The 144179-nt window shown below is 35.9% G+C and overlaps 1 protein-coding gene and 2 pseudogenes across 1 annotated transcript; 1 reads left to right on the plus strand and 2 right to left on the minus strand.

The window, feature by feature from the left end:
• Nucleotides 1–67470: 67470 nt before the first annotated feature.
• On the plus strand, nt 67471–91203 carry Sox102F (transcription factor Sox102F). Its single transcript, XM_073975454.1, has 2 exons — nt 67471–67488; nt 89147–91203. The coding sequence occupies exons 1-2, from the start codon at nt 67471–67473 to the stop codon at nt 91019–91021; spliced, it is 1893 nt and encodes a 630-aa protein (XP_073831555.1). The 3' UTR covers nt 91022–91203.
• Nucleotides 91204–119139: 27936 nt separating this feature from the next.
• LOC141398218 (U4/U6 small nuclear ribonucleoprotein Prp31 pseudogene) lies at nt 119140–119768 on the minus strand (annotated as a pseudogene).
• Nucleotides 119541–120710, minus strand: LOC141398562 (U4/U6 small nuclear ribonucleoprotein Prp31-like; annotated as a pseudogene).
• Between the last annotated feature and the right edge of the window lie 23469 nt (nt 120711–144179).

Raw genomic sequence — 144179 nt, forward strand, 5'->3', positions numbered from 1 at the left:
TAGTGAATAAAAACAAACAATAAACATCATGTGGTTGTTATTTTCTTCACTCATACATACACTCATACTAAAACATTGATGGAAATTCTTGGACTGATCTAAAGTAAGGCGCGCAAGGGAATGGGCATGGTTCAATGAAATTGTTTTTGTAAAATAACAACAGTCGCTTTTTAGCGCTATTTCGGGCACCTTTAAGAAACGTCTAAATGTTTGGAGGGATCACTTCCATAACAAAATTCTCAATCTGTCAACAAAAACATAACATACCTCTCAATACCAGAGTATAACAACAAAAATTACAAGCACAAATTACCGACCTGTTACAAGAAGAAGATATGCATCTATTTATGTCCCGGTCCACACTAGCGTGAATTTCATTAAAAAATTTCATGAAATTAGGTGTTCTTAAATCGAACTCCCCACTACAGCAATTTTATGATTTTACTCTACTATGGACTTCGATCTAGAGACGCATCATTTCATATCAAAATTTCAGTGAAAATACTGTAGTGTGGCCCGGGACTATGGAGATGAAAGAAAACTGTAAGAGAGTTATACTAACACTTATAAAACGGCACAAATAAAAAAAGCTCAACACGGAGATTAAGATGGACAACCATAATGGATGGTTTTTAAACAAAACTAACACAGATATTCTAAATGACATTGATTGGTTATTAGCACTAGGCCCCAAATATGCAACTTCAACTTCAACAACAACAAAAACATTTCCATTATTTGACGTAATAACAGAAAGAGAATATTACATCGGCATTCGGCAGGCCTTTACACGCGAGCAAGCAAAGAGAGCTTCTCTCTATTAACGCAATGAAAAACCATGCAATCACACAATGTTTGCTCAATTTTTTGTTGTTGTGTGCCCATTGCTGAATTACATACAAACAATGATGAACAAAACAGTACTCTAGCGTCAATTTCATTTCGTTTTTTTTTTGACTCTCTTGCGCTCAGCGAATGAACACAACCAACACGTACGAACTGTTTTCGTTATGTTTTACTTAAATAATGTTTGTACATTAGAATTAACACTTGTAATTTATTGTTTGTTATTTAAAATTACTTCTTTAATCTGACCATATCAACCAAATAAAGAAAATCTATAAAAAATAAAATTTTTAAATTTTGTGCTCAATCGGAGAGTACAGTCAGAAATATTGTTTTGTGCATCCCTGCATACAAACCATCGACGACATAGAAAAACAAGAGATCGCGAGAACTAAACCAGTATCACTCATAGACGAACACATGAAGACGAAAACGACAACAGTACTTCACGCTAGAGACAAACAAATACTCAGCAAACTGGCCCGGTGCCGATCATTTAAAAAAAATATGATATTATTGTTAATGGGGCTATGTACAAAATAGAATACCAAATGAAAATGGTAACAATTGTAGGACATATGTGTACATACAGACGCTTAAAAAGAGATCCAACAAATATCCTACAAAACAAGAACAACGTGCTAGTGCAAAAACTATTCAAATTGGACATTATAAATGAGGCAGAGAAATACAAATTATCGAACAAAACCAAAAATCCAGACGAAGTTCTCATTTCATTTGACTTGGTATCGCTTTTTCCAGGGGTTCGGAGTTGGAGTCTACGAGTCGGAGTCGAAAAAAAACTGGACTCCGACTCCGGGCGAAATTTTTTCCACGTTATAGAAATATGACATTCAATTTAGAACAAGAACATTTTTTTTAATAATTATTTATTACAAAAGAAATGTATAGGGAAACATATATGCAAACGGTATATTATACTATGTTAAATGACACTTCACAGGATATTTACTATCCTCTGAAGTGTAGTCTATTCATCCCTATTTTGTTGATCCAATTGATTCTTTACATTTTTGCAAACAAAAGTAAAGTCCTATGACAATCGAATTAAGATTGGACCTTTAACCTCTTTCGCCAGAAGTCGTACTGGTCTTCTCACAAAGGTCTATTGGTATTATCATCTTGTTTTTTATGAGAAGTCGTCCTTGTCTTCTAGATAGATATTGTGGTCTCTATGGAAAATCTTACTGAATACCCTGTGACACAAAATGGAAGTTAATATCTGGGGAAGGAAAAATTCCTTTTCGGAATGAAAGCCCAAAGATCCCATAGCTGATATTTCTGAGTTATGACATAATTAATTTTTTGATTGACCCCCTCAATTATTGAGAAAGGAGCTTTATATCTCTGTTTGGAGATATTGTTTCATCATTTTTAGATGACATATTTTCAGTTAAATAGAATGAGGGACGTTTCTGTCGAATATGCTGTCCTAGCTCAGTTCCTTCCATGTCCTTTTTGTTCTTGAACTCAAAAAGTAAAACAAAATGAAATTTTCTACAAAAATGTTCCCCCGAAAATTATTTGTAGGTTTCCCGTATCCAAGAAATCGATATTGTCACGTTTTCATTGTCCTTTACAGAGTTCGAAAATAAACAGTACACTAACATAGTGTACCGCTCCGAGAACAGTATCACTAAAATATTTTTAGCGTTAGTGTTCCGGAACACAAACACTAAAAAATATTTTAGTGATACTGTTCCGGAGCACAACGATAAACGTAGTGTACCACATTTTGGTTCACTAAAAACGTTGGGTACTGCTGTCGGAACACTAAAAATCGTAGTGCTCCGCAGTCGGAACACTAAAAATCGTAGTGCTCCGCAGTCGGAGCACCAAAAAATCGTTGTGTACCACATGTCGGAACACTAAGAAATAACGTAATGATAATGTACCACACACGAGTTTATTATGATTTGCGAGGAAAATAAAATATTTGTAATTTTTGAGATAAGTACAAATTAAGACATAAAAACTCAGATACACCTCTTAAATCCATGTATGTATACATATTAATTAATAACGTTGGGAACTTAAGTAGAAAATATGAAAAACATTGATTCGGTTGTTGTACAATGGTTTGTGAGGAAAATTAAATATTTTATATTTTTTTTAATAAATACAAATTAAAAAATAAAATTTAATAGAACACGTGAAAAACGACTTATTTGATTTTTGGACAATGGATCAATAAAAATCGTAGTGTTCAGACTGCCGGATCACTAAAAATTTCAGTGTTCCGACTGCCGGATCTCTGAAAATCGACTGCCGGATCACTAAACATTTTAGTGTTCCGACTGCCGGATCTCTAAAAATCGAAACGCTGTTAATTATAATTTCTGAAGAAAATTGAATATTTTATAGGTTGTGGGACGAGTAAAAATTAAAAATTAATAAATAAAATGCACGTGTTTTAAATTAGTTACAAACGTTGAGAGCTTTAGTAGAAAGTTAGAAAAAAAACATCATTATTAATTGATGAATATTGTTTCTTGTACAAATGGCAACAGGTACAATTTCCCCAAAATAGTAAGTGTGTGGTTGTATTTATCCCGAAATCATAAAGTTAACTTTAAATGTACAAGTCTACTTGGGAAAATCCTCATACTTTATTCAACTGCATTCACTGAGGAATTTTGTTTTTGATACAAAAAGTTACAGGTGTTGTTATCAATATTTTCCGTTCCTTATTTCTTTTGTTCACATTAAAAAATTAAGTAATTCATGAAGATCAAGAAGACAATTTTTCTACGAATATGTACTAAGTATTGTTATTCTGATACGTATATTCTGAGCGTCTAAATGTGCAACCACAGTAACGTGTAATATTTTAGATTATACATATGTAACAAAAAATTTAATTTATAGTCATATTTTCTACTAACGTTCTAAAATTTTGTAACTAATTTTAAGTATTTATTAATTTTTACTTGACCCAAAAGCCATCAAATATTTAATTTTCCTCATAAATCATAATAAACAGATGATTACCTAAACGTCCAACAGTAAAATTTTTACTGCTCCATTGTCCAAAAACCAGTCAGATGTTTTTCACATTTCCTACTAATTTTTATTTCTTAATTTGCATTTATTAAAAAAAACATAAAATATTAAATTATCCTCACGAATCATAATAAACTCATGTGTGGTACATTACCTTATTGTATTGCACGTGATACACTACGATTTTTAGTTATCCGGCAGTCGGCACACTACGATTTTTAGTGATCCGGCAGTAGGAACACTACGATTTTTAGTGCTTCACAAAAGAACACCACGATTTTTATTGTTCCATTGTTTCGATTTTTAGATATCCGGCACTCTGAACACTACGATTTTTAGTGCTCCACAGTCGAACACTACGATTTTTGGTGCTCCATTGTCTAAAATCAGATGTTTTACACATTTTCTTCTAACTTTTATTTATTAAATAATAATTTAATAAATAATTTATTAAATAATAAATAAATACATATTTATTTATTTATTCTAAAAACATAAAATATTTAATAAACACATAATAAACAGACGATTATCTTAACCTTATTATTAGCGTTTCGGCTCGTGGTACCCTACGATTTTTAGTGTTCCATTGTCCAAAAACCAAATCAGATGTTTTTCACATTTTCTCTTAATTTTTATTTATTAAAAAATATATATATATAATATTTAATTTCCAGAAATCATAATAAATTAATGTATGGTTCATTACCTTATAGTTTCAAAACGTGGTACAAAACGATTTTTAATGCTCCGGCACGACGATCTTTGTGCTTCATTCCCCAAAAACTAAATACTGTTTTTTCATAATTTTGACCAAATTTCGCAATGTGTTTAACTAATTTAAACATACATGGATGTAACAGTTTATCTTAATTTTTTATTTGATCAAATTTAACCAAATATTTAATTTTCTTATGAAAATATAATACCTTTATTATTTTTTAGTGTTCCAACACGTGGTGTACTATGATTTTTAGTGATCCGGCAGTCGGAACACTAAAATTTTTAGTCCTCCGCAGTCGGAGCACTAAAAGTTTTAGTGCTCCGCAGTCGGCGCATTACGATTTTTAGTGCTCCGGCAGTCGGAACACTAAAATTTTTAGTGCTCCGCAGTCGGAACACTACGATTTTTAGTCCTCCGCAGTCGGAGCACTACGATTTTTAGTGCTCCGGCATGCGGTACACTACGATTATCGTTGTGTTCCGGTACAGTATCACTAAAATATTTTTAGTGTTTGTGTTCCGGAGCGATACACTATCGTAGTGTACCTATCCACCTTGGTACGGTACAGAACGGTACGGTACGATACCATAGTGTTTATTTTCGAACACTGGTTAAATTTTCGACAGCATTTCCAATTCCTTTCCGGATTTAATCGGGATATTTAAATTTAGGTGTTGTTCAATGTGATGTTGTACCATAGGTATGTTGGTTTTTGATGTACTTAATGTTTTATGTTTATGTTTATGAACATTTCTTGTACTAAAGTTAAGAATAATAGGACTGTGATCTGAGTCTAAGTCATAACATGCGTTTATACTTAGCATTGACTGGCATATTCCTGTGTAGATGAAAAAATCTATTAGATCTGGAATTTTATTTGGATCTGCAGGCCAATATGTAGGACTACCATTTGACAAAACTTCGCAATGATTTAATGCGATGCATTTATACAGTTCTCTTCCTTTGGGGTTTGATAGCCGAGATCCCCACCAAGTATGTTTGGCATTGAAATCGCCACCGACGATGAATTTGTTTCCAATATTTTTGAAGAAATTTTCATATTGTATACATTTTAAATTAAATCGAGGAGGAAGATAAACGGAGTAAATAGATACTTTTGAATTGTCGCATATTATATTAACACCAGCTGCCTGCATAAAAGATTCTAAGATTGGCTCCGCTTCTTCGTATATAATTTTATATTTAATAATTATAGCTGCACCTCCATGGGCTCGGTTATCTGGATGATTCGCTGTTATAATGTCATAATCTTTTATTCTGAAGTATGATTTGCTTGTAAAATGAGTTTCAGAAATAAGTAGAATATCTATGAAATTTTTATGAAGAAATAATTCTATTTCATTTCTATGATTTGAAATGCCATTGGCATTCCACTCAGCAATGATCAAATCTACTTGCATAATTTTGACATTAGCAATGTCATCATATTCATTAAAGAATTTGTCATTTCTATTTGTTTTGTTAGCAAAGATTCTATCTTGCTTAACAAATTTATTTCTCCCGTGCTTTGACCTTTTACGGCTTGGGCATATGGGCATGTTGTTATCATCACAAGCAGTTTCGTTACGTTTAGAATACACGGGAGCAGACTTCGTTTGAACCAGTTTTTGGTAAATCGGGCATCCTTTGTAACTAGCCGTATGGGTGTTCAAGCAGTCAAACATTTAGGTGCGGTATTTTCTGGTTTATTACATTCTAATGTGGGATGACCTAAACCACATTTAACGCACCTAAAATGTTTACAGCAGTATGATTTTGTGTGTCCAAATTGTTGACATCTAAAACATTGCACTAAGTCGTCAAATTTTCTTGGTGGTTCAGTAGTAACAATGTTTTTGAATATACCAGTAATATTATAAATCTCTTTATTGTCCAAATCAACGAAGAACATGGGTAAAGGCTCCTTGGTTTTTCTGCTAATTATGTTACGTACGCTCCTTACATCGTGACCCTTGCTCATTAAAAAGGCTTTTATATCCGATACATCAGTGGTGTAGTGTAAATTTTTAATTACTACCCTGTATGCTCTTTCCGTTTTCAGTCGATAAGTATGATAGCATATTTTATTACTATCAAAGTGCTTAATTACTTTTCTGTACGAATCAACGTTTTTTATCATTACACGAACTTCACCTTTTAGAAGAGATTTAAAATTAAATTCTTCAACTGATAATTTTATTTATGCTATCCAAAATTTTAGTAACATTCTTGACGTCCGGAATAAAAATTGGTGGCGGTTTTGGTACAGCTTGATTTGGTTCTGGTTGATTCGGTTCAGCTTGATCTGCTTCATCGATGTTGTTTTCATTTTCCATAGTTGATAATACACTAAATCTGTTGGATGTGGACGGCTGGTTGTCATCAACCACTTTCTTCTTTTTTGGCGAATTACCTAAATACCTTTTAGTTGACACTTCCTGCCACGTTTCTTCTTGATCATCGATGTAATCAGTTGCATTACTTTTAGTTGTAAGACTCATTGCGGCCATTTTTTTAATTATTGTTGTGGTTAATTCAGGTTTTGCAAGCAATACAATTAATGCACGCATGCAAAAAATTGGAACACTGCAAGACAGTGCACTGTCTTTTTGTTTGTTAAAATTATAGAACAAAAAAAATAAATAAACCGTTGCAATTTTTTATGAAATTGTCGTTAACGAAATATTGTCGTTTTAATCAGTAACAAGTCTAGTAGCAAAGTTAAACAACGACTGACATTATATTGTGAAGTATAAATATGTGGGATCTAAAACTAGTATTCCAGAGTGTATATAAGTTTTGTCATAAATGTGATGGTATATTAAGAAAATGCAATTATAATTCTATTGTCATGGAACATTACTAAATATAATAATTCCTTTGCTTACAAGTTTACTCATAGATTTCCTATAAAATGAATAAACGATTTATCAATAAAATTTTATTAAGTTCATCTCTCTATCATAAAAAATAAAAACTGTTTTGATAAATGTAGAAAAAAAACATTTTGCCCGGAGTCGGAGTCGAGCTTTTTTTCACGACTCCAGACTCCGACTCCAGCAAAACTTGTTAGACTCCGATGCCAGACTCCAAATCCCTGGTTTCTAGCATATTTTTCAACGACAATTTGAGAAATATATCAACAATGCATTGAACGTTGATAGAAATATGTGTTGTAGAAAGTATGATATGAAATACCGCCTAAACAACATGAAAACTTCTTTAGAACTACAATATTTCTAAAGCCCGGATCAATGGACAACAGGGTAGTTTAGCCCGGTATATATGAGGCCATAAAATACGAACCCGTTCTAAAGACAAGAAACCCAACTAGGGGTTTTGTAGTCTCAATCAGTGATGCCAGATAAGTTTGGTCGAAAATCGGCAATTTTCGGGTGGCAAAATCGTCAAATCGCCAAAATAATATTGAAAATCGGCAAATTCAATAACGTTTATCTCATTTCAAATTATTGCTATATTTAATAAGCATAATTTAAAAATAACATTTTAAGTACAAAAAAAAAAAAAAAAAAAAAAACAATTAACAATTCATAAAACAAGTCAGCAATTCAAAATATGTAGCCAAGCTAAACAAAACTTATGCAAATATTGTCTAGGGCCATGTTTATATTATAACCTTTTGCAGGGATAACCTTCCGTATGAGGATTTATTTGAAATATAAGCAATGGAATTTGTTAAATCTGGTTATATATAAACGTACTATTAAGAGGTAAATTAATAAGGTGATTGTTTTTGTATTAGAATTTTGAAATGTTGGTCTACAATTAAATTCAATTTTTTTAATAAATATTTGAATTATAGTTTTGTAACAAATCATTTTCAATGACCACATCATGACAGTCAAAATTATTTAATTTTAAGTGGTCTTTAGTAAAGTTTAATAAATTTGGACAAAATAGGAAATAATGGTTCAGAATTTGCACGTCTTAATTCACACACTGTTTTCCAAAATTCCAGCAACTCTATTTTTTATCTTTAAACAAATTTTGGAAATTTAAACGTAAAAGTTCGCGTAATTCTGAGTCCAGGTCTTGTTTTTTGTTTACGTTTATAAAACATTGTATACTTTTATAATGTCGAAAAATTAATCTTCTGTGTCATTTATTATAAAACTTGGATTTATTGAAACTAGGCACTTAAATTTGTTTTCGAAATCAAACTGCTTCAAAATCTAATCACAAAGTTCAATGTAAAATTTAAAAGCTGAGCTACAGAATGGCTCTTCCCTGAGATGACTGAGGCCCCATCGGTTGCAAATCCAATTAAATTCGTTTTATACTCAATTCTATTGACTTGAAAATGATTAACAATAAGCTATGTATAATCCAAAAAACAAATCTTGAAGCAATCCACATTTCAATAATTACACTTTAATGCCCTCTACATTTCAATAGTAACAATTTTCATAGTTTTGTACCTGTGACATTGTGAGTTTGTAAATATTCCAATTTCCCATTGTGATTGATTCATTGTATTTTAAAGTTAACTGACAGAATGCAACTATGTAAATAATTTATTCTACTACTCTTGTAAAACAACCCATTAATTACTACTTTCGATATACCATTTTATGCAACTGTAAATTATTACTAATATGTTTACGCCCTACTATTTTCTTTTAACGATTAGTACTTAAGCTAGAACAAAATTCAATAAAATCGCTCAGTTTGTGATTTACATTCTAACGCGTTACATAACCATCAGATAAGATCACAAGGGGTGATCCCCATTCTAACACGTTATGGTAACTATCAGATAAGATCACAATGAGACAATTTGTCCGTCCGACAGTTTACATCAATCCTCGCTTGTGTTTCATATACAATCGACACCAGATTGTTAGAATGGCGCCCAACTCGTGGCCATGTATCGCGACCACACCAACCGTAATCTGTGAGTAATAGCCGAGGACAACAACAACAACAAAATCAATAGCACAGCGTAATTTTTGGAACGATCAGTTGCCGCATTCGTACCCGTAGATGACCCACAAGAACAAAATGCCTGTTGGAAAAGAAGCTTGATGAATCAACAACTATGTACGTGTACGTGTACTTTATGCAATTACTACAGTCTTATTAGCACAATAGTAGTTTCAATAACCGATTGTTCCTCATGCAGTCCATCCTAAGCAGATGCAACAATCCTGATGCAGGTTACAATAGAAGTTCAACAATCCGTAATTTTCAGAGGAGGAGACTGAAGCAATCCATATTTCAATAATTACACTTTAATGCCCTCTACATTTCAATAGTAACAATTTTCATAGTTTTGTACCTTTGACATTGTGAGTTTGTAAATTTTAAATTTGTTTTGATGTACAAAGTTTATTTTAATAAACCAAGAGTAATATTTACGATGTCTAAACGATAAAATAATTCGTTAATTTATTTTAGATGGTCAAACTGCGATAAAATAATTCTTTATTTGCTCTTTAGTTAGCTATAGTAGCATAATGAGCTAACATTTTCAGTATTAAACAATAAATTTGTAATTTGACGTATGTTTTTTGAGACGAATTCAATTTACAAAAAATTCTTTTGACGTTTCAAATTCGATCAGCCCATCTACCTTGGTAATTGTGCTATGAACAAAAATCAGCTGACTGCAATTTAAATCCTCCAATATGTATATATATAAATGCAATGAGATTTGTACTGGATTTATTAAATCCAGTCAAGTTTTTATGGCTAGTCTAAATGAGCTATTACACTTAGCTTTTCGAGGATATAAACTTTCAGCTGATGTTTGTTTACGTATACATACAAAATAACTAATAAAGTCGTGTGTTACACTTTTACAATTTCTCGTATGAGATATCGTCCCCTCTTTGCTCATATTGGTATATTTTACACACAGGGATACATTTTTGTTAAAAATGAGGAATGCCCAACTCCAAAATACAAAATTATAAAATCCTATAAAAGTCATCCGAATTATGAACAAAATACAAATTTACATGCGTTGCACAGTGTTATTTGCTTCGTTTTTTAGTCTGGTACTTTTTGCCATTTTGTTGTGTAGAAGCCAGAACAAAAAGATGATGTTTGTTTGCCATTTATTTTGTTCTTGAAAGAGAAGCAAATACAAACACAAATCAGCGGTTTAACTCAATATACTGTCTAAGAAAATTAGTTGTTTATCTTGCTAAATTTAATATTGAAGACAAGTTGGGAAATTCTGTATTGGTAACCTACAATGGTTCCAACGTTGTTTCTGATAGTTAGTTATGGGTGATGTTGTTGAAAAACATCCTCTTCCCCAACAAGATATATTGCTTGGTTTACATTAACGAAATCCACTCGATTTCAACTGTCAATTCCTTTGCGTATAGGTCAAATGAAAACTCATCTGAAATACATTGGATTTCGTAAATGTAAACTTACTATAAGATCATGTTGGAATTCAACATATATTATGCTTGAGAGCATATACCAAGTCCAGAATGAGATTAAGAGTATTTTGTTAGAAAAGAATGAGTTGGATTGTAAATCTGACTTAAAGTTTTCATTGCTAGAAACTCTATTGGGCTTTTTCAAAATATGCAAAGAGTGTTCCGAAAAAATACCCTACTACAGTCGTCATTTGACTGCGAAACTAAACGAACGTGTCTGCTCTACTCAGTGTTTATTTCTGAAGTGTATCTACTATGAATTCAACACTTAATTCAGCTATGTTCGAAGTCGATAAAAATAAAATTTTCAAAAATATCACCATTGGTCCAAAGTTCTTGCTTATGACAAGAATTAATAGCGATGAAACACTAAAAAACGTTTCTCCGTTTTTAATTAAAAAAGTAATTGATAATGTATGTGGTGAAGTTGACACATGCAAAAAACTCCGGAGTGGAGAAATATTAATAAAAACAAAAAATGCAACACAAGCTACAAAACTCATTCAATTAATATCTCTCTCTAATGAGATAAAAGTTGAAATAAAAGAGCACAGCCGCCTAAATTGCACCAAGGGAGTCATTTACAACAATGATCTCCGTGGAATTCCCGAAAAAGAAATTTTAAATGAACTAAAATCTCAGAACGTCGTTGAAGTGCAAAAAATTCTAAAAAAAGTAGACGAAGAACTTGTTGAGACTGGTCTCATCATCTTAACTTTCTCATCAATCAACATTCCTGAGAAAATAAACATAGGTTACGAAAAGGCAAATATACGTCCCTACATACCTATGCCTATGAGATGTCGTCAATGTTTTCAATACGGGCACATAACAAATCTGTGCAAAAACAAAAAACTGTGTGTGAACTGTGGAGAAGAAGAACATTTGAACGATGATGAACTTTGTGTAAAAACAACTAAGTGCGTTAACTGCAGTGAAGAGAATAGGAGTGATACCAACCACTCTGTTCTCAACAAAAAATGCCCAGTATTTCTTAAATACAAAGAGATACAAGCAATAAAGACTGTTGAAAAAGTAGATAATAAAACTGCCGTTGAAAAATACAAACAACGTCATCCAAATGACACCTCTTTCTCAAAAGAAACACGCAAAGTGGTACAATATGGTGATCTCGCATCCAATAAAACAATAAACAAAACACAAGAAGAAAAGAAAACAGCAGTAATTCCAACAACAACAATGAAGAAAACATCAACAGTAACTATTCTCCCTAAAAATATTTCTAAACGTACAAGAAACGAAATTAAAAACAAAACTGCAGCAGCCGCAGCAGCAAAAAGCAACAAAAAAGTATGCCTAAACAATACTGAGAGCGAAGAAATGGACAGTGATGTCTAAACAACAACACTTTTAACTAAGAATTTATTTATTTTTCTCTTAAACTTTTTATTTTCTCTTGCACACACTTTTCTCTTTCCCCTCTTTAAATTTCTCTATGGTTATAAAGATACTTCAATGGAATATTAAAGGTTACACTAACAATTATAACGAACTTCAGAACCTAATTAAAATTCACAAACCAAACGTCATATCTTTGCAAGAAACTCACTTTAAAACAACAACAAGCTTTCCTACACCCATTAATTTTTGCATTTACCAGTCAAAAAATTCAGCAATTTTAATTCATAAATCTATACAACACGAATTTATTGGTTGTGTTGACAATATGGATTCAGTGGTAGTCAAAATCATATCAAAATTCACATTCTTTTTGTATTCTACATATTTAAATCCATCAAAATCCTTCAATATTCAAGACCTTGAAAACCTTTATTTATCATCGCCAAATCCAATTGTTATCACCGGAGATATGAACGGATGGCATCCCCTTTGGGGATCAAGAACTAACAACTCTAGGGGAAATGTATTAGCTAAATTCATTACCCAATCGAACTTAATGATTTTAAATAATGGTTCAGCAACACATTTTTCAACACATAAAACTTTTACGCACATTGACCTCACTGTAGTCTCATCAGTGTTGTCAATGCATGCAAACTGGAAAATAGAAAGTGACCTTTACGGGAGCGATCACTTCCCTATAATAACAACTTTATTTCCTAATAACAATACCACTAATGAACATCATTCCAAACCACTCTTCAATACAAATAAAGCTGATTGGGAGCACTACAAACATCTATCTGAAGTAATAACTTCAGATATTCCTTACAGTAGCAATATTAATAAGGAAACCGCAAATATACAAAAAATTATCTTGCAGTCTGCAAACAAATCAATACCCCAATACAAAACTCCGGATAACAAAAACGCTGTCCCTTGGTGGAATCAAAAACTTGAAGATCTGAAGCGGGAAAGAAATCGTCTTTTAAACATATTTAAAAGAAATATCACAAATGATAATCTCATTAACTATCGCAAAACGAATGCTCTCTACAGAAGAGAATTAAAACTTTCAAAGAAATTATCAATCGAAAAATTTACCTCTTGTATAAATAACTCAAGTCCCACAGGCAAAATTTGGAATAATATCCGCCGATTCTGCGGAATTAATACTAAAACTCCCATACATTGCATATCCGATTCTAGCGGCGATAAAATTTCAAATCCCACAGATATGGCAAACCGATTCTGTAAATTTTGGTCTAATCTGTCGGAAGACAAAAACTTTCCGGCCGAATTCCAATCACACAAGGAAAACTACTCACAAAGACCAACATTTCTTGTCCCAAACAAACACTCCAGTGATCTTGAAAAAGATATTAGTATTTTTGAATTTAAATTAGCTCTAAACCAACTTAAAGGTAAAACTCCTGGAATTGACAGAATCAATTATCAAATGATCCAGAATCTCGGAGATAAAAGCAAAAACCGTTTACTCTCGCTTTACAATAATATTTTAAGAACTTTCATTCCACAAATTTATAAAAACAGTCTTGTCATTCCAATCCCAAAACCTAATTGTGATAAAACGTTAGTCTCATCATACCGACCTATATCACTGAACTCATGTTGTTCAAAACTTCTTGATAAAATTATTGCTAAGAGATTGTGGTGGTTTATCACATCAAATAAACTTATAAGTTCATTCCAATTTGGATTCAAAAAGGGCAAGTCAATAGCTGACCCCCTCATCTTTTTGGATTACCTCATAAACAGCTCTCTAAAAACAAATAAACACATATCCATTATATCACTAGATTTCTCAAGAGCTTTTGACAAGGTTGGAGTTCACGCCATTCTCAGTCAACTGGAAGAATGGGGTATAGGACCTAAAATACACAACTATGTTAGAAACTATATGACTAACAGAAAGATAAAAGTTAGAGTCAACTCCTCGATTTCACAATCTGAAAATCTCTACAATGGCATTCCTCAGGGGTCTCCACTTTCGGTGGTTCTTTTCTTAATTTCGTACAATAAGCTCAGTAAAATACTAGAATCGCACAAAGAAATAAAATTCATATCCTACGCTGATGACTTCGTAATAATCAAAAACTTGTCTAACAAAAAGCACAATACTGTCACTTTAGGTAACCTTTTTCCTGAAGTCGCAGATTGGTGTAAATTTTCTGGTGCACAACTTTCGTTAGAAAAATGTAAACATCTACATATTTGTCGAAAACACAGTTGCTCTCCTGAGCTAAACTGCAATAACATCTCTATCCCTTTAGTGCAAACATTAAAAATTCTTGGGATTACATTCAACAACAAATACCGTTGGAACTCTCATATCGATAACTTGGCCATTTCTCTCCACAGCAAACTTAATATAATTAAGTGTCTATCTTTCAACAAATTCCAATGCAATTCATTTACTCTAATTTCTATAATAAATTCTCTCATTGTATCAAAAATTAATTATGGAATTTTCCTTTACGGATACACCTCAAATTCAATCTTGAATAAGATCAAAACCATATTAAACTCGGCTGTGCGAATTGCACTAGGCGCACATCGAACGACAAGAATAACTAACATGTTGTTTGAAGCAAATCTAATGACCATTGAAAATTATAGAGACCTCTCTACTGCAAAACTGGCCAAATCCATACTGTTTAATGACAATTCTCCGGTTATTGATTTATTTAACAAATCCATCAAAACCAAAAAGTTCTTTAAAGTTGATTCTGCGTTAAGACGTATCAAGGATACTTCCGATGCTTACAATATTCCATATAACCGCAAAACCGCGGTAAAAACAAACCCCTTCTGGAATTTTAACACCTACCCAATAGATACCTCTCTTCGGAAATATCGCAAGGAAAATACAATATCAGCAATCTATTTTGAGGAGTTTCGTAACATCCAAGAAAAATACAAGGATTATCAATTTATCTATACTGATGGATCCAAATGTAATAACTCTATCAGTTACAGCGTTGTTAAAAATGATGAAATTATAAAGACATCTCTGCTACCTGAGTATTCAACTATCTTTACTGCTGAAATAATAGCAATTTATGAAGCAATAAAGTATACTAAACACTCTAGAGGTAAATTTGCGATTGTTTCGGATTCCTTATCAGCTTTAGACTGTATTTCAAATCCCAATAATAATAACATATATGCGTCATTGATAAGGGATTTAATACACTATCAAAATCACGTATTATTATGGGTTCCAGGACATTGTAACATTAAAGGAAATGAGTTTGCCGATATGGTTGCAAAGGAAGCTTTCAATTTTCCACTTATTACCACTGATAATTTATCTTTTACAGACATAAAAAAATTTATCAATAACGATTTTTACAGTAATAGACTTTCCATTTGGAATAGTTGCTCAGACTGGTATAAATACACAAACTACAAACATAACAATATTAAAACCTATTTGCATAATGACAAAATATTGTCCAGAAACGACCAAATAAAAATCATTCGCCTACGATTGGGGCATACTCGTGTAACGCACGATTATCTTTTGGACAAAGATATAAAAAAAGAATGTAAATTTTGTAAATCTACCACTTTTGATATGAATCATTTATTGTACAACTGCCAGCATATCAAACAGTACACCAATTCACTTTTTTCCAACAATCAACTACAACATATCTTACAAAATCCCCAAAATGAATCAGATAAAATAAAAGTTATAACGTTCTTAAAAACAAGTAACCTCTACAATTCCATATGAAACATCTATTTGAAAATATAAACTGTAACAATTTTATAACATCTTTAACTTGAACACAAACTTGTAACATATGTAAATATGTATATACATTATATGTAAATTATGTAATCTCTAAAATTCCCATCCATATAATATCAATATGTAATTTTAGTTACATTTCATTAATTTTGAATTTTGTAATATACATTAAATCGCTAAGCTTAAGGCCTTAGTAGCCAGAGCTTTGTCATTATATTTGTAATTTAATTTATAAATATAATTGTTAATAAAAAAAAAAAAAAAAAAAAAAAAAAAAAAAAAAAAATACCCTACTATACGCCCTTTGATCTGAAAAACTTTTGAAAGTTTGCTCAATTGATACCATTGACTCTCATGAAAAAATTGAAAGCTTAAATGAAAGATTTGAAAGCAATGATTGTTTACATTGCTTAAACGCTTTGTACCAGCAATGGCACATCTTATAGGGTTTTATTTCCGCCATTTAAGGAGCTTTTTAATAGCTAATGTAAAAGCAATATTACTTGATATCCAAAGTGAGAACATAGATTGTTCTACGTATGAGCAGGAAATTACAATGCCACATTTACACGAATTTTCACACTTATTGAAATAAAAGACAGTCACTTCTCTTAACAACTATTTTAAACTATTTATTTGATACTAATTTAGTAAAAAGGAATACAATTTCAATTAGGTCGATTTGCCACAACTGTGGTGTTGAAGATTTCGCGAGCAACTAACTTCTGTTTTCTTTTTTCTTGCCTCTTGTCAGAGTTACCATCACTCATCTTATTTGTTAACTGCGGGGACGGTGATGCCACAACCACTCCCCCTCCAGTGACACAGTCACGATCATTCTGGAAAGAAATCTTCCTCGTTGATGGAGTAGGTGCGGTTGAATCTTCAGAAGGAGATTGCGTTGTATGTTGAGTTTTAGAAGAAATTGAATTTTCAAGTTGAGTTGGCGTTGCAGTCTGTTTATGACTTATAATGATGTTGGAATTAGAATCGTTGAAGTCGAAAACTGGTTTGAGACGATCGAATGTAACGTTAATATTTTTGTCCTTGATTCGAATTGTGAATAATCGATCTGTTATTCTGTTAATAACTTCATAAGGTCCAGTGTAAGGAGGTTGTAATGGTTCTCGTACAGCGTCTGTTCGTAGAAATACGTGTGAACAGGTATCGATGTCTTTGAGTTTGAACATTTTACTCTTCGTGTGATGTGCAGTTGGAGTTGGACGTAGCATTCGGAAATATTCTCGAAGTTTTTGAAGAAATTCTGTAGAATCAGCATGTTGATTGTTGTCTTCATAAAATTCGTTTGGAAGTCTCAACTGACCACCGTAGAGAAAATCTGATGGTGAAGCTCGTAGGTCTTCTTTAAATGCAGTTCGGAGTCCAAGTAGTACTGTTGGTAATATGTCAACCCAGGATACTGCTGGATGACACATTAACGCTGCTTTAAAAGTTCGATGCCACCTCTCAACCATGCCGTTGGATTGAGGGTGGTACGCTGTTGTACGTGCTCGTTTAGCTCCTGTGAAAGCTGCTAATGATTTGAAAAGCGCTGATTCAAATTGAGTGCCTTGATCTGTTGTAATTGTTTTTTGGCAACCAAATCTTGAAATCCAAGTTGACCAAAATGCAGTTGCAACTGTTTGAGCGGACATGTTTTTGAGCGGCCATCTGGAAAAACGATCTATCATTGTTAGACAGTATCTGTATTCTTGTACATTGTTAGACAGTATCTGTATTCTTGTACTGGTGGCATTACAACAATGTCTAAGTGTACGTGATCAAAACGATTGTCTGGAACGTCGATTTTGTTCGGAGTTATACGGTTATGTCTGGTAATCTTTGCTTTTTGGCAATGTAAACAATTACGACAAAGATTGATGATGTCTTTTTTAATTCCGGGCCAGATGTATTTTGTTCGTACTTGCTGTAGTGTTGAGCGACCGCTGGGGTGCGGAAGTCCGTGCACGGTATTGAAAAAATTTGTTTGCGCAGTGCGTCCGGAATGTATGGACGGACGTATCCCGTTGAGATGTCGCAATAAATTGATGTGTTACCATAATGAAATATTTGCAATTTCAGAGAATTGTTGCCATTGATGATAGTTTTCAACTCATCGTCAGATTATTGTGCTTTTTGAATGTCTTCGGTTGAAACGGTTGACGGCATTGAGATTTCGTTGAGTCGTGAAAATGCATCAGCGACGGTGTTTTCGGGTCCAGAAAGATAAATTATATCAGTTGTAAATTGTGATATGAAATCTAAATTTCTGAGTTGTCGGGGAGATGCTTTTTCAGGCCGTTGGAAAAATGCGTATATGAGCGGCTTATGATCGCTTTTGATGACGAAGTGTCGTGCTTCCAGCATGTGTCGAAAATATTTCACAGCTTTGTAAATAGCGAGCAATTCTCGATCATATGTGCTGTATGACTTTTCAGATTTTGTTCCAAGACGGCACCGATGGCACTTTCTGATGCATCCGTTACTAATGCTAGATCTAGGTCTGGAGCTGGATGTGCTAACATAGTAGCTTCACCAAGGCTTCGTTTGCAAATCTCAAAAGCGTTTTCTGATTCAGTTGTCCATGGAACTTTGCGTTTATCATTTTTCTTTGAATTCCCAACGAGTTCGTTAAGGGGTGCTTGTTGATGTGCTGCATGTGGTATGCAGCGCCTGTAGTAGTTTATAACACCAATAAAGCGACGAAGCTCACAGATAGTTTCTGGCTTCTTGTATTTTTTATGGCATCAATACGATCTGTGGGTGGGGAACAACCATTTGCGTTGATTATGTAGCCAAGAAATCTTACCTCAGGTACACCAAAATGGCATTGGTTGGGGTTGATGGTGAGTCCGAAGCGTCGTAAAATTTCGAAGACTACACGAAGATGTTCTCGATGTTGTTGTGGAGATTCGGACATAATGATAATGTCGTCGAAGTAACAAAATACGAAGTCAAGTCCTCGGAACACGTTGTCCATGAAACGTTGGAATGTTTGTGTTGCGTTCCTCAAACCGAAAGGCATGTACAAAAATTCTAGTAATCCGAACGGAGTACATACTGCTGTTTTGCGATGTCTTCTTCAGCCATGGGTATTTGATAATAGGCTCTTGTAGGGTCAAGAGTTGTAAAAATTTACTTACCGTGAAGATTTTCTGCAAAGTCGTGTATATGGGCAATAGGGTAGCGGTCTGGAATTGTTTGTGAGTTGAGTTTACGATAGTCACCGCAGACACGCCAGCCACCTGTTTTCTTAGCGACCATATGAATAGGACTAGCCCAAGCACTCTTTGATGGACGACAAATACCTTGTTCGATGAGATAATCCATTTCGGCTTTAGCTGCTTTTAATTTATCACCCGAAAGACGTCGTGGTCGATCAGCAACTGGAGATCCTGTTGTTTCGATGTGATGTACGACAATTAATTCATCTGTTGGTTTTCTAAGCGTTGATGTTTCGGTAATGTCTTCAAATTCCTTTAGTAGATCTGCGAAAGGAGATGCAGAATTCAGTGTTGAAATTCCAAATTGTTTTGTTTGCAAAATTACACCACGGTTGGATAATTTGGTTTTGTTGTCGATAAGACGTTTTTGTTTGAGATCAATGAGTAAATCAAAGTTGACTAGAAAATCGGCACCTATTATTGGAGTATGCACGTCAGCAATCACAAATAACCACTTGAATTCTAGTCGAATCCAAGGTCGTGTTTCAATACACAATCACCAAATGTTTTGATTTCACTTTGATTTGCAGCCAAAAGTGTAAGTTTGGACGGCTTGAGTTTTCCTTTGATTATAGATGGGGGTACGACTGATACCGCTGATCCAGAATCAATGAGATAACGTGAATTTGTTGACTTGTCGTAAAGATGTAGACGTTTTTCACAAGCGTTGTTGTTATTGCTGCTGTCGCCAACGGATTTGACTGACAACATCCCAGTTAGATTTTCCGGTTCAAATCGTGAACAATCAGGCTTACATTTTCTTGCTTTGTCACCAAATTTGAGATGAAAATAGCACAAATTTCGCTGGTTTGAATTTTTACCATTTGGTGAACGATTTCTTGATTTGGAACGATGTCGTGTATGCTTACCAATTTGTTGTTGGATTTTGTCGATCTTATCTGAAAGTTCCCTTATTCTTTGGCACATATCGGCGAAAGACATTCTTTGGTTAATTGCATCAACAGCTGGTTGTTGTGAGGTTGAGAGAGAATTAACACAATTGTTGTTGTTTGCTTCAAACATTTTGTCAGCAATTTTTGCCAATTTTTCCAGGTCTTCTTCTTCCCAGGCGGTTAGAAAAGGTCTCATGTTTTCTGGCATTTGCCCAAGAAACAGTGTTCTGATGATTGCCTCGTTGCCTTTACCAGGAGCAAGTCGTTTCATGTGTGCCAAAATTGACGTTGGTTTCACCACCTTGTATCAAACGTCGTAGTTTTGACTCGGGAGACTCAGCAAATTTGGAAATAATTCTTTCTTTTATTGCAAAATATTTGCTTGAGTCCGGTGGATTTGTGATAAGGTCTTCAACTGACGACAATACTTCGTCTTCAAGACGGACACTCACCAGATCGAACTTGTCGTTATCCGCTGTTATGTTACACAGGGCAAATGAACGTTCCACTTGCGCAAACCATAAATGCGGGTTTCTTTCGTTATATTTAGGAATGTGTACCTTTGTAGCCAGTTGTTGCTGGAGCGATTGGATTTGCCGTTGCAAGTCTTCTGCCATATTGTTCACCGTTACGATGTTGCTGCTTTCGAAGAATTCGGCTTCGTCTTCAGTACTATTGGAGTCGACCTCTTTATAGTTTATTGCATTGCGTCGTCTCAGTTGCCGTGTTGAATCAACCATAAGTTTTCAAAGTGTTTTTGTTAAAAAAATTCTGAGAAGCAAAATGACCGTTGAAACTGTTGTGTACTTGAATGTATGTACGTGTTTATGTGTGCGTATGCCGGTGTTATGAATTTCCACGAACCCTCCAAACATTTGGAAGTTAAATATATCTTCTCTCAGTAAATTCGTCTCCGTAAAGTGCCTGCATTCAGTTAAAAATGCGAATGTTGTCTATTTACAAGAATAAATATGTTGTTATCGCTTTTTTATCCGTATGTAATCACAACTGCGCGACTTACAGTATTATAAAAAGCGACACTTTATGTTGTACAAAAACAAATGCTTAAAGTCTGGAGTATTGATACTACTCTCTATTATAGAGAGTAATGTTTTCAAAACAATAGTGGTAGCATTACAAAAACAATTTATCTTGCAAACAGTTAAGCGAATTGTAATTAGAGTTTGGGAATTCCCGACTTTTTTTCATTCCCGGGAAATCGGGAATGAAAATTTCTCATTCCCGGGAATTCCCGGGACTATGGTAATTCGAATTCGTGGGGCATAGACGTGACAGAGATTATTCCTGACTAATTAGCGGAGGTTATATAAAATATCTTTTTCCAACTACCATCCTAGCAAAGCTTCCTTGATATCAAAGAGTGCTGTCCGATTATATTTTTAAAGTCAACTATATTGTATGTTCTTCTTATGATTCGAAATGCGTGTTGATCATATAACAAATCCGTTTATAACGAATTTTTAAACGGTTGACCTTTTGGGTACACGGCTTCACAATGGCAACACGTTGGCACCAATGATATAGAGTCGTACTTACATGAACATACATACCATTGTTATTACTGGGTTCCAATCCTAATATGCTATATTTGTCACTTACACATTGTTTTATATTGCAAACAATAATTCGAATGGATCACAGCTTTTATATCTTAGCCAATTAATATCCTTCAAGAATGCCACCAATAAAAATTTAGACTAGAACAACCATGATAAACTAAAAATTAAGAATTATGTGAGGCTATACAGACTTCCAATTCTAAAAAAACACCAATTATCGAGAAGACCAATGCAATTACGAATAATCGGGGCACGAATTATCGCCATTCTACTATATTTCCAATATTAAATAACTATAAGGCAAATAATATATGACTTATACATGAAAATACAAATACCCGTATTCCCGGGAATTTCAAAAAATTTTCCCGGGAAATCCCGTTCAAAAAATTTCGGGAATTCCCGGGAAATCCCGGGCCGGGAATTCCCGACCAGAAACTCTAATTGTAATGAAAGCAAATAAGAAGAATAAAGCATGAGTTGACTGATGTGATTTCTTCAGTTCTTGTGACGTTTTGTTAGCAATCGGTACAAACTTGATACAAAAATTTAAATGAAAATAAAGCTGTTTAGATGCTTTATTGTATATTAACAACTTTTATAAAAAAGTAGATCAAACGTATTATTCATTTGATTTGAGGTGCATTGTATTATAAAAATTTTTTCTTTTTTGATCAATTTTATAATGAAATGCATCTTTTATAACCGCAGTAACATTAAATTCAAATGAATAATAATAATAATATGTTTGAATAAACAATTAAAAAACTAAATAGCCTTTTACAAATACTGTCGGTTCCGTCACTACTGAATGTTTCGTAAACGGTACCTGCATGAGTACCTAATGCACACTCAAAGTGCCCCGCTTCCGACACTTCAACTGAATCGCATAAGAAACATACAACAGTGACGGAAGCGAAAATAGAGTCTGGACCGCATAAGTGGAACAGTTTCTTTAGTCATTTTTGTCTTTTCGGAAACAAATGCGACTGTCGCAGTAGACACAACAATCAGTTTTCAGTGACTTTTGCGTCAAGCAAGCAATAGAAAATGTTTGGAGGGAACTGTCGCGATCTGCTTGTTGCAAATTTTTATTTTGTTTTGTTTGTTCGTAGACGGGGTCACTACTATGGTTTATCTAGTGTTATTGAAATAAAAGACAGTCACTTCTCTTAACAACTATTTTAAACTATTTATTTGATATTAATTTAGTAAAAAGGAATACAATTTCAATTAGGTCGATTTGCCACAACTGTGGTGTTGAAGAATTCGCGAGCAACTAACTTCTGTTTTCTTTTTTGTTGCCTCTTGTCAGAGTTACCATCACTCATCTTATTTGTTAACTGCGGGGACGGAGATGCCACAAGACCTTCCGCGATCGAATCCATCCACGAAAACCGATACGATATAGATACCTTGGAAATACGAAAATTGGCAAAAATGTATTATGATAAATCGGCGTATTAAACCGCGAGTTTCTTTAACATTTTTTACATAAATGGAATCCTTTATACGCGATTATAATATGTGCGAAAACGCGTGTCATAAATTTCAGAGATTTGCGAGTAATGTGGGTTTTTTACCAAAAATAGAATGTGGAGGCACATCCGCGGTTCTGAAAGAATCCATTTGAAATATGTGTATATAGACGTATTTTTGATGGGTGCTACTGAAACCGGGTGGGCATCAACATCGTATGCACATTGCGCGATTTTTACCCACTTTAAGGTTTTTTGCATTGTGTGATGCAACTGGAGGCACACTTTGACCGCTGAGTGAAACATCGAAATATGCATAAATATTGAAAGAGATTGATTCGCTGTATCCAAAAACGGATGCGCATCAACTGATTTTAACTAATGCTAAGTTAGGTTAAACGTCAAATGAAATTCAGATGAGATTTCATTTGACGTTTGTGCTATGGAAATGACAGTTGAAATCGAGTGGATTTCGTAAATGTAAACCAAGCATAATTCGCGAATAATAGACTTTTTAATTTCCACATTTTTTGAATGATTGTAATTTTAATATTACTCTTTATTTCCTATCCTTATAAGTTATCACAGTAAGGAAATAAGCTTTCACGATGGTAAACCATATTTATTGATAAAGTTTTAGCAGTACACATTAATTACTGAATGGGATTTTAGCGAAATAGTTGGAGAACTCACAAATATTATTTTTTTAATTCTTCGAATCAAACCAAAATATATATTTGCAACAATATTCTCCAACAATATGTATTTCTCTTTTGTTGTTGCTATAATATGCAATTTATGTACCCAATCTCTATAAATTTGGTATCATATTTTTCTACGCATTGTCTAGATTCCGTATATACATATTTTTTAATTTATTTTTTGAGGGTTTGTACGGACTCAGGGACAGGATAATTTGGATTTTCTTCAAAATTTTGTTATTATTTGTTGATTTTCCGCGAAAATAATAAATTTAATAACTATTTAAACATCTACGAATAGATATGGAATGCTGTTAACGATTTATGCATACATTTTCTCATAACAACAAATAAGATATTTTTAAATATTTTTTCTTTTTATGAGAATAAAAACCGTTATTACTTTTGCGCGCATCGTCCAATTTTGTGAACGCGAACAGATTTGAAACCAGCATTTTTTCTTAACTTCTATGCCAAAAATTGTAAATGTGCTCGCACCAAAAATATTAATTTTTTTAAAATGGAATTGCAAAGGATTTTTGGTTTTTGCCATATATTAATATTTTTTGAACAAATAATTGTACAACTATTTGAATATCTACTTTTTGTAATTTCGTGCGTGAGTGTTCATGAAAAACGTCGTGTTCGTGAATGTGCATAAAAATTTTGTTCCGTGTTCGTGCATGTTCGTGCCTAATTTGTTAGGCACGCTGCCCAATGATGCCTCTTTCTCACGGTATATAACATGGCGATATTGCATTATCCGTTCATGCACGGCTTAATTTTTTTCTGGCACTACGGCCGATTCTGGGCAATCCTCACGACCATCGTTTTTTTCTGAGTGTCGAACACGATTGAATTCATTATACCAGTTTTTCATAGTGATATAGGATGGCCCTTTATCGACATACAAAGATTTATTTTGATCGATGCACTCTTGCCGTTATTATCCATGTCGAAAATTGTGAAAATTATAGGACGAAAATGTTCACAAGTAAATCCATTTTTTTTTTTTTTGCAAATCGCTGTAAACTACATAACACATGGTCGTATGTTAAACTAAAAACTGTCAACCTTTCCAAAAAAATGTCAAATGACGCTTGGCGATATCAGTGTTTTTTGAGCACAAAACGATGGGAGACACGCCATGGTAATGGCGATTTGCGCCGTGCGACCAAATTCCCAGCAAACACAATGTGGGTGGTCCGACGCGTCTGCTCAAATTCGGAAGTTTTTTCAGTTTTTGGTCCGAACTTTGACGAGATTTTTTAGGTGTTTCGGTTGAATTCGCATTTAAAAGAATTCATCAGTCACACTTATTTTTGAGCTCGAGTCGTCATAAAATTGGGGAAGGGTTCTTTGTTTCTGTCACTCTAACTAGGATATAGTGTTAGTCCATTCAAGCACATAAACTTGAATTGGCACTTAGGATCCACATTTTAATTGTTCCTTACAAGCACATAAACTTGAAGGAAATCGTCGACTAATAATTAAGAACAAATAGTTCGTTGTAGTACTAAAAGACGACGACTGGTTTTCTTTATTGATTTCATTCTTTTATAACAATATTTTCTTAACATAAATGATGACATGCTAAATTATAACTAGGTCAAATATTATGCATACAAGAAGTAAAGAAATGAAATTGATAAACAGTGAACTTAACTAAAATATATGTGACATTAACAATACAATTATTGACTGTTACTTTGGTTAATGACTTACATAGAAATGCTGTATTAGCAATTTGGACGATTAAAATACAAATTGTAAATATGTGACAACTAAAATACAAATAGTACCCAGCCAACAATTTTTGCCGATGGCTCTGATATCAGATTTTTTTCCGAGATTTCGTAACCTTTCTTTCCGATTATTTTCCGAGTGCTCTGCACAATCTCGGAAGGGAAATTTTGATTTGTTTTCTTTCCGATTAGTTTCCGAGTACTCTGCACATAATCTGAAAGAATTTTTGATCTGAGTATTTTTCTCGCGAGCAAAAATCCCGAACTCTGGTTGAGAGTTAATTGTATACAAACAACGCCAGCGGCAAGGGAAATTTCTTTGCTTTGTTTGCATGCTGTACTTTGTTTTTTAGTTATTTCGCAGCAGTTAAGTGAGTAAGACTTAGCGGAACAAATTATTGTGTGTTTTAAAACAAATTAAAATTGGAAGTTTGCATACACATTTTGTAAAAAGCTGTTTATAATAACAAATATTGTTAATTCTATTTTAGATACGCCGAATAAAGAACAACATCGTGATGACACATGGAAACTTTATTAGGAAAAGTTATGTTTTATAATTTTGCAAACAAACAATATCAGCGGGCAGCAGCAATGAATACTATTAAATCCAACTTGTGAAGATGATGAAATAAAGAATAAAAAAATTCGCATGAAACATTCGAACATTTTCCGAAATATAAATCACCGGAATTTTTTCCGATTTTCGGATAAAACCTTACGTTAATCTTCCGATTTTTTTTGCATATATCGGATAAAATATCCGATAATCTTCCGATTTTTTTCCGAACATCGGATCAAACATCCGATAATCTTCCGATTTTTTTCCGAATATCGGATCAAACATCCGATGATCTTCCGAATTTGTCCCGATTTACGAATGTTCCTTCCGAGTTTTTTCCGAAATTGTGCAGATAATCGAAAATTCCCTTAAAATTTCCCTTTTTTTCATTCGAGTTTTTTTGCGAATTCGTTCAGAATTCGGAAAGAAACTCTAATATTCCCTCCGATTTTTTTTCCGATAAAACTTTCCGAATTCGTGGGCACCTTCACACAATTTTGTTCCGATTTCTGAACGAATTCGACATCAGAATCGCATACTTGTGCAGAGTTTCGTTCCGAATTCGGAAAAAAATCGGAAAAAATTGTTAGCTGCGTAAATATGTGTATAGCTATGTGCGTATGTATGTTTTAACATTCTCCGCCGCGTTGACAGTGTTCAAGTAGTAAGTGTAGCTGAAGCGGTTGTATGAGTGGATGAATCAGCTGGGACATTTATCGTTGATTGTTGAGTTCTTACGGCTGGAGTAGGTGTAAATTAAGCCGTTTTGTTTAACCTGGAAGGGATTCTCCAACTCAGCTTTGCCAGTTGCGGAATTCGAATTAATAGATGAATTGGAGTCTTGTGAAACAACACAACACGAAGTATAAAGAAGCATATAGGACAATAAACAAATCAAAAGGTTATCGTCATTAGGTGTGTACGATAACTTCGAAAGTGAAAAGTACTTGCAAGCACTCAGCAAGTTCTCAGTAACCTCTCTCCACCAATTTTACTCTCTCGAAGCAAAAAATTTGCAGATTGTTATCGTACAGCAATTTGCAAAAACTTGCAAAAAGTCAGCTGATTTGACAAACAAGAAGTTGGCGGAAAAGATTAAATTTAACAATTGAAGGTGTCTACCATTTCTTTTTTATTTTCCATTTTTTATACCCTCAGCCTTTAGGCTAAAGAGGGTATTTACACTTAGATACGACCAAAAATGTGCCTCATCGAAATAATGGTTTTAGACCCCAAGTATGTTTATACGATATCCGTTTCAGACAATTTTGAGTCGATCTAGCAATGTCCGTCCGTCTGTCTGTCTGGCTGCAGCGCACGATAACTCTCGAACGGATCAATCGATTCGGTTCAAATTTTGGGTATCGAAATATTTTGTCCAGATTTGATTTAAGTTCGAAGATGGGCCATTTCGGTCCACTCCTTCAGGTACCTCCCCCACAAAAGTTCAAAAATGTTCGGAAAGATTGTCCGCACGATAACTCTTGAAGGGAGTAACCGAATTAGTCCATACTTTGCACATCGTGACATTTCTACCAGACATAGATGAGGTTCCAATATGGACTCTTTGGGGTACCTCCTACACAAAATTTTGCATAAGTGCAGTTAAAGGCCTGCTCTCGCTTTGATTTTTGTTGCAGCCACTTTTATTCACTACCCCCATTACGACGATATAATTTTTTTCAGGAGCAAGTCCATACTTCCTCAGAAATCAGCACAAAAACTGCAAACAACCCATATAATACCATGTGTCGTAGTTGGAGCGCACGATAACTCTCGAACGGATCAACATATTTGGTCAATATTTTGTCCAAACTTAGTTTAAGTTCGAAGATAGACCATATCGGTCCACTCCTTCCGGTACCTCCCCCACAAAGGTTCAAAATGTTTCGCCAAGATTGTGGGCATGATAATTCTAGGAGGGAGTAACCGAATTGAGTCAAACTTTGCTATTGGTAATATTACTTTCAGGCATAGATCGGGTTCTAATATGGACTATATCGGTCCACTCATTTGGGCACCTCCCACCCAAAATTTGGAAAAAGTATAGTTTAACAACTCCTCTCTGATCTTATTAATTTGTGATGCAGCAGGTTGCAATTGCGGCCCCTGTTACGACGTTGTAATTTTTTTGTGGGCAAGTCCATAATTCCTGAGATAATGACCCAAAAAGGTTCAGAAAATCCTACCGGCACCACCTAAACTGGCTAATGTGTAAAATAACCATTTAAGAGAGAAATCGATTTAGCTCAAACTTTGTATATTGAAAAGTAAAATTGTAATATATTTAAATTCAGAAAATTAAGTACAACATTTTTAATTATATAGTCTGTAAGGAAAATATCCATAGACTAATAGAGAACAAAAATATTTCCTACAGATTTGTATTATGTCCGAATATATACTGCATCGGATCACTCCTACGGAATCATTCTGATTTTTGTTGCAACATGTAGTTTTTTGCGGCCCTTTCCATCCTGGAAAATTTTCCCAACAGCTAAAAAACCTACAGAAGTATTGTGTTAACTTTTTTCTTCGGGTACGAGGGTATATCTCTATCGGCTCAGCTGACTGATACTTTCTTATTTGTTTATTTTTCATTTCATTCAGGTACCTTCCCCACAAAAGTTCAGAAATGTTGGAAAAAATTGTGCGTACCATAACTCTTGATTTGGTCCTAATATATTTACCAGATATAGATCAGGTTCAAATATGAACCACATTTGTCCACTCCTTCGGGTACCTCCCACACAAAATTTCGGATAAGTTCACTTTAAGACCTGCTCTCGAATCACTTTGATATTTTTTGAAGCAACTTTCATTCGCTGCCGCAATTACGATGGTAAAATTTTTTTCAGGGGCAAGTCCATACTTCTTGAGATAACAGCCCGAAAGTTGTAAAAACCTCTATGGCACCATACGTAGTGGCTGGAGTGCTCAATATATGGGATCCTTGGGAAATGTATTCCGATGCTGTTCGTTGTGGTCCTGGCTTCGGTACATAAGGCTGAAATCATTTCTGCCTCTTATGTGACGAGGCCCTTATAATTCCCTTTCCAATGCACAAATATAAAACATACTGGAACGCAGTGCATTCATTGTGTTTCTCCTACTCCATGGATGCATGCATGGATTTGATACCTTTAAAATAAAAAAAATAGCCACCACAAACTACAAAATAAGTTATTTTACTTACATTATCGTTTTTCATAATTTATTTAATATTTTTTCCCCTTTTTTATATCAATTTATTTTAATAGCCAAACGTTTGTTTATGTTTTTGCCAAGAAGTTCGCTACAAAACATTCGAATTTAAGTCAGCTGATCAAACTTGCAAATTCTTCCAAGAAAAATTTTCCTTGCAAAAACTTGTAAACAAAAGTCTCCAAAACTCTCCAATATTCTCTCACAATTGTCTCCAAATTCTCTCTCTTTTACTTTGCAAGTTTGTTATCGAACAGCATTTTGTAAAAGTTTGTGCAAATTTGCACAAACTTTTGGGTTATCGTACAGACCTATTAACATCGTTTTACTTGTGGGCGATAAGACAATGTTCGAGTTAGCACGCTTCCTAAAACCACAACTGCGATTACGAGTTAAATCCACTTGGTTGCTGTACACTTGTTGGATTTGCCTTTTTAGATAAAACTTCATTAGCATTACCACTATCGAACTTTGTATTTGTAATGGGCGATCGTTTGTAAGCTATATTGCCATGCTATACGCAATCTTCATCTTTTTGTCGGAATGGTATCTCTATCATCTCCATCTTCTAAGGATTGTTCCGTTGTCTGTCTGTTGACACTTCATCTTGACTTTCTGGAAATAGGGGAGCCAGTCTGTGAATGGCCCGCTTGAATATTCCAGACGGCGTTTTTACTTCGGCAACTGTTACAGATCCGTCCTCACCGGTAAACACTTTAAGGATTCTTCCTAATGGCCACTTCATAGGAGGTAGATTGTCTTCTTTGATAATGACCATATCTCCTTCGTTAAGATTGTTCATCTTTTTTCTCCATTTATTTCGCTGTTGAAACTCTTGTAAGTACTCTTCTGACCACCTTTTCCAGAATTGCTGCTTGATATGAGAGATTAATTTCCATTGTGATGTACTGGACGTCTTCAACGTATCTGCTCTGCTGTCTACTTGTGAGGTTAGAACTTCTCCTATTACAAAATGTCCCGGTGTTAATGCTTCGAGATTATCTGGGTCGTTTGATAGTGACGTGAGAGGACGAGAATTTAAAATAGCTTCGATTTCTATGATAATTGTCTCTAATTCTTCAAATGTTAGTGTTTCTGTTGAAACACTGCGTACCAAGAGACGTTTTGCAGACTTTACTGCAGCTTTCCACAAACCAACGAAATGAGGAGCTCTTGGTATGCCCTTAGCACTGGAAGCTGATATTATTTCTTCTTTCGCTTTGGTAGCATATATGCTTTCAGACAATTCCGCTAAACCATTTTTGGCTCCGACAAAGTTTGTAGCATTGTCACAATATATATTCTGGCAGTGCCCGCGACGAGCAATAAACCGGTTTGGAGCACCAATGAATGCTTCAGTGGATAAGTCGGATACTAGTTCTAAATGAACTGCTTTTGTTGCAAAGCAGCACAACACAGCTACATAGGCCTTGGTTGGTCGTTTGCTCCTCACCTTGTAATGTACCCAAAAAGGTCCACAAAAGTCTACTCCAGAGTTTATGAACGGTCGAGCAGGATCTATCCTTGTTGCTGGCAGATTACCCATTATTTGCTGATATAGTTGTGGCCGCGCTCTAGTACATCGTACGCATTTTTGAACAGTTGATCTTGCTGTTATTTTGCCTATGATTGGCCAAAATCGCTGCCTTATGGTATTTAACAGTGCTTGAGGCCCACAGTGTTTGTTCTCTTCATAGGTCATCGTGAATAGCAATTTCACCAAAGGATCGTTATATGACAATATCATCGGATGTTTTGCCTCTGGTTGTAGCATGGAATGTTCCAATCTTCCTCCGACGCGAAGGATACCTTCATCATGCAAAAACGGTGATAGACTGCATAAAGAACTATGTTTGCTTGGCTGCTTTTCAGCTTTCAATTCTTTTATTTCTGCTGCGAATTCGGAAGATTGTATAACGTGAGTAATTAAGCGGAGAGATTGATCTAACTCGTTGGAATTAAGTGCTATGTTTTCAGACCGGTCCGTTCTTTGTATTTCTTCTTGCAAATCTAAGCACTTGTAAATCTAAGCACGTATGCAACAATTCTTTGCAATTTCCTGAAGGAATTTTTGTGTTCGATTCCATATATGAAATGGATGTCAGCAGTTACTATCGCTGTAGTAGCTGCTCCTTTTAACTCCATGTTATTGGATATATCATTTTGAGAAGAGAGTTTAGCTGGCCAGAGTTCCTCTTTTCCATGAAGAAAAACTGGTCAATGGAACCATAATCGACATTTAGACAAGTCTGCTGGTTGAAGTCCTCGCGATAGAATGTCGGCAGGATTCTCTTTTGATGGTACGTGTTTCCATTGTTCTGGCAACGTTAATGTTTGGATAATTGATACCCTATTAGCCCCAAAAGTTTTATATAAAGTTGACTGCGACTTTATCCAGGCCAGTACAATTTCAAAATCGGTCCATAGAAACATAGGATGTTCTTGAAGCCTTAAATCAATCTTCACCCTCTTAGCTAGCTGAGCTGCCACTACTGCGGCACATAGTTCCAGTCGAGGCAATGTTTGTTTTTACAAAGGAGCCACCCTGGATTTAGCACAGATTAGACTCACAGCTACGCGCCTATCCTTTGTAAGAAATCGGATGTATACAGCTGCGCCAAATGCTCTTTCAGATGCATCGGCAAACACATGCAATTGTGTTTTTGATGAAATATCCCCACAAAATACATGTCGTGGTATTTTGAAGTTGTTGAGACCTTCCAATTCACTTCGAAATGTTTTCCAAGTAGCACAAAGATTTTCGGGCAATAGCTCATCCCAATCTAATGTAAGCTGCCACAGGTGCTGAATAAATATCTTTGCTTTCACAACAACCGGAGCCAGTAGATTAAGAGTTTCGCGAGTTCAGACGTAACTGAGCGTTTTGAGATTACTTGATGATGATCGATATTTGTCTTCACGCAAACCTGATCTGCTTGAGGCATCCAATATAATCCCAATGTTTTTATCGTTTTGCTTACATTTTCATCCAAATCCAAGTTGACTTCTCCATCACTATGTGGTATGTCTTTCAGCAATCTTGGAGAATTTGAAGACCATTTTCTCAAGTTGAAACCGTGTTGTTTCAAAATAGCTATCAACTCCTTTTGAGTTTCAGGGGCTGTACTTAAGCTTTCGGCACCACTGAGCCCGTCATCCATATAAAAATTTTCCTTGAGCATCCTTGCTCCAAGTGGATAACGATCCATGTTGTCGTCTACATTTTTCTGCAAACATTTTGTAGCAAGATACGGTGCTGTACGAGTGCCATATGTGACAGTATTGAGCTTGTAATAGCTAACTGGATGCGATGTATCTTCTCTCCAAATAATCAGCTGATATTTTTGATCGTCAGGATGTAGTAGTATTTGCCTATACATCTTAAAGGCAAATTTGGCAAAAACGCAGCAAGATAGAAAAAAGTTCACTTTGCACAGTTGGCCCAGTGTACATCAAATCATTTATAGAGATGGTATTTACCGGTTATTTACCCGGTAAATACCCACACGGTGGGTAAATACCCATTTGTGGGTATTTATTTGGGTATTTACTATATTAAATGGCAAATACAAAATTTTACACCCTATTCCTGGGTTTAGGTTGTAAATTCGTTTCAAAATGGATAGTTTTACAATACTTTAAATTAGTGGGTAAATACTTGGGTAAATACCCGAGTATTTACCTAAGTGTTGGGTAAAACCTCATTAACTGCCGAACCACTTGACGTAGGCTGACAAAATTTTGCTTACATCTTTCTTATGTCAACAGAACTTCTGGTACTGAACATGGGGTCTCTGGGTCCATGTTTTGATATAGCCCCCATATAGCCGTACCTCCCGATTTAAGGTATTTTTCATATATTAGCCACATTTTGCAACCAAATTGGCTGTAATTTGGCACAGTGAGTTCTCAATGTGTAAAAAATATCCTTGCAAAAATTTGTAAATATAGGTCAACGTTTTCTAATAGCCCCCATATAAGGGTACCCCGATTTCGAGTATTTACCCAAGTGTTGGGTAAAACCTCATTAACTGCCGAACCACGTAACATAGGCTGACAAAACTTGGCATAAATCTTTCTTATGTCAAAAGAATTTCTGGTACTGAACATGGGGTCTCTGGGTCCATGTTTTGATATAGCCCCTATATAGCCGTAACTCCCGATTTAAGGTATTTTTCATCTATTAGCCAAATTTTACAACCAAATTGGCTGTAATTTGGCACAGTGAGTCCTTAAGGAGTATAATATATCCTTGCACATATTTGTCAACGTAGCTCCACGTTTTCCTGTAGCCCCCATATAAGGGTACCCCGATTTCGAGTATTTACCCAAAAGTGGGTAAAAACTCATTAACTGTCGAACCACTTGACGTTGACTGACAAAATTTGGCTCAAAACTTTCTTATATCAATAGTAATAAAGGTATTGAAAATTGAGTCCCTGGGTCCATGTTTTGATATAGCCCCGATATAGCCGTACCTCCCGATTTAGGGTATTTTTACCTATTAGCCACATTTTACAATCATACTGACTGTGATTTTGTACAGTGAGTTCCCAATATGTATAAAATATCCTTGCAAAAAATTGTCGACGTAGGTCCACGTTTTCTTGTAGCCCCAATATGGGTTTCTGAAATCGGGAAGTACGGCTATATCAAAAAGTAGACCCAGGGACTCCATTTTCAATACCTTTAATACTATTAATATAATAAAGTTTTGAGCCAAATTTTGTCAGCCAACGTCAAGTGGTTCGACAGTTAATGAGTTTTTACCCACTTTTGGGTAAATACTCGCAATCGGGGTACCCTTATATGGGGGCTACAGGAAAACGTGTACCTACGTTGACAAATATGTGCAAGGATATATTATACTCCTTGAGGACTCACTGTGTCAAATTACAGCCAATTTGGTTGTAAAATGTGGCAAGTGGTTCGGCAGATAAGGAGTTTTTACCCAATATTTGAGTAAATACTCGAAATCGGGGTACCCATATATGGGGGCTATAAGAAAGCGTGGACCTACGTTGACAAATGTTTGCAAGGATATTTTATACTCATTGTGGACTCACTGTGCCAAATTACAGCCAATTTGGTTGTAAAATGTGGCTAATAGATGAAAAATACCTTTAATCGGGAGGTACGGCTATATGGGGGCTATATCAAAACATGAACCCAGAGACCCCATGTTCAGTACCAGCAGTTCTTTTGACATAAGAAAGATTTGTGCCAAGTTTTGTCAGCCTACGTCAAATGGTTCGGCAGTTAAAGAGTTTTTACCCAAAATTTGGGTAAATACTCGAAATCGGGGTACCCTTATATGGGGGCTCTTAGAAAACGTGGACCTATGCTGACAAGTTTTTGCAAGGGTATTTTCTACATATTGAGAACTCACTATGCCAAATTTCAGCCAATATGATTGTACAATGAGGCTAATAGTTAAAAAATACCTTAAATCGGGAGGTACGGCTATATGGGGGCTATATCAAAACATGGACCCAGAGACCCCATTTTCAATGCTAGATATTCTCTTGACATAAGTAAGATTTGAGCCAAATTTGGTCAGCCTACGTCAAGTGGTTCGGCAGTTAATGAGTTTTTACCCAACACTTGGCTAAATACTCGGGTAAATACCCAAGTATTTACCCACTTGTTTAAAGTATTGTAAAACTATCCATTTTGAATCGATTTCATAAGCTAAACCCAGAAATAGGGTCTAAGATGTTGTATTAGCGATTCAATATAGTAAATACCCAAATAAATACCCACAAATGGGTATTTACCCGGTATTTACCCAATTTACCGGGTATTTACCCATTGGGTATTTACCCACTGTCCATCTCTAATCATTTAACGAATAACCTGATGAAGTTTTTGCGGATGCATCAAATACGACCCTTAGTTTTGTTGTGGTACTATCCGGTTTAAGAACGCAGTGATGCGGAATAAAATATTTTGGGTTTGATACTGTACCCACGTCAATCTTTTACATGTGTCCCAATTGTTCGTATTCTTGCATAAATTTGATGTATTGAATGCGGATGTCTTCCTTCTGCAAAAGTCGGCGTTCCAGGCTCAGAAATCGGTTATACGCCATTGCGTGAGATTTCCCCAATGCTGCAGGAGATTCTCGAAAAGGAAGCCTAACAATGAAACGGCCGCACTTATCTGTCTGAACATGTTGATTGTAGTGAGATTCACACAGGTTCTCTAGTGGAGATATTACTTTTTCACTTGACTCTACTTCCTCGAGCTTCTATAGTTTCTCAATTGCTTGTTCTAGTGATGTTTCACTATCAACAATTGCACATGTCAACGCTGCTGGCGTGACGTCTGTTGAGGTTTGTTCGATTAAGCCGCCAACAATCCAGCCAAGCGCAGTATTCTGTAGTATGGGTTGATTGCCATTGAGCTTTATTGTGCCTGGTTGCATTAGGCTAAAGTAGAACTCTGCTCCAAGTAGAATATCAATTTTGCCTTGCGTGTTAAAATTGGGATCTGCTAATTCAGTATTCTTTGGAATTTGCCAGTTAGAGATATCCAAATCGTGATTTGGTTGTGCTGATATAATTGTCGGCAAAACAAACGCCTCCAAATCAGTTGAAAATTCAGAATTATTAGATAACAATTGCACATTTACGCGATGACAAGCTCTCCTTTGAATCTTTCCAACTTCGTCAATGGACAAAGAGGCATCCCTGGTTTTAAGTGATAACTTTTTTATCAGCCTTTCAGTCACAATGTTCACTTTTGAACCAGAGTCGAGCACAGCTCTAAATTCGCCTGACATACCGTTTGCAGCCTTGACGATAACTATAGCAGTAGCTAGAATTACGTTTTTCTGGTCTTCTACCGATGCTGACGAGATTGCAGCTGTGTTGACTGGTGTGTCATCATTCTTTGTGGCTGGCGTTTGATTCGAAGCTATTGAAGATGTCTTAGATTTGTTTGGCAAATGTAGTAACGTATTGTGCTTATTACTTTATATTTTGCAGTTGCTAGAAGTACATGCTTTCGCTACGTGATCGCATTTGAAGCAGTTTGTACCCATTTTACGTTGTTGTATCCATTTGAGTCTCTCAGATTCCCTCATTGCCAAAAATTGTTTGCAACGATAAATGGGATGTTGCCGGTTTTGCATAAGATGCAATTGCTGTTATCCTCCACTGATGCTATGGACGAAACAGTTTTGTTTGAACCTGTTTGAGTAGTTGCCACTTTTCCGATCGATTCCATCCATTCAAATTGCAATTCCAAAAATGCAAATAGTTCTTTCATGGTAGGAACCTCCTTCGGCTTCGTTAACGATTGCATGAATCGTATGTACAGCTTATGATCCAATTTCTTCGTGATCAATTCGATCAACAGAGCGTCCCACGACGAAGTGTCGATGTCCAAGTTGTTCAGGGCTACCATGCATTCTCTTGTAGTGTCATGCAGAGCCTTTGTTGAAGCGGTAGATGAGGTAGATGAGATGAGGATGAGGAGGAGGATGAGGCGGTAGGTGAGGCCAGTTTTTGGTAAATCGGGCATCCTTTGTAACTAGCCGTATGGGTGTTCAAGCAGTCAAACATTTAGGTGCGGTATTTTCTGGTTTATTACATTCTAATGTGGGATGACCTAAACCACATTTAACGCACCTAAAATGTTTACAGCAGTATGATTTTGTGTGTCCAAATTCTTGACATCTAAAACATTGCACTAAGTCGTCAAATTTTCTTGGTGGTTCAGTAGTAACAATGTTTTTGAATATACCAGTAATATTATAAATCTCTTTATTGTCCAAATCAACGAAGAACATGGGTAAAGGCTCCTTGGTTTTTCTGCTAATTATGTTACGTACGCTCCTTACATCGTGACCCTTGCTCATTAAAAAGGCTTTTATATCCGATACATCAGTGGTGTAGTGTAAATTTTTAATTACTACCCTGTATGCTCTTTCCGTTTTCAGTCGATAAGTATGATAGCATATTTTATTACTATCAAAGTGCTTAATTACTTTTCTGTACGAATCAACGTTTTTTATCATTACACGAACTTCACCTTTTAGAAGAGATTTAAAATTAAATTCTTCAACTGATAATTTTATTTATGCTATCCAAAATTTTAGTAACATTCTTGACGTCCGGAATAAAAATTGGTGGCGGTTTTGGTACAGCTTGATTTGGTTCTGGTTGATTCGGTTCAGCTTGATCTGCTTCATCGATGTTGTTTTCATTTTCCATAGTTGATAATACACTAAATCTGTTGGATGTGGACGGCTGGTTGTCATCAACCACTTTCTTCTTTTTTGGCGAATTACCTAAATACCTTTTAGTTGACACTTCCTGCCACGTTTCTTCTTGATCATCGATGTAATCAGTTGCATTACTTTTTGTTGTAAGACTCATTGCGGCCATTTTTTTAATTATTGTTGTGGTTAATTCAGGTTTTGCAAGCAATACAATTAATGCACGCATGCAAAAAATTGGAACACTGCAAGACAGTGCACTGTCTTTTTGTTTGTTAAAATTATAGAACAAAAAAAATAAATAAACCGTTGCAATTTTTTATGAAATTGTCGTTAACGAAATATTGTCGTTTTAATCAGTAACAAGTCTAGTAGCAAAGTTAAACAACGACTGACATTATATTGTGAAGTATAAATATGTGGGATCTAAAACTAGTATTCCAGAGTGTATATAAGTTTTGTCATAAATGTGATGGTATATTAAGAAAATGCAATTATAATTCTATTGTCATGGAACATTACTAAATATAATAATTCCTTTGCTTACAAGTTTACTCATAGATTTCCTATAAAATGAATAAACGATTTATCAATAAAATTTTATTAAGTTCATCTCTCTATCATAAAAAATAAAAACTGTTTTGATAAATGTAGAAAAAAAACATTTTGCCCGGAGTCGGAGTCGAGCTTTTTTTCACGACTCCAGACTCCGACTCCAGCAAAACTTGTTAGACTCCGATGCCAGACTCCAAATCCCTGGTTTCTAGCATATTTTTCAACGACAATTTGAGAAATATATCAACAATGCATTGAACGTTGATAGAAATATGTGTTGTAGAAAGTATGATATGAAATACCGCCTAAACAACATGAAAACTTCTTTAGAACTACAATATTTCTAAAGCCCGGATCAATGGACAACAGGGTAGTTTAGCCCGGTATATATGAGGCCATAAAATACGAACCCGTTCTAAAGACAAGAAACCCAACTAGGGGTTTTGTAGTCTCAATCAGTGATGCCAGATAAGTTTGGTCGAAAATCGGCAATTTTCGGGTGGCAAAATCGTCAAATCGCCAAAATAATATTGAAAATCGGCAAAAAATCGGCAAATTCAATAACGTTTATCTCATTTCAAATTATTGCTATATTTAATAAGCATAATTTAAAAATAACATTTTAAGTACAAAAAAAAAAAAAAAAAAAAAAAAAAAACAATTAACAATTCATAAAACAAGTCAGCAATTCAAAATATGTAGCCAAGCTAAACAAAACTTATGCAAATATTGTCTAGGGCCATGTTTATATTATAACCTTTTGCAGGGATAACCTTCCGTATGAGGATTTATTTGAAATATAAGCAATGGAATTTGTTAAATCTGGTTATATATAAACGTACTATTAAGAGGTAAATTAATAAGGTGATTGTTTTTGTATTAGAATTTTGAAATGTTGGTCTACAATTAAATTCAATTTTTTTAATAAATATTTGAATTATAGTTTTGTAACAAATCATTTTCAATGACCACATCATGACAGTCAAAATTATTTAATTTTAAGTGGTCTTTAGTAAAGTTTAATAAATTTGGACAAAATAGGAAATAATGGTTCAGAATTTGCACGTCTTAATTCACACACTGTTTTCCAAAATTCCAGCAACTCTATTTTTTATCTTTAAACAAATTTTGGAAATTTAAACGTAAAAGTTCGCGTAATTCTGAGTCCAGGTCTTGTTTTTTGTTTACGTTTATAAAACATTGTATACTTTTATAATGTCGAAAAATTAATCTTCTGTGTCATTTATTATAAAACTTGGATTTATTGAAACTAGGCACTTAAATTTGTTTTCGAAATCAAACTGCTTCAAAATCTAATCACAAAGTTCAATGTAAAATTTAAAAGCTGAGCTACAGAATGGCTCTTCCCTGAGATGACTGAGGCCCCATCGGTTGCAAATCCAATTAAATTCGTTTTATACTCAATTCTATTGACTTGAAAATGATTAACAATAAGCTATGTATAATCCAAAAAACAAATCTTGAAGCAATCCACATTTCAATAATTACACTTTAATGCCCTCTACATTTCAATAGTAACAATTTTCATAGTTTTGTACCTGTGACATTGTGAGTTTGTAAATATTCCAATTTCCCATTGTGATTGATTCATTGTATTTTAAAGTTAACTGACAGAATGCAACTATGTAAATAATTTATTCTACTACTCTTGTAAAACAACCCATTAATTACTACTTTCGATATACCATTTTATGCAACTGTAAATTATTACTAATATGTTTACGCCCTACTATTTTCTTTTAACGATTAGTACTTAAGCTAGAACAAAATTCAATAAAATCGCTCAGTTTGTGATTTACATTCTAACGCGTTACATAACCATCAGATAAGATCACAAGGGGTGATCCCCATTCTAACACGTTATGGTAACTATCAGATAAGATCACAATGAGACAATTTGTCCGTCCGACAGTTTACATCAATCCTCGCTTGTGTTTCATATACAATCGACACCAGATTGTTAGAATGGCGCCCAACTCGTGGCCATGTATCGCGACCACACCAACCGTAATCTGTGAGTAATAGCCGAGGACAACAACAACAACAAAATCAATAGCACAGCGTAATTTTTGGAACGATCAGTTGCCGCATTCGTACCCGTAGATGACCCACAAGAACAAAATGCCTGTTGGAAAAGAAGCTTGATGAATCAACAACTATGTACGTGTACGTGTACTTTATGCAATTACTACAGTCTTATTAGCACAATAGTAGTTTCAATAACCGATTGTTCCTCATGCAGTCCATCCTAAGCAGATGCAACAATCCTGATGCAGGTTACAATAGAAGTTCAACAATCCGTAATTTTCAGAGGAGGAGACTGAAGCAATCCATATTTCAATAATTACACTTTAATGCCCTCTACATTTCAATAGTAACAATTTTCATAGTTTTGTACCTTTGACATTGTGAGTTTGTAAATTTTAAATTTGTTTTGATGTACAAAGTTTATTTTAATAAACCAAGAGTAATATTTACGATGTCTAAACGATAAAATAATTCGTTAATTTATTTTAGATGGTCAAACTGCGATAAAATAATTCTTTATTTGCTCTTTAGTTAGCTATAGTAGCATAATGAGCTAACATTTTCAGTATTAAACAATAAATTTGTAATTTGACGTATGTTTTTTGAGACGAATTCAATTTACAAAAAATTCTTTTGACGTTTCAAATTCGATCAGCCCATCTACCTTGGTAATTGTGCTATGAACAAAAATCAGCTGACTGCAATTTAAATCCTCCAATATGTATATATATAAATGCAATGAGATTTGTACTGGATTTATTAAATCCAGTCAAGTTTTTATGGCTAGTCTAAATGAGCTATTACACTTAGCTTTTCAAGGATATAAACTTTCAGCTGATGTTTGTTTACGTATACATACAAAATAACTAATAAAGTCGTGTGTTACACTTTTACAATTTCTCGTATGAGATATCGTCCCCTCTTTGCTCATATTGGTATATTTTACACACAGGGATACATTTTTGTTAAAAATGAGGAATGCCCAACTCCAAAATACAAAATTATAAAATCCTATAAAAGTCATCCGAATTATGAACAAAATACAAATTTACATGCGTTGCACAGTGTTATTTGCTTCGTTTTTTAGTCTGGTACTTTTTGCCATTTTGTTGTGTAGAGGCCAGAACAAAAAGATGATGTTTGTTTGCCATTTATTTTGTTCTTGAAAGAGAAGCAAATACAAACACAAATCAGCGGTATAACTCAATATACTGTCTAAGAAAATTAGTTGTTTATCTTGCTAAATTTAATATTGAAGACAAGTTGGGAAATTCTGTATTGGTAACCTACAATGGTTCCAACGTTGTTTCTGATAGTTAGTTATGGGTGATGTTGTTGAAAAACATCCTCTTCCCCAACAAGATATATTGCTTGGTTTACATTAACGAAATCCACTCGATTTCAACTGTCAATTCCTTTGCGTATAGGTCAAATGAAAACTCATCTGAAATACATTGGATTTCGTAAATGTAAACTTACTATAAGATCATGTTGGAATTCAACATATATTATGCTTGAGAGCATATACCAAGTCCAGAATGAGATTAAGAGTATTTTGTTAGAAAAGAATGAGTTGGATTGTAAATCTGACTTAAAGTTTTCATTGCTAGAAACTCTATTGGGCTTTTTCAAAATATGCAAAGAGTGTTCCGAAAAAATACCCTACTATACGCCCTTTGATCTGAAAAACTTTTGAAAGTTTGCTCAATTGATACCATTGACTCTCATGAAAAAATTGAAAGCTTAAATGAAAGATTTGAAAGCAATGATTGTTTACATTGCTTAAACGCTTTGTACCAGCAATGGCACATCTTATAGGGTTTTATTTCCGCCATTTAAGGAGCTTTTTAATAGCTAATGTAAAAGCAATATTACTTGATATCCAAAGTGAGAACATAGATTGTTCTACGTATGAGCAGGAAATTACAATGCCACATTTACACGAATTTTCACACTTATTGAAATAAAAGACAATCACTTCTCTTAACAACTATTTTAAACTATTTATTTGATACTAATTTAGTAAAAAGGAATACAATTTCAATTAGGTCGATTTGCCACAACTGTGGTGTTGAAGATTTCGCGAGCAACTAACTTCTGTTTTCTTTTTTCTTGCCTCTTGTCAGAGTTACCATCACTCATCTTATTTGTTAACTGCGGGGACGGTGATGCCACAACCACTCCCCCTCCAGTGACACAGTCACGATCATTCTGGAAAGAAATCTTCCTCGTTGATGGAGTAGGTGCGGTTGAATCTTCAGAAGGAGATTGCGTTGTATGCTGAGTTTTAGAAGAAATTGAATTTTCAAGTTGAGTTGGCGTTGCAGTCTGTTTATGACTTATAATGATGTTGGAATTAGAATCGTTGAAGTCGAAAACTGGTTTGAGACGATCGAATGTAACGTTAATATTTTTGTCCTTGATTCGAATTGTGAATAATCGATCTGTTATTCTGTTAATAACTTCATAAGGTCCAGTGTAAGGAGGTTGTAATGGTTCTCGTACAGCGTCTGTTCGTAGAAATACGTGTGAACAGGTATCGATGTCTTTGAGTTTGAACATTTTACTCTTCGTGTGATGTGCAGTTGGAGTTGGACGTAGCATTCGGAAATATTCTCGAAGTTTTTGAAGAAATTCTGTAGAATCAGCATGTTGATTGTTGTCTTCATAAAATTCGTTTGGAAGTCTCAACTGACCACCGTAGAGAAAATCTGATGGTGAAGCTCGTAGGTCTTCTTTAAATGCAGTTCGGAGTCCAAGTAGTACTGTTGGTAATATGTCAACCCAGGATACTGCTGGATGACACATTAACGCTGCTTTAAAAGTTCGATGCCACCTCTCAACCATGCCGTTGGATTGAGGGTGGTACGCTGTTGTACGTGCTCGTTTAGCTCCTGTGAAAGCTGCTAATGATTTGAAAAGCGCTGATTCAAATTGAGTGCCTTGATCTGTTGTAATTGTTTTTTGGCAACCAAATCTTGAAATCCAAGTTGACCAAAATGCAGTTGCAACTGTTTGAGCGGACATGTTTTTGAGCGGCCATCTGGAAAAACGATCTATCATTGTTAGACAGTATCTGTATTCTTGTACATTGTTAGACAGTATCTGTATTCTTGTACTGGTGGCATTACAACAATGTCTAAGTGTACGTGATCAAAACGATTGTCTGGAACGTCGATTTTGTTCGGAGTTATACGGTTATGTCTGGTAATCTTTGCTTTTTGGCAATGTAAACAATTACGACAAAGATTGATGATGTCTTTTTTAATTCCGGGCCAGATGTATTTTGTTCGTACTTGCTGTAGTGTTGAGCGACCGCTGGGGTGCGGAAGTCCGTGCACGGTATTGAAAAAATTTGTTTGCGCAGTGCGTCCGGAATGTATGGACGGACGTATCCCGTTGAGATGTCGCAATAAATTGATGTGTTACCATAATGAAATATTTGCAATTTCAGAGAATTGTTGCCATTGATGATAGTTTTCAACTCATCGTCAGATTATTGTGCTTTTTGAATGTCTTCGGTTGAAACGGTTGACGGCATTGAGATTTCGTTGAGTCGTGAAAATGCATCAGCGACGGTGTTTTCGGGTCCAGAAAGATAAATTATATCAGTTGTAAATTGTGATATGAAATCTAAATTTCTGAGTTGTCGGGGAGATGCTTTTTCAGGCCGTTGGAAAAATGCGTATATGAGCGGCTTATGATCGCTTTTGATGACGAAGTGTCGTGCTTCCAGCATGTGTCGAAAATATTTCACAGCTTTGTAAATAGCGAGCAATTCTCGATCATATGTGCTGTATGACTTTTCAGATTTTGTTCCAAGACGGCACCGATGGCACTTTCTGATGCATCCGTTACTAATGCTAGATCTAGGTCTGGAGCTGGATGTGCTAACATAGTAGCTTCACCAAGGCTTCGTTTGCAAATCTCAAAAGCGTTTTCTGATTCAGTTGTCCATGGAACTTTGCGTTTATCATTTTTCTTTGAATTCCCAACGAGTTCGTTAAGGGGTGCTTGTTGATGTGCTGCATGTGGTATGCAGCGCCTGTAGTAGTTTATAACACCAATAAAGCGACGAAGCTCACAGATAGTTTCTGGCTTCTTGTATTTTTTATGGCATCAATACGATCTGTGGGTGGGGAACAACCATTTGCGTTGATTATGTAGCCAAGAAATCTTACCTCAGGTACACCAAAATGGCATTGGTTGGGGTTGATGGTGAGTCCGAAGCGTCGTAAAATTTCGAAGACTACACGAAGATGTTCTCGATGTTGTTGTGGAGATTCGGACATAATGATAATGTCGTCGAAGTAACAAAATACGAAGTCAAGTCCTCGGAACACGTTGTCCATGAAACGTTGGAATGTTTGTGTTGCGTTCCTCAAACCGAAAGGCATGTACAAAAATTCTAGTAATCCGAACGGAGTACATACTGCTGTTTTGCGATGTCTTCTTCAGCCATGGGTATTTGATAATAGGCTCTTGTAGGGTCAAGAGTTGTAAAAATTTACTTACCGTGAAGATTTTCTGCAAAGTCGTGTATATGGGCAATAGGGTAGCGGTCTGGAATTGTTTGTGAGTTGAGTTTACGATAGTCACCGCAGACACGCCAGCCACCTGTTTTCTTAGCGACCATATGAATAGGACTAGCCCAAGCACTCTTTGATGGACGACAAATACCTTGTTCGATGAGATAATCCATTTCGGCTTTAGCTGCTTTTAATTTATCACCCGAAAGACGTCGTGGTCGATCAGCAACTGGAGATCCTGTTGTTTCGATGTGATGTACGACAATTAATTCATCTGTTGGTTTTCTAAGCGTTGATGTTTCGGTAATGTCTTCAAATTCCTTTAGTAGATCTGCGAAAGGAGATGCAGAATTCAGTGTTGAAATTCCAAATTGTTTTGTTTGCAAAATTACACCACGGTTGGATAATTTGGTTTTGTTGTCGATAAGACGTTTTTGTTTGAGATCAATGAGTAAATCAAAGTTGACTAGAAAATCGGCACCTATTATTGGAGTATGCACGTCAGCAATCACAAATAACCACTTGAATTCTAGTCGAATCCAAGGTCGTGTTTCAATACACAATCACCAAATGTTTTGATTTCACTTTGATTTGCAGCCAAAAGTGTAAGTTTGGACGGCTTGAGTTTTCCTTTGATTATAGATGGGGGTACGACTGATACCGCTGATCCAGAATCAATGAGATAACGTGAATTTGTTGACTTGTCGTAAAGATGTAGACGTTTTTCACAAGCGTTGTTGTTATTGCTGCTGTCGCCAACGGATTTGACTGACAACATCCCAGTTAGATTTTCCGGTTCAAATCGTGAACAATCAGGCTTACATTTTCTTGCTTTGTCACCAAATTTGAGATGAAAATAGCACAAATTTCGCTGGTTTGAATTTTTACCATTTGGTGAACGATTTCTTGATTTGGAACGATGTCGTGTATGCTTACCAATTTGTTGTTGGATTTTGTCGATCTTATCTGAAAGTTCCCTTATTCTTTGGCACATATCGGCGAAAGACATTCTTTGGTTAATTGCATCAACAGCTGGTTGTTGTGAGGTTGAGAGAGAATTAACACAATTGTTGTTGTTTGCTTCAAACATTTTGTCAGCAATTTTTGCCAATTTTTCCAGGTCTTCTTCTTCCCAGGCGGTTAGAAAAGGTCTCATGTTTTCTGGCATTTGCCCAAGAAACAGTGTTCTGATGATTGCCTCGTTGCCTTTACCAGGAGCAAGTCGTTTCATGTGTGCCAAAATTGACGTTGGTTTCACCACCTTGTATCAAACGTCGTAGTTTTGACTCGGGAGACTCAGCAAATTTGGAAATAATTCTTTCTTTTATTGCAAAATATTTGCTTGAGTCCGGTGGATTTGTGATAAGGTCTTCAACTGACGACAATACTTCGTCTTCAAGACGGACACTCACCAGATCGAACTTGTCGTTATCCGCTGTTATGTTACACAGGGCAAATGAACGTTCCACTTGCGCAAACCATAAATGCGGGTTTCTTTCGTTATATTTAGGAATGTGTACCTTTGTAGCCAGTTGTTGCTGGAGCGATTGGATTTGCCGTTGCAAGTCTTCTGCCATATTGTTCACCGTTACGATGTTGCTGCTTTCGAAGAATTCGGCTTCGTCTTCAGTACTATTGGAGTCGACCTCTTTATAGTTTATTGCATTGCGTCGTCTCAGTTGCCGTGTTGAATCAACCATAAGTTTTCAAAGTGTTTTTGTTAAAAAAATTCTGAGAAGCAAAATGACCGTTGAAACTGTTGTGTACTTGAATGTATGTACGTGTTTATGTGTGCGTATGCCGGTGTTATGAATTTCCACGAACCCTCCAAACATTTGGAAGTTAAATATATCTTCTCTCAGTAAATTCGTCTCCGTAAAGTGCCTGCATTCAGTTAAAAATGCGAATGTTGTCTATTTACAAGAATAAATATGTTGTTATCGCTTTTTTATCCGTATGTAATCACAACTGCGCGACTTACAGTATTATAAAAAGCGACACTTTATGTTGTACAAAAACAAATGCTTAAAGTCTGGAGTATTGATACTACTCTCTATTATAGAGAGTAATGTTTTCAAAACAATAGTGGTAGCATTACAAAAACAATTTATCTTGCAAACAGTTAAGCGAATTGTAATTAGAGTTTGGGAATTCCCGACTTTTTTTCATTCCCGGGAAATCGGGAATGAAAATTTCTCATTCCCGGGAATTCCCGGGACTATGGTAATTCGAATTCGTGGGGCATAGACGTGACAGAGATTATTCCTGACTAATTAGCGGAGGTTATATAAAATATCTTTTTCCAACTACCATCCTAGCAAAGCTTCCTTGATATCAAAGAGTGCTGTCCGATTATATTTTTAAAGTCAACTATATTGTATGTTCTTCTTATGATTCGAAATGCGTGTTGATCATATAACAAATCCGTTTATAACGAATTTTTAAACGGTTGACCTTTTGGGTACACGGCTTCACAATGGCAACACGTTGGCACCAATGATATAGAGTCGTACTTACATGAACATACATACCATTGTTATTACTGGGTTCCAATCCTAATATGCTATATTTGTCACTTACACATTGTTTTATATTGCAAACAATAATTCGAATGGATCACAGCTTTTATATCTTAGCCAATTAATATCCTTCAAGAATGCCACCAATAAAAATTTAGACTAGAACAACCATGATAAACTAAAAATTAAGAATTATGTGAGGCTATACAGACTTCCAATTCTAAAAAAACACCAATTATCGAGAAGACCAATGCAATTACGAATAATCGGGGCACGAATTATCGCCATTCTACTATATTTCCAATATTAAATAACTATAAGGCAAATAATATATGACTTATACATGAAAATACAAATACCCGTATTCCCGGGAATTTCAAAAAATTTTCCCGGGAAATCCCGTTCAAAAAATTTCGGGAATTCCCGGGAAATCCCGGGCCGGGAATTCCCGACCAGAAACTCTAATTGTAATGAAAGCAAATAAGAAGAATAAAGCATGAGTTGACTGATGTGATTTCTTCAGTTCTTGTGACGTTTTGTTAGCAATCGGTACAAACTTGATACAAAAATTTAAATGAAAATAAAGCTGTTTAGATGCTTTATTGTATATTAACAACTTTTATAAAAAAGTAGATCAAACGTATTATTCATTTGATTTGAGGTGCATTGTATTATAAAAATTTTTTCTTTTTTGATCAATTTTATAATGAAATGCATCTTTTATAACCGCAGTAACATTAAATTCAAATGAATAATAATAATAATATGTTTGAATAAACAATTAAAAAACTAAATAGCCTTTTACAAATACTGTCGGTTCCGTCACTACTGAATGTTTCGTAAACGGTACCTGCATGAGTACCTAATGCACACTCAAAGTGCCCCGCTTCCGACACTTCAACTGAATCGCATAAGAAACATACAACAGTGACGGAAGCGAAAATAGAGTCTGGACCGCATAAGTGGAACAGTTTCTTTAGTCATTTTTGTCTTTTCGGAAACAAATGCGACTGTCGCAGTAGACACAACAATCAGTTTTCAGTGACTTTTGCGTCAAGCAAGCAATAGAAAATGTTTGGAGGGAACTGTCGCGATCTGCTTGTTGCAAATTTTTATTTTGTTTTGTTTGTTCGTAGACGGGGTCACTACTATGGTTTATCTAGTGTTATTGAAATAAAAGACAGTCACTTCTCTTAACAACTATTTTAAACTATTTATTTGATATTAATTTAGTAAAAAGGAATACAATTTCAATTAGGTCGATTTGCCACAACTGTGGTGTTGAAGAATTCGCGAGCAACTAACTTCTGTTTTCTTTTTTGTTGCCTCTTGTCAGAGTTACCATCACTCATCTTATTTGTTAACTGCGGGGACGGAGATGCCACAAGACCTTCCGCGATCGAATCCATCCACGAAAACCGATACGATATAGATACCTTGGAAATACGAAAATTGGCAAAAATGTATTATGATAAATCGGCGTATTAAACCGCGAGTTTCTTTAACATTTTTTACATAAATGGAATCCTTTATACGCGATTATAATATGTGCGAAAACGCGTGTCATAAATTTCAGAGATTTGCGAGTAATGTGGGTTTTTTACCAAAAATAGAATGTGGAGGCACATCCGCGGTTCTGAAAGAATCCATTTGAAATATGTGTATATAGACGTATTTTTGATGGGTGCTACTGAAACCGGGTGGGCATCAACATCGTATGCACATTGCGCGATTTTTACCCACTTTAAGGTTTTTTGCATTGTGTGATGCAACTGGAGGCACACTTTGACCGCTGAGTGAAACATCGAAATATGCATAAATATTGAAAGAGATTGATTCGCTGTATCCAAAAACGGATGCGCATCAACTGATTTTAACTAATGCTAAGTTAGGTTAAACGTCAAATGAAATTCAGATGAGATTTCATTTGACGTTTGTGCTATGGAAATGACAGTTGAAATCGAGTGGATTTCGTAAATGTAAACCAAGCATAATTCGCGAATAATAGACTTTTTAATTTCCACATATTTTGAATGATTGTAATTTTAATATTACTCTTTATTTCCTATCCTTATAAGTTATCACAGTAAGGAAATAAGCTTTCACGATGGTAAACCATATTTATTGATAAAGTTTTAGCAGTACACATTAATTACTGAATGGGATTTTAGCGAAATAGTTGGAGAACTCACAAATATTATTTTTTTAATTCTTCGAATCAAACCAAAATATATATTTGCAACAATATTCTCCAACAATATGTATTTCTCTTTTGTTGTTGCTATAATATGCAATTTATGTACCCAATCTCTATAAATTTGGTATCATATTTTTCTACGCATTGTCTAGATTCCGTATATACATATTTTTTAATTTATTTTTTGAGGGTTTGTACGGACTCAGGGACAGGATAATTTGGATTTTCTTCAAAATTTTGTTATTATTTGTTGATTTTCCGCGAAAATAATAAATTTAATAACTATTTAAACATCTACGAATAGATATGGAATGCTGTTAACGATTTATGCATACATTTTCTCATAACAACAAATAAGATATTTTTAAATATTTTTTCTTTTTATGAGAATAAAAACCGTTATTACTTTTGCGCGCATCGTCCAATTTTGTGAACGCGAACAGATTTGAAACCAGCATTTTTTCTTAACTTCTATGCCAAAAATTGTAAATGTGCTCGCACCAAAAATATTAATTTTTTTAAAATGGAATTGCAAAGGATTTTTGGTTTTTGCCATATATTAATATTTTTTGAACAAATAATTGTACAACTATTTGAATATCTACTTTTTGTAATTTCGTGCGTGAGTGTTCATGAAAAACGTCGTGTTCGTGAATGTGCATAAAAATTTTGTTCCGTGTTCGTGCATGTTCGTGCCTAATTTGTTAGGCACGCTTCCCAATGATGCCTCTTTCTCACGGTATATAACATGGCGATATTGCATTATCCGTTCATGCACGGCTTAATTTTTTTCTGGCACTACGGCCGATTCTGGGCAATCCTCACGACCATCGTTTTTTTCTGAGTGTCGAACACGATTGAATTCATTATACCAGTTTTTCATAGTGATATAGGATGGCCCTTTATCGACATACAAAGATTTATTTTGATCGATGCACTCTTGCCGTTATTATCCATGTCGAAAATTGTGAAAATTATAGGACGAAAATGTTCACAAGTAAATCCATTTTTTTTTTTTTTTTGCAAATCGCTGTAAACTACATAACACATGGTCGTATGTTAAACTAAAAACTGTCAACCTTTCCAAAAAAATGTCAAATGACGCTTGGCGATATCAGTGTTTTTTGAGCACAAAACGATGGGAGACACGCCATGGTAATGGCGATTTGCGCCGTGCGACCAAATTCCCAGCAAACACAATGTGGGTGGTCCGACGCGTCTGCTCAAATTCGGAAGTTTTTTCAGTTTTTGGTCCGAACTTTGACGAGATTTTTTAGGTGTTTCGGTTGAATTCGCATTTAAAAGAATTCATCAGTCACACTTATTTTTGAGCTCGAGTCGTCATAAAATTGGGGAAGGGTTCTTTGTTTCTGTCACTCTAACTAGGATATAGTGTTAGTCCATTCAAGCACATAAACTTGAATTGGCACTTAGGATCCACATTTTAATTGTTCCTTACAAGCACATAAACTTGAAGGAAATCGTCGACTAATAATTAAGAACAAATAGTTGGTTGTAGTACTAAAAGACGACGACTGGTTTTCTTTATTGATTTCATTCTTTTATAACAATATTTTCTTAACATAAATGATGACATGCTAAATTATAACTAGGTCAAATATTATGCATACAAGAAGTAAAGAAATGAAATTGATAAACAGTGAACTTAACTAAAATATATGTGACATTAACAATACAATTATTGACTGTTACTTTGGTTAATGACTTACATAAAAATGCTGTATTAGCAATTTGGACGATTAAAATACAAATTGTAAATATGTGACAACTAAAATACAAATAGTACCCAGCCAACAATTTTTGCCGATGGCTCTGATATCAGATTTTTTTCCGAGATTTCGTAACCTTTCTTTCCGATTATTTTCCGAGTGCTCTGCACAATCTCGGAAGGGAAATTTTGATTTGTTTTCTTTCCGATTAGTTTCCGAGTACTCTGCACATAATCTGAAAGAATTTTTGATCTGAGTATTTTTCTCGCGAGCAAAAATCCCGAACTCTGGTTGAGAGTTAATTGTATACAAACAACGCCAGCGGCAAGGGAAATTTCTTTGCTTTGTTTGCATGCTGTACCTTGTTTTTTAGTTATTTCGCAGCAGTTAAGTGAGTAAGACTTAGCGGAACAAATTATTGTGTGTTTTAAAACAAATTAAAATTGGAAGTTTGCATACACATTTTGTAAAAAGCTGTTTATAATAACAAATATTGTTAATTCTATTTTAGATACGCCGAATAAAGAACAACATCGTGATGACACATGGAAACTTTATTAGGAAAAGTTATGTTTTATAATTTTGCAAACAAACAATATCAGCGGGCAGCAGCAATGAATACTATTAAATCCAACTTGTGAAGATGATGAAATAAAGAATAAAAAAATTCGCATGAAACATTCGAACATTTTCCGAAATATAAATCACCGGAATTTTTTCCGATTTTCGGATAAAACCTTACGTTAATCTTCCGATTTTTTTTGCATATATCGGATAAAATATCCGATAATCTTCCGATTTTTTTCCGAACATCGGATCAAACATCCGATAATCTTCCGATTTTTTTCCGAATATCGGATCAAACATCCGATAATCTTCCGATTTTTTACCGAATATCGGATCAAACATCCCATAATTTTCCGATTTTTTTCCGAATATCGGATCAAACATCCGATGATCTTCCGAATTTGTCCCGATTTACGAATGTTCCTTCCGAGTTTTTTCCGAAATTGTGCAGATAATCGAAAATTCCCTTAAAATTTCCCTTTTTTTCATTCGAGTTTTTTTGCGAATTCGTTCAGAATTCGGAAAGAAACTCTAATATTCCCTCCGATTTTTTTTCCGATAAAACTTTCCGAATTCGTGGGCACCTTCACACAATTTTGTTCCGATTTCTGAACGAATTCGACATCAGAATCGCATACTTGTGCAGAGTTTCGTTCCGAATTCGGAAAAAAATCGGAAAAAATTGTTAGCTGCGTAAATATGTGTATAGCTATGTGCGTATGTATGTTTTAACATTCTCCGCCGCGTTGACAGTGTTCAAGTAGTAAGTGTAGCTGAAGCGGTTGTATGAGTGGATGAATCAGCTGGGACATTTATCGTTGATTGTTGAGTTCTTACGGCTGGAGTAGGTGTAAATTAAGCCGTTTTGTTTAACCTGGAAGGGATTCTCCAACTCAGCTTTGCCAGTTGCGGAATTCGAATTAATAGATGAATTGGAGTCTTGTGAAACAACACAACACGAAGTATAAAGAAGCATATAGGACAATAAACAAATCAAAAGGTTATCGTCATTAGGTGTGTACGATAACTTCGAAAGTGAAAAGTACTTGCAAGCACTCAGCAAGTTCTCAGTAACCTCTCTCCACCAATTTTACTCTCTCGAAGCAAAAAATTTGCAGATTGTTATCGTACAGCAATTTGCAAAAACTTGCAAAAAGTCAGCTGATTTGACAAACAAGAAGTTGGCGGAAAAGATTAAATTTAACAATTGAAGGTGTCTACCATTTCTTTTTTATTTTCCATTTTTTATACCCTCAGCCTTTAGGCTAAAGAGGGTATTTACACTTAGATACGACCAAAAATGTGCCTCATCGAAATAATGGTTTTAGACCCCAAGTATGTTTATACGATATCCGTTTCAGACAATTTTGAGTCGATCTAGCAATGTCCGTCCGTCTGTCTGTCTGGCTGCAGCGCACGATAACTCTCGAACGGATCAATCGATTCGGTTCAAATTTTGGGTATCGAAATATTTTGTCCAGATTTGATTTAAGTTCGAAGATGGGCCATTTCGGTCCACTCCTTCAGGTACCTCCCCCACAAAAGTTCAAAAATGTTCGGAAAGATTGTCCGCACGATAACTCTTGAAGGGAGTAACCGAATTAGTCCATACTTTGCACATCGTGACATTTCTACCAGACATAGATGAGGTTCCAATATGGACTCTTTGGGGTACCTCCTACACAAAATTTTGCATAAGTGCAGTTAAAGGCCTGCTCTCGCTTTGATTTTTGTTGCAGCCACTTTTATTCACTACCCCCATTACGACGATATAATTTTTTTCAGGAGCAAGTCCATACTTCCTCAGAAATCAGCACAAAAACTGCAAACAACCCATATAATACCATGTGTCGTAGTTGGAGCGCACGATAACTCTCGAACGGATCAACATATTTGGTCAATATTTTGTCCAAACTTAGTTTAAGTTCGAAGATAGACCATATCGGTCCACTCCTTCCGGTACCTCCCCCACAAAGGTTCAAAATGTTTCGCCAAGATTGTGGGCATGATAATTCTAGGAGGGAGTAACCGAATTGAGTCAAACTTTGCTATTGGTAATATTACTTTCAGGCATAGATCGGGTTCTAATATGGACTATATCGGTCCACTCATTTGGGCACCTCCCACCCAAAATTTGGAAAAAGTATAGTTTAACAACTCCTCTCTGATCTTATTAATTTGTGATGCAGCAGGTTGCAATTGCGGCCCCTGTTACGACGTTGTAATTTTTTTGTGGGCAAGTCCATAATTCCTGAGATAATGACCCAAAAAGGTTCAGAAAATCCTACCGGCACCACCTAAACTGGCTAATGTGTAAAATAACCATTTAAGAGAGAAATCGATTTAGCTCAAACTTTGTATATTGAAAAGTAAAATTGTAATATATTTAAATTCAGAAAATTAAGTACAACATTTTTAATTATATAGTCTGTAAGGAAAATATCCATAGACTAATAGAGAACAAAAATATTTCCTACAGATTTGTATTATGTCCGAATATATACTGCATCGGATCACTCCTACGGAATCATTCTGATTTTTGTTGCAACATGTAGTTTTTTGCGGCCCTTTCCATCCTGGAAAATTTTCCCAACAGCTAAAAAACCTACAGAAGTATTGTGTTAACTTTTTTCTTCGGGTACGAGGGTATATCTCTATCGGCTCAGCTGACTGATACTTTCTTATTTGTTTATTTTTCATTTCATTCAGGTACCTTCCCCACAAAAGTTCAGAAATGTTGGAAAAAATTGTGCGTACCATAACTCTTGATTTGGTCCTAATATATTTACCAGATATAGATCAGGTTCAAATATGAACCACATTTGTCCACTCCTTCGGGTACCTCCCACACAAAATTTCGGATAAGTTCACTTTAAGACCTGCTCTCGAATCACTTTGATATTTTTTGAAGCAACTTTCATTCGCTGCCGCAATTACGATGGTAAAATTTTTTTCAGGGGCAAGTCCATACTTCTTGAGATAACAGCCCGAAAGTTGTAAAAACCTCTATGGCACCATACGTAGTGGCTGGAGTGCTCAATATATGGGATCCTTGGGAAATGTATTCCGATGCTGTTCGTTGTGGTCCTGGCTTCGGTACATAAGGCTGAAATCATTTCTGCCTCTTATGTGACGAGGCCCTTATAATTCCCTTTCCAATGCACAAATATAAAACATACTGGAACGCAGTGCATTCATTGTGTTTCTCCTACTCCATGGATGCATGCATGGATTTGATACCTTTAAAATAAAAAAAATAGCCACCACAAACTACAAAATAAGTTATTTTACTTACATTATCGTTTTTCATAATTTATTTAATATTTTTTCCCCTTTTTTATATCAATTTATTTTAATAGCCAAACGTTTGTTTATGTTTTTGCCAAGAAGTTCGCTACAAAACATTCGAATTTAAGTCAGCTGATCAAACTTGCAAATTCTTCCAAGAAAAATTTTCCTTGCAAAAACTTGTAAACAAAAGTCTCCAAAACTCTCCAATATTCTCTCACAATTGTCTCCAAATTCTCTCTCTTTTACTTTGCAAGTTTGTTATCGAACAGCATTTTGTAAAAGTTTGTGCAAATTTGCACAAACTTTTGGGTTATCGTACAGACCTATTAACATCGTTTTACTTGTGGGCGATAAGACAATGTTCGAGTTAGCACGCTTCCTAAAACCACAACTGCGATTACGAGTTAAATCCACTTGGTTGCTGTACACTTGTTGGATTTGCCTTTTTAGATAAAACTTCATTAGCATTACCACTATCGAACTTTGTATTTGTAATGGGCGATCGTTTGTAAGCTATATTGCCATGCTATACGCAATCTTCATCTTTTTGTCGGAATGGTATCTCTATCATCTCCATCTTCTAAGGATTGTTCCGTTGTCTGTCTGTTGACACTTCATCTTGACTTTCTGGAAATAGGGGAGCCAGTCTGTGAATGGCCCGCTTGAATATTCCAGACGGCGTTTTTACTTCGGCAACTGTTACAGATCCGTCCTCACCGGTAAACACTTTAAGGATTCTTCCTAATGGCCACTTCATAGGAGGTAGATTGTCTTCTTTGATAATGACCATATCTCCTTCGTTAAGATTGTTCATCTTTTTTCTCCATTTATTTCGCTGTTGAAACTCTTGTAAGTACTCTTCTGACCACCTTTTCCAGAATTGCTGCTTGATATGAGAGATTAATTTCCATTGTGATGTACTGGACGTCTTCAACGTATCTGCTCTGCTGTCTACTTGTGAGGTTAGAACTTCTCCTATTACAAAATGTCCCGGTGTTAATGCTTCGAGATTATCTGGGTCGTTTGATAGTGACGTGAGAGGACGAGAATTTAAAATAGCTTCGATTTCTATGATAATTGTCTCTAATTCTTCAAATGTTAGTGTTTCTGTTGAAACACTGCGTACCAAGAGACGTTTTGCAGACTTTACTGCAGCTTTCCACAAACCAACGAAATGAGGAGCTCTTGGTATGCCCTTAGCACTGGAAGCTGATATTATTTCTTCTTTCGCTTTGGTAGCATATATGCTTTCAGACAATTCCGCTAAACCATTTTTGGCTCCGACAAAGTTTGTAGCATTGTCACAATATATATTCTGGCAGTGCCCGCGACGAGCAATAAACCGGTTTGGAGCACCAATGAATGCTTCAGTGGATAAGTCGGATACTAGTTCTAAATGAACTGCTTTTGTTGCAAAGCAGCACAACACAGCTACATAGGCCTTGGTTGGTCGTTTGCTCCTCACCTTGTAATGTACCCAAAAAGGTCCACAAAAGTCTACTCCAGAGTTTATGAACGGTCGAGCAGGATCTATCCTTGTTGCTGGCAGATTACCCATTATTTGCTGATATAGTTGTGGCCGCGCTCTAGTACATCGTACGCATTTTTGAACAGTTGATCTTGCTGTTATTTTGCCTATGATTGGCCAAAATCGCTGCCTTATGGTATTTAACAGTGCTTGAGGCCCACAGTGTTTGTTCTCTTCATAGGTCATCGTGAATAGCAATTTCACCAAAGGATCGTTATATGACAATATCATCGGATGTTTTGCCTCTGGTTGTAGCATGGAATGTTCCAATCTTCCTCCGACGCGAAGGATACCTTCATCATGCAAAAACGGTGATAGACTGCATAAAGAACTATGTTTGCTTGGCTGCTTTTCAGCTTTCAATTCTTTTATTTCTGCTGCGAATTCGGAAGATTGTATAACGTGAGTAATTAAGCGGAGAGATTGATCTAACTCGTTGGAATTAAGTGCTATGTTTTCAGACCGGTCCGTTCTTTGTATTTCTTCTTGCAAATCTAAGCACTTGTAAATCTAAGCACGTATGCAACAATTCTTTGCAATTTCCTGAAGGAATTTTTGTGTTCGATTCCATATATGAAATGGATGTCAGCAGTTACTATCGCTGTAGTAGCTGCTCCTTTTAACTCCATGTTATTGGATATATCATTTTGAGAAGAGAGTTTAGCTGGCCAGAGTTCCTCTTTTCCATGAAGAAAAACTGGTCAATGGAACCATAATCGACATTTAGACAAGTCTGCTGGTTGAAGTCCTCGCGATAGAATGTCGGCAGGATTCTCTTTTGATGGTACGTGTTTCCATTGTTCTGGCAACGTTAATGTTTGGATAATTGATACCCTATTAGCCCCAAAAGTTTTATATAAAGTTGACTGCGACTTTATCCAGGCCAGTACAATTTCAAAATCGGTACATAGAAACATAGGATGTTCTTGAAGCCTTAAATCAATCTTCACCCTCTTAGCTAGCTGAGCTGCCACTACTGCGGCACATAGTTCCAGTCGAGGCAATGTTTGTTTTTACAAAGGAGCCACCCTGGATTTAGCACAGATTAGACTCACAGCTACGCGCCTATCCTTTGTAAGAAATCGGATGTATACAGCTGCGCCAATGCAATTGTGTTTTTGATGAAATATCCCCACAAAATACATGTCGTGGTATTTTGAAGTTGTTGAGACCTTCCAATTCACTTCGAAATGTTTTCCAAGTAGCACAAAGATTTTCGGGCAATAGCTCATCCCAATCTAATGTAAGCTGCCACAGGTGCTGAATAAATATCTTTGCTTTCACAACAACCGGAGCCAGTAGATTAAGAGTTTCGCGAGTTCAGACGTAACTGAGCGTTTTGAGATTACTTGATGATGATCGATATTTGTCTTCACGCAAACCTGATCTGCTTGAGGCATCCAATATAATCCCAATGTTTTTATCGTTTTGCTTACATTTTCATCCAAATCCAAGTTGACTTCTCCATCACTATGTGGTATGTCTTTCAGCAATCTTGGAGAATTTGAAGACCATTTTCTCAAGTTGAAACCGTGTTGTTTCAAAATAGCTATCAACTCCTTTTGAGTTTCAGGGGCTGTACTTAAGCTTTCGGCACCACTGAGCCCGTCATCCATATAAAAATTTTCCTTGAGCATCCTTGCTCCAAGTGGATAACGATCCATGTTGTCGTCTACATTTTTCTGCAAATATTTTGTAGCAAGATACGGTGCTGTACGAGTGCCATATGTGACAGTATTGAGCTTGTAATAGCTAACTGGATGCGATGTATCTTCTCTCCAAATAATCAGCTGATATTTTTGATCGTCAGGATGTAGTAGTATTTGCCTATACATCTTAAAGGCAAATTTGGCAAAAACGCAGCAAGATAGAAAAAAGTTCACTTTGCACAGTTGGCCCAGTGTACATCAAATCATTTATAGAGATGGTATTTACCGGTTATTTACCCGGTAAATACCCACACGGTGGGTAAATACCCATTTGTGGGTATTTATTTGGGTATTTACTATATTAAATGGCAAATACAAAATTTTACACCCTATTCCTGGGTTTAGGTTGTAAATTCGTTTCAAAATGGATAGTTTTACAATACTTTAAATTAGTGGGTAAATACTTGGGTAAATACCCGAGTATTTACCTAAGTGTTGGGTAAAACCTCATTAACTGCCGAACCACTTGACGTAGGCTGACAAAATTTTGCTTACATCTTTCTTATGTCAACAGAACTTCTGGTACTGAACATGGGGTCTCTGGGTCCATGTTTTGATATAGCCCCCATATAGCCGTACCTCCCGATTTAAGGTATTTTTCATATATTAGCCACATTTTGCAACCAAATTGGCTGTAATTTGGCACAGTGAGTTCTCAATGTGTAAAAAATATCCTTGCAAAAATTTGTAAATATAGGTCAACGTTTTCTAATAGCCCCCATATAAGGGTACCCCGATTTCGAGTATTTACCCAAGTGTTGGGTAAAACCTCATTAACTGCCGAACCACGTAACATAGGCTGACAAAACTTGGCATAAATCTTTCTTATGTCAAAAGAATTTCTGGTACTGAACATGGGGTCTCTGGGTCCATGTTTTGATATAGCCCCTATATAGCCGTAACTCCCGATTTAAGGTATTTTTCATCTATTAGCCAAATTTTACAACCAAATTGGCTGTAATTTGGCACAGTGAGTCCTTAAGGAGTATAATATATCCTTGCACATATTTGTCAACGTAGCTCCACGTTTTCCTGTAGCCCCCATATAAGGGTACCCCGATTTCGAGTATTTACCCAAAAGTGGGTAAAAACTCATTAACTGTCGAACCACTTGACGTTGACTAACAAAATTTGGCTCAAAACTTTCTTATATCAATAGTAATAAAGGTATTGAAAATTGAGTCCCTGGGTCCATGTTTTGATATAGCCCCGATATAGCCGTACCTCCCGATTTAGGGTATTTTTACCTATTAGCCACATTTTACAATCATACTGACTGTGATTTTGTACAGTGAGTTCCCAATATGTATAAAATATCCTTGCAAAAAATTGTCGACGTAGGTCCACGTTTTCTTGTAGCCCCAATATGGGTTTCTGAAATCGGGAAGTACGGCTATATCAAAAAGTAGACCCAGGGACTCCATTTTCAATACCTTTAATACTATTAATATAATAAAGTTTTGAGCCAAATTTTGTCAGCCAACGTCAAGTGGTTCGACAGTTAATGAGTTTTTACCCACTTTTGGGTAAATACTCGCAATCGGGGTACCCTTATATGGGGGCTACAGGAAAACGTGTACCTACGTTGACAAATATGTGCAAGGATATATTATACTCCTTGAGGACTCACTGTGTCAAATTACAGCCAATTTGGTTGTAAAATGTGGCAAGTGGTTCGGCAGATAAGGAGTTTTTACCCAATATTTGAGTAAATACTCGAAATCGGGGTACCCATATATGGGGGCTATAAGAAAGCGTGGACCTACGTTGACAAATGTTTGCAAGGATATTTTATACTCATTGTGGACTCACTGTGCCAAATTACAGCCAATTTGGTTGTAAAATGTGGCTAATAGATGAAAAATACCTTTAATCGGGAGGTACGGCTATATGGGGGCTATATCAAAACATGAACCCAGAGACCCCATGTTCAGTACCAGCAGTTCTTTTGACATAAGAAAGATTTGTGCCAAGTTTTGTCAGCCTACGTCAAATGGTTCGGCAGTTAAAGAGTTTTTACCCAAAATTTGGGTAAATACTCGAAATCGGGGTACCCTTATATGGGGGCTCTTAGAAAACGTGGACCTATGCTGACAAGTTTTTGCAAGGGTATTTTCTACATATTGAGAACTCACTATGCCAAATTTCAGCCAATATGATTGTACAATGAGGCTAATAGTTAAAAAATACCTTAAATCGGGAGGTACGGCTATATGGGGGCTATATCAAAACATTTTGTCAGCCAACGTCAAGTGGTTCGACAGTTAATGAGTTTTTACCCACTTTTGGGTAAATACTCGCAATCGGGGTACCCTTATATGGGGGCTACAGGAAAACGTGTACCTACGTTGACAAATATGTGCAAGGATATATTATACTCCTTGAGGACTCACTGTGTCAAATTACAGCCAATTTGGTTGTAAAATGTGGCAAGTGGTTCGGCAGATAAGGAGTTTTTACCCAATATTTGAGTAAATACTCGAAATCGGGGTACCCATATATGGGGGCTATAAGAAAGCGTGGACCTACGTTGACAAATGTTTGCAAGGATATTTTATACTCATTGTGGACTCACTGTGCCAAATTACAGCCAATTTGGTTGTAAAATGTGGCTAATAGATGAAAAATACCTTTAATCGGGAGGTACGGCTATATGGGGGCTATATCAAAACATGAACCCAGAGACCCCATGTTCAGTACCAGCAGTTCTTTTGACATAAGAAAGATTTGTGCCAAGTTTTGTCAGCCTACGTCAAATGGTTCGGCAGTTAAAGAGTTTTTACCCAAAATTTGGGTAAATACTCGAAATCGGGGTACCCTTATATGGGGGCTCTTAGAAAACGTGGACCTATGCTGACAAGTTTTTGCAAGGGTATTTTCTACATATTGAGAACTCACTATGCCAAATTTCAGCCAATATGATTGTACAATGAGGCTAATAGTTAAAAAATACCTTAAATCGGGAGGTACGGCTATATGGGGGCTATATCAAAACATGGACCCAGAGACCCCATTTTCAATGCTAGATATTCTCTTGACATAAGTAAGATTTGAGCCAAATTTGGTCAGCCTACGTCAAGTGGTTCGGCAGTTAATGAGTTTTTACCCAACACTTGGGTAAATACTCGGGTAAATACCCAAGTATTTACCCACTTGTTTAAAGTATTGTAAAACTATCCATTTTGAATCGATTTCATAAGCTAAACCCAGAAATAGGGTCTAAGATGTTGTATTAGCGATTCAATATAGTAAATACCCAAATAAATACCCACAAATGGGTATTTACCCGGTATTTACCCAATTTACCGGGTATTTACCCATTGGGTATTTACCCACTGTCCATCTCTAATCATTTAACGAATAACCTGATGAAGTTTTTGCGGATGCATCAAATACGACCCTTAGTTTTGTTGTGGTACTATCCGGTTTAAGAACGCAGTGATGCGGAATAAAATATTTTGGGTTTGATACTGTACCCACGTCAATCTTTTACATGTGTCCCAATTGTTCGTATTCTTGCATAAATTTGATGTATTGAATGCGGATGTCTTCCTTCTGCAAAAGTCGGCGTTCCAGGCTCAGAAATCGGTTATACGCCATTGCGTGAGATTTCCCCAATGCTGCAGGAGATTCTCGAAAAGGAAGCCTAACAATGAAACGGCCGCACTTATCTGTCTGAACATGTTGATTGTAGTGAGATTCACACAGGTTCTCTAGTGGAGATATTACTTTTTCACTTGACTCTACTTCCTCGAGCTTCTATAGTTTCTCAATTGCTTGTTCTAGTGATGTTTCACTATCAACAATTGCACATGTCAACGCTGCTGGCGTGACGTCTGTTGAGGTTTGTTCGATTAAGCCGCCAACAATCCAGCCAAGCGCAGTATTCTGTAGTATGGGTTGATTGCCATTGAGCTTTATTGTGCCTGGTTGCATTAGGCTAAAGTAGAACTCTGCTCCAAGTAGAATATCAATTTTGCCTTGCGTGTTAAAATTGGGATCTGCTAATTCAGTATTCTTTGGAATTTGCCAGTTAGAGATATCCAAATCGTGATTTGGTTGTGCTGATATAATTGTCGGCAAAACAAACGCCTCCAAATCAGTTGAAAATTCAGAATTATTAGATAACAATTGCACATTTACGCGATGACAAGCTCTCCTTTGAATCTTTCCAACTTCGTCAATGGACAAAGAGGCATCCCTGGTTTTAAGTGATAACTTTTTTATCAGCCTTTCAGTCACAATGTTCACTTTTGAACCAGAGTCGAGCACAGCTCTAAATTCGCCTGACATACCGTTTGCAGCCTTGACGATAACTATAGCAGTAGCTAGAATTACGTTTTTCTGGTCTTCTACCGATGCTGACGAGATTGCAGCTGTGTTGACTGGTGTGTCATCATTCTTTGTGGCTGGCGTTTGATTCGAAGCTATTGAAGATGTCTTAGATTTGTTTGGCAAATGTAGTAACGTATTGTGCTTATTACTTTATATTTTGCAGTTGCTAGAAGTACATGCTTTCGCTACGTGATCGCATTTGAAGCAGTTTGTACCCATTTTACGTTGTTGTATCCATTTGAGTCTCTCAGATTCCCTCATTGCCAAAAATTGTTTGCAACGATAAATGGGATGTTGCCGGTTTTGCATAAGATGCAATTGCTGTTATCCTCCACTGATGCTATGGACGAAACAGTTTTGTTTGAACCTGTTTGAGTAGTTGCCACTTTTCCGATCGATTCCATCCATTCAAATTGCAATTCCAAAAATGCAAATAGTTCTTTCATGGTAGGAACCTCCTTCGGCTTCGTTAACGATTGCATGAATCGTATGTACAGCTTATGATCCAATTTCTTCGTGATCAATTCGATCAACAGAGCGTCCCACGACGAAGTGTCGATGTCCAAGTTGTTCAGGGCTACCATGCATTCTCTTGTAGTGTCATGCAGAGCCTTTGTTGAAGCGGTAGATGAGGTTCCTGTTGGCTGGTTAAGAATCCGTTCTACCAATGTTGAAACAAGAATCCGTTTATTGTTGTAACGTTCTTGATGCAACATCCATGCCGTTTTGTAGTTATCGTCTGCCAGGGCTAGATGGCATATGAGATTGTCAGCTCGCCCGACAAATTGGTTTTGAGGTACCACATTTTTTGGGCGTTGGGATGAGGCTGTTTGTCAACCTTCTCCAAAAACAGTTCATAGAACTGCCGCCACTTCACGCAATTGAGGGATTGTTACCTTCGGTAGTGGAAGTGCACTGTGTGCTACCAAGTCACTTCCCAGTTGAGGTGTGCTTGTTACATTGACACAGCATTTGTCTTTCAGGACCGCCAGGCTTATCAAGTAATGTTGAACCGAATCTTCTAGTCTATCGTAGCTATCTTGATTTAGCCCGATTCTCGAAGGGTCCTCGATCTGCTGCCAAAGTTCGTCATACAGATCTGTGATTTGACTCCACAACTTTTTGATCGTACCTTCTTTGATTCCATAAAATTGCTTGCGATATTGTCCAAGCTCTGGAGATGGCGCATTAGGGCAGCCATTCTAGCTTTTATCCTTCGGGCCAGCCCCTCAGCTTGGGTAGATGCAAGTTCCTGTACCTGGACTGCTGCTTGGCCTTCTGAACCAGTTTCTTGCGATTTTGGTTTTGCCATTTGGCCTGGCTTGCTCTTTACAGACTTTAGCTTATCCAATTCCGCCTCGATATAGTCCATTGTTGAACTAAACTTTTCTCCAACGGTCTTGTGTAGGTTCTCAGCTATGTATGGAGCATCCTGTGGCAAAGACGGATCATTGCGGATCTGGTTTTCCGCCTTTTCAAACGTCTGCCAGAGCACCACTAGCTCATTACGCTTGCCTATGTAGAACTCTTCCGTTCTTCTGTCAAGCGGAGCCTTCCTAATTGTCAACACGAATTTGTCGAAATTATTGCCCCTTACTTCCTGCAGAGCTATGAGTTCTTGCACAGTGGTCATTGTTATTTTTTCCAAAACCACTCGTGGGGTTGTTACCGGATTTATATATTTTTTTAAGAATTTCCAAAACCACTTGTGTGGTTGTTGGGACCTTCGCTACTTGAAAGGTGAAAAAACTGTCCTTTATTAAATAAATCCCAGGATGCGTGTTGTGTCACGTGTGGTTACTTTTCCGACGATTCGGTTTTGCGTCCTTCTTGAAATAAGGTACGCTTCTGCTTGCCTTAAAATTCGCAAGATGCGTGTTGCTAGCACGAGGGATGCGGGTATATGCGTTGTATCTGAGGTTGCGTGTAGAATCAGGAAGGATATGCGTTGCATCCGAGGTTACGTGTGGAACTAGGAAGGATGTGCGTTGTATCCGAGGTTACGTGTGGAACCAGGAAGGATGTGCGTTGTATTCGAGGTTGCGTGTACAATCAGGAAGGATGTGCGGACGCGAGGATTCGAATTGAATATACGCCACACGTTATACTTAATCCGAAACTATCACGGCGGGGTCACCAAAAAATGTTACTCTAACTAGGATCTGGTGTTAGTCCATTCAAGCACATAAACTTGAATTGGCACTTAGGATCCACTTTTTAATTGTTCCTTACAAGCACATAAACTTGAAGGAAACCGTCGACTAATAACACTGTGCTACAGTGAAAATTTGCAGGGGTTTTAATGCATAAATTCGGTTTTGTGGGAGTCCACAGAAGACGAAAATAGCTTTGGTTTCTTTGGGTCACTTCGGTTTTTCATTTTATAACGGTAAATGTAGTGAAAAATGGGCTTTCTTGGATTTTCAAATTTAAACGGACATTACTTCTTTTTTCCACAACCGATTTGCACACACTGTTTTTCATTATAAAGGAGAGAGTTATGCCTTTCGAACAAGCCATAGATTTTTAATATCGGTTAACAAATGGCTAAGTAATAGTGGTTTAAGTGTGACAAAAACACATTAAAAACAGTAAAATGTTTTTCCTTGTGCTATAGGCTGCGTAAATGACACCTAACAGTACAATTATTTACAGTTAACAAGTAGGAAATTTAGTTGGCTTTCCTAAATAGGGAAAACCAACAAAATCCCTTGAAAAATGAATGCGTTATGACATTTTTTGTGTTTCAACTTTTTGGTTTTTTTCATATTTTCCTTTATAAAACATTGATACCTTGTGCGTAATTGTTAAGCTGGATAATCGCAATTAGAATCATACATGCTAAGATACCCATCTTTGATAAAGGAAAATATGAAAAAAACCAAAAAGTTGAAACACAGAAAATGCCATACCGCATTCATTTTTCAACCGATTTCGTTGGCTTTTCCCATTTTGGAAAGCCAACTAAATTTTCTACTTGCTAACAGTAAATAATTGTACTGTTAGGTATCGTTTACGCAGCCTAGAGCACAAGGAAAAACATTTTACTGTTTTTTAATGCGTTTTTGTCACACTTAAACCACTATTACTTAGCCACTTGTTAACCGATTTTAAAAATCTATGGCTTTTTCGAAAGGCAGTACTCTCCCCTTTATAATGAAAAAAAGTGTGTGCAAATCGGTTGCGGAAAAAAGAAGTAATGTCCGTTTAAATTTGAAAATCCAAGAAAGCCCATTTTTCACTACATTTACCGTTATAAAATCAAAACCCGAAGTGACCCAAAGAAACCAAAGGTATTTTCGTCTTCTGTGGACTCCCACAAAACCAAATTTATGCATTAGAACCCCTGCAAAAAAATTTTGTCCACTTTTGTATCACAGTGTAATTAAGAGCAAATAGTTGGTTACAAATATGTGCATAGCTATGTGCGTATGTTTTAACAGTTTCAATACAAAGAAATAAGAGAACTGATGAGTCCAAGTGGCGTTGGACGAAACTAGTCTTCTCTGCCATCCCCAAAAATAATCAATTTTAAGTACATCCCACTTTAAAATTGTTGCTTTTAAATTTGAAAACAACAAATATGAGATTAAGCTAAACTTACATACAAATAGTAAGTTAAACACACATCTCAACAAAACTGCCAAAGTGAATCTAATAATCATAATTTCTAGACTACTCATTGTGAGTTTTTGTCGTTTTTCCGCAAAAACCATTTTAAACGCTGAAAGCTTCTTTCCACATCACACGATGTCAACGGTGGAAATTTATTTTTTATTTTGTTTTGTGTAGATACGGGGTCAATTCCGGAAATATCTTCATCACCGGTATTAAGTATAATTAATTTTAATTAATTAATTTTAAAAGGATGCCAAGATCGGGATTCCTTTGCTTTATTGTCTCAAATTTGTTTTGCAAAGCAGTTATAATATCGCCACTTGTGTTGTAAATAATAGCTCCTGCTTCCTCAAACAAAGTTACGGATTGTCCTAGTGGCAATCCTCTTTTCTCCAATAATGTGGTTATTTCAGCTATCCGTTTGAAATTGGTTTTTATGCTAATTGTATTTGGTTTTTTTATTTTATCATTTTATGTTTCCAATATTTCGGCCATCGCGATGGTCATCATCAGGGTTCTAGCTTTAAACAGAGAAACAATAGCACTTAGTTACATAAAAATTTATTTAACAAAAATATAAGATTTTGTAATAATTACATTTGTTCCTTTATTTTAAGAAAACAATTAGTTTTTTTATTTTCCTATGACCTCAAGCCAAACTAAATACTCAATAAGATAAATACCATAGTTCAGGCAACATCTTCGGATTCCTCAGCAGCTCCTTTGCAACCATGATGGATTCAGCATCATCTGCATTTAGTGCTTTAAGAACCAAATATTTAAAAATGCAATAGTATTAATTTAATGAGATAAAACATACTTAATAAAATAATGCTACCTCCTTCATAATTATCATCGTAAAATGATGCCGCTTTTAACCAGGTACCCCATCTGGTTATAATCGGTTCTGGGGGCAATTCCTTATTTAAAATTTCATGATACTTTTGAACTCTTAGTGGTGCTTTGATAAAACATTTTTTAACACTATGTATGAATTTGTTGGCTTCTGGGAACGATGTCACGACGTCACTTGGATCATATTTGGGTAAAAAATTTTCAAATTTTGACCGGCTTTTACCATGTATGAGGCTGCATCTGTAAGGAGCAGCAACTTATTTTGCTTATTCCCCTGCGGCCACAATATTCGAATACTGTCATTCACAAATCGTGCAACAGTTGCATGATTGACTTTATCCAGCTGTTTACAATAACAAGAATGACTTTGAGTTTTCATGATCATCCAATTTCCCCACAATCAAATGCACCACATTTCTTCCTTGTCGTTCCGTGGTTTCATCCACTGATATCCAGATAGGGTCATAGTTAATGCTATCCCGAATGTTTTGTAGCGCCTGGTCATAACACCTGTCCAATTACTTCCTCCTTAGTGTAATTTCATCCGGAACAGCCTTTCCCGTGTGCTTAGTCAGGAACTTATTAAACGTGCTGTTGCTTAAAACATTCCAGGGTATGTTTGCTGCAAATAGCGCTTCGCATAATTCCATGTAATATTCATTGGTCTCATCATTGGCTTCAGTAGTTCCTTCGGTGGCTGAATCATTGGGTATGTGGTTGAATACTTTTGATCTTCTGTGACCAGACCCAGAAAAAAAGTCCTCACAAAATCATGGGTTTTGTAAGGGATTTCTGGCAGCCGTAACTACTCACAAACTCCCTTTCTTCCCCATTATTTTTACAAGGGCATGTCGCACTCAGTTTCTAGTTATTTTATGACCACTAGAATAACTAGTTATTCTGTGGCCACTAGAAGTTGAAAAGTAAGGTGAAAAAATTGAAGTTGAAAAGTAAGGTGAAAAAACAGTTAATGTAGAGAATGTGTTTTTAATTTCATCACACTTCTTAATTTTATTTTACTTTACTGTATTTCGCTGTCTGCCCGAATTGAACCCACGAACCCTCTGATTTCTAGCCAAAGACACTACACACTGTGCCACACACACGAATATTAAGGGTTGCTTAAGAACTTAAATGTGCATTGCACATGTGCACCACGAACTGTTATTATACCCTCCACCATAGTATGGAGGGTATATTAAGTTTGTCATTCCGTTTGTAACACATCAAACTAATCATTTGCGACCATATAAAGTATATACATATATTCTTGATCAGGATAAAATTCTAAGACGATATAGCCATGTCCGCCTGCCCGTCTGTTGTAATCACTCTAGCGTCCGCGAGATAGAGTGCTTAAATTTTGCACCCGAGGGTCCATAGGCAGGTCAAGTTCGAAGATGGGCTATATCGGTCCACTCTTTGGTATAGCCCCCATATAACGGTACCTCCGAATTTGAGGCATTTTGGCGTTCTCCTCCAAATTGCAGACCGAATTAGCTATAATTTGGCACTTAGGGTTCCTAGTGATCAACAAAATTATATCCCAAAGGATATGGGCATAGGTTCATGTTTTGGTATAGTCCCCATATAACGGTAGCTCCCGATTTTCGGTATTTTGAGAATTTTAGCCACAATTTTTAACCGAACTATCTGCAATTTGACATTTGAGGTTCTCAGTGGTCATGAAACAGCACCACGAAACATCGTCAACATAGGTCCATGTTTTGGTAAGGCCCCCTTAAAACCGTACCTCCCGATTTTCGGTATTTTGAGCATTTTAGTTACAATTTTTACCCGAACTAGCTGTAATTTGACATTTGAGGTTCTCAGTGGTCATGAAACATCTCCACGAAACATCGTTTTGGTATAGCCCCCATATAACGGTATCTCCCGATTTTCGGTATTTTGTGAATTTTAGCTGCAATTTTTAACCGAACTAGCTGTAATGATCGGTATTTTGAGAATTTTAGCTACAATTTTGTCTATTCAAAAATAATCGTCAATATAGGTCCATGTTTTGGTATATCCCCCCATATAACTGTACCTCCCGATTTTCGGTAATTTTCAGTGGTCACGAAATTTCTTCACTAAAATTCGTCAACATGGGTCCAGTTTTGAGGGTCTTGATTTTTTTGATGAAACTACCCTCAATTTGACTCTTGAAGTTCCCTGCAGCTATAAAAATTTTCCGCCAAAAAATTTAAAGATAGGTTGACTCTTTGATATAGCCCCGTAGGTGGTACCTTTCACCTAGCTGAACACATTTTTTTAGATTAGATTAGATAACACTGTGCAACAAAATGGAGGTGAAAGTATGGGTCACGGAAAATTCTTCTTGGGAAGAAAGGCCTTGGTGACAGATCCGCCGTGAGTCGAACTTCCGCGTTATGGCGTGATGAAATTTTTGTTAGAGACCCTGTGGGCCATCAGGAATTAGCGTTATATCTTTGTTCACTGTTGCCTAAGTGCTCTACAAAAACAACAAACAAAGATATAATGCTAATTCATGATGGCTTACAGGGTCTCTTGCCAAAACTTCATCACGCCATAACGCGGAAGTTCGACTCACGGCGCATCTGTCCTTCGGTGTTTTTAATATACACACACCAAGGGCTTTCATTTCCAAAAGGAATTACCTCTGCCCCAACAGTTGTTTCACCTAAAGCTGTTCCACCTAAAATTGTGAAAGGACCCTATTTATTCCATTTTAATTACGACTATTTTATGGTTGAGGGTATAAAAAGTTCGGCCCGGCCGAACTTAAAGACTTTTTACTTGTTTTTTAATTAACAAAACCTCGCGTGCCGACGGTGAGCGTTGAACACACAACCCTAGGATTTATAGTCGGACACACACACTGTACCACCGTCCTCATTACTTAGTGAGGAGTAAAGTAAGTAGGTTTGCCTTGTACATTTTTTGAGAAGTAACCCATTACTTTTCAGATTACTTTTCAGAAGCTTGTTTACATTACTTTGTAATGGGTTACGTAATGACTAACGGATCCGAATTTTCGCTGGGGAGGTATTCAGATGTTGCAATAGTTGAAAGAGAAGACTAGTTTCGTCCAACGCCACTTGGACTCATTAGTTCTCATAGTTCTTTGTATTGAAACAAAGAACCCTTGCCCAATTGGGGGAACTAAGTATTACGTTTATATATAACCACATTTAACAAGCCCACTGGGTTTCAAATGTCAATTCCTTTGCGTATACGTCAAATAAATCTGCCTTAAGAAGGTTAAACCTGCAAAAGACTATAATATAAACATGGCCTAAGTACGATTTTTAGGATATAAATGAAATTAAAAAATTACCTTTTTGTCGCAAGTTGTACAAATGATATCATTGCCACCTTTTTTAAAATACTTTTCGGAAATTTCACTCAACCATTACTTTTCAGATTACTTTTAATGCGAAAAGAAGCTTGTTTACATTACTTTGTAATGGATTACGTAATGACTAACGGATCCGAATTTTTGTTGGGGAGGTATTCAGATGTTGCAATAGTTGAAAGAGAAGACTAGTTTCGTCCAACGCCACTTAGACTCATCAGTTCTCATAGTTCTTTGTATTGAAACAAAGAACCCTTCCCCAATTGGGGGAAGTAAGTATTACGTTTATATATAACCGGATTTAACAAACCCACTGGGTTTCAAATGTCAATTCCTTTGCGTATACCTCAAATAAATCTTCCTTAAGAAGGTTAAACCTGCAAAAGACTATAATATAAACATGGCCTAAGTACGATTTTTAGGATATAAATTAAATTAAACAAGTAAGAAAAGCGTAAAGTTCGGTCGGGACGAACTTTTTATACCCTCCACCACAAATTTCAGCCATTTCGGTGGATTAATGTGGCCACAACCTTCAAAATACCGAAATTCGGAAGGTACCGTTCTATGGGGGCTATATGATGGCGTGGACCTATACCTACAAATTTCTGGGGGAAAGTTTTATACACCTAAAGAAGACTAAATACCAAATTTCAGCCATCTCGGTGTGATAATGAGGCTAAAACGTTCAAAATACCGAAAATCGGGAGATATCGTCCTATGGGGGCTATATCAAAACGTGGACCTATATAAACATTTTATGGTAGAAATGTTTCTTAGCCTCTGGAAACACAAAATACAAAGTTACAACCAATTCTGTGGTCAAATGGGTCTAATACATTCAAAATATATTAAAATGACGCGTACTTTATATGGGGCCTTATATGGGGGCTATACCAAAACGTGGACCTATATAACCCAACTTTGGTAGGAATATTTTTTGGCCTCTGGAGACACAAAGTACCAAATTACAACCAATTCGGTAGTAAAATGGGCCAAATATCTTAAAAATTCCTTAAAACAACGACGCGTCACGCGTCATTTTGTATGGGGGCTATACGTAAATATAACATATTTTCCCAAAATTTCATCAACCTACGTCAATCCGTTCGGACGCTAGAGTGATTTCCACAGACGGACAGACGGACAGACAGACAGACGGACAGACAGACAGACGGACGGACATGGCTATATCGATGTAGAATTGCACGCTGATCAAGAATATATATACTTTGTGGGGTCTACAATGATTATTTCGAGTAGTTACAAACGTAGTGACAAACTTAATATACCCCCATCCTATGGTGGAGGGTATAAAAATTACCTTTTTGTCGCAAGTTGTACAAATGATATCATTGCCACCTTTTTCAAAATACTTTTCGGAAATTTCACTCAACCATTTCGATATCAATTTTTTATTACACTGATTGAATTTCGGCATTTTACTTTAAGAATTTCTTTCAAAAAAATATGCTTATTTGTTGCTTGCAAAACTTGTAATGAAATGCATTTTTTATCATACTCTTAATATAATTGACGAATGACATATTTTTCATTCATGTCATTCCGGAAAACCTCATTCAATCATTGACCTGTCAATAAGCAAAGATTCTGCACGAAATGGTACTTATTTTCTTCTTTATTTGCCATTCCGTATTCGGGTTTTAGCGATCATACATTTACATATTGATAATTTGGTATATTTAACAAATCAGTTTATTAATTTATATATAGGTTTCTGTTTTTGGCGGCATTCAGAAGAGTTCTTTCATTATGGTGTCCAGTCCAATCTTGAATGTTTTTGAGCCATGATGTTTCCCGTCGCCCTCTCGGTCTTCTCCCATCGATTTTTGTTTGGATAATTATTTGCAGAAGCTTATATTTTTCACGCCTCATAATGTGACCAAGATATGCGGTTTTTTTGTTTTTATATTTTTTATTAGTTGGCGTTCGACTTGCATGCGTTCTAACACTTCGTCGTTTGTAATGCACTCAGTCCATGGGATCTTTAAAATTCGACGATATATCCATATTTCAACCGAGTTCAGTCTTTTTTCATCTACAGCTTTCAAAGTCAATGTTTCCGCAGAGTACAATAAAACTGACCATATGTAACATTTTACAAATCGTACTTTTGTAGTAAGACTTATGTCGTGGCTAAGTAAAACTTTGTTATGTTTGAAAAAATTGTTTCTTGCCATTTCTATTCGGCATTTAATTTCTCCTGATATGTCCCATTTATCGTTGATTTGAATTCCGAGGTATTTGTAGGTTGTCACTCGCTCTATTTCATCGTTATTTATCTTTAGTGGCGTATTATTGTCGGCATGATTCCTGCTTATTACCATATATTTTGTCTTCTTGACGTTGCGTCTATTAATTTTTGTAGTCCAGCTATGCTGCTTGCTACTAATACTGTGTCATCGGCATAGCGTATGTTATTTATTAAGATGTTGTTTAGTTGGATAACAATATTCTTTCCACGTACAGATTCTTCGAATATTTTCTCGGAATATATGTTAAATAAAAGAGGGGACAAAATGCAGCCTTGTCTTACACCTCTTGAAATTGGAACGTCGTCAGTTAATTCATTATCTAACTTGTCTGTTTCCAGTATTGGTTTTTAATGCAGATTATGTCACTGTCTTCCAAACCGATTGAAAGTAGGATCTCTATCAATTTATCATGATTTACCGTATCGAACGCTTTTTCGTAGTCTACGAAACATAAAAATACATCTTTTTGTACCTCTCGACAATTTTGTATTAATACTTGTACAGCTAGTAACGCTTCTCGTGTCCCCATGCCTATCTTGAATCCAAATTGTGTTTGTCCCATGTGTGCTTCGCAGATCGGATAGATTAGTTTATGTATTATTTTTAAAAATATTTTAAGAGCGTGGCTCATTAGACTTATTAGTTTATAGTCGCTGCAGGTCTTCGCATTATTTTTCTTGGGTATTGTGATAAATGTTGATTTGATCCAATCTTGGGGATATTGTCCTGTTTTATATATATTGTTGAATAGTTTTAAAAGAAGCTTGGTGTTATTTCCGTCTATTAACTTAAGTACCTCGGCAGGTATTTCGTCTGGATCTTCTTTTTTGCGCATGTTGGTTCCGATTATATTTTTTGTGACATCTTTTATGGATTTTTTCACTTGGTTCCATAGGTTTTCGACATTACATATTGTTGCATTTATTTGAAATGGTGCAACAAAATTAATATCCGAAGTTTGAAACGCAGGTAAATTTGATATTTCCCAAAACATTTATTATAAGTCAATTTGGGATTTTGACTCATACACAAGTGTTCAAATTGGTTAAACATCCTGTGAAGGTAATGAACCGTAACAAAATATATTGAAGCGAAAGGATCAGTGGAAGGAAAACAACATGTAATTTTAGTATTTCCCAATATTTTTTATATGGACAATAGGGATTTTCTTTCTAAAGTCTAACACACGTGTTCAAATGGGTTAAACATTTTATTAAAGGGTAATTTATTGCGTCAAAGGTATCACTGGAAACAACTCAGAACGTATTTTCGTTTGGATTTGTTTTAAATCAAATGTTAAATTGAAATATTTTGATATACAACACTGCTTTTTGCTCCTAAAAATGCAACTATTGCAGTCGGTACCAATATTGGCAACTATGTTCATGTGTCGTTTATTTACTAGGGTTACGACTTTTTGACCTTTTTTCTCAAAAATGATTTCCTGTAGCGAGAGTGAATGAACTTTTGCCTATTAATGCCAAAAATAACAACGTTCATTCCATTTAAATATTGAACAAGAAAAAAAGCGTTAAGTTCGGCCGGGCCGAACTTTTCATACCCTCCACCATAAAATATTCTGAACTAAAATGGAATAATTAGTTTTCATTCCTGTCCCCAACTTTAAGTGGGTACGTTAAAATGTCCGATAATGTACATAAAATGTTTCATTCGGTAGGCCCTTTTTTATGGTGCCTATATCTAACTACATATGTATGTTGACAATTTTTGGTGGGCTAGAAATTGGGAGGTACCGTTATATAGGTGTTATAATAAAGCATGGACCTATGTTGACAGTGTTTGATGGGAGCCTTTAATGTCAAATAACTCCTAATTCGGTTAAAAATTGTAGCTAGAATCCTCAAAATACCGAAAATCGGTACATAAGGTGGGAACTTCAAATAACATTAACAGCTAGTTCGGAGGTATGTGGGCTATACGAAAATATGAACTTAAATGAACAATTTTTGTTGGCTTTTAAATTTCAAATTACAGAAAGTTCGTCCAAAAAATAAAGCTAAGGTACGGAAAATCTGGAGGTTTGTTTTGGGGCTATACCAAAACGTGGACCTATGTCCACAAGTTTTGTTATATAAGTTTATTGACATTTAAGAACCCTAAATGTCAAATTATATCTACATCGGTCTGAAAATGTAGCTAAAAAGTCAAAATACCGTAAATTGGGGGTACCGTTATATGTGGGCTATACCAAAACGTAGACCGATATAGCCCATCTAGAACTTGATCTGTCTGAAAACAAAAGACGCATTTTCCCAAAATTTCAGACAATTTTGGTGGAGAGGTGTGGTGACCACTAAAGGCCTACGTACATAAGCTACCTCGCCTGCTTGCCTTGCTTGCTTCTGATAAAAGAATAAAAAAGATAAGGGCAATCCAGTTCGAAATTTGCTCGGCCTTCTTTATTCTTTTATTTTTATTATGTCCGAAATGAGTAGGAAAGCAAGGCAACCAGGCGAGGCAGCTTATGTACCCAGGCCTTTAGAACTTCAAATGTCAAATGTTCAAATTACAGCTAAGTCGGTTAAAACTTGTAGGTAAAAATCTCAAAATACCGAAAATCAGGAGGTACCGTTATGTGGGGCTATACCAAAACATGTACCAATGTTCATAATTTTTTCGAATATAAGTTTTTTGATCACTAGGAACCCTAAATATCAAATTATAGCTAATTCGGTCTAGAAATGCTACTTAAATCGTCAAAATACCTGAAATCGGGCGGTAACGTTATACGGGGGCTATTCCAAAACATTGATCTATGTCCACTAGTTTTGTTATATAAGTTTATTGACACTTAAGAACCCTAAATGTCAATTTATAGCTAAATCGGTCTGAAAATGTAGCTAAAAACGTCAAAATACCGTAAATCGGGGGACCGTTATATGGGGGCTATACCAAAACGTGGACCTATGTCCACAACTTTTGTTATATAAGTTTATTGACACTTAATAACCCTAGATGTCACATTATAGATAAATCGGTCTGAAAATGTAGCTAAAAAGGTCAAAATACCGTAAATCGGGGGGTACCGTTATATGGGGGCTATACCAAAACGTGGACCTATGTTTTGTTATATAAGTTAAGTCACACTTAAGAACCCTAAATGTCAAATTATAGCTACATCGGTCTGAAAATGTAGCTAAAAACGTCAAAATACCGTAAATCGGGGGGTACCGTTATATGGGGGCTATACCAAAACGTGGACCTATGTCCACAAATTTTGTTATATAAGTTTACTGACACTTAAGAACCCTAAATGTCAAATTATAGCTAAATCGGTCTAAAAATGTAGCTAAAGACGTCAAAATACCGTAAATCGGGGGGTACCCTAAATGTCAAATTATAGCTAAATCGGTCTGAAAATGTTGCTAAAAAGTTAAAATACCGTAAATCGGGGGTACCGTTATATGGGGACTATACCAAAACGTGGACCTATGTCCACAAATTTTGTTACATAAGTTTATTGACACTTAAGAACCCTAAATGTCAAATTATAGCTACATCGGTCTGAAAATGTAGCTAAAAGCGTCAAAATACCGTAAATCAGGGGGTACCGTTATATGGGGGCTATACCAAAACGTGGACCTATGTCCACAACTATTGTTATATAAGTTTATTGACATTTAAGAACCCTAAATGTCAAATTATAGCTACATCGGTCTGAAAATGTAGCTAAAAACGTCAAAATACCGTAAATCGGGGGTACCGTAATATGGGGGCTATACCAAAACGTGGACCTATGTCCACAAGTTCTCTTATATTAGTTTATTGGCACTTAAGAACCCTAAATGTCAAATTGTAGCTACATCGCACAGTGGTCGAAACCACTCATCTAGCGGCGCGAAATTAATAACTTTGAAACGAATGAAGATATCTTTCTGAAATTTTGCACTGTGTCTGTGGGTAATTATGGACTAAATATGAACAACATAGGCAAATATTTTGGAATAGCCCCCATATAACGGTACCTCCTGATATTCGATATTTTGAGGATTTAAGCCACCTTTTCCTTCCAAATTAGTTGTAATTTGGTACTTAGGATTCCTAGTGATCACTAAACCTTTCCACCAAAAATTGTGGACATAGGTCCACGTTTGGGTATAGGCCCCTTTTAAGGTACCTCCCGTCTTTCAGTAGTTTAGGGATTTAAAGCTACATTTTCCGACCAAATTAGGTGTAATTTGGTATTTGGGGTTCCCAGTGGACACAAAAATTCTCCACCAAAAATTGCGAACATAGGTCTACATTTTGATATAGTCCCCATATAACCGTACCGACAGATTTAAGGTATTTTGAGGATTTAAGCTATTTTTCAAGACCATTTATCAGCAAGATTTGCAGCTATTTGCAGCTAAATTTTGGTTATTCGGAATCTAGGGTGTCCAATTTAATTATTAAAAAAACAACTGGACCGAACCTCGGTGGACCTTTGTAGTTACGCTCCATCTAACAAAAGTATATTGCACTAAAAACATACAAAAACTAATAATTTTGGAAAATTTATTGCTTTATAACTATGTAACTTCAGGCCCCAAACATATTATTTTAATTTAACTTAAACCCTCCCCTATCAATAAAAAATAAACTTTGTTTAGTTTTATTAAGAATTTATTTAACAATTAAACTAATATGAGATCAGGTTTTTAGCAACAATTTTATTAAAATCTGATCCGTCAAAATTTCTTGCACTTGACACTGAGTAACTGAGTGAATATTTACAACAACAAAAAAGTAAAAACAAAATCTTAGTCAGCAGAGTGTCTGTAATCGATATAATGGAAAACATTTCGCAATTTTGTACTTTGATTTTTTGACTTTCGCGCCCCTAGATCAATGATTTCGTCCTCTGTGCATCGGTCTAAAAATGTAGCTAAAGACATCAAAATACCGTAAATCGGGGGTACCGTTATATGGGGGCTATACCAAAACGTGGACCTATGTCCACAACTTTTGTTTTATAAGTTAAGTGATGCTTAAGAGCCCTAATTGTCAAATCAGAGCTAAATCGGTCCGAAAATGTAGCTAAAAACGGCAAAATACCGTAAATCGGGAGTACCGTTATATGGGGGCTATACCAAAACGTGGACCTATGTCCACAAGTTCTCTTATATAAGTTTATTGGCACTTAAGAACCCTAAATGTCAAATTATAGCTACATCGGTCTGAAAATGTAGCTAAAAACGTCAAAATACCGTAAATCGGGGGGTACCGTTATATGGGGGCTATACCAAAACTTGGACCTATGTCCACAACTTTTGTTATATAAGTTTATTGACACTTAACTAAATGTAACTAAAAGCGTCAAAATACCGTAAATCAGGGGGTACCGTTATATGGGGGCTATACCAAAACGTGGACCTATGTCCACAACTATTGTTATATAAGTTTATTGACATTTAAAAACCCTAAATGTCTGAAAATGTAGCTAAAAACGTCAAAATACCGTAAATCGGGAGTACCGTTATATGGGGGCTATACCAAAACGTGGACCTATGTCCACAAGTTCTCTTATATAAGTTTATTGGCACTTAAGAACCCTAAATGTCAAATTATAGCTACATCGGTCTGAAAATGTAGCTAAAAACGTCAAAATACCGTAAATCGGGGGGTACCGTTATATGGGGGCTATACCAAAACGTGGACCGATATAGCCCATCATCGAACTGGACCTGCCTGCAAACAAAAGACGCATTTTCCCAAAATTTCAGACAATTTTGGTGGAGAGGTGTGGTGACCACTAAGAACTTCAAATGTCAAATGTTCAAATTACAGCTAATTCGGTTGAAACTTGTAGGTAAAAATCTCAAATACCGAATATAAGTTTTTTTGGTCACTAAGAACCCTAAATATCAAATTATAGCTAATTCGGTCTAGAATAGCGAATGAAATCGTCAAAATACCTGAAATCGGGCGGTAACGTTATATGGGGGCTATTCCAAAACGTGGACCTATGTCCACAAGTTTTGTTATATAAGTTTATTGACATTTAAGAACCCTAACTGTTCTTAAATGTCAAAATACCGTAAATCGGGGGTACCGTTATATGGGGGCTATACCAAAACGTGGACCTATGTCCACAACTTTTGTTTTATAAGTTAAGTGATGCTTAAGAGCCCTAATTGTCAAATCAGAGCTAAATCGGTCTGAAAATGTAGCTAAAAATGTCAAAATACCGTAAATCGGGGGGTACCGTTATATGGGGGCTATACCAAAACGTGGACCTATGTCCACAACTTTTGTTATATAAGTTTATTGACACTTAAGAACCCTAAATGTCAAATTATAGCTAAATCGGTCTGAAAATGTAGCTAAAAAGGTAAAATACCGTAAATCGGGGGTACCGTTATATGGGGGCTATACCAAAACGTGGACCTATGTCCACAAATTTTGTTACATAAGTTTATTGGCACTTAAGAACCCTAAATGTCAAATTATAGCTACATCGGTCTGAAAATGTAGCTAAAAGCGTCAAAATACCGTAAATCAGGGGGTACCGTTATATGGGGGCTATACCAAAACGTGGACCTATGTCCACAACTATTGTTATATACGATTATTGACATTTAAGAACCCTAAATGTCAAATTATAGCTACATCGGTCTGAAAATGTAGCTAAAAACGTCAAAATACCGTAAATCGGGGGTACCGTTATATGGGGGCTATACCAAAACGTGGACCGATATAGCCCATCATCGAACTTGACCTGCCTTCCAACAAAAGACGCATCGGTCTGAAAATGTAGCTAAAAACGTCAAAATACCGTAAATCGGGGGTACCGTTATATGGGGGCTATACCAAAACGTGGACCGATATAGCCCATCATCGAACTTGACCTGCCTGCAAACAAAAGACGCATTTTCCCAAAATTTCAGCGTCCTATCCCCATTTTTGTGGATGCTAGAGTGATTACCACAGACGGACGGACGGACGGACGTGCACAGATCGACTCAGAATTTTACCCTGATCAAGAATATATATACTTTATAGGGTCTCAAATGAGTATTTCAATGTGTTACAAACGGAAAAACAAATTTAATATACCCTCCATACTATGGTGGAGGGTATAAAAAGGTCCCGCACAAACCACATTCAATTTATGTGATATCCATGTATCATCTAATATATAAAAGACAATGTGTGTATGTTACTATGTTTGTATGTTCCGAATAGACTCAAAAACGGCTGAACAGATTTTCTTGAAATTTTCAGATAATGTACAGGGAACACCGGTGGTGAAAATAGGCTATATATTTTCTTGAATGGTCGTCGCGGAAGTGAAATATCGCGGTCATTCCAAATTATTCAAAAACGAAAAGACTCGAAAACGGCTGAATAGATTTTTTGGAAAATTTCCTATAATGTACTGGGAACACCGGTGGTGAAAATAGGCTATATATTTTCTTAAATGGTCGTCGCGGAAGTGAAATATCGCGGTCATCCTAAATTATTCAAAAATGTACTATTTCAGATAGTATAGCAAATTTTAGTAAGCGTGACTATAAAACCGCTATAACACTGGCTTCTATGTGTGGGATAACGCGGTCAACGCCATATTTTGAAATACAGTAAAATCCCGATAACTTGAGATGTCACGATAAAGCAATTCCGAAAAATCGATTGGGAAATCTTATAAAATTTTGTATGTGAAGTTTTTAGGTCTGAGAATAGGTCGTAATCTATTTATTTAACCCGCTAAGTGTAGTGACCGGTGGTCTCCCCCACAATTTTTTAAGAAAACCGCGAAATTCAAGATACTTTTTAATATATTGTTTGCAATACTATGGTAATTACTGTCTTGACCCTGAATGGTCGTCGCGGAAGTGAAATATCGCGGTCATCCCAAAATTTTCAAAAATGTATTATTTCAATTAATTAGAACGTTCGTAAGCTGTTTTTATACGACTGAGAGTAGTGACCGGTGGTCCTCCCCTACAATGTTTTTAATAAAATCTGAAATCGCGGTCATCACAAAGTTTTCAAAAATGTATTATTTCAATTAATATACATAATTTTAGTAAGCGTGACACAAAAATGATATAAACACTAGCTTGAACAAGTGGTAGTGGCCGGAGGTAGTGACCGGAGGTTCTCCTTCAAAATTTAAAAAAAAATCTGAAGTCCATGATATTTTTGAACGTATTGTTTACAGATTGTTTGCAATACTATTGTAATACGGTCTTGACCCTGAATGGTCTTCGCGGAAGTGAAATATCATGGTCATCACAAAATGTTCAAACATTTATTATTTCAGATAATATACATAATTTTGTAAGTGTGCATAAAAAACGCTACAAACCCTGAACACTTAACAATAAGTGGGATAGCTCGATCAACTCCACATTTTGGAATACAGTGAAATCCCGATAACTTGAGATGTCACCAGACCGAAATTCCAGAAAAATGATTGGACATCAGACAAAGTTATTGATATACAATACAATATCATCATTAGAATCAGAATACCGCGATAGTGTCCGATTTTTGAAAATATTACAATTACGGATAAAATCTCAAAATGTGGGAAGTGAAACTTCATGAGCATTGATTTCAGTTTATAGTTTATAGTAGTAATTTTTTATGAATTATATAAATGGTGCCATACATATACCGAAGGAACATACATTTCGCTGAGGGGTATTTTACCATGCAATAGTGGTAAAATAGAGCGCGTAGAAAAAAGGCGTTACGTTCAATCGGGCTGAATGAGGTTAAATCCACCAAAAATAGAGAAAATTAGTCGCCATCGTTCTATGGGACATATGTATATCAAAACGAGGACGTATACTGAAAATTTTCTGCAAGACTCTTTACGACCCCCAACAGTGGCTATATCTCCGAACTTTCGAAAATCGGGAGGTACTGTTTTTTTGGGAGATATATCAAAACGTGAACCTATAGCTGTTGCACTCCGAGCGCAAAGAAAAAGGCGTGTCTTTCGGTCGATCCGAATATTTATGCTCTCATCTTTAAATTATATTAAAACCAGGCTACAGCCATTTTGGTGTGATAATGATGTTAAATCCTGAAAAAAATAGTGAAAATCAGCCGGTACCGTTCTATGGGAGCTATGTATATCAAAACGTGGACCTATACTGACAATTCTCTGCAATAATATTTATGACCCCAACCGAGACCAACAAACCAATATATAGCAATGTTAATTGACCTGCACCGACCATTATATGTGGGTCACAAAGCGCTTTAAACTGTCCATTTATGGTGAAGGGTATAATAAAAGAGATTTTATATCTTAAATTTGGGAGATACTATTACATGGAATTTATGTCAAAACATTGACATCAATACTGGACAGATAACTAAAGTTTACACAGAGAACCCAAACAACGGGCCAGCAACGCAGACCGGGTCAGCTAGTAATATATAATATATGATATAAAATTATATGTATGTAATAATATGACGACAAAATTTATGAGAAAAAAAGCTATGTCATTCTGGATATGTCGTGTGGCTTTAACGATTGTTTTGAGTTATTTATGTGCTTAAAGTGACTCCAAAATTTTTCCAAAAAGCTCATCTATAAAAACTTTAAAAGCTTTTTGTGCATGAGCTTTTTTCTATCGAATCACTTTGTAATTAAGATTTTATCTAAACTAATGCAAAAGCTCATCAAAACATAACACTGGGATATGAGGTTGTAAAAAAGTCATAACCCTATTATTTACATTTTTCAAATAACGGTAAACCCAAACACCCAAAAAACAAACATGAGCGGAAAATTAGAAAAAAATATTAAATAAAAATAAAATGGATGTAGCTTTAATTTAATATAAATCGTAAACAACATATTTAATAGCAATTTGTCAGATTATTTTGTGTAGTATTCCATTCCATTTTTAATTTGCAACCAATTCTTTTTGCAAATTCGCGTATGTATACGTAAACGAAGATCAGCTGACTGGCATCTTATATCATTTTAGACTAGTCTAAACAACTAGGATTTGAAAGTTGGATTTAGAAGTCGAGTCGATTTAAAATGACTAGTCTAAAAGGTAAATTTAGTTTTTCGCAAACATTTATTGCACGTACCTTAGAGAGTATCACTGGAACAATTTAAAATTCAATTTGAATGGAATTTTGTTTTTTTTTTCCATTGTAAGTGTCTAGATACTGAAATTTTCTGAATAATTACATAAAAATGTTTATTTATAAATAAAATCCTAAAAAATTAATAATTTTCTTAAAATTTGTAAAAATATTTAAAAACTTAAATTTTTTGAATATTTCGCATATTTTTTGCATATATTTTGCATATTTTTTGCATATATTTTGCAGTTTTTTTTTGCATGTTTTTGATATGACCCCAAATATCGTAAAATTGACCCTCAAACGTCTAGATCCAAAATTTGAGTCCAATCGAATAAGAAATAAAAACATGCTAAAATCCGATGTCTAGTCATAACTATTCTAATAAAATTGGTATGTTATTGGGAACCGTCGCGTTTAATAGAACTTGCGTTATCTTTATAGTGATTTTGATGGAAATTTTCCACAAAAATATGAAAAATTGTTTTCGAAACGTTGCATTTTCTGGTACTATGAATACGGTGATTGCTGAAACCATGTTGTCATATTTTGAAATAATACAAATTCAGATTTTCTGAAATATTTCTTTATAAAGGAAACCATATTATGGTTGTTGGTCGCATTCACTGCTAAACCTAAATAACGACGGGACGTACACAAATATTTCACCTACCTCAACAAGGCTCTCTGAGCGTCCGTATTACCCAAATACGTTGAGTACAAAATCACATTTAAAACAACAAATCCGCGACCAAAACTTATTTAAATGTTTTCATTCATAAAATAAATAATTTTCCTTTGCAATTAATTGGATTTCAGGTTTTGTTGGGCTTTTGTTTTCAGAATACAAACACACACACATACATACAAAACGTTCTGTCATAGTTGAGTTTGTTCAACTAAAAAAAGTATACGCTCGACGTATTTCGGTAGTTCACATAAGAATACATGTGTTCTACTTTTTTCACCACACACGCCCTGGGTATACGGACGTATATAGGTATGGGCCTCACTGCTAAACCTAAATAACGACGGGACGTACACAAATTTTTCACCAACCTACCAAAACAACGCTCTCTGAGCGTCCGTGTTACTCAAATACGTTCACATTTAAAACACAAAATCCGCGACCGAAACTTACTTAAATGTGTTCATTCGTAAAACAAATAATGTTCCTTTGCAATGAATTGTATTTCATGTCTTGTTGGGCTTTTGTTTTTAAAATACAAAACACACACACACATACAAACAATAAAGTTCTGTCAAAGTTAAACTTTTTCAACATACAAAAAGTATACGCTCGACGTATTTCGGTAGTTCACATAAGAATACATGTGTTCTACTTTTTTCACCACACACGCCCTGGGTATACGTCTGTAAATAGGTATGGGCCTCACTTTAAAAATCAGTGTGGTATAGGGTGCCGCCCGACTACAGCCTTTCTTACTTGTAATCTCTTGCATTCCACTAAAATTTGGAACTATTGAAGTTTCAAATTGGTTTTTAATTTCAGAACGTGCAATGTATTTCAAACTCCTGTTCTAATTTCCATAAGGCTCAAATTTGTCTGTGTGTGGTTGTTGTAATTTGTGAGACTCTACATTTTGTTAGATCTATGACGGATTTTATGTACATAATTTAAACGAATATAAAGGGTGATCCAACTAGAGGTACTTTTTTCAATAGTCGTTTATTGACTGATCACGTGTGAGTCGTGTCATGCTATCATTTTATTTTTATTTAGTATTGTTTGGCATTTTATCGTGGACAGTCTTACTATTGAAAAATGTTGTCAAATCTTTAGTCCATATTTATATTAGGCAATTTTCCTTGCGGCAATTGTAAGTTTGATGGAGAGATAGATGAGGTATATGGTAACCCTTTGCCTCTCAACACCCTCGCTCACCGACAAACTGACAATTGCCGCAAGAAAAATTGCCGAATGTAAATATGGACTTATTACGAAAATTTAATTTCTTTGAGGAATGTGTTTCGAGCCAAATTTTGTTCAGCGATTAGGCCCACTTCTGGCTTAATGGGTATGTAAACAAGGCAAATAGCCGCTTTAATGTTAAGACAACGCTAAAGAGATTCAAGAGGAGTCACTTCATCCAGAATAAACAACGGTTTCGTGTAGTTTGTCCCCTGGTAGAACCATCAGCCCACATTTCTTGAAAAATGATGTCGGTGAGAACGTAACCTTCAATAGCGACCATGACGACGCTTCTTCAATCAATGGATTTATTAAGAGAACACTTCGATGAGCAGAGAATTTCAGGTTTTCGGACAGTTGATTGGCCACCAAGATAGTGTGCCTGCAAACAAAAGACGCATTTTCCCAAAATTTCAGCGTCTATCCCCATTTTTGTGGATGCTAGAGTGATTACCACAGACGGACGGACGCACGGACGAGCACAGATCGACTCAGAATTTTACCCTGATCAAGAATATATATACTTTATAGGGTCTCAAATGAGTATTTCAATGTGTTACAAACGGAAAAACAAACTTAATATACCCTCCATACTATGGTGGAGGGTATAAAAAGGTCCCGCACAAACCACATTCAATTTATGTGATATCCATGTATCATAATATATAATATATGATATAAAATTATATGTATGTAATAATATGACGACAAAATTTATGAGAAAAAAAGCTATGTCATTCTGGATATGTCGTGTGGCTTTAACGATTGTTTTGAGTTATTTATGTGCTTAAAGTGACTCCAAAATTTTTCCAAAAAGCTCATCTATAAAAACTTGAAAAGCTTTTTGTGCATGAGCTTTTTTCTATCGAATCACTTTGTAATTAAGATTTTATCTAAACTAATGCAAAAGCTCATCAAAACATAACACTGGGATATGAGGTTGTAAAAAAGTCATAACCCTATTATTTACATTTTTCAAATAACAGTAAACCCAAACACCCAAAAACAAACATGAGCGGAAAATTAGAAAAAAATATTAAATAAAAATAAAATGGATGTAGCTTTAATTTAATATAAATCGTAAACAACATATTTAATAGCAATTTGTCAGATTATTTTGTGTAGTATTCCATTCCATTTTTAATTTGCAACCAATTCTTTTTGCAAATTCGCGTATGTATACGTAAACGAAGATCAGCTGACTGGCATCTTATATCATTTTAGACTAGTCTAAACAACTAGGATTTGAAAGTTGGATTTAGAAATCGAGTCGATTTAAAATGACTAGTCTAAACGGGCTATAGAGTGGGCGAAAGTATCACTGAAAAGGAAGGGAAAGGTAAATTTAGTTTTTCGCAAACATTTATTGCACGTACCTTAGAGAGTATCACTGGAACAATTTAAAATTCAATTTGAATGGAATTTTGTTTTTTTCCATTGTAAGTGTCTAGATACTGAAATTTTCTGAATAATTACATAAAAATGTTTATTTATAAATAAAATCCTAAAAAATTAATAATTTTCTTAAAATTTGTAAAAATATTTAAAAACTTAAATTTTTTGAATATTTCGCATATTTTTTGCATATATTTTGCATATTTTTGCATATATTTTGCAGTTTTTTTTTTTTGCATGTTTTTGATATGACCCCAAATATCGTAAAATTGACCCTCAAACGTCTAGATCCAAAATTTGAGTCCAATCGAATAAGAAATAAAAACATGCTAAAATCCGATGTCTAGTCATAACTATTCTAATAAAATTGGTATGTTATTGGGAACCGTCGCGTTTAATAGAACTTGCGTTATCTTTATAGTGATTTTGATGGAAATTTTCCACAAAAATATGAAAAATTGTTTTCGAAACGTTGCATTTTCTGGTACTATGAATACGGTGATTGCTGAAACCATGTTGTCATATTTTGAAATAATACAAATTCAGATTTTCTGAAATATTTCTTTATAAAGGAAACCATATTATGGTTGTTGGTCGCATTCACTGCTAAACCTAAATAACGACGGGACGTACACAAATATTTCACCTACCTCAACAAGGCTCTCTGAGCGTCCGTATTACCCAAATACGTTGAGTACAAAATCACATTTAAAACAACAAATCCGCGACCAAAACTTATTTAAATGTTTTCATTCATAAAATAAATAATTTTCCTTTGCAATTAATTGGATTTCAGGTTTTGTTGGGCTTTTGTTTTCAGAATACAAACACACACACATACATACAAAACGTTCTGTCATAGTTGAGTTTGTTCAACTAAAAAAAGTATACGCTCGACGTATTTCGGTAGTTCTCATAAGAATACATGTGTTCTACTTTTTTCACCACACACGCCCTGGGTATACGGACGTATATAGGTATGGGCCTCACTGCTAAACCTAAATAACGACGGGACGTACACAAATATTTCACCAACCTACCAAAACAACGCTCTCTGAGCGTCCGTGTTACTCAAATACGTTCACATTTAAAACACAAAATCCGCGACCGAAACTTACTTAAATGTGTTCATTCGTAAAACAAATAATGTTCCTTTGCAATGAATTGTATTTCATGTCTTGTTGGGCTTTTGTTTTTAAAATACAAAACACACACACATACAAACAATAAAGTTCTGTCAAAGTTAAACTTTTTCAACATACAAAAAGTATACGCTCGACGTATTTCGGTAGTTCACATAAGAATACATGTGTTCTACTTTTTTCACCACACACGCCCTGGGTATACGTCTGTAAATAGGTATGGGCCTCACTTTAAAAATCAGTGTGGTATAGGGTGCCGCCCGACTACAGCCTTTCTTACTTGTAATCTCTTGCATTCCACTAAAATTTGGAACTATTGAAGTTTCAAATTGGTTTTTAATTTCAGAACGTGCAATGTATTTCAAACTCCTGTTCTAATTTCCATAAGGCTCAAATTTGTCTGTGTGTGGTTGTTGTAATTTGTGAGACTCTACATTTTGTTAGATCTATGACGGATTTTATGTACATAATTTAAACGAATATAAAGGGTGATCCAACTAGAGGTACTTTTTTCAATAGTCGTTTATTGACTGATCACGTGTGAGTCGTGTCATGCTATCATTTTATTTTTATTTAGTATTGTTTGGCATTTTATCGTGGACAGTCTTACTATTGAAAAATGTTGTCAAATCTTTAGTCCATATTTATATTAGGCAATTTTCCTTGCGGCAATTGTAAGTTTGATGGAGAGATAGATGAGGTATATGGTAACCCTTTGCCTCTCAACACCCTCGCTCACCGACAAACTGACAATTGCCGCAAGAAAAATTGCCGAATGTAAATATGGACTTATTACGAAAATTTAATTTCTTTGAGGAATGTGTTTCGAGCCAAATGTTGTTCAGCGATTAGGCCCACTTCTGGCTTAATGGGTATGTAAACAAGGCAAATAGCCGCTTTTATGTTAAGACAACGCTAAAGAGATTCAAGAGGAGTCACTTCATCCAGAATAAACAACGGTTTCGTGTAGTTTGTCCCCTGGTAGAACCATCAGCCCACATTTCTTGAAAAATGATGTCGGTGAGAACGTAACCTTCAATAGCGACCATGACGACGCTTCTTCAATCAATGGATTTATTAAGAGAACACTTCGATGAGCAGAGAATTTCAGGTTTTCGGACAGTTGATTGGCCACCAAGATAGTGTGATATCATACCGCTAGACGTTTTCCTGTGGGGATATCTAAATTCTAAAATGTATGCGGACAAGCCCGCTTTGATTCAGGCCCTGGGGCAAAAAATCACGTGTGTCATTCGTCAGTTACCAGTCGAAATGTTCGAACGATTCAACCGGCCAACATTTGATAGACATAAACTTAAAAAAAATAATGTCAAAGAATATTCTTTCAAATGATAATAAACTTTTCCATTCAATTGGAATTTTGTGTGTTTTTTCTTTAAAAAAGTTAGGAACCTCTAGTTAGGATAGGGTGATACTTAAGCAACGAGCGAAAAACTAAAATAAATGTAAGTCAAAGGGCCGTTTTTATAAGTTACTTTTTGCTATTGGTTGGATTATAAAATAAAAAATGAAGGCTTAAAAATATAAATTTTCTTTTAGTTTAATGATCACTTTTAGATAACGAAGGTTAAAAGTCTGTTCTGAAAATCAAAAAGAAAATATATAATAATTGTGAATGTATGTATAGATGGAACAGAAAGTCGTGATTTCGAAAAATAAGGTTAAGTTTGGTTTGATTTCTGGCCTTAATTTAATTTGGTCAGGCTAACACTGTGAACTATTTTTATATAGGTTTCGAGAAAGTCTGATGTGACGTATGTAGATAATAGTTTACAGCATCATAGAAAGCAATTGGATACTTTACAGGATGATCGTTTGTGCCATTTAAGCAATCGAATAAGTAATGCAGAAATTCAGCGATTTGGGAAGCAACAACCAACGTCATCATTTACTCCTATTTCCTTGCCACCTTCACCGCCCCCATCATCATATAACATTGCTGTACCGGCCGTAACAGCCTGTGATTTACCGTCAGCATTGCTACCACATCCCGCAAAGTTTGCCATACAACCAATGTGGTCTACGGCAGCCATGGCCGCTGCACACATACATGCAGCGTTCGCAGCCGTATCAGTAGCCGTGAGCAGTGACCCAACCAATAGTAGTGACATTTGTGGCAAACTTCCGAAAGTCGAATCGGTTTTACCGGATAATGGTGCTGCATTGGTGCATGAATGTCCTCGTTCGACTGATGTAGATGTAATGCCTTGTGGTGATCCTGATTTGAAACTCAGTGATGTTATCACAAAAGCTGCAGCGTTGTCGCCTACGCATATGAGGAACGTCATAAGCAATAACCGATTGGTTGTTGCACCTCCGGTTCCTGCAGTGTTGTTGGCTGACAACCCAACGATTCCCATGGCACCAGAGCCAGAGTCTGGCGTTGATGATGAAATTGATGATTTTTCAGATACGATTGGTAACGAGGATTCGAAAACTTTGTCTCAACAAAATTTACACGTAATTACTAATGAAGCAAAGACTTACAACAGCGACGGTACAGATGTGCCTTTGAATTTATCGAAACCCCGATCATCATCAGGCCCACAACAACAAATACAACAACAAGAGAGCGGTAGTCTTACCCCAGTTTCGCTCGAAAATGTTTCATGCAATTGGCAATCTATGTCTAGTGAGGACACAAAACTTTTAATATGTCGCCTATGGAATATACCACCAATTGATGAAGTTGAGTCCGTCGGCACGAGAGTGGCGGTAGCTCCAATAGTACCCGTACCCCCTATTGTTTCCATGGCTACTAGCGACAGTGAAAATACATCCATGTCACAACCAATATCTGGTAGAAGTGGCAAGATAAAAACATTTCCATGTTCCGCCAAGAAACCAGTTCTGGAACAATTGAATTCACTTCAAAACGACCAGCAGGAAGTTGAAAATCAACATTCTATTTCTTTCTTAGCTAAAGAGGGACGATCCAATACACGCGAGGGACACAGTTATGGTCATACATACCATAAGCCACACATCAAAAGACCCATGAATGCATTCATGGTGTGGGCCAAAGATGAACGCCGTAAGATTCTAAAGGCTTGCCCCGACATGCACAACTCAAATATATCAAAAATATTGGGAGCCCGTTGGAAAGCAATGTCTAACATTGACAAACACCCGTATTACGAGGAACAATCTCGCCTTTCGAAACTTCACATGGAAAAACATCCAGACTACCGGTATCGTCCTAGGCCAAAACGAACTTGTATTGTCGATGGTAAGAAAATGCGAATTTCCGAATACAAGACACTTATGCGCACAAAACGAGCCGAAATGCGAGAAATATGGTATAGGGATGCTGCACCTGGTGTCAGTGTAACACCACCAGGGGACAGAAGATTCTGCCATATGTCACACTGCGATGATGAGGATTTCCAGGTAACGATGATGGCAGCTGGGGGCAAATCAAAGGACTTGCCAAAATTTGAGAAGACGTCTTTAGACAACGTCGCTGACAGTAGTTCAAATGTTTTGGAATGTCCCAATACCAGTGATAATGACATCAATACCGACTACCAATCAAAATCTCTAAATCGTCCAGCGTTATCCCTTGATGACAATAATATCAGCATGCATTCTCGTGACGATGATTGAGTCGATGGCTATAACAATGACCGTAAAACATCAACTGAAATAAACATTTTGATGAAGCATAAGGGACTGGACATTCAACGCATGAAGATCTTTATCGTGAAAAGAAAATTTTATGGCGCTAAACCTAAAATAATGATAAATAAATTGAAGAAAATTACCAACACATTCAAATAAATACTAAACCGTATATGTTTTATTCACTTGGGAACAAAATTCATTCTATTTATTCATCATGACAAACAAATACAGTATGGGGAGCTCATATTCCCTTAAAAATGAATATAATCGTTATTAATTACAACAATTAAGAAAGTATCTGCCAGCTGTGTTGACGGAGATAGATCCTCAGCCTATGACTAAAAAAAGAAGCAAACACAATAATTATGCCGTATATAAAATATATTAATAATAATAATATATCACGAGTTTGCTTCAAAATATGTGGATCTTTAGGTATGGTAATGTGGGGCTATACAAAATCATTGACATATACCAACAATTTTAGAAGGCAAACTTCTGATTCAGTGGGAACACAAAATATTAATTTGCTGTTTCACTAAGACGATTCAAAATCAAATTCGTTCGAACTACTACCAAACTTCTGTTTTTTTTTTTTTTTAAAAAATATTTTATTCATTTTTGTTTTCAATCAAACAAAAATTCTCTACAATAGCAGATGTTTGGTAGTATTTCGAACGAATTTAAATTCGAATCGTCTTAGAGGCATAAATTGCGTTAAACTAAGTTTGGAAGTAATAAATAAGTATGGTCTTACTCCGGAAAAATTTTGCCGTTGTAATAGGGCCCGTGAAAACAATCGTCTGCAAACAATTTCAAATAGATCTGAGACTAGTCCTCAAAATTTTGTGTTGGAGGTTCCCTAAGGACGGGACCGATATAGTCCATATTCCAACCTGATACATGAGTGGATGAAGTAACACGATGTGCAAAGATTGGACTAATCAGGAACTCCCTGTGAGTGTTATCTGGCAGATTTTCCATTTTGGTCCGGGTTTCTTGGAACTTTTAGGTCATTATCTCAGGAAGTATGGACTTGCTCCCGAAAACATTTGCACCTGCCGCAAAAATCTCAACACGATCGAAGAGGAGCTCTTAAACTTCTCATTCCGAATTTTGTGTGGGGGTACCAGAAGGAGTGAACTGATATAGTCCATATTCGAACACGTTTTATATCTGGAAAGAATAATATGATGTGCCAAGTTTGGACAAAATATATTGCTTTTACAGAAAATGTTGAACTTTTGTTTGGAAGGTACCCGAAGGAGAGGATCGATATGGCCCATGTTCGAACTTAAACTACGTTTGGACAAATGCTTTACAATTGAAATGCTTTACAATTCAAAAATAGGTATTTTCTACCTCATTTCTTCGGGTCCATTGTCAAACCAAGCTATTCATTGAGGATATTAAATTTATCAACAGATTTTGTCTCTAACCTTTCTTTTCTCTTACGGACTTTGTCGGATTTGTTCGACCATTTATGTTAGTTAGGATTTATTATCGCCCATATCCCCTATCTTTATCCTAAAGCGATCGAATTATAAAAGTTGAAAAAATTGTAAAGTCGAATTCTTCCGCTTATTGAGAATTATATGTTTTTAGTTTTTTTATGGCTGAAGGACCATTGAACATTACCATTTTAGGAGATTTGTAAATATATAGTTTTTCTTAATAGGAGAGATACCGTGCCACCGAATTTTATGCCTCCATGTGCCACGGCACATTACACAAAATTTTATGAAAATCGGTTTGTTAGTTTTCGTGACATAACATACTGTCCCGTGGTCGGGACTTCGGCACCAAGAAATTGGTCGGGGAGCAACAAACATTGTCTCGAGAATTAATTTGCAAGCCGATGCATTCATAAGGTTAGCAAATATAGCGATTATAAAGCAATAGGCCCCCGAAAATCATCAACAAATGTATAGCATTTTGGACCACGGGACATTCCTGAACATTTTCTGAGAACTTCATGAAATTAGGTTCAGTAGTTTTGAGAAAATAATGTATTGAAAAGAGTGGTCGTGGTCATCAGTTTTAAAGATATAATACATTTAAAAAGTGGGCGTGGTCCGGTATTTTTGCTCCAAATATGTACCCAAGGTCAGGGACACAACCCCATTGTCCACCAAAATTAATGCTGAATATACATATAGCGTTTAAAAGAAAGGCATGGGAAAGTACCCCACATCCTCTGATATTCATAGAGTATAAATTGTCAAATTTCATGGAAATCGGTTCAGTAGTTTTGGAGATATAACATATTTAAACAAGTAAAAAAGCGTTAAGTTCGCCCGGGCGGAATTTTTATACCCTCCACCATAAAATATTCTGAACTAACGCGGAATAATTATTTTCTTTCCTGTCCACAATTTTAGGCGAAGATATTTTGTGATGGACCTATGTAGCCCGATGTAGCCCATCATCGAACTTGACCTGCCTATGGGAAAAAGACACTCGGGTGCAAAAATATAGCGCTCTAACTCAATTATTGCGAACGCTAGAGTGATTATTCGTTATTATTGCCGATGTAGCGTTTTTTAATATCAAACAATATATGCAGCCTATTTTCACAGGTGGGCTTCCCTATACATTCCCTGAAAATTTCAGTAGAATCGGTTGAGTAGTTTTGTAGATGTAACATATTTTACAAAGTGCTCGTTGTCAAGTCTTTGGGTCCAAAATAAGTACGATCGGCGACCCAACCAGAATTGTCTCGCAAATTAATATTCAAACCGGTACTTTCGTAAATATTATAAATATAGCATTTTTAAAAAATAGGGCATTGGAGAAGTACCCCGCCCGCTCCGAAATTCGACTAAATTTGTAGCCTTTTTTACCGGGGACATTCACTGTACATTCCCTGACAATTTCAGGAAAATCGGTTCAGTAGTTTTTGTAGAAAATATAAAAATTGAAAAATGTGGGCATGGTTAAATTTTCTTTGCACAAAAACCTAGTAGGGTTATGGCGAACATTTCACAAAAAGAATTATCCAAATCGGTCCAGCCGTTCTCAACTGATGCCATTACCAACGAAAGACATTTGATTGTTTTCATAAAGATATAGCATTTTTAAAAAATAGGGTATAGGAGAAGTACCCCGCCCACTTCAAAATTCGACTAAATTTGTAGCCTATTTTTACCGGAGGCCATCACTGTACATTCCCTGACAATTACAGGAAAATCGGTTCAGTAGTTTTTGTAGAAAAGATAAAATTTGAAAATAGTGGGCGTAAAAGTGGGTGTGGTCTAATTTTCTTTGCATAAAAACCTAAATTGGGTTATGGCGAACATTTCACAAAAAGACTTATCCAAATAGGTTCAGCCGTTCTCAACTGATGCCATTACCAACGAACGACATTTGATTGTTTTCATAAAGATATAGCAAAAAGAATTATCCCAATAGGTGCAGCAATTCTCAACTGATGCCATTACAAACGAACGACATTTGATTTTTATACCCTACACCACTATGTGGGGAGGGTATTATAAGTTGGTTTTGGCCAAAAAGTTTGTAACGCATCGAAATAATGGTCGTAGTGTGTCCGTCCGTCCGTCCATCTAAACCTTGTAATCACGCTACAGGTCGCAATTTTGATCGGATCGTCACCAAATGTTGGGTGTTAATGAGGGTCCCGGAGGGGAAGAAACCTATTGATTTTGGTGATGGTCGGATAATATTCAGGGGTCGGAATGGGCAAAAAACTTATTTGGAGAAAAAGTCAACGTATTATTTCACAGCGCATATCTCCGCATCTACATATCAAAAGCAAAACCTGCTAATGAAAGTACAAAATATCACCTTCACAACGATGTTATAGTAGGTTGTCGTAGGTCAAAGAACGAAGATATCGCAATAGTCGTTAATACAACCCAACTTTCCATTTGTGCGATTTTAATTATAATGACGAATATCACAGCGTTGGATAGGGAACTTCCAAAAGCAAAGTCTGACTATGGAAGTAGAAAATCCCACCTTACAATAATGGAAAGTAGGTTGGCGTAGATTGCCAAATAACGGAGATATAGCAATAGTCGGTAATCGCGCTACGGGTCGCAATTTTGATCGGATCGTCACGAAATTTTAGGGGTTAATGGGGGTCCCACAGAGGAAGAAGCCTATTGATTTTGATCATGGTCGGATAATATTCAGGGGTCGGAATGGGCAAAAACTTATTTGGAGAAATATCAATGTTTTATTTCAAAGCCAATATATCTGTTTCTTTAAGAGGTATAACAAAAGCGAAACCTGCCAAGGAAAGTAGAAAATATAACCTTTACAACGATGTAAAGTTGTCGTAGGTGGTGAAACAACAGAGATATCGCAATAGTCGGTAATGCATCCCATTTTCCGATTTGTTTGTAATCACGCTACAGGCCGTAATTTTGATCGGATCGTCACGAATTTTTGGGGGCTAATGGGGGCCCAATAGAGGAAGAAGCCTATTGATGTGATAATATTCAGGGGTCGGAATGGGGAAAAACTCATGTGGAGACAAATTCAAAGTTTTATTCTTTGTGAATATATCGGCTTCTTGTAGGGGTATTCCAACGGCAAAGCCTGTAAATGGAAGCAGAAAATATTACCTTCACATTGGTTTAAAGTAGGTTAGCGAAAGTGGTAGAACAAGGGAGATACCACAATAGTCGGTAATGCATCCAATTCCTGCATATCGGCTTCTTGTAGGGGTATTCCAACGGCAAAGCCTGTAAATGGAAGAAGAAAATATTACCTTTACATTGGTTTAAAGTAGGTTAGCGAAAGTGGTAAAACAAGGCAGATACCACAATAGTCGGTAATGCATCCAATTCCTGCATTTTTTGCAATCACGCTACAGGTCGTAATTTTTTCGGATGATCACGAAATTTTGGTTGCTTATGGGGACTCAGAGAGAAAGAGGCATATTATGTTTGGTGGTAGTCGGATTATATTCCCTAAAAGAAATGTTTACCAGTGGGTAGTGGTGTAGGGTATCACATGGTCGGCCCCGTCCCGACTATAGCGTTTGCTCACTTGAATTTATAAAGATTGTCTACACAACAACATAATAATCTTATAATTACAGTGTAGAAGGTTTATATGACTTAATGAAATATCCAGCTTAAATAATAGGGTCACAATGAAAATAAAAGGAGGGAAGCAAACATTTTCAATTTTGAAAGTAAAATCGTAAGCATTTAATAACTAATAAAGATATTGGAAAATACGTTATTTAAATATGTTTGTGTTGTTGATGCATTGGATTTCGAATTCCAAAGGCGTATGCATATTACTGAAGTAAAATTGCCGTTCAGAAACTAGAATTGATCTACTGAAATGTACTAACATTCTTCCTCTAGGTATGAAGGTTTTTGTGTTACTATAGTTTTATGTAATAATTGTTCCACAAACATCGCATACGGGACAAGGGAGACTTCGCTCATATCAATGAGTGCACCCCGTTTCATATTAGCTCAATGATATGGGACCTACTGTTTATCGCCTAGTCCGAATGGCGTGTCTTAAGACACCACTTGTAGAGAAGTTTTACATGGCTAGAATACTCAGGAAATGTCGCCAACATTACTGAGGGGTATTTGTTCGATGTTGCTTGGCCGGGGAATCGAACCCACGACCTTCAGCGTGCAAGGCGGGCGTGCATACCATTGCACCACGGTGGCACCCATAATTTTATGTAGAAGTTTTTTTTTTTTGTAGAAGTATTAAAAAAATAATGTGAAGAAAATTGTTCAAATTAACTCCAAAGAGTAAATTAGCAAGGTGAGAAACATGCTGTGTTCTGTTCAAGCCAAACACATAGCGAATTATGTATGTTAATGAAGGCAACATTTAACTTGCGCAAAAACAGATAATCGCAGTTGGCGAAAAGTTCGCATCCATAAATCAAACCAGGCACAAAAAAGGTTTTTGCTAAGAGTAACCTAATTTTTGAGGTGTAAAAGAATGCGCAATCCATAAGGTTCTTAGTTTTGTATAAGTATGCCCAGCAAAAATATTTACGTGATCTGAACAGTTCAAAGATTTGTTAAGTACTACGTCTAAATTCTTCGCATTTGTTACTATATCTATTTTGTTATTGTTAATATATGTAGATGTCTGTGTTTGGCATGATAATGTTTTTATTCTTATGAATAACACAGTACAACAAAATTGATTTTTTTTAAATTACAAGAAACCCTGCACAGATTATGAAAGTGGACCGAAAAAAAGAAGACACGTGTAACGGCATTATGAAAGTTTACGTCGGGAAAAAATGTTTGATGTTGCTTGGCCGGGGAATCAAACCCCCAACCTTCTGCGTGCAAGGCGGGCGTGCATACCATTGCACCACGGTGGCACCCGGGAAGTAACCTAAATAGGCGTGCCAAATTAAAATCACCTGGAACAATTAAGCGATCAGAATTAGATAATTTTGATGCAACAATATTTATTGCTGAAAAAAATGACGTTCATATAAAATAAATCCAGATGAATGAGGAATATAAGATAACGTAACGAATAATTTGAATTTGTTTAAATCGATGCAAATTGCTATAATTTCAATATCATCAAAATCATACAGTACTAACATATTTGAAGAAAATTTATTATCAACAGCAAGCAGAACTCCGCCACCTTTTTTATTGCATCGATCTTTTCTATATATTTGAAATTTAGGACAGAATACTTCGGTGTTCAAGACTGAGCTTTTTAACCAAGTTTCTGTGAAGGCAACAATGAAATATTCGAAACCTAAACTCTCAACATATAATCGCGATAGTTTTGAATTTAAGCCCTTACATTAAACGCACGGCAGTTTAGGAGTCGACATCCCCTTTGTCGTGTCCATTACATTCCGCGATACTGTAAGTGAAGCTGTGTGGGCAGATGACTTTGCACAATCTACTTCATCAGGTATATTAGCTGAAGCTGACCGTGTGACAGTGCTTCCACTAGAAACGTTAGGTTTACGAGCAGGCACAGTTTTTGCTGATGCCTTTCTTGCAGACCTTTTGCGTTTCTGGCTCGACGCGATAGGCGATGCCAAACATTCATCTAAATTTGGATATTTTTCAAACAGTGTTGTGAATTTAGAGAATCGAGACTTACCAGCAGTAAATCATTGTTTGCCGCAGTTATTTCAGACGATAACTCCTTTACAAAGTTGTAGAATTCAGAGTTAATTTTTCTACAATTACCACAACACCATCTAAGACCAATGTTATCATTAAGAGCCTCAACTATGCGGGTTCCAACACGTGCACGCTTAGCATGCCATTGATTAAGACATAACCAACATGTAATTGATATTTCCTCATTAGAGTGGATATTACAAATTTCATAAGAGCAAACCATGTTATTTTTATTATTAACTAGCAAAATGCCCGCTACTTCGTATGCGGAAAGGGAATAAACAATATTTCATATGGAAATGGTGAGGTATGTTAATTTATACTTAATTTCATTTAAGTACTCTTCGTACCCCTTTAGTCCGAATTTTCAAAAAATCGATCTATCTCACCACAAAACATCAAAAGCCGTCTACTCATTTTGGTATTGCAGATAAGCGATAAAAACCTTCTTGTAAAAAAATTGTCACATATGTCTACATTTTCCGAATGAACTTACTATAAGGTGAAAAAACACAGTTGTGTTGAAAAGATTCTTTACGTTTAATTACTTGATTTCAGAAAGTTACATTGCGTTCACGTAAAACCCATGGTACAATATATAATACAACTTGTCAAAACCTGGACCTTATCTAAAATTTAACAGATTTAGCACTCCTTCTTCACCTAATGCAAATGTTAAAGCGCGGGATTTAGACGTTCACTCAATATTAGTGCTTCAATGTTTAGTAATATTTAGTAATTCTAGTACATTTAGTGTTTATTACCCTTTGGAGCTTTTAGTACACTAATAGTATAAATCCAAATTACATAATTTCAGCTTTATTATCACACGCAATACCAAAATGGTACGCATTGATAAAAGCTTCAAAAAACTCCTCCTTATATCAACCCTATATACCAACCGGGATTCTCATTTCCAGCTCTATCTGTTTCCCAAGAAACAATTTTCGTATCCTTAAGTATGAATTTCCAAAATCTCCTCCTAATATTTCAAAATTCGATCTCATAATCTTTACACAATAACAAACTATACCAAATTCTGTAACATTCAGTACTTTTCTTAATTCCAAATTTCAGGACTCCAAATTTGGTACCATTTAGTACTCAAATGTACGAGTTTGCAAAGCTCCTCTTTATCTCCACTTTTTATCTGCACTTTATACACCAACTGCTATCTCAAAATTCCAGCTCAACTCCTTTAGTACTTATTGTAATGGGTGATCCAACAAGAGGTACTTTTTTCAACAGCCTTTTTTTGATAGATCACGCGTGAGTAGTGTCACGTGTTCATGTTATTTTTGTTTAGTACTGTTTGGCATTTTATCATGGAAAAGATTACGCCTCTACAACGTTTACAAATAGTTCAAGGTTATTACGAAAATTCGCGTTATGTGGGGAGTGTGTTTTGAGCCCAGTCGATTGACCAACAAGATCGTCTCGTATCACTCCGTTAGACTTTTTCCTGTAGGGTTATGTAAAGTCTAAAGTGTATACGGACAACCCTGCTTCGATTCATGCCTTGGCGGAAAACATCACGCGTGTCATTCGTCAGTTACCAGTCGAAATGTTCGAATAATTCAGCGAAATTGGACAGATCGTCTTAGACATAGCCTCGGCCAATATTTGTTAGACATAATCTGCAAAAAATAATCGAATGTTCTTTCAAATGATAATAAACATTCCCCATTCAATTTGATTTTTCTGTGTTTTTTTTTTTCTTTAAAGAAAGTAGGAACCTCTTAATGGACCACCCTTTATTTCCAAAACCTCCATATCTCAACCCTACACCTTTACCTTCTCGACATCAAAACCCACACACGAACAGAGACTCTAATACCAAATCTTAAAATTCGCTGGTATACTTATGAAACTTATTTCTACAACCAAGATGAGTTTCCAAAACTACATCCATATCTCTATCATATACTTCAAGCGTAATTTTAGGTCTTAATTCCATGGTTTCAGCGCTATTCGTTCACACAACTCCAAAATGTACCAAATTTAATACCATGTACCATCTAGTTCACAAAGGTTTCGATTCGAAAACTACCTCCATATCTCAATCCTTCGCTCCAACAGTAATATTACTTCACAATTGCAGGATTCTAGCTCTATCCGTTCACCCAAATCCAAATTGTACCAAATTTAGTATCATTAACTACACCCTAATACGAATTTCCAAACTTTAGCATTCCATCTCTGTCCGTTCACCCAAATCCAAATTGTATCACATTTAGTCTCATTTATACACCAAAGAACGATTTTCCAAAACCTCAGTCTAATACTCCAATGGTAATCATTATTCCAAATTTCAGGATTCCAGCTCTATCCGTTCTCACAAACCCAAATTGTATCAAATTTAGTACCATTTAGTAATTTTCATGCATATAAGTACGAATTTCTAAAACTACCTTAATCCTGTACTCAAACAGTAATCTTAATTCCGAATTTCATCATTGCATCACTATCCGTGTAACCAAATCCAAATTGTACCAAATTTAGTACTTTTCGTACACATAAGTTTCCAAAACCAACTCAATCCTATATTCCAACAGTAATCATAACTTCATATTTCAAGATTCCAACTTTATCCGTTCTCCCAAATCCAAATTATATCACATTTAGTACCATTTAATACTTGTCATACACATCTGCAAGTACGAGTTTCAAAACTACCTCAATCCTATATTCCAAAAGTAATCTTAAATCTAAATTTTATGATTGCATTGCATCACTATCCGTGCAACTAAATCCAAATTGTACCAAATTTAGTACTTTTCGTACACATAAGTACGAATTTCCAAAACTACCCCCATATATCAATCCTACACTTCAATAGTAATTTTAATTCCAAATCCAGATTGTACCAAATTTAGTACCATTTAGTACTTTTCGTACACATAAGTACGAATTTCCAAAAACTAACTCCATATCTCAATCCTACACTTCAACAGTAATCTTAATTCCAAATTTCAGGTTCCCAGATCTATCTGTTCATCCAAATCTAAATTGTACCAACTTTAGTACCATTTAGTACCATTTAGTACTTTTCGTATACATAAGTACGAATTTCCAAAACTACCTCAATCCTTCCCAACCTTGATTCTCAAACCAAATAGCAAGATTAGAGCTATATCCATTCAAAATATACAATTGGTACCAAATTTAGTAACTTTTAGTACTTTTCGTACACTTATAGGTAGAATTTCCAAAAACCCTTTGGTACATCTTTCTAACTCTCCATCGGTGACCCTCATTCCAAATTTAAGAATTCTAGCACTTCCCGTTTGCCTAATACACTATTTAGTACCTTTTAGTACTTTTCGTACCCTTCTAGTTCGAATTTTCAAAAACCCAGCCTTATCTCAGCCCTACATACCAACAGCAACCCACAGTCAAAATTTCAACTTTCTAGCTTCAGCAGTTTCGTCTGGGCGATGATATGTCACTCACTCACTGAGCTCTTTTATATATATACTAGCAAAGTGCCCGCAACTTTGTATGCGGAAAGGATACAAAAAATAAACAATATGTAATATGGAAATTGCAAACACTGAAAATGTTGTTGCACTAATACCAATTTTAATCAATATTTATTTTTATTTTAGTACTGTACGTACTCCTTTAGTTCGATTTTCAAAAAGATCGGCCGTATCTCACCCTTACACATTAACAGATCAACGTTGCACACCAATACTCACCCTAATTCCAAAAAAATACAGATTCCAGCACTGTCCCTACACCCAAAAACAAACTGAGTACCATTAAGTACTTTTCGTGTACTTATGGTACGTATTTCGACGACATATCTCAACCCTACACTGACATTAATACAAAATAATAACAATAATCGTAATTCCAAATTTCAAGATTCCAGCTGTATCCGTTCGTCCAATTCCTAATTGTACCAAACATATTATTATTTCGTACTCTTCGTATCCACAAGTAAGATTTTTCAAGACTACATGAATCCTTCACTTTAACAGTAATCTTAATTCCAAATTTCAGGATTCCAGCTGTATCCGTTCGTCCAATTCCTAATTGTACCAAATTTGGAACAATTGAGAACTTTCGTACCCATAAGTACGATTTTTTTAAAACTTCCTCAATGCAACAGGGCTGCAATAATCATAGTTTCAAATTGCAAGGTTCCACCGCTATCCGTTCACCTAACTACAAATTGTACCAAATTTAGTACTTTTCGTACCCATAAGTACGATTTTTCAAAACTACCTGAATCCTACTCTTTGACTGTAATCGTAATTCCATATTTCTTGATTCCAGCTCTATTAATTCACCCAAATCCAAGTTGTACCAAATTTAGTACCATTTAGTACTATTCATATCCATAAGTACGAATTTTCTACCTTAATCCACTCTCCAACAGCAATCTCAATTCCAAATTTCGGGATTCCAGCTCTATCCGTTCACCCACAGCACCATTGTACCAAATTTAGTACTTTTCGTACACTCATAATTTCCAAAAACCCTTTAGCACATCTCTCTTACTCTATCCATTTGCCCAAATCCAAACTGTACTAAATTTAGTACCATTTTTTTAACTTTTCATTCCCATTAAGTACAATTTTCCAAATCGCAGTTCCACATTTCAGGATTCCAGCTTTATCCGTTCACCCAAATCCCCATTGTACCAAATTTAGTACCATTTAGTACTTTTCGTACACATATGTAAGTATGAATTTTCCAAGCACCACTTCCCAACTTTGATTTCCATACCAAATTCCATTATTCTAGCCATATCCGTTCAAAATATACAATTGGTACTAAATTTTGTAAATTTTAGTACTTTTTGTACACTTAGTACACCCTACACCATTACGGTATTCTTAATTCAAAACTTCAGGTTTCAAGCTCTATTCGTTCCCCCAAATCCATGTTGTACAAAATTTAGTAATATTTAGTGCTTTCTGTACTTATAAGTACGAATTTCTAACACTACATCAATCATACACTTCAAAAGTAATCTTAATTCCAAATTTCAAGATTCCAGCTCTACCCGTTCACACAAATCTAAATTGTACCAAATTTAGTACGATTTAGTACTTTTCGAACCCATATGCACGAATATCTTAAACTTTCTCAATTCTACAGTTCAACAGTAATCTTAATTCCAAATTTCAGGTTTCAAGCTCCATCCATTCACTCAAATCCAAATGGTACCAAATTTAGTACCATTTATACATAAGTACGAACTTCCAAAACCATTTCCTTATATCAACGCCATTTCCCAAACTTGATTACCACACCAAATTTGAAGATTGTAGCTATATCCGTTCAAAATATACAATTAGTACCAAATTTAGTAACTTTTAGTACTTTTCGTACACTTATCGGTCGAATTTCCAAAAATCCTTTGGTACATCTCTATAACTCTCCATTAGTGCCCTCGTTCAAAATTTCCGAATTCTATCTCTTCGCGTTCGCCTAATACAATGGATACCATATTTAGTACCTTTTTGTACTTTTCGTACCTTTCTAGGACGAATTCCCAAAAACCCCTTTACACAAAAGCAAAATGTACCAAATTCTGTGCCATTTAGTACTTTTCATAGTATTTTTTTGTCCAAAGTCATCTATCTGCATATCTTAATCCCACACACAAACAGTGACTCTAGAACAAATTGTAGAATTCCAGCTCTGTTCCTACACCCGATACCAAATTTAGAACGATTTAGTACTTTTCGTATATCATATGCCAAAGCCACACACCAACACTCACCCTGACTCCAATAACAAATTGAGTGTCATTTCGTAATTTTCGTATACATATGATACGTATTTCGATTACCACATACAAATGTAAAACATAGTACCATTAAGTACACTTCGTACCCATAAGTGCGATTTTCCAAAACTACCTCAATCCTTCACTACCATAATTCTAAATAACCGGATTCCAGCGCTATCCGTGCAATCAAATCCAAATTGTAGCATTTGGTACATTTCGTACCCACAAGAACGGATTTCAAAAACTACTTCCATCTCAATCCTACACTCCAACAGTAGTCTGATCAAATTAAAGGATTCCAGCTCTATCCGTTCCCCCAAATCCAAATTGTACCAAATGTAGTACCACTTAGTACTTTTCGTACCCATAGCTAAGAATTTCCAAAACTACCTCAGTCCTATACTCCAACAGTAATCCTAATTTCAAATTTTAGGACTCAAGCGCTATCCATCACCCAAATCCTAATTGTACCACATCTAGTATCAATTAGTACTTTTCATAACCTTAATCCCACAATCCAACAGCAATCTCAATTCCAAATTTCGGGATTCCAGCTCTATCCGTTCAACCAAATCCCCATTGTACCAAATTTAGTACCATTTATAACTTCTCGTTCCCATAAGTACGATTGTCGAAAACTACTTCAGTCCTACACTCCAACACAAATCACAATTCAACATTTCATGATTCCAGCTTTATCCGTTCACCCAAATGCCCATTGTACCAAATTTAGTACCAATTAGTACTTTTCGTACATAGTTTCCGAAAACCCTTTAGTACATCTCTCTTACTCTTCATCAGTGACCCTCAGTCCAAATTTGAGGAATCGAGCTCTATCCGTTTACCGAAATCCAAGCAGTACTAAATTTAGTACCATTTAGTACTTTCCGTACCCATAGGTACGAATTTCCAAAACTCCCTCATACCTACACTTCACCAGTAATGTCAATTCCAAATTTCGAGATTCCAGCTCTATCCGTTCACCCAAATCCCCATAGTACCAAATTTAGTACCATTTGGTACTTTTCGTACACATAAGTATGAATTTTCCACACCATCTCCTTTTAGAAGCACCACTTCCCAACCATGATTTCCATACCAAATTCCATGATTCTAGCTATATCCGTCCAAAATATACAATTGGTACTAAATTTTGTAAATTTTAGTACTTTTCGTACACTTATAGGTCGAATTTCCAAAAACCCTTTGGTACATCTTTCTAACTCTCCATCAGTTACCCCCATTCCAAATTTCAGAATTCTAGCTCTTCCCGTTTGCCTAATACAAAGGGTACCATATTTAGTACCTTTTCGTACTTTTCGTACCCTTCTAGGTCGAATTTCCAAAAACCCAGCCTTATCTCACCCCTACACACCGACAGCAACCCACAGTCAAAATTTCAGCTTTCTAGCTTCAGCGGTTTCGTCTGGGCGATGATATGTCAGTCACTCACTCACTCACTCACTCACTCACTCATCACTAAGCTCTTTTATATATATAGATTATTTATTACTTATTATTTATTATTTATGATTTATTATTTACTATTTATTATAATTTCCGGATTCCAGCGCTATTTCTCCATATAAATGCAATTTCCGTACTTATAAGTACGAATTTCAGAGTTACCTCAATCGTACACTTCAAAAGCAGTTGTAATTCCAAATTTCAGTATTCCATCTCTCCAAATTGTACCAAATTTAGTACGTTTCGTACCCATAAGTACGAATTTCCAAAACTTCCTCAATCCTACACTGCAACAGTAACCTTAATTCGAAATTTCAGGATTCCAACTCTATCCGTTCACCCAATTATAAATTGTACCAAATTTAGTACATTTAATACTTTCCGTTCCCATAAGTATGAATTTCCAAAACTACCTCAATCCTACACTCCATCAGTAACCTTAATTCGAAATTTTAAGATTCCAACTCTATCCGTTCAACTAAATGTAAATTGTACCAAATTTTGTACCATTTACTACTTTCCGTACCCATAAGTATAAATTTCCAAGACTAACTCAATCCTACACTCCAAAAGTAATTTAATTCCAAATTTCTGGATTCCAGCTCTATCCGTTCACCCAAATATAAATTGTACCAAATTTAGTACATTTAGTACTTTCCGTTCCCATAAATATGAATTTCCAAAACTACCTCAATCCTATACTCCATCAGTAACCTTAATTCGAAATTTCAGGTTTCCATGTCTATCTAAATCCAAATTGCACCAAATTTGGTACCATTTAGTACTTTTCGTACCCATAAGTACGAATTTCCAAAACTGCCTCAATCCTACACTCCAACAGTAACCTTTATTCGAAATTTCAGGATTCCAACTCTATCCGTTCACCCAAATATAAGTTGTACCAAATTTAGTGCCTTTAGTACTTTCCGTTCCCATAAGTATGAATTTCCAAAACTACCTCAATTCTACACTCCATCAGTAACCTTAATTCGAAATTTCAGGATTCCAACTCTATCCGTTGAACTAAATTTAAATTGTACCAAATTTAGTACCATTTAGTACTTTCCGTACCCATAAGTATAAATTTCCAAAACTAACTCAATCCTACACTCCAAAAGTAATTAAATTCCAAATTTCAGGATTCCAGCTCTATTCGTTCACCCAAATCCAATTTGTACCAAATTTAGTACCGTTTACTACTTTTCGTACCCATAAGTAAGAATTTCCAAAACTACCTCAATCCTTCACACCATCAGTAATCTTAATTCCAAATTTCAGGTTTCCATGTCTATCTAAATCCAAATTGTACCAAATTTGGTACCATTTAGTACTTTTCGTACACATAAGTATGAATTTCCAAAAATACACCCATATCTCAATCGTACGCTTCAACGGTAATCTAAATTCCAAATTTCAGGTTTTCAGCTCTATCCGTTCACCCAAATCCAAATTGTACCAAATTTAGTACCATTTAGTACTATTCGTACACATAAGTACGAACTTCCAAAATCATTTCCTTTTATTAACACCACTTTCCAACCTTGATTTCCATACCAAATATGAACATTGTAGCTATATCCGCTCAAAATATACAATTGGTACCAAATTTAGTAACTTTTCGTACACTTATAGGTCGAATTTCCAAAAACCCTTTGGTACATCTTTCTAACTCTCCATCAGTTACCCCCATTCCAAATTTCAGAATTCTAGCTCTTCCCGTTTGCCTAATACAAAGGGTACCATATTTAGTACCTTTTCGTACTTTTCGTACCCTTCTAGGTCGAATTTCCAAAAACCCAGCCTTATCTCACCCCTACACACCGACAGCAACCCACAGTCAAAATTTCAGCTTTCTAGCTTCAGCGGTTTCGTCTGGGCGATGATATGTCAGTCACTCACTCACTCACTCACTCACTCACTCACTCATCACTAAGCTCTTTTATATATATAGATATAGATAATGAAAATAAAATAGAATAAACAAGATTAAATAATTTATATGATTATCGAGGTAGTTTCTTAGCTGGTATTCGAAATCCAAATATAAATTAGAAAAATTTGATTTTTACCCCAAAAATTACGATTTTTGGATATTTTGCTAATACAGTAATTTTTTAGGAAAGGTATATATATATACACATTGTTCCACAACATCCCATACGGGACAAGGGAGACTTCTCTCATATCAATGAGTGCACCCCGATTCATATTTAGCTCAATGATATGGGACCTACTGTTTATCGCCGAGTCCGAACGGCGTGTCTTAAGACACCACTTGTGGAGAAGTTTTTTCAAGGCTGAAATACTCAGGAAATGTCGCCAACATTACTGAGGGGTATTTTGCCACCGTTGAAAAATGTTTGATGTTGCTTGGACGAGGAATCAAACCCCCGATCTTCTGCGTGCAAGGCGGGCGTGCATACCATTGCACCACGGTGGCACCCAAGGTATATATATATATATATATATATATATATACTGCTCCAAAATCTGCAAAAATCTCCTATTTTTTGGCAAATTTATAAAGGAACAAAGAGTCAAAATTTCAACAATAGTAGATTCTGTATTGGGCAATTAACTGCGTTAACTTTTATATTGAGCATTCTGCAGAAATTTTAAAAGTTTACTAGATTTGATTTGAGGAAAAGTAAAAATTGGATTCAGAATTTAGTGAACTAAAGCTTCTGAGGAAATGTTTAAAAATAATGAAACGGATTTATTTCGCATTTGTAATATTTGATTTGAAACGTGTTGATGGTTCATATATTTTTCCAATAGGACCAAAAAGTTTAAAGTAGATAATGGTAGGTATTACCACATTCGTCAGCAAATGTTAAATGTGTTTTCAGTAAAGTAAAGTAATTCTTCACAAAACGAAATAATTATCGCAATTCTCTTCATAAGGATTCAATGTTGGGTATACTTAACAACACAAATTGTTTGACACATTGATTAAACACGACATGTTAAGAATGTTAACTCAAATATTTATTTACAAAATCGTTTAATTAATCATTTAATTTAATATTGATTTGAAGTAAAAACATGTTTCTAACTTGAATAATCAATTTATCTTTATTTTAGTTAAAAATATGTTTAAATATAACTAAATGTTCCCATTTTGATTTTTGACGATTTCATAAAATAGATTTGACGATTTTAATTTTAAAAATCGTCATTTTGACGATTTTCCTTAAAAATAATCCTTAAAAATAAGCAGCACTGTTGATAGAAAATAGAAAATAACTACAGTGAACAGGTTACAATAACAAATAACACTTCCAAAAAAGGCAAAGAGGAAAGGAAAAATTAAAAATTTGCCGTATTTGCAGAGCTCCGAATACTCGCTCGAATTCCACTCGCGAGCGAAACCCTTCTTGAATTCGAGCAAGTCTTCCCCCCTGGACTTGCCCCTCCCCAACACCAAACAAAAACTTATCCCAACCCCAAATAAACTTGCCCATCAACCACCAAAAACATTGCACCCAAAACAAATTACCAATTCCCCTCAAATTTTCACTCGCGAGTGAATCGTAGCTCTGCGCATTTGTTACAAAGTAAAATCAATTATAACCGTAACACTACACTTCACCAGTATAATCACTTGCATTGTGGGCACTAAATAACACTTTAATACACTTTTAAGATAAAAAACAAGGTTCATTATTTTATTATATTATATTTTTTAATAAAAAGATAGAGCACAGCACAAAAAAAATGTTAACACAAACAGGTTATCTTTTTATGAAAAAATAACCCTTATGCGAGTTGACAATTGACAATGTCTCGATCATGTCTGCTTTTAGAAAAACAAAAGTTTTTCAAGCCAAAACAATAATACTCCATACCAAGCGTTTTGAAAGCGCCACACAGAGGGGAAATTTGTGTTAAAAGTTGATCAAAAGCCCTAGAAAGGTCATTTATAGTCCGATTGATATAAAATTTTGCACAAAGCATATCTTCTGTACAAGGATTAATCCTATAGAAAATAATGAAAATCGGTCCAGAATTGGATGCAGCTTCCATATATATTCGCATCTGATATGAGATAAAAATGCACCAAAATCACTGAAATTTGACACATGAAACCTATAGTAGCCTAAAAAAACATTGAGCCAATTTTCAAACAAATCGGTACAGATGTATATGTAGTCCCATATACATATATTTCATTCCAAATTTTATTTTTTGAAACTTACTTAAATTAAATTTTTCTCAATTCACATGAGAAAAGCCGTGAATGTTTCTGAATAATGCAAACATATTTGATAGGTGTTGGTTTAGTCTGATAAATACGAGCCCCGGTTATAAGGCGGAGCAAAATTTAGTGTGAGTAAACCTTGCAATTCCATATAAAAATATTTCATATTTTAGTTGAGAAAAAAATAGATTTTTTCGGAATGGCGCAAATATGCGAAATTTTTTATGATTGAATCTGACATTTGAGACTCAAGCGCATAAAACGTTAGAAGAAACTATGGTCGGGAAACGACGGGGAAATAGACTTTTTCACTATTGAAATTGTAGTAATCTTAGAAATTATCATAAAAAATTTTCATAAAGAGGATATGTATCACCATTATTAAAGAGCAAAGATGTATAACCAATCTGAAAATTTTAAATGCTAATCTTGTTCGGAGACTGTACAAAAACAATAAATCTTGAAAAATATAAATTTTCGCGAAAATAATGTCATTTTAATGTTCACCTAATTTCTTAGTTTTCGAAAATTTACTTTTTGTTTTCAGTATGGCTGAGTTCAATCTACTGCTGCATTGGATTGGTTAATCTTAACAAAATCGAGGATGGTTATAGCAAATGTAGAAAAGAGTCTAGTTGCCGTTTATCAAAATTTTTTCATAAAAAAACGATTTTCATATTTTGAGTTTTGAGCAACTTTAGGCATATGTTTCCCCTCTGTGCGCCAGTTTATTTATTTTGACGTAAAATATCGATTTTCATCCGAACTATGTAAGAATAGGTCTGTCTGGTTACCCTAAAATTTGAAACAATTTGTACCAATTGTTGCTGAAAGTCGTCTGTTAACACAAAAAGTCAGCAAAAGAGAGACAATTTGACAGTTCTTTTACTGAGAGTTTGCAAATTCTTGCTGGACAAATTTCTTCAAGCAAGAACATGTAACTCTTCTTCTTCCTGAAAACAATCGAACATCTGTTTTTAATTTTTCATTCATATATGTTTGTGAATATTAACAAGTAAAAAAGTATCAGTCGGCTTTGCCGACAGAGAAATACCCTCAGCCTGTGAGAATTAAAACATTCATCTATTAACAGATCCAATATGAATCTAATACCGGCTATTCAGATTTTGTGGACCTTTTTCGAAGAAAGAACTTGCTGACAAAAATATATTTGGTTTGAAACTCAAAAGTGTTGCTGAGGATTTACTTGAATTAATGGACCGACATAGTCCATTTTGGAAGTGGATCTTATTGTTGGAGTCATTACATTCGATAGGTATTGTGCCCACCAATCATTTTCAGTTGATCACCGTATAACTTAGTTGTTTTGGACCACTACGTCAGGAAGCATGGTCTTGCCCACTAAAAACGTAATATCGCTTAAGCAGGACCACAAAGAACTGCATCGGTATAATTTTCCTAAGGATCTATGAATAGATCCTCAACTTCATCTAAACTTAGGTAGCCTAAGGAGAAGACCTATATGGACCACTTCTGAGATAATATTACATTTGGACAAAATATTGGGAGATCCGTTCACTTTTTTAATTTTTAGGGTGGGTGGCTGTTACTGTAATGTGCGCACCGATAGTCCTCATCTACAAACTAAGTTTGGACAAAATATTACGAAGGTCAAACTTTGGACCGAATCGGCTGATCCGTTCGAGAGTTATCGTGCCCTCCAGTCACTAACACATGGTGTCATATGGCTTTTAACAGCTTTCGGGCAATTTTCTAAGGAAGTATGGAAGTTTACCAGGGGAAACTTGTACAGTCGTAATAGGGGCAGCAAATACAAGTTGATACAACAAAATCAAAGTATTCGAGAGGAGGTCCTAAACGGAACTTTTCCAAATTTTTGTGTGGGAAGTACCCGAAGGAGTGGACCCATAGAGTCCATATGGGAACCACATCTATGTCTGGAAGAAATTTCACGATGTGCAAAGTATGGACCAAATCAGTTACTCAAGAGTTATCGTGCGCACAAATCTTCCGAACATTTTCGAACTTTTGTGGGGGAGGTACCTGATGGAATGGCTCATATGGCTCATCTTCGAACTTAAACTAAGTTTGGGCAAAATATTACGAAGGCCAAATTTTGGACCAAATCGGTTTATCCGTTCGAGAGTTATCGTGCGCACCAGTCAGTCAGACAGACGGACGAACATTGCTAAATCGACTCCAAATTGTCTAAAACGGATTTCGTCCAAACATACTTGGCACATTTTACCCGTATGAAAGTGAACAATTTTATTGCGGAAATAACAAGTATAATTGTATTATATTTTTGTAGAACAAAGTTGCAAAGTAGAAAAAATCCATTTTAGAGTAACTTTCTTTTTTATTTTTAATAAAATACAACATTTTTGCTTCCTTTGGTTCCTTCATTGGCGGACAAATTGTTCTGTTTTGGCAAGTCATCTGATTGCTTGCTGGTTTTTGCTGTGTCTGTTTACTATTTACAATTTTCTTGCAAAAGAGAATAAAAACTCATTACTCTCTAAGTTCTTGCTGGACAATTCTTGCTTGAAAAGTAACCAGACAGATTAAATGTTACACCAAACAATGCTAGCAAAAATACGATAAACCTTGAAATAGCCCGCACCAAAAAAGAATTTAAGTGATTCTATGAATCTCGTCGAAGGGAGTAGTATTGTTTGGACTTGAAAAACAACAAAGGGTGCTGAAACTTTTGTTTTTATAAAAGCAGACATGATCGAGACATTGTCAACAATGTTTCTAAAAACTATTTTTAAAGAAAAGTGCAAACAATTTTGTTCTATGTCTTGATTTTTACCTCTATCAGGGCAACGCCGTTAAAGACTAGTATAATATAGGGCAAGCCTGGCTAATACAGGACTTTCCATATATCATTAGATTGTTTGTACGTACTCTGGACACAACCCGTAATGATTTTTCATAGTCATTTGCTGAATAATAACTTCAAAAACTAGAATTTTGTAGCCAAATTGCCTAAAAAGGGATTATTCCAAAATTACGTCAGTAACATCATACTTTCTGTCGGAATCAATGACAAAACTACCAAAAAACGATAGTGAACCAATTATTCCACCATTCCGATTACTAAATTGGCATAAAAAGCCAACAATTTGGAAATTATTAATCGACTATTGTGGTGCATCATTTCCAATGCTCAATTTAAAAATGCCCATTTTTTGTTTTGTTACAGTATAACGGTACTGTAAATGAAATATTTTTCTATGCTATCTGAAAGACAGCCTTCAAAACTGTTTTTTGAATTGTTAAAAAATCTCAATTCGTTTCCAAGTTAACGACGTTTACATTTTTTATTTCAGGTTGCATCATTTTCAGTGACAGTCACTGTAAATACTGGTGATGGGCACAGTCAAAAACTTTTGAATGATCTAAGAGTGCAAGAAAACTCACTTTGTTATCAATTTCATTTCTAATAGTTCCAACCACTTCTACTAACGCGGTAGTGCAGCTATTGTTAGCACGGAAACCTGACTGCCGATTTGACAACAAGGACTCTCGATGAAGGTATTCCAAAATTTTCTCAAAAACCTTAGAGAGGTAGCAAAGAATTGAGATCGGTCGATATTCTACATTTGATTTCGGTTTAGGTATGATTTTAGCATGCTTCCAAATGGTGGCGTACACTTTTTCTTATCAAGTCAACCCAGTGTCCTGTCTAGAATCATTTATCAATACATACACATGTACAAATCGAAGGGGATTTTCCTTCATGAATTGTAATGCCTTCCCTTTCGGAAGTTTGATATGATGTGGTAGTGGATTAGAACGCTAAGACCTCGACAACATTGTCGGTTTGTTTGAGAGGTCCCAGGTTCACACTGGGGCAGCCGGGCTCTGCTGTGAATTTATTTATTTATTGTTGTCTTATTAGGACGAAGGTCATTATTAGACATCGGATTTTGCATATTTGCATATTTTTTAATATTAAAGATACGAAGATTCTGATTGGACCAAAATTCGTTTCAAAGAAATCTAAATTAAATGGCAGGGTCATATTTCGTATTTATTTTGCATATTTGCATATTTTGCATATGCACAAAATATGCAAAATATGCAAAAAATATGCAAAATATGCAAAAAATATGCAAAATATGCAGAATATGCAAAAAAATTTGCAAAATATGCAAACAGATTTTGGCCGAAAATCGTCATAAAAGTCGTTAAATTGTCAATTAAAGTTGGAAAAACCATCAAAAAATACATAACAGTGTTCTAAACTAAGACTGTTGACCGTATAACGTCGATTTTTTCAGCAGATTATTATGTTATTGAGACCAGTTACGACAGTGTGGTGTAGTGTATAAAAATACAATTTTTATACCCTCCACCATAGTATGGAGGGTATATTAAGTTTGTTTTTCCGTTTGTAACGCATTGAAATACTCATTTGCGACCCTATAAAGTATATATATTCTTGATCAGCGTAAAATTCTAAGTCGATCTGAGCACGTCCGTCCGTCCGTCCGTCCGTCCGTCCGTCCGTCCGTCTGTGGTAATCACTCTAGCATCCACAAAAATAGAGATAGGACGCTGAAATTTTGGGAAAATGCGTCTTTTGTTTGCAGGCAGGTCAAGTTCGATGATGGGCTATATCGGTCCACGTTTTGGTATAGCCCCCATATAACGGTACCCCCCGATTTACGGTATTTTGACGTTTTTAGCTACATTTTTAGACCGATTTAGCTATAATTTGAAATTTAGGGTTCTTAAGTATCAATAAACTTATATAACAAAAGTTGTGGACATAGGTCCACGTTTTGGTATAGCCCCCATATAACGGTACCCCCCGATTTACGGTATTTTGACGTTTTTAGCTACATTTTTAGACCGATTTAGCTATTATTTGAAATTTAGGGTTCTTAAGTATCAATAAACTTATATAACAAAAGTTGTGGACATGGGTCCACGTTTTGGTATAGCCCCCATATAACGGTACCCCCCGATATACGGTATTTTGACGTTTTTAGCTACATTTTCAGACCGATGTAGCTATAATTTGACATTTGGGGTTCTTAAAAGTCAATAAACTTATATAACAAAAGTTGTGGACATAGGTCCTCGTATTGGTATAGCCCCCATATAACGGTACCCCCCGATATACGGTATTTTGACGTTTTTAGCTACATTATCAGACCGATGTAGCTATAATTTGACATTTAGGGTTCTTAAGTGTTAATAAACTTATAAATTAGAAGTTGTGGACATAGGTCCACGTTTTGGTATAGCCCCCATATAACGGTACCCCCGATATACGGTATTTTGACGTTTTTAGCTACATTATCAGACCGATGTAGCTATAATTTGACATTTAGGGTTCTTAAGTGTTAATAAACTTATAAATTAGAAGTTGTGGACATAGGTCCACGTTTTGGTATAGCCCCCATATAACGGTACTCCCCGATTTGCGGTATTTTGACGTTTTTAGCAACATTTTCAGACCGATGTAGATATAATTTGACATTTGGGGTTCTTAAAAGTCAATAAACTTATATAACAAAAGTTGTGGACATAGGTCCACGTATTGGTATAGCCCCCATATAACGGTACCCCCCGATTTTCCGGTATTTTGACGGATTTAGCTACATTTTCAGACCGATTTAGCTATAATTTGACATTTAGGGTTCTTAAGTGTTAATAAACTTATAAATTAGAAGTTGTGGACATAGGTCCACGTTTTGGTATAGCCCCCATATAACGGTACCCCCCGATTTGCGGTATTTTGACGTTTTTAGCTACATTTTCAGACCGATGTAGCTATAATTTGACATTTGGGGTTCTTAAAAGTCAATAAACTTATATAACAAAAGTTGTGGACATACATAGGTCCACGTATTGGTATAGCCCCCATATAACGGTACCCCCCGATTTAGGGTATTTTGACGGGTTTAGCTACATTTTCAGACCGATATAGCTATAATTTGACATTTGAAGTTCTTAAATGTCAATAAACTTATGTGACAAAACTTGTGGACATAGGTCCACGTTTTGGTATAGCCCCCATATAACGGTACCCCCCGATTTACGGTATTTTGACGTTTTTAGCTACATTTCCAGACCGATATAGCTATAATTTGACATTTAGGGTTCTTAAGTGTAACTAAACTTATATAACAAAAGTTGTGGACCTAGGTCCAAGTTTTGGTATAGCCCCCATATAACGGTACCCCCGATTTACGGCATTTTGACGTTTTTATCTACATTTTCAGACCGATTTAACTATCAATTGACATTTAGGGTTCTTAAATGTCAATAAACTTATATAACTAGTGGACATAGGTCCATGTTTTGGAATAGCCCCCATATAACGTTACCGCCCGATTTCAGGTATTTTGAGAATTTTACCAACAAGTTTTAACCGAATTATCTGTAATTTGAACATTTGACATTTGAAATTCTTAGTGGTCACCACACCACTCCACCAAAAATTGTCAAGAAGGCCCCCATATAACTGTACCCCCCGATTTTCAGTAATTTGATGATTTTAGCTACAATATTAAACCGAACAAGCAGTAATTTGACATTTGAAGTTCTTAGTGGTCACAACACCTCTCCATCAAAAATTGTCAACATAGGTCCATGTTCGGATATAGCTCCCATGTAACGGTACCTCCCAATTTTCAGTAATTTGGCAATTTTAGCTACAATTTATAACACAACTAACTGTAATTTGTAATCAAAATATTCAACATAGACCCAATATAACGATACTTCCCTATTTTCGGTACTTTGAGGATTTTACTTAAAATGTTTAACCGAACGTAGGTCCATGTTTTTGTATAGCCCCAAAACAAACCTCCCGATTTTCCGTACCTTAGCTTTATTTTTTGGACGAACATTCTGTAATTTGAAATTTAAAAGTCAACAAAAATTCTGCAACAAAAATTGTTCATTTAAGTTCATATTTTCGTATAGCCCAGATAACTCCGAACTAGCTGTTAATGACATTTGAAGTTCCCACGTTATGTACCGATTTTCGATATTTTGAGGATTCTAGCTAAATTTTTTAACCGAATTAGGAGTTATTTGACATTAAAGGCTCCCATCAAAAACTGTCAACATAGGCCCATGTTTTATTATAACCCCTATATAACAGTACCTCCCAATTTCTAGCCCACTAAAAATTGTCAACAGTTAGATATAGGCACCATAAAAAAGGCCCTCCCGAATGAAGCATTTTATGTACATTATCTGTCATTTTAACGTACTCACTTAAAGTTGGGGACAGGAATGAATATTTTATGGTGGAGGGTATGAAAAGTTCGGCCCGGCCGAACTTAATGCTTTTTTACTTGTTTATTATTAAACTATGTAAAAATATAAAATTTTATAAAATATCAAACGTTTTATGTAGAATTCAATTTTTTTTGTAGCATCTTAATTTAATTTGTAGCATTGGGCTGCTTTTAACTCAAAGAACCAAATCGATCTCGGATTTTTTAGCCGGGGAGCCGCCTAAACATTTTAGTATTGTTAGATTTTAAGATTGCCAAAGTTTGAGCACAATTCGAATATGTTAAAACGTGGTACTGGGGCCTCGAAGTAATGAAAATCTATTTTTTTTTTTTGCTATTTGGCGACTTCGACGGCCCATACATGTGGAACGGTTAAAGCTACTTGCCCGTATTACGCATATAACTAAAAGCTATTCTGTTCTTAACATTTCTTGCTGAACAACAAAGTACGTAAGTGTTACTGAATTCCAGATAATAAACCCAATGTCCCGAAAAAGGCCTTAGGACAAAAATGGAGTCTATTAAAAAAAACAACAAATTTTTTCTTCCTATATTATCAAATTTTTGCGAATGAAAACGAATATATTTTACTTTATTTGAAAATGTTGCCTATTAGGGCGAAGGTCTATTTTTTCTATTCATACATATTTTAATTTACTTATGCCCGTAATTTCAACGTCTGGTAACATGATACAATGATACAAGGTAACCTCACGCTCAGAGCTCACAGAGTTGTATTCGATTTGCCGTCCCTTCATTGACAAAATGATTTTGACAAACTTTGTATGTATATGTTAAAATATACATACATATGACAGTTATATTTACAATTTCAAATTCTAAACCAAATTTATTGTTTAACATCTTTAAATTAAAATTTGAACAAAAAATAAATTGCCATTTGAAAATTTCAAAGACAATGGCATTGCCACAGCCGGCAATGCTGCTGATGATATATTTCTTAAGGTTTAAAATGCAAGCACACCCGAAATGAAACCAGAACCTCAACGAATTGTTTGTGCCGCAAGTTCCAAATGAAGAGGAGGCGAAATCTTCAAATACTCCGGCTACAACTGCTGTGGCTATTACAATTGTTGTGGCCACAACGTAAACAATTGTCAACAATTTTGGAAACATCACCAATAACATGCATAAGGCGCAATAACATGCAACGTACAATAGAGGATTCAATAACACCAACTCCTTCCCCACCTCAGGAATCCAGATCTTCGGATACAATAAACAAAATTAAACCCAATAAATATGTAGTCGCTGGTGGTGATACTCGTGGTGCTCCGCCACATAAAAAAGAAGATAATCCGTCAAACAAAAAATATCATCTGCAACTTTGACCACAGATGGAGTTGCAAGACACAAACCATTGGCGGCTAAAGGTGTGGGTGAAGATTAAACCGAAACCATTTTTAAAATGCCGATGACATCACCGCAACCAATTAAATTTCAATTTCGAAAATGTTAATGGCTCGTCCACAGCCCATTAGATTTGAGGAAGAGAAAACTGAACAATAACAAAATTCCACTGCAACCAACGAAAATGGCAGAAGATAAATTGTCGACCAAATTGTCTATGAAAGACAAAAGCATGGCGGAAGCTGATAATTTCTTTGGATGATTTACCCAGTCACCACTCAAGGCCTCAGAGGGTCACTTGCTAAGAAACTAGATAAGCCGGTGACAGGTCAACTACGAATGGCCGCAGAAAGCACATAACCCAAAATCCTAAAAGTGTTTGCGATATCGAAACTCCCGAAAAGCAAAATCCTAAATCAAAACAGCAAAATCCACGGTGGCGAATTTACCTATACCTAAATTAAGTTTTCAAATAACTTATCTTGGAATAATGTAGTTATGGTTACATCACATTATAGCATCGAAGTCAGCCAATCTGTATGGGTTGCTATACAGCAAAAATTAGGTCCAAGTGATACCTACCCCACAAACGCAAAAATGATATTTATTTAAACTTAGGGATCTGTTCTAAGCACATTTATGTCTATTGCTCTTTTTATTGATTTTTGCAGTTACAGAAAAAATTCTAATAAAAAAGACAATATTACAAAGTTGTTACGTTACTTTTTAATATTAAGTATAATAACGGTCTAGAAGATAAAATCTGTAATGTCTTATATTTAATTGTTTCCACTTGTTGGCCTTAACTACAGCCATGGCAATAGTACACTTTTCTGCAGCCGAAGCGTCGGAGAACCTCGATACTTCCCGAGATATTGGACTCTGAAATTCCGAAAATTGCATTGTTTACGTGGAAACAAGTTACACTTTAAAACATAATGTTGTTTCCGTGTCCGAGATTTGCACCTGTCCATAGGAGAAAGTGATAAGTCCCCGGCCGAAGGCCGGCTACTAGAATAAATATACAATTTAAAAAAAAAATAGATTTTTCCGCCTGTTGTTCGTAAAATCTATTTGTCAGGGTCTGTCAGGGCATAACGTTCCTTCATTTTCCTCACCGCAACGTTTCTTTTTACTACCCTCAATTGGTTTGGGTAGAGGTTTTATAAACTTCACGGGAGGTGGTTCTTGTAACTTATCCAACTTCTTCTCAATATCCTCCTTGAACTTCAAACCAATCTCCCCGGGCAGCCAATACCGCCTTGGCGGCCACCAAACGAGCCGCGCCTCAAGTCGGGTGCCGTGTCCTAGATAAATTATGAAAAGAAAACATAACCGGTATGAGGTAACATTTGTGTTTTGGAAAAGCCGGCCAAGGTTTTCTTTTGCGAACCCAAAACTTGGACATTACAGGCAGGCATTTTGGAAAGTTTGGTTAGGCCACCAGCAATACCCAACAATTAGGCAGCCGTAAAAGCACCTAAAAGAAGGGATTTTTGAGAATCGACATACTTTTCAACAATTTTTAAAGCACTTACCCAATCATTGACAGATTTGGGGCAATAAATGTCATGCGACTCTCCACATATTCATTTATTTGGTTTTAATGTTATTCAGCTCAATGGGCTTTTTCCGAGGGAGTTAAAAGGGTACTACAAAAAAGAAAGGAAACTTTAGCTCCCATATTCGGATATATTTATTTAATTATTTCTCCTTACCCCTGAGTGGCGGAGGCTGTCACTGAAGCAATCATAATAGTGGCATGTGTTAGTATAGCCTGCAGCTCTTCATTGTTCTTATCCTGATCCAAATCATTGCCCAATTCCTTGACAGCCAATAGATTTCAATTTCCCCCAAAATCAAAGTCTCCAGTTCGGGAAAACGTTTTTGATACTTCTCCTTGGCAAATTTGTGAATAATTTCTGCAAAAGAAAAAATTGATCAACATTTCCAATTTCCAAAAAGGTTCCGAAAGACTTACATATCTCATTATTCACATCAACGGCCAATGCATTAGCGTCCACAATAAATCTATATTCTGGATCTGATTCCACACTTCCCAACATTTCACTTGCGGTACGTTGACGCTGAGAATACATTTCAATTTGTTGCAAGATATTCTGTAAACGTTCAGAGTCTCGTAGTTTACACAATTCCCTTATGGAACGCACTTGAACATCAACATCCTTTAGATTTGGAGTTGGTTTGAGAAACTTTTCAATATCTTCCGTGACCTCCTCCGAGGTGGTCGTATTCATTCCCGCCAAATCATCATCGACATCATTATCATCGGCATACAATTTAAGAGCACCTGGCAGAAAAATCTGAAATTTTTACCATGGGTAAAATCAATTTGTTCCGTATGTTCGTTCGTGTACTTCAGTTATCAGTTTCTGCTTCCTCTCTATACAGACTCAATTCGGGCACAATACGAATTAAGCCAGCCTCTTCGTACGGATCTTAGCTGGGCTAAAACCACTCGTGTCTGCATTGGCACTGGCGTCCTTCTGCTGCGATGAATTGGAGTGGTCTCTATTGGATGTAGTGCCGATATTTACACATTCATCAGATGGAAGAACTGCAAACAAAACATAATTCCGATTTGCTTTTACACATTTATTTTATCGTGTTTCCACAGAATTTCAATAGATTCACATGGACCGCGATGTCTGCATCGGTTTTCACACTGCTTACAATTTTTTATTAGCAATTATTCCAAAAATTACGCAAATATTTTATATACACAAAAATTTCAAATAAATATAAACAAACAATATTTTGTTATTGTCAATAACATACAATAGCAACAACTTTCATATTGTTTCGAATGCATGGTTGTATTTGGCAGCTCAAGGACGGGTTTTTCAAATGAGATTACCTTCTTATTCTGCCATGGTCTGGTAATTTCTACATGCCATTTACCGAGGCGTGTAAATTTTGAAATCATGTGGTAATATTGGTGATTTTCATTCATGATTTCGCAAAATCATTGCCACATAGAAGTGTTTTACAACTTTTAACACATTGGCAACGATTAACCAGGTAAAATCTTTGGTGTAAGTAACACGGCCGTTTTTGACTCGGTAACGTTACCTATGCATTGAAATTATAAAATGTTGCTTACACGGGAGATATCTGTGAACTCATAGATAGCTACGTCTTGAAATTACGGGACTAATAAAATTAAGGGACTGACATAATGTAGTTTTGGAGCCATCTGGGTACAGATGACAACTTGGTGATTAACTCGACTCCTTGCTATGTCGCTCACAATTTTCAAGATATTTGCCATCCTTTACCCCTCCTGGTAATTGATGTTCTGTGGTCAAGTTGCATTATCTTTTTCAAGAAATTCAGAGTTAAAGTTTAATCTCTTGAACAACAATTAAGTATCATTTGTAATTATGCCTGGTAAACCTTTTTCTAGGTATTTCGGCAGTTGATTTTTGTAAGTTTGGATCGATTATTTCTGGAAAAATTTCTATCTTTGCTTTGTTAAGATTTTTGTCGTATTTTGGATCTTTACGGTGTTTTGCACTATCAGATCAAACATTTTGTTATTTCCTTTATCTGATATTTGTTTGTGAATGCCTTTCGTATTAAGTAAATCTTCAATGCGGTTTAGGTCTTGTTTTGGACCTAAAAATATCGTTTTCACTATTTTTTGTATTAAACTCAATCTATTGTCTCTATTTCTTTTTAACCTATTGATAATGTTTACCCAATATATCCTATATTATATCTATATAAACATTATCTTGTTCATTATACGTTTTGTAAAGTCAATAAACCAAACTCTCACTTATATCACTCAGTTGTTGTCGTGTGGGATACCAAATAAATAAATAAAATAGAAAAAACATTCTGGGGCGTCCAGTCTCGAACGATTTAAACGCAAGGTGCTTCTTCGGCCTCTTGTTCTTGGGAAGTGGGTTGGGCAGTAGTTTTAAAACACTCTCGCCTACTTCGAACTTGGATTTGGCAATCGCAAGTTTGTACGGTGGTACGGAAGCTCTCGACCTAATATCTGCTCGAGCTGGTGAGACCCCATTTTTCTAGGCATTTGTACACTGCTAGTTCTTGTTTCTCCCATGAGCTACTGTCAGTTTCAGGAACACCTAGGAGTTGTTCTTTACCCCCATGTGATACCAGAACAGCAACCCGTTTTTTCTTCCCTGTTTTGAAAATATCTGGTAATAGTTTACCATGCCATTGTACACAAATAGCCTCGTTCCTTGAAGCTGTTGCGTTTATTTTTCACGGTTTATTCTCCGCTGTTCACGGATAAAGCTTCTAGAGATCTTATATTTGTAGGGATCTTCTCCGATAGCTTCTACTGTAGTCATAATGATACTAGTAACGTTCCTATATACCTTACAGGGGTCCAGCACCAATGACAATTGCATAGTTACGATTTTCTTGAAGCCATGATTGTTTTCGGGACAGATGGTTCTTCAGATTCTACGATACGTTTGGCATCAAAACAAGACCTAGACCTCATTGAAAATGTATTGAAATATGAAAACATTGACACACAAATTTCAGAAAAAGGAAATAACACCATAATTAATAATCTGTGGTATCTTAGTCCTGAACTTGCTGACCTGGCATTGTTTGATCCAACGGTGCAAAACGCCGTAAAGAGCCAAAAGGCGACAAAAATCTTAACAAAGCAAAGATTAAAATTTCTTCAGAAATATTCGATCCAAACTTCCAAAAGAGCAAATGCCGAAAATCCTGGAAAAAGGTGTGGCATAATTCTTGCTGTTCAAGAGATTAAACATTAACTCCGAATTTCCAGGAGGCGCAGAGGATGGTAAACAACTTGAAAGTTGCGAACTACATAGCACAGCGTTCTTCAAGTAGTCTGCTGTACCCAGATAGCTCCAAAACCACATGATGTCTGACTCTCGAATAAATTTAATTTAGAACAAAATGTAAAAGACATTTGCTTTCATTCCAAAAATTGATAAAAATGAAGCTAATGTTTTTTTAATAGTCTCCATTTTCGCACAAAGTCGTACCAAGTCACGTTTTTCGGGACATTGGCTTTATTATCTCGAATTCTGTAATACCTATTTAGTATTAGATTTATTATATATACTTATATTTTGTTGTTCAGCAAGAAATGTTAAGAACAGAATGGCCTTTAATTTAATGCTTAATATGGACAAAAAACTTTAACCATTCCAGAGAAATGGTTCGCCGAAATCGCTAAATAGCCAAAAAAATTGAGATTTTCATAATGTCGAGGCCCCAGTGGCACATGTTAACATATTCCAATTGAGCTCAAACTTTGACAGTCTTAAAATCTGACCAAACTAAAAACATTATGCGGTTGCCGCCTTAAAAAATCCGTCATCGATATGTTCCCTTTGAACAATAACCAGCCCAACGCTACAAATTATAACAAAGAAAATATTGAATTTTACATAGAACGTTTGATATTTTATCAAATTTTATATTTTTGCATAGTTTAATAATAAAAAAATTTTATTACAATACCATTCTTTTATACCCTACACCACACTGTTGTAAGAGGTCTCGATAACACAATAATCTGCTAAAAAATCGACGTTAAGCGGCCAACTATCTTAATTTAGAACACTTTGAAGATTTTTTATGATTTTTCGAACATTAATTGACAATTTTACGACTTTTATGTCGATTTTCGGCCAAAAAATGTTTGCATATTTTGCATATTTTTTGCATATTTTTTGCATATTTTTTGCATATTTTTTGCATATTTTGCATATTTTTTGCATATTTTGCATATTTTTTGGCATATTTTTTGCATATTTTTTGCATATATTTTGCATATTTTTTGCATGTTTTTGATATGACCCCAAATATCGAAAAGTTGACCCTTAAAACGCCTAGATCCAAAATTTGAGTCCAATCAGATGAGAAATAAAAAACATGCAAAAATCCGATGTCTAGTCATTATTTATGAAAGTTTTTAATTAATTGATTTAATGGAGCTAAGAATACGTAAGGTGTTTTTGTATTGTCATTGGTTCAGACCCAACCAATATGCTACGATCGTTTCGCTGGTGGTTTAATTCAGCTCATCAGGCATATCGGATGCGAATGGCTAGAAGACATAGGCTGAGTTTGATAACTTCTATTTGTATAAACATTATTGCAAATTTGCAGCTATGAAGTATTTTTGAAGCCTTTTTCTTATCAAGTCAACCTAGTGTCCTGTCTAGAACAATGACGTGCTTTTGTATTGTTAAAGTTACGAAGTTTTTCGGCAATTCACACACACACGACCCGAACGCAACGAAAGAGCACACAAATATTTTGATTTGTTTTTGTTTTGCAGCATCCCAATAGAAAATGTATTTAAGACAACATTGATGAATCGTACACGACATTTCCAATTCTTTCACGACTCTTTGCAGACATCCCTTTGGAATCGTTGACGACTTTTTCACACAAGTGTCCCAGTATTCATGCACGACAATATGAGCGACACGGTAAGCGAAGCAGTCGTCGACGACGACTTTGAAGACAAAAAACCCGTTATTTCGTTGACGATAGCTTTACAGACACTGTCTTGCTATTTGTCATTCACGACCCTATTAAAAACAATTTGTCAAATGTGTGTCAAATTTTTATTTTTATTAAATTATAAAATATCTATATATATATATATATATATATATATATATATATATATATAAAAGAGTAGTGAGGTGAGTGACTGACTGACTGACTGATTCATCAACGCCCAGACGAAACGGCTGAAGCTAGAAACTTGAAATTTTTAGTGTGGGTTGCTGTTGGTGTGTAGGGGTGAGATAAGGCTGGATTTTTCGAAATTCGAGCTGGAAGGGTACGAAAAGTACCAAAAGGTACTAAATATGGTACCCTTTGTATTACGCGAACGCGTAGAGCTAGAATTCTGAAATTTGGAATGAAGGTCACTGATGGAAAGTTAGAAAGATGTACCTAAGCGTTTTTGGAAATTCGAACTACAAGGGCACGAAATGTACTAAATGGCACTAAATTTAGTACAATTTGGATTTGTGTGAACGGATAGAGCTGGAATCCTGAAATTTGAAATTATGGTCAATTGTGGAGAGTAACAAAAAAGGTTTTTGGAAATTCGAACTATAAGTGCACGAAAAGTAATAAATGGTACTAAATTTAGTACAATTTGGATTTGGGTGAACGGATAGAGCTGGAATCCTGAAATTTGGAATGGGAGTTACTAATGGAGAGTAACAAAGAAAGGTTTTTGGAAATTCTACCTACTAGTGTACGAAAGGTACTAAATGGTACTCAATTTAGTACAATTTGGATTTGGGTGAACGGATAGAGCTGGAATCCTGAAATTTGGAATGAAAGTCACTGATGACGAGTAACGATGAAAGGCTTTTGGAAATTCGAACTATTGGGGTACGAAAAGTACTAAATGGTACTAAATTTAGTACAATTTGGATTTCGGTGAACAGATAGAGTCGGGATCCTGAAATTTGGAATGAAGATCACTGATGCAAAGTAACAAAGAAAGGTGTTAGAAAATTCGAACTATAAGCTCACAAAAAGTACCAAATGGTACTAAATTTAGTACAATTTGGATTTGAATGAACGGATAGAGATGGAATCCTGAAATTTGAAATGAGAATCACTGATGATGAGTAACAATGAAAGGTTTTTGGGAATTCGAAGTATAAGGGTACAAAAAGTACTTAATGGTACTAAGTTTAGTACAATTTGGATTTGGGTGAACGGATTGAGCTGAAATCCTGAAATTTGAAATGAGGGTCACTGATGGAGAGTAACAAAGAAAAGTTTTTGGAAATTCTAACTGTACTCGTATGTGCACGAAAAGTAATAAATTTAGTACAATTGGAAATTCGGAGTATAAGCGTACAAAAAGTACTAAATGGTACTAAGTTTAGTACAATTTGGATTTGGGTGAACGGATTGAGCTGAAATCCTTAAATTTGAAATGAGGGTCACTGATGGAGAGTAACAGAGAAAAGTTTTTGGAAATTCGAACTGTAAGTGCACGAAAAGTACTAAAATTAGTACAATTTGGATTTGCGTGAACGGATAGGAATGAAGGTCACTGATAAAAAGTAACAATGAAAGGTTTTTGGAGAGTCGACCTATTAGTGTACGAAAAGTACTAAATGGTACTAAATTTAGTACCATTTGTATTTGGGTGAACGGATTGAGCTGAAATCCTTAAATTTGAAATGAGGGTCACTGATGGAGATTAACAAAAGGACTAAATGGTACTAAATTTAGTACAATTTGGATTCGGGTGAACGGATAGAGCTGGAATCCTGAAATTTGGAATGAGGATCACTGATGAAGAGTAAAAATGAAAGGTTTTTGGAATTCGAACTATAAGTATACGAAAAGTAATAAATGGGACTAAATTTAGTACAATTTGGGTTTGGGTGAACAAATAGAGTTGGAATCCTGAAATTTGGAATGAGGGGTCACTGATGGAGAGTAACAAAGAAAGGTTTTTGAAAATTCGAACTATAAGTGTACGAAAAGTACTAAATGGTACTTAATTTAGTACAATTTGGATTTGGGTGTACGCAAAGAGCAGGAATCTTGGAATTTTTAATAAGGGTGACTGATTAAAGAAATTAAATTGATTAAATGTTGGTATTAAAAATAGGTTTTAGTACAACAGAATCGACAGTGTTCACCACTTCCATATTAAATATTGTTCATATATATTTTATGCCCTTTCCGCATACGAAGTAGCGGGCATTTGCTAGTGTATGTATATTATGTCTACAAATTGTATCTTAAATTAATTATACTTAATTCCCGCATGTTCTGCATGTCAGCACTTTCTTCCAGCTTTACCGCGCCTCAGTTCCTTCCTCAGACGACTGAGGGGGCGATCTCGTTCACTTTGTGGACTCTGCAAAACAAAATATATACATATAAATGACTGTTGTAAATAATCACTAATATATTCGAAAATCTTACCATATACCATCAGCTTCATATTGCGATTTTTAAAGTCGCCATGCCTTCAACCTAAATCCACGTATTTAAAGAATAACTACAATTACTTTTAATGTAATTTAATCTACTTAATCTTACTTACTGTTCCAGTTAATGCACTTTGTATGAATAATACATCGTGACTCGGTTTCCAAATTTTATGATTTTTTAACATTAAATTTATTACAAATTGAATATGTATTTTCATAAATATATGTACATATGTACAATTATTTCAAAGCTCACTTTTTTGAGAATTTTTTGGGTTTGTTGCCAAGACACAATGCAAGACATTGTCATGCAAGTTGTCGTACATGACAATTTCATAGATTTCGTCAACGAATCGTCGACGAAAATGTCATCAACGATTCGATTTTCTATTGGGATGCGTGCATACAACGTTACTAACAGCGAGCGAGCGCTTAAATTGTTTATGCGTGGGTAAAATTACACTGACAGAACAGGGTGATGATTTTCATATTGAGTGTGAAATGAAAAAATATATTGTTGGCGTGTTCGCTTTGTATGGCTTAAATTAAAAAATAATATAAATAACTTCATAATTTGAAGAGTATTTTTCTTCAATGTTATTTTTTTTTTAGAGAAAAAACAAATTTTATATAAAAATGATTTTTAAAATTTTCTAAGCATAAAAAAAACATTTTTTCTATGAATTTCCCTATTGACTCGTTGCGGCGGACTATTGTGGACCGAGATAAAGGCGCCTGTTTGAAAATGTCTTCCATTTTTCTACCAGTATCTCCAAAAAAGGTAATACTGACATAAAAACTTTTTAAAAAACCCCCATCTTCAAAAGGTCTACATTTCTTGGCCAATTCCAACGCAATCTTATATGAGGCCTTGATTGTGGCATTATCATAATTGCCTTTGTCTTTTATAATATTAAGACTCCTAATATTATTTGTTAAATTATCTTTAAGCTGTCATATTATTTTTTTCGCTCATTTCCCGTCATTAAATGATATTTTGTATACGTATTATAATGAGGCATAAGGTAAGATGGATATACATTTTCTGGTGTTGCATTGCAGACGAGGCATCCTGCGTCATTAAAAATATTAATACAAATCAAAAAATCATTATCAAATTCTTCCCTCCACATATTTGCTGTACAACTGCAAAATCTTTTCAGTGTACCCAAAAAAAAAAAAAAAAAAAACAAATAAAGCGGCATTAACCTGCTTGCATGACATTCAGTACAAGACTGAAGTAAAATAATCAAAACATTTGCTCTCTTAGTTTGCCGAAAAACTTCGTAACCTTAACAATATTAACGAACGGGTTTGGTCTAGAATCACTTCCCTATACATACACATGTACAAATCGAAGGGGGTTTTCCTTCATGAAGTGTCATGCCTTCCATTTCGTAAGTTTGATATGATATGGCAGTGACTTAGAACGCTAAGACCTCGACAACATTGTCGGCTTCTTGGAGAGAACCCAGGTTCAAGCCTCAGCCGGGGCAGTCGGGTTCTGCTGTGAGTTTTTGAACCTGGGTCCTCTCCAACAAACCGACAATGTTGTCGAGGTCTTACTGTTCTAAGCCTCTACCACCGATGAGTGCAAACATGCAAACATAGTACATAGAGGAGAGGAGAAGGAGTTACAATGTCACAATGCAGAAGCATAATTGGATAGTCAAAATAAATAGAGAGAAAGAGTACAACAACAATAGCTATGCACGGACGACCGTGCTTGGAGAACATCCTTTAAGTTCTTCAGGTGTTGGTCGTACGTTTTCCCATGACAATGATGTCATCCAGATAAATTAGGCAAGACTTCCAGTTTAGTCTCTTTAACACCCGCTCCATCAGCCTTTCAAAAGCAGGCGGGGCGTTGCAAAGTCCGAATGGCATAACCATGGTAGAATGATAAAAGGTAACCCCGTGCTTACAGATGATACAAATTTTTTTCATATTTTGAATTTTAAGTACGTTCATGGGTCCTCTCCAACAAACCGACAATGTTGTCGAGGTCGTACCGTTCTAAGCCTCTACCACCGATGAGTGCAAACAATTAATGCGGCTGTGGTAGTACATAAAGGAGAGGAGAAGGAGTTACAATTTCACAATGCAGAAGCATAATAGAATAGTCAAAATAAATAGAGAGAAAAACTGAATAGAACTGAAAGCGCACACCAAGAATAATAGTAAAACAAACATAGAAGAGAAGTGATTGGAATTCTATACAGTAACCGTTGTTGTAAATTTGATTTAAATAAACTAAATGCTTAATGCAAATTTATGTTACAATTCAAATTCTTAAATTAGCAGAAATTCGTCTAAAAACTTAAATACACCAGTTACTTTCGTAACGTTGCCTCCCGCTTTAGCCTGTTCGTCCCGAATAGGCACAGTTCCCGTTCCATGGGGGGATTCGATACACTACGTCGTTTATCCTCGAGATTACCTTGTAGGGCCCTTCCCAGTGGATTTGTAGTTTAGAGCAGAGTCCTTTTTTCCGTTGTGGGTTGAACAATAGCACCAGTTATCCTTCGAATCCATCTGTATTCGCCGCTCTGCCGTACCATTCCTTCATTCGGTTGCTGACCATTTTTATTTGATGACGTACGGCATTGTGCAATTCACTGAAGGAGTTTCGACTTCGAAAATCAAATCCCCAGGCAGCTTCAATTCACTTCCGAACAAAACTTTAACTGGGGTACAAGATCATCCCAGTCTTTTTGGCCGCTGTGCACCACTTTCCGTAAATGTTCTTTTAGAGTTCGATTAAACCTGAAAACGTTTACAATTGTCTTGGCTTCTTGATTTGGGATCACGTAAACCTCCGACCGTTTGCTTAAGTAACCACTAATAAATAACGGTCCGGCCACACCCATTGCTATTCTTGCAAATGGTGCCCCGACTTGTACTGTTGCATATATCCTCGACTGCTATCCCTGGTTATCCCCAGGTGTCATCCACTTGAACCTTCGTGAAACTCCGTCAAAATATTTCTTAACTTTAAAATCTGGAACGACAATCTGGTTCCAGTTGGTTTTACTATCCTCGCTTTCCCATTCAAGATATAAGAAACCCTTTTTTAGGAGTAGACTATTCCACTGAACCCAATAGTATTTTAAAAAAGGGCTTTCGGACGCTATCTCTTTCCGACTAGGTCGTTTGTTTTCCTCTTTTGCCGAAGTTATCTTAATCCGGATAGGATATTTTCGCTGTTCCGTTGCCCAATCTTGGTCGGATTCAATGTGCAACAGCCGAATGTCGACAATACTCCTTTATCCTCAGGCTTTGAGCAATATCTGCATTCTAAATTTCATGGTCGACGAGACAGGGCATCATCATTACCATGTTTTTCACCCGTCCTGTCCTGCGTACTAACCACCGGTGAGCTGAGTGGTCTGTTCAAAGAAGGAAATGCATTTTTCTAGCACAAATTTATTCCGAAATTATTACCTAAAGTATTATCCAAAAATATCAGCAAATATTTACATTTTTCATTCATTAATAAGTTTGTTTTTAGTTTCTGTTTAAAAAATAAACACATTTTTACCATCTACTTTCTAAATGTTCTTTGAACAACACAGGTTTTCATAGTTCGAATCGAATGTCGTAATTAGGCCCCAGGTCTTTTAGTTTTCGAAATGCCTCTTCCTGCTCGTCGCTCCACCGAAACTTTTGCCCTTTCTGGGTTAATCGGTGGAGGCTGACGTCGACGAACCGACGGCAGTACGTGCAGAGACCCATAAAGCTCCGTAAATCATGCAGGTTTTGGGGCCTCTGCCAGACTCTGATGGCTTGAATTGACGTAATCCGTGCATATGCCCTCGGCTATAACACGATGCCCCATGTTCAGTTTTATACCTGCGGACGACCGTGCTTGGAGAACATCCTTTAAGTTCTTCAGGTGTTGGTCGTACGTTTTCCCATGACAATGATGTGATCCAGATAAATTAGGCAAGACTTCCAGTTTATTTTCTGTAATACCCGCTCCATCAACCTTTCAAAAGCAGGCGGGGCGTTGCAGAGTCCGAATGGCATAACCATGGTAGAATGATAAAAGGTAACCCCGTGCTTACAGATGAAACAAATTTTTTGCATATTGTGAATTTTAAGTACGTTCATTGCCAAAATCATTATACAACGATGTGAATGTACGCCAAATTGTTCAACGGAGTGATATGCCAGTTAGGGGTTTCGTTCACGTCGGTTTTGATGTTATGTACCTGCACTGTCATTTTCCTTCAAGATATTTCCAACCATCCGCGGAAATACAATATACGAATTAACAACGAATTCTGTTGTAAACCATGACTAAAACCTCAAAAATACCTAAGATCGTGGAGCTGTACCTACAATTTCGTGTAGGAGTGTTTTATACCCTTAATGAAAAGTACGTACGCAATTTCATTACCGTCGGTTCGATAAAGTTTTAAAATCCTTCGATATGCTGAAATTCGGCCGGTATCGTTCTATGAGGGCTATATCAAAATGTAGACTTATACCGACAATTCCCTTCAAGAATGTTTTTTCACCAAATACTAAATTTCAAAAATTTCGGTTAGTTACTGTAGTTAAAAACTTAAAAAAACCGGTAGGTACGTTCTATAGGGGGCTACCATTCACAGCAGTAATATTTTGTGCTCTCACGGAAGATCAAATTACACATTTCTGAATCTAGAGTCGGATAACATCTCTGATATTAGATTTGTGCGCCTATAACGACAATTCTCTGCAGGTATGTTGTATATCCCCTATGAAGACTATATACCACAGTTTCGGTAGTATAATATGCCTAAAACCTTGAACATACCGAAAATCGAGTGGTACCATTCTATGGGGTCTATATCAAAATGTACACCCGTAAGGACAAATTTCTGGGAGAAAGTGTTATTGCCCAAACATGTACTAAATACCAAATTTCAGCCATTTCGTAGTGATAATGAGGTTTAGCTTTTCGGAACACCGAAACCGGGAGATACCGTTCTATGGGCCCCATATCAAAACGTACACTGACTGATATACAGTTACACAACAAATTTATTGCAAAGACCAACATAGTTAAAAAATTCAATATTAATTGTTCGTTTATGGCAACAGGTTAGGTTAGGTTAGGTTGAAAAGAGGGGCGTAAGTCGCCACATGTCCAATGGAAATACCCTTAAGCCAGAATAGGCCTGTTGTGCGCTCTAGACTAATTGAAGAAATGGGTCGTATTTGTTATTTTAGGAATTCTGTGCCCTTACAAAATCCCTTAACTGTTTAACATCTTTTACCGTTATCTGATTTAGTCCCGGTATGGTGTCGCACAGTGCGAAATATGAACACTTTAGCGGAACTTTACTAATAACTTTTAAAGGAAAAGGTGTAGATTCCTAAAATTTTGCACAACTGTTTCTTATATTAGTGGAGAGTGTGGGACTCAAATTGGGCCACATAGACCCGAGGTTTCCTGTAGCGGACATGTAACGGTGGCTGCCGTTTTTACGTTTTACATTCATTTTTCAATCGATTTTGATGCAAATTGGTATATTGAGTTTTCAGCGGATAGAAAACTTATGCACAAAATATTTTTAATATAGGTTCGCGTTTTGGAATAGCCCCACATGCCGGGTTCCCTCATACTGGGTATTTTAAAGGTTAAAGACAAAAATTGCAGCCGATTTTGATGCAAATGTTAATTTTAAGATGTTAGCGAATAAAAAACCTCCTCACACAAAAGCTGTCAACATAGGTCCACTTCTGGGTGAAGTCCCCACAACCCTACACATCTTTTAAGGAGTAAAATATTAATTTTTTTGTTTTCATTTGTATCTATAATGTTTATTGGTCCATTCAGCAGGTCTGGTATTTGCACCGCAGCATCTAAAAATGTTGCACTATATGTATGTAAATCACCAACATTTAGAGGTCAAAACTATCAAAAATTGCGAGAGGTTTCTTAATTTTACAGAAATTATCACTGTTAGAATTAGTGAGTTCATTTCTTCAAAACACAGTCAACAATGGCGTTCATTGTCGCGTTTACCTTCCACTTTTGGAAAATGCAACTGAATGGAATTCCAGAAGTCTTTTTAGAAAATCTTGAATATCTCCAAAGACCGCGCGATACCGCACCAGTTTTATAGCTTTGTAAACAGAGGAGAATCCAAGCTTTCAGATTATATATATCTTAACACGTGAATGTACGTAATTCACTTTTGAAATGACCACGGAAAATAAAAAATTACAAATTTGAAAACTTCAAAAAATCACTTCTTTCCGACTAAAATTGCACGAAAACAATAAGGGGTTTTTGCGTTTTTTTTAAGTGTAAAATATCATAATTATTTTTTAAAATATTAAGAAAAATAAATCATGGCATACTGACTTACCATTTGTCCGCGCCACTCCATTTTTTTTAATGAATCAAAAATACATTTCTTACAAAAAATAAATCATTAAACAAAAGTGCAACTTTAATTGCATTTTTTAGCCGTTTCGTGGAGTAAATCGGCAAACTGAGTATGGACCATTTGCAGTGGAGTACTTAGCTAACGAATTCAATAAAAGTTTAATAAATTTCATTACTTTGAAAATCCCTTAAAGTTCCACTAAACTTCCCAAATTTCGCACTGTGTGTCGGTCCCTAAAGACTGGGACCTGATATTTGCGAACGCTGCACAGTGGAAAAAAATACCGATCTAGCGCGCCAAAAGTCAAAAAAATCACATACGCCAATTTAAAAACAAGTGAGCAAAGGCTATAGTCGGGACAGGGCCGACCATGTGATACCCTACACCACTACCACTGTGCATAAGCTTTTCACTGGTAAACATTTCTTTTAGGGAATATAAAGCGACTACCACCAAAAATAATATGCCTCTTTGTCTCTGGGACCCCTATAAGCAACCAAAATTTCGTGACCATCCGATCAAAATTACGACCTGTAGCTTGATTGCAAACTAATCGGAAAATGGGATGCATTACCGACTATTACGATATCTCTGTTGTTTGAGCAGCTACGACAACCTACTTTACATCGTTGTAAAGGTGATATTTTCTACTTTCCTTGCCAGGTTTTGCTTTTGATATACCTCTTAAAGAAACCGAGATATTGGCTTTGAAATAAAACGTTGACCTTTTCTCCAAATAAGTTTTTGCCCATTCCGACCCCTGAATATTATCCGACCATCATTAAAATCAATAGGCTTCTTTCTTTTTGGGACCCCCATTAACCCTCAAAATTTCGTGATCATCCGATCAAAATTGCGACCTGTAGCGTGATTACAAAAAAATTGGAAATGGGATGCATTATCGACTATTGCCATATCTCTGCTATTTGACTACCTATGACAACCTAATTTACATCGTTGTAAAGGTGATATTTTCTACTTTCCTTGCCAGGTTTTGGTTTTGATACACCTCTTAAAGAAACAGAGATAGTGGCTTTGAAATAAAACGTTGACCTTTCTCCAAATAAGTGTTTGCCCATTCCGACCCCTGAATATTATCCGACCATCATCAAAATCAATAGGCTTCTTTCTTTTTGGGACCCCCATTAACCCCCAAAATTTTGTGATCATCCGATCAAAATTGCGACCTGTAGCGTGATTACAAAAAAATTGGAAAATGGGATGCATTATCGGCTATTGCCATATCTTTGCTATTTGACCACCTACGACAACCTGCTTTACACCGTTGTAAAGATGATATTTTCTACTTTCCTTTCAAGGTTTTGCTTTTGATATACATCTTAAAGAAACAGAGATATTGGCTTTGAAATAAAATGTTGACTTTTCTCCAAATAAGTGTTTGCCCATTCCGACCCATAAATATTATCCGACCACCACCCATCACCCATTAACCCTGAAATTTTCGAGACGATCCGATCAATATTGCGACCTGTAGCGTGATTTCCAAAAAAATAGAAAAATGGGATGTATTACCGACTATTGCGATATCTCCGTTATTTGGTTACCTACGCCGACCTAGTTTGCATCATTGTAAAGACGGGATCTTCTACTTTCATAGTCGAGCTTTGCTTTTGGAAAATTTTCAACCAAAGCTGTGATATTTGTCAATATAATTAAAATCGCAAAAATGAAAATTGGGGTTTTATTTGCTACTATTGCGATATCTTCGTTGTTTGATCACCTACGAGCACCTACTTTACATCATTAGAAAGATGATATTTTCTGCTTTCTTTGTCAGGTATTGCTTTTGGTATACCCCATATTGAAGCTGAGATATTGGCTTTGGAAAAAAACGTTGTCTTTTTATCCACCTAAGTTTTTTGCCCTTTCCGACCCCTAAATATTATCCGACCATCACCAAAATTGCGACCTGTAGCGTGATTACAAGGTTTAGATGGACAGACGGACGGACGGACTGACGGACGGACACACATAGCCAGATCGACTCAGCTCGTCGAGACATTCATTTTGGTATATATAAGTATGGGTCTACGACCATTATTTCGATGCGTTACAAACTTTTTGGCCAAAACCAACTTATAATACCCTCCCCACATAGTGGTGTAGGGTATAATGATGGTTGCAGTATTAATCTAAGGCAGGGACGAGCTTCTTTGCTTAGATCGTATAGTGAGGGCGCCCACTGAGTTGTTTTTGCATTTGCCTCTCTCTCTCACGTACAGTGTAAATGAATGAAAACAAACAAAAACATAATGTGGTTGTTGCTTTTTTCACTCATACGTTCATACATGTCTCCGCTTTGGTTGTATTTCTGTGGTCGTCGCTGATCTAAGGTGTCCACAGAATGCAACGGCATTTAAAATAATTTGTTTTTCATCAGTCTAAGCGGAATAACGGTCCGTTTTTGGTTGAAATTTTTTTAACTACTTTTCATAATTTAGTTTAGTAGTAAATTTGTGATCGTCGCATGCACTCTTCCTACAAAGTAATTTTAAAGCTTTATTGAATTTAACATTTCGTGAAGCAGGTGATTTAAAAAATGTTGAATATAAGATGTTATTTATTGCAACTCGGATTTTACACTTAAAACATGTGACATCCGATTTTTTTCCCAATTGAGCACTTTGTTAAAGCTATTATTAAGGAGTGTCGCGGGATGGCGCGTAGATTTTTTATTTTGTTTTTAGTACACATAGTTCTTAACTAATTTCTAAAATTTTAGCTGCAACAAACTGCAACATTTTATTTTATTACTATTTTTTATTAATATCATTTTTTATGTAAAAATGCTGAAATTAGAGCGGTACCTTTCTATGGGGGTCCTATCCATGCGTGTACCTGTGCCGAAAATTCTCCGTCGGAATATTTATACCACCAACGAAGACTAAATGTAAACTTTCAGCTATATCGGTTGGATAATATGGCTAAAACCTCCAAAATTACCGAAATCGGTGGTACCGGTCTATGGTGGCTATATGAAAACATGGTCCTATACCGAAAATGTTTATAGGAGTGTATGCATAACCCCCACGGACACAAAATATTAAATCCTAGCCGTTTCGGTTGTATAATGTGGTAGAAATCCTTAAAATACCGAAAATCGATAGGCACCATTCTACGGTAAAAATACAAATTTACCAAATATATTAATAAATGAAGTAAAATTGTCAATTTATAGCTGTACATATCGAATTTATGTACAAATATACAATAAAACATAAACCTTTATTTTTGGCGTGCTAAATCGGTACTTTTTTCCACTGTGCGCTGGGCATTGGCAAAGAAAGTGTTCCAACGTTTCGTCGTCCTCTCCGCATGCCCTGCATAAGCTGTTATCTGCGCATTTAATTCTATGCAGATGTGCTTGTAGGCCTAAGTGACCAGTAAGGATACCTGTTAGCCTACTAATGTCTGCCTTACTTAATAATAGTAAGTTTTTAGTTTTATCCTCGTTTGGGTCCCCCCAGAGAATCTTAGTGGTTTTCCCTATCTCCTCTCTATTCCATAGGGATATATGGGCCTGCTTTGCCCAATTTTTTAACTCTAGACGTGACGCATTTAGAGGCTTTGCGCTGTCTAAGTTTATTGTTGCTAATTCCCTGCCATTTTTTGCCAGAGAATTTGCTCTTTCATTACCTTTAATCCCCGCATGGCCTGGTACCCATATAATGCGCACTGTTCCTTGCTGGGAATAATTGTTTATCGTATTTATGCAGTCCAGTACAGTTTTCGATTTTACTGTCTTGGATGTTATTGCACTGATTGCCATTTTACTGTCCGTAAGGACGTTAACGGTAGTTGGTCTCGAGTTAGCATTAAACCAGTTCAGACACTCTGTGATCGCCCTGACCTCCGCTTGAAGGACCATATTGTGATCCGGCAAACGAAGAGAGATTTCGGTCTCTGGTTCTTCAATAAAAAGTCCCAGTCCCGTCCTCCCCCTAACATCGAGCCGTCTGTATAACATCAGTTTCCAGGAGGCTTTCCAGCTAGGGTCCCGCCGATCCACGAGTCTCTGTCAGGTATTAATGTTTCATACGAGGCAACTACAATTGTTTCAGGTATACGGTCCGAATTAACGTTATCCGTTGACTCCCCCGTTGTTACCTGTAGAATTTTTTGATGTTATGTTACGTGGTCCTTTTCGATCCACTCGTCTGTCGCCTGCAGCCTTATGGCTGCGACGGCAGCTTCATACCTTATCTGAATTTCTATTGGGTGTACGTATAGAATAGTTTCTAGTTGGTGTTGTCCTCATAGCACCACTTACTCCTAGGCAGCACATTCTTTGGACTTTTTGTAAAATTTTTATATTACATTTTTTATCCATCGCTGTCCACCAGACTACTGACGCGTATGTTAGGATGGGTCTAACTACGCTTTTGTATAGCCAGTGTGTCATCTTTGGATTGAGGCCCCATTTAGAGCCTATGGCCCTCCTACAGGTTGACCAACATCTGTATGCTTTGTTGGCTCGTTCTTGAATATGATCCTTCTACTTAAGTTTCCTATCCAGGATTACTCCCAGATATTTGACCTTATTGGAAATCTTAATAGTCTTGTTAAGGAAAACAGGTTCCTCGATGTGACCCAGTTTTGTTTTCGTAGTGAAAAGACATATTTCTGTTTTTCCGGGTTTACGTTTAGACCTCTTGGTCTACCCTAGTTATATGCAAGTTTTAGAGCCGATTCGGCCCTTCTGCATAACAAATTAGGGTTCTTTCCCCTCAGAAGTATTATAACGTCGTCTGCGTAACAGACTGGTTCAAATCCTTCTTTGGTTAAAGTCCTCAGTAGGCTATTTATGGTAGTAACCCACAGGAGAGGTGACAAAATCCCCCCTTGTGGCGTTCCCTGACCAACTTTATCCCGTTTTGTTACGTCGTGTAGCCCGCAACTTATCCATCTATTCCTTAGCATATTGCTTACCCAGTTCCTAAGGGCCCGGTCCACATAGAAATTATCTAAGGATTGGATATGGGTTTCAGTGCTGACGTTATTGAAAGCACCTTCGATGTCAATGCATACTGCCAGTGTGTACATCTTCTTGTCGAAGGTGTTTTCGATGTGGTGTACTACCTCATGTAAAGCGGTTTCCACTGATCTGCCTTTAACGTATGCATGTTGTTTATATTTAAGCATATCGTTTGGGATCTTGCTCTTAATCATGGTATCGACTATACGTTCCATGGTTTTGAGTAAGAAAGAAGTTAGACTTATCGGGCGATAAGACTTAGGAATTGCGTAGCTAGCCTTTCCAGGTTTGGGGATAAACACTTCCCTCGCCTCCTGCCAGGCTTTAGGGGTATACGCAAATTTTAAGCATGCGTTGAAGATACCAGCTAATTTGGACGAAATATAGTCCACCTCCTTTTGGAGTAAGGCCGGAAAGACCTGGTCTGGTCCCGCTGCTTTAAAAGGTTTGAAACTGTTGATGGCATCTTTGACCATTGTTTCATCAATGTTTGGTGCTTCGTCCGTAGCATTTTCCCCAACTGCCGATATCCCTACATTTGCCGTAGTGCTCGGCCGGAAATGCGTATTCATCAAAAGCCCTAGCGTGTCCTCGATTGTTTCCATCTTATTTCCCATATCATTCACCATAATCTCGGTTTGTGTATGGGTTTTCGATAGAAACTTTTTTATTTTAGATACATCATTTACGCTGTCTACCTGTTCACAAAAGAGTTTCCAGGAATTGCGCTTTGCTGTTCTTGTCATTTTGTTGTATTCTTTAAGTTTTGTGTGATAGTTATCCCAGAATACAGCTAATTTTTTACGTCGAGCTCTGTTGTAAAGCCTTCGGACCTCTTTGCCTTTGTTACGAATTTCTCCTGTCATCCAGGGTTTTTCGTAGGCCGATTTCCTCTCTCGAAGGGGACAACTTTCTTCGAATGACTTTACTAAGCCCTCCATTATAATTTTGACATTTCTGTCTATATCTTCCGTGCTTGAGCATTCATAGCTATCGTGCCCTAGCCTTTCTTTTATTAGTTTTCCAAATTTTATCCAGTTGGTTTTGGATTTATTTCGGAAACTTATAGGTTTCGGCGGTGGCCGAGTTAGTTCAAATCTTATATACCGACGATCTGAGAAGGAGTGCTCTTTCGAGACCCTCCAATTCTGCACATCGTTTATAAGATTTTCGGAGCATATTGTTATATCTAGTACCTCTTCCCTAATCTTGTTAACAAAGGTGGGTGTATTCCCTGTGTTAAGTGTTATTAGGTCGTTAGTATTCAAGTAATCTAAAAGGGCTTGGCCCCTTTTGTTAGTATTAGTACTTCCCCACGTGACGTGGTGTAAGTTAGCGTCGCTACCTACTAGTACTTCGTTACCTGTTTGTTTTGCTTCCCTCACCAGCCGCTGCAGCTCCGACGTAGGTGGTAGTGTCGGTGAATCATACGGCAGATATATTGAGGCCAGGTATATGTTGCCATTCCCCTGCTTCAGTACAGTTGCGTCCGATGTTGACAACTCTGGGGAGAAAAGAAAACTTAAGTTTTTGTGACATATTATACAGGTTCTCGGGCGAGACCCTGTATTAGCATAAAAAAGTTGGTATTTTGTATGGTTTAGTCCAGAGACCTTGTTCTGAATAGTCCATGGTTCCTGAATCAAACCGATGTGTACTTTACCTGTGTTAATTTGCTCCATCAGTGCCATGGTTGCCGTCTCGCTCCGATGGAGGTTTATGTGGATGACTCCGATCATTGGTCCTCCAGTAAACGGGATTCTTGGGAAGCACTGATTTCAATGTCGGCTCCCTGTAGGTTGTTGCTCGGAGGTGAAGCCTCCTCGCTGTTATTTTTGGCTTCCTCGTTTACGCCGATGCTCGCCTTTCCCGTTTTGAAGCGGACAGCGTTTGAAACGTAGTAGGCCATGCCCTTTGTCTTTGTCAGACTGGACATGGAGAGTTGGTCAATTCCGACCACAAGGAGAGTACCATCTTCATGCTCCTCCCTGTGGAAGACCTCCCAACTCTTCACATCCAATGTCCTGTTTTGACGACCAAAGACCTCGAGCATGCGTTCCGTCTCGAACTTGCTGCCCCAACCTCGGACAAAAACGGATGCCTTAGTCAGTTGAGGAATTTGGTCTTTCCTCACCAGCTTGAGTTTGCCGCTTTCCCATGGAGGTCTTATACTACTGACAATATCCTGAGGACGGCAACGTTTGCATGCTGGGCAAATTGGTAAACAATCATGTCCCCTTTGACCCCGCTGCTGACAATTTGAATTGGATCTCCTCCCTGCATTAGGTGGTCCAATATTAGGTTATTGACCTCATCTTCAATGGCTTGAATTTGGGTAGCTTGCCGAAACCTCTACTGGTGTCGATCACCGCATAGCAGAGCTCGTCCCTGTAGCGTTTCTTTGCTACCTTGGTATAAGATGGCGGCTCTTTACCAGTTTCCGCAGCCCTCTTCCTCTTCCACTTGGTCCGGCCGGGCACACCTTTTTCATGTTCGCGCTCACTTTGTCGCCCTCTGCCAAGGGATTCTCGGAACAGCCCCCTTGCGAGGTTCTTGACGCGGCTTGCTCGAATCATTTGAAGGTGTGGAGCTCTTTTTCTTTTTTGTTGGCTTTGCAGTGTTCTGCTCTTCAGGAGATCTGATCCTCTTCCCAGCTTCCGATGAAGTTGAGGGAGTGTTCGTGACCTCCTTGGGAGCATCCTACAGAATTGCCTTTTTGCTTGCCTGTTGCTTCTTGAGCTTGCGCCGTTGAGCTCCAGACAGCTGTTTTTTGTGTGTAGTGAGGTTTTCAAAGCCCTTACCCACATCATCTACCATCTTGTGGATCTCCACCTTTTTGCGGTTTTCCACGATGGTTTTATTTGTTTGGGATTCGGAGTCTGAGTCACTACCTGTATCTGAAGGCTGGGTCGAGCTTGAGCTTCCCCTTAGTTCCTTAGCTTCCTCTTGTAATTGCCCTTCGGCTGTGTGCTTGTCGCATTACCTTTGACCACAGATGCCAAGGCACCCACATCTGTGGGAGAGATTTGCTTACGATCGCATGATGACGACGGGGTGTGACTCGTAGGCAGATCAACAACACCCGCCGGTACTGGGTTTATTAAGCCCTGCACCGTAACTTTATTTTCTTTTCCGACTTTCTTCATATTTGTTTTTTGTTTTAGGGGAACACCCCCGTAGTCAGTTTTTTGTCCGCGGGGAAATTAAATTCCCAGAGGCAGGTGATCTCACTACTTCGCACCGACAGGTCATACCACAAGTGATTCCCTAGTTCAGAAACGAAGTAGTATGATCATCCACCTCCCCCTATCCGCCGGTGGGGACGCGCCCGGTAGGTGAACTGACAAACACCATCGGCAACAAGTTAAAAAAAACTATACGGTCCTCAAAACAATATTCCGTAAAAATATACAAAGGTTTGTTGCGATTTATAAGAAATGCGGACTAAATTAAGAACTATCTACTACTTGGGGGTGACAATAAAAGAATAGCAAAAATTACCTAACCTATGGTTTCTGGGAGAATTACCAAAGTATTGTTCCTCAATAAGTTGTTTATCCCCTTTGATCATCCATTGAAGCTTTAATGAGCTTAGTTAACCCAAAATTAAGGCTCGACATATTCCACTCTAAGGGTACTGGTTCCCCAGTTTTTAGTAAGACTTGATCCATCGTTGGAGGATTTTTTTCAAGGTTGATATCAGGATTTTGACCAGAAGTATTTTTTAGCTTAGTATCATTTAGTATCATATATATCAGCAATTTACACAATTAAAATTAATCTATATATATAAAAGAGCTTAGTGAGTGAGTGAGTGAGTGACTGAGTGACTGAGTGACTGACATATCATCGCCCAGACGAAACCGCTGAAGCTAGAAAGCTGAAATTTTGACTGTGGGTTGCTGTCGGTGTGTAGGGGTGAGATAAGGCTGGGTTTTTGGAAATTCGACCTAGAAGGGTACAAAAAGTACTAAAAGGTACTAAATATGGTACCCTTTGTATTAGGCAAACGGGAAGAGCTAGAATTCTGAAATTTGGAATGAGGGTAACTGATGGAGATATAGAAAGATGTACCAAAGGGTTTTTGGAAATTCGACTTATAAGTGTACGAAAAGTTACTAAATTTAGTACCAATTGTATATTTTGAGCGGATATAGCTACAATGTTCATATTTGGTATGAAAATCAAGGTTGAGAAGTGGTGTTGATATAAGGAAATTATTTTGGAAGTTCGTACTTATGTGTACGAGTAGTACTAAATGGTACTAAATTTGGTACAATTTGGATTTGGGTGAACGGATAGAGCTGAAAACCTGAAATTTGGAATTTAGATTACCGTTGAAGCGTACGATTGAGACATGGGTGTACTTTTGGAAATTCATACTTATGTGTACGAAAAGTACTAAATGGTACCAAATTTGGTACAATTTGGATTTAGATAGACATGGAAAACTGAAATTTGGAATTAAGATTATTGATGGAGTAAAGGATTGAGGTAGTTTTGGAAATTCTTACTTATGGGTACGAAAAGTAGTAAACGGTACTAAATTTGGTACAAATTGGATTTGGGTGAACGGATAGAGCTGGAATCCTGAAATTTGGAATTTAATTAGTGTAGGATTGAGTTAATAATTAATAAATAATAAATAATAGATAATAAATAATAAATAATAAATAATAAATAATAAATAATAAATAATAAATAATAAATAATAAATAATAAATAATAAATAATAAATAATAAATAATAAATAATAAATAATAAATAATAAATAATAAATAATAAATAATAAATAATAAATAATAAATAATAAATAATAAATAATAAATAATAAATAATAAATAATAAATAATAAATAATAAATAATAAATAATAAATAATAAATAATAAATAATAAATAATAAATAATAAATAATAAATAATAAATAATAAATAATAAATAATAAATAATAAATAATAAATAATAAATAATAAATAATAAATAATAAATAATAAATAATAAATAATAAATAATAAATAATAAATAATAAATAATAAATAATAAATAATAAATAATAAATAATAAATAATAAATAATAAATAATAAATAATAAATAATAAATAATAAATAATAAATAATAAATAATAAATAATAAATAATAAATAATAAATAATAAATAATAAATAATAAATAATAAATAATAAATAATAAATAATAAATAATAAATAATAAATAATAAATAATAAATAATAAATAATAAATAATAAATAATAAATAATAAATAATAAATAATAAATAATAAATAATAAATAATAAATAATAAATAATAAATAATAAATAATAAATAATAAATAATAAATAATAAATAATAAATAATAAATAATAAATAATAAATAATAAATAATAAATAATAAATAATAAATAATAAATAATAAATAATCTATATATATAAAAGAGCTTAGTGAGTGAGTGAGTGAGTGACTGAGTGACTGACATATCATCGCCCAGACGAAACCGCTGAAGCTAGAAAGCTGAAATTTTGACTGTGGGTTGCTGTCGGTGTGTAGGGGTGAGATAAGGCTGGGTTTTTGGAAATTCGACCTAGAAGGGTACAAAAAGTACTAAAAGGTACTAAATATGGTACCCT

Source organism: Musca autumnalis, unplaced genomic scaffold, assembly GCF_047663935.1.
Source record: "Musca autumnalis isolate F117 unplaced genomic scaffold, ASM4766393v1 scaffold_3, whole genome shotgun sequence".
Taxonomy (NCBI): Eukaryota; Metazoa; Arthropoda; class Insecta; order Diptera; family Muscidae; genus Musca; species Musca autumnalis.